At 45.4% G+C, this 112,631-nt stretch overlaps 5 protein-coding genes and 1 long non-coding RNA gene across 7 annotated transcripts; 2 read left to right on the top strand and 4 right to left on the bottom strand.

Annotated features, from left to right (window-relative positions):
* Window positions 1-19,662: 19,662 nt before the first annotated feature.
* hadhb (hydroxyacyl-CoA dehydrogenase trifunctional multienzyme complex subunit beta) lies at window positions 19,663-25,885 on the bottom strand. Its single transcript, XM_076167716.1, has 16 exons — window positions 25,799-25,885; window positions 24,662-24,734; window positions 24,428-24,469; window positions 24,250-24,346; window positions 23,951-23,995; window positions 23,756-23,855; window positions 23,569-23,656; window positions 23,119-23,306; window positions 22,831-23,011; window positions 22,498-22,619; window positions 21,584-21,663; window positions 21,449-21,496; window positions 21,245-21,332; window positions 20,751-20,825; window positions 20,175-20,339; window positions 19,663-20,081 (listed from the first exon to the last, which is right to left on the bottom strand). The coding sequence occupies exons 2-16, from the start codon at window positions 24,726-24,728 to the stop codon at window positions 20,046-20,048; spliced, it is 1,422 nt and encodes a 473-aa protein (XP_076023831.1). The 5' UTR covers window positions 24,729-24,734; window positions 25,799-25,885; the 3' UTR covers window positions 19,663-20,045.
* Window positions 25,886-26,948: 1,063 nt separating this feature from the next.
* On the bottom strand, window positions 26,949-36,840 carry gareml (GRB2 associated, regulator of MAPK1-like). Its single transcript, XM_076166899.1, has 7 exons — window positions 36,524-36,840; window positions 33,598-33,738; window positions 31,049-31,179; window positions 30,789-30,954; window positions 29,822-30,675; window positions 28,599-28,768; window positions 26,949-28,482 (listed from the first exon to the last, which is right to left on the bottom strand). The coding sequence occupies exons 1-7, from the start codon at window positions 36,633-36,635 to the stop codon at window positions 27,903-27,905; spliced, it is 2,154 nt and encodes a 717-aa protein (XP_076023014.1). The 5' UTR covers window positions 36,636-36,840; the 3' UTR covers window positions 26,949-27,902.
* Window positions 36,841-37,870: 1,030 nt separating this feature from the next.
* atp5mj (ATP synthase membrane subunit j) lies at window positions 37,871-39,729 on the bottom strand. Its single transcript, XM_076166880.1, has 4 exons — window positions 39,612-39,729; window positions 38,764-38,887; window positions 38,621-38,647; window positions 37,871-38,006 (listed from the first exon to the last, which is right to left on the bottom strand). Exons 2-4 carry the CDS (start codon window positions 38,885-38,887, stop codon window positions 37,996-37,998), a joined length of 162 nt encoding a protein of 53 aa, XP_076022995.1. The 5' UTR covers window positions 39,612-39,729; the 3' UTR covers window positions 37,871-37,995.
* LOC143013312 (uncharacterized) lies at window positions 37,985-40,720 on the top strand. The gene is made up of 3 exons (XR_012965128.1): window positions 37,985-38,028; window positions 39,057-39,877; window positions 40,475-40,720. It is a non-coding gene; the product is annotated as an uncharacterized LOC143013312 (long non-coding RNA).
* Window positions 40,721-40,985: 265 nt separating this feature from the next.
* Window positions 40,986-88,015, top strand: syne2a (spectrin repeat containing, nuclear envelope 2a). The gene is made up of 91 exons (XM_076167079.1): window positions 40,986-41,159; window positions 41,260-41,404; window positions 41,713-41,787; window positions 43,482-43,534; window positions 44,220-44,591; window positions 44,722-44,856; window positions 45,040-45,204; window positions 45,495-45,670; window positions 45,831-45,894; window positions 46,248-46,499; window positions 46,592-47,316; window positions 47,430-47,588; window positions 47,706-47,856; window positions 48,064-48,222; window positions 48,368-48,535; window positions 48,614-48,715; window positions 48,856-49,059; window positions 49,544-49,749; window positions 49,959-50,066; window positions 50,254-50,482; window positions 50,610-50,900; window positions 50,976-51,088; window positions 51,243-51,360; window positions 51,957-52,127; window positions 52,215-53,432; window positions 53,926-54,102; window positions 54,701-54,856; window positions 54,943-55,184; window positions 55,266-57,324; window positions 57,432-57,766; window positions 57,894-58,038; window positions 58,209-58,409; window positions 58,498-58,754; window positions 58,845-58,995; window positions 59,530-59,676; window positions 59,858-59,989; window positions 60,478-60,660; window positions 60,793-60,930; window positions 61,020-61,205; window positions 61,290-61,412; window positions 61,705-61,887; window positions 62,135-62,293; window positions 62,656-62,763; window positions 63,220-63,324; window positions 63,502-63,978; window positions 64,153-64,229; window positions 64,310-64,448; window positions 64,864-64,950; window positions 65,049-65,204; window positions 65,334-65,534; window positions 65,718-65,807; window positions 66,091-66,273; window positions 66,376-66,546; window positions 66,630-66,767; window positions 67,394-67,593; window positions 68,178-68,310; window positions 68,614-68,796; window positions 69,378-69,527; window positions 69,680-69,856; window positions 69,938-70,093; window positions 70,188-70,352; window positions 70,597-70,764; window positions 71,051-71,175; window positions 71,318-71,498; window positions 72,026-72,205; window positions 72,406-72,519; window positions 72,610-72,761; window positions 72,927-73,065; window positions 73,251-73,345; window positions 73,895-74,120; window positions 74,220-74,417; window positions 76,026-76,133; window positions 76,827-76,982; window positions 78,818-78,976; window positions 80,500-80,666; window positions 82,639-82,801; window positions 82,898-83,088; window positions 83,198-83,348; window positions 83,537-83,719; window positions 83,814-83,951; window positions 84,118-84,309; window positions 84,430-84,703; window positions 84,898-84,966; window positions 85,808-85,926; window positions 86,034-86,160; window positions 86,311-86,513; window positions 86,596-86,772; window positions 86,868-86,996; window positions 87,090-87,284; window positions 87,385-87,479; window positions 87,558-88,015. The coding sequence occupies exons 3-91, from the start codon at window positions 41,718-41,720 to the stop codon at window positions 87,763-87,765; spliced, it is 18,261 nt and encodes a 6,086-aa protein (XP_076023194.1). The 5' UTR covers window positions 40,986-41,159; window positions 41,260-41,404; window positions 41,713-41,717; the 3' UTR covers window positions 87,766-88,015.
* A 1,013-nt stretch (window positions 88,016-89,028) lies between these two features.
* esr2a (estrogen receptor 2a) lies at window positions 89,029-102,262 on the bottom strand. 2 transcript variants are annotated; one of them, XM_076167067.1, is made up of 9 exons: window positions 102,068-102,262; window positions 94,606-95,354; window positions 93,929-94,095; window positions 93,593-93,709; window positions 93,186-93,506; window positions 92,841-92,979; window positions 92,381-92,514; window positions 91,147-91,330; window positions 89,029-90,655 (listed from the first exon to the last, which is right to left on the bottom strand). In XM_076167067.1, the coding sequence occupies exons 2-9, from the start codon at window positions 95,010-95,012 to the stop codon at window positions 90,424-90,426; spliced, it is 1,701 nt and encodes a 566-aa protein (XP_076023182.1). In that variant the 5' UTR covers window positions 95,013-95,354; window positions 102,068-102,262; the 3' UTR covers window positions 89,029-90,423. The 2 variants fall into 2 exon arrangements, with proteins under 2 accessions (XP_076023182.1, XP_076023174.1); XM_076167059.1 differs by lacking the exon at window positions 102,068-102,262 and having other exon boundaries at window positions 94,606-96,261.
* Between the last annotated feature and the right edge of the window lie 10,369 nt (window positions 102,263-112,631).

The raw sequence follows: 112,631 nt of genomic DNA, 5'->3' as shown, positions 1-112,631 counted from the left end.
AAATTTTCATCAAAAGCATTCTAATCAGGCACTCCTCAGGTCAGCTAATGAGTTGGCAGGAGTGGGGCCCTCGCCAGGCGGTTCTCTTCAAAGCGCTAGCTCATTAGCGTTAGCGGCTCTGATTATGATACTCTCACATGCTCCCCTCACACATCACGCACACACACACACACACACACACTTTGGTTTGCTCACTCATCGACGTCTCTCTTGCTTTCACATTTTAATTCACACACACACAGACACACACACACACACACACACACACACAAACACACAACAGGGAAAGAGAGTGTGAGCGAGTCATTAGCCCAGTTAGCACGATTAGCATCATTAGCAGTCAAGGTCAGCGTTTGAAGCCAGAGACAGACGAGCGACCTCCATCTTCCTTCACCCAGCCGCCTTTCAACACGTCTCCTGTCTACTTTAACTCCCAAACTACATGGCAACAGTTAGGCCAGAGGAAAGGAGGAGAAGAAATAAAGGATGGAGGGAAAGAGGAAAGAAAGGAAAGAGATGAAATTAATTAAACGCAGTGGAGCTCATTAAAAAGAATACTACTTTTGACTTAATTGGCCTTTACTTTTCCAGTTTGTGGAATCGGAACATTTCCCACAGTCACATGATGTCACACGGCAACTCCGATGAGGATTCATTAAGAAGGTGAATAAAGTTGGGGCCCTCTGTGGACGTTTAGCTGCCAGTGAAACACTTCATTACATCAGACAATCACACAAATCAGGTCTGTGCGCTTCTTTAAAGGAATAACACAGCAACTAAATCAGACGTAAATGCTATTAATGATAATTTTTCCTTCAATAAAAAAATTGTAATGTTCACAAAAACAGAAAATTGGGATTGAGAGGATATTCTATTGGGGTTTATTGGTTTGTGTCTAGTATTTTGTACATTTTAGACACCAAACAAATGACTATCTCAGTTTAAACCGAATTATTCTGCACAGAATTTTTATTTTTAAACAAATACCGAAACGAAATATGCAATACATCACGTGAAAGGCCCTTGTAGCAGTTCCAAACCACAGCTTTCCCTCAGTTTAGTATTTAATGAATGAATAGGTGGATTTCACGATGAGGGCTTTGGCATTTAGCGACGTGAAATGGAGCTTTAAACACAAATGTAAAGAGCGGAAAGAAAGCGTGATTATCTCAGCCTCCCTCTCGTTTTGAGTCTGATCCTCTTGTCTTTTCTCACTGGTTCTCTGTGGTCAGTGTGTGTGACAGAGGCCCCGGGCTGACTAATGGCTGTGGGCGATATGTCGGGGAGATGGATCTGCCCCTCTAATTCACTGCTGTGGACACACTGGATTTAACCCAGACTGACGGTGACTGTTTGAAAAAAAGGGAAAAAAAAGTGTGTAAACGCATTTGAAAGACGGAAAAAAGAGGGAGAAACCAAGCGATATCGTGTGCGTGTGTGTGTGTGTGTGTGTGTGTGTGTGTGTGTGTGTGTGTGTGCGTGTCTCTGTGTGTGTGTGTGTTCCCAGAAACAGCCTATTGAACAGCTTCTTTCCAGTCTATCAGATTAGCTCCATTAGTGGATTAGCCGGATTAGCAGGATTAGCGGGTTAATTGCAGTCTGCCGCTGCGTTGGAGCGCGGAGGCTAATGACAGCTAACGCTGGTTAATCGCACACACAGCCGCGTTAGCCCACTACAGCTACGTCTGGCAACATGGCACACACATCAGGGGAACCGGCGTGCAGCAGCTTCCCATGAGGATTAACAAGGAGACATGTTTTTACCGCACAACTCTCAGATATGACTTCATACTTGATAACACACATTGTTTTGGGGGCTGTTTGTGTCATTTTCCTTTAACTTTATCTGCATTGTTCATCTTCTTCAGACACAATTTGATCATATCCAAGCTGCTCATCGTCATTTTCTTCTGTTTTGACTTTCTTCCTCCCAGTTTTTCCGCTGTCAAACTAGATTAAATGTTCGTCTTTGTCATATACAACATTGACAGGTTTCCAGATAGTGAACTAGGTGAGCAGGGTGTCCATCTTTTATTACATACATCCACACTTTTAAATCAAACATTGTGCACTAGAAAAACTTCTAAGACCATAATGTAATTTTAAAAAACAGTTTACTGCCTCTAAAATGGCGCCATGATACTAAATAATTGATGGCTCTGCTGACTCTTAAATGGCTCCTAAGTGGATGTCATAAATTCCTTGCGTATAGAACACTTTAATTTCTCACACGATGAACTAAAAAGCTTAATAGCACAGTCAAGTGATGTAATTCAGTGAGATTGAGGACAACATATATGGATTTGACTTAAATGCTTCCTGCTTCTTTATTATTTTTGCGATAAATAGACAAAAATCTGGTGTGTTTTTTAAGGGATTTATGCATTTTTCCTGTATATTTCCTGCCTTTGAACGCAGCATTTGAGCATTAGAGGTTGCACAAGAGCGCTGAGAGTTAAATTAGAAGTGAAACGTGTGTATTCTGCCTTTAAAATGATCAGAACACAGTGTCAGAACAGGCCAATATCTATCTGTAATTAGAATTCAGCTCATTTGATTGTGACGTTTTAATAAAAAATAGCCCACGTGTGGAATCTTTGGGTCTACACACAGGATCAACGTAGGAGTTGGAGTGTAAACAAAACCCAAATCAACCCCAATCAGCGCCCCGGCAAACTGAAGAGGAAGAGATGATCAGTCAAAGCAGCGGTACGTGATTGGTTGCTGGTAGGATGCGGTGTTGGGAGCTGAGTGAGTGTGGTGTTATTGATGCAGTAGCCAATGAGGTCTGACACATGGCTTCAGGACAGGAAACGCCAGGGGTTATGGGTAAAATGGGTGTTAGTGAGAGTGTGCAGAAAACCAGAAACACACCCACACCTATGCGCATTCCCGCATGCAAAGACATAAAGAAGAGGGAAGCAAGTGAGCACGGAAGCACACACGCGCGCGCACACACACACTTTCCATATATTCTGCAGGCACCTCGGCCTCATTAAGGGGAAGTGAAGGACTCCCTGCTCATCTTTTAAAGATAAAACAAAGTGCTGTGATGTCATAGCTCATCAGCCTCCGCCAAGCAGACGAGAAGCACTTTAGCAGAAAGAGCAGAGTGTGTGATCGCCTGAACGCACAGACCTTCCTCTGACACTCTTCCTCTCTCTCTCTCTCTCTCTCTCTCTCTCTCTCTCTCTCTCTCTTTCTCTCTGTTTCTTTCTTTCTCTCTCTCTTCCACACACATAAACACAAGTACCCACACACATACGCGCTCGCACACAATCGTGGCGGCAGTAGATGGCGAATGAGGGCTGCATGTCGGTTTGGGGCTAAACATGATATCTCCTTTCCCCAGGGCCGGCCAATCAGAACAGCCTGGCAGGGAAAAACAGGAAAAGCACTCAAGACTGTCCGGGAGAAAACACACACACACACACACACACACACACACACACACACACACACACACACACACAAACACACATTTGTACACAATAAACATATACCAACAATAACGGGCGCACCAACGAGCAAAACACACACTCATCCTGTCCTCCTGCGTGCTCCAAACGCCCCTCAGAGCAATCGGGCATCCAAGCAAAGATAAACAAAACAAAAGATAAAGATACAACTTCATCATCATCATCATCATCATCATCATCATCATCGTCATCATCATCAAAAGCCAAAATATCATCAGCTAAGATTATTCATACAGAAATCTCAGCAGTACAAGCAAGTACAAAACTGAGCCTCCTCTTCCTCACTAGTGTTCTTAGAATTGCACAAGTGCCTAGAGGGGGTGAGACCTTAGGGTGGGAGCTGGGGGGGGTGCACAGGAAGTAAGTACCTGGGGGGGGCAGCAGTCAGGGGAAGTGCCTAGAGGTTCAGGGCCAGGGGAAGAAGAGCGTCAGCGCTATAGGCTGTGTGTGTTAGCGGGGAAGGATCGGGGCTAAGTGTTTCCAGGGGACGTGTAATAATAGAGGAAACGTTGTTAGGGAGGGAGGAGGAAAACCACGGAAATCACATCGGAGGAGGGAAAAAAGAGGAAAAGATGACAGAGAGGAAAAAACAGCAAAGAGAAAAATACAGCTGAGCAGAGGAGGATTTCACTTTTCTCGCGTGGCATCTTTGCCCCCTAGATCTGCTTTTGAGAACCGTTTTGGTCCTTCTCTCCGTCAGCTGTAATGGGCTGAGAAGAAATAACACAGATACATGGATAAAAGTGTTTGTATTTATGATCACAGTAGGCTAAAATAACAGTCTATAAGGCAATTATCACTTTTAACTCATAACAAAATCATTATTATTGTTATTGTATTTTTCTTTGCTTTTTTTTTTATTTCTGTCTGTGATTTGTAAAAAAATCCATCCGTTTTTAGCTGTTTCATCCTATAACATGTGAAAAACAAAAGGTGCTCGTTTATTCCCTCTTTGACTGGCATGTATAAAAATAAATACAGAAGAAAAACGAAGAGAAACAATTATATCTGACCCTTTTCAAATGATTAATAATTACACTCAGTGTAAGGAAGCACAGATATGGGAATTTATTGTTTGCGTCCCAGCAGAACCAGCAAGCCGAAAGCTCAGGCGAAGCTCACTGACAAAACATTAAGAGCCTTCATGGACAGTTTGGGTTCTCCACTCTGATGTGTTATGGATCCTAACAAGACTTTTCTCTCACTTTCCATTACATCATGTCAGACAGCGAAGATGGCAGGAAATAAATAAAAATAACACCAAGATTTGACAGGAAAAATGCTGGCGATAGGTGTTCTGTCTCTGCCCGCACAACTTTTGCAACAATTACAGCTCATTAGTTGCACATCACAAATACATTTAAATAACAGCGGTTTGGGAGAACGTGGGGAAGGCCTCTGCGTGTGTGTGTGTGATGTGTTTGGTGACGGCAGGGTCATTAGGGTGTGGATGAGGGGGCACCGGGTGGGAGCAAGGGGGGCGGGGGGGGGGAGACGGCTGGGCGAATGGGTGCAAGGAGGGCGGGGGTTGGGGGGTTACGATTGAGGGGATTTGCGTGGGGGGTGAAGGCTGGGTGGGGGGGGGCGGAGGGGGAGGTGGGGGTGCAGCTTGGAGGCTGGTGTGCAGTGGTGGGGGCGAGGGTGGGGGTGGGGGGGGGGTATCAGTGGGGAATGGTGTCAGCTGCAGAGGCAGCAGGGAAAGCCGACATCTTAATAAAACAGCCCCGGGCTAAATCCCATTAAAGGCCTCAGAGCCTGTTACCACTGCTGGCCAGGTAGCACACAAACACACACTCTCCTAACACACATTACACATACACACTTCATATGACGTGCGTGCGCGTACACACACACACACACACACAAATAGAGGCGCACGAATATATTATATATGGTTCCATGTGTCCGTCTCTCTGTCTGTTCGTGTCTGTCCATGTATGGGGGCCTTCCTTTGTGCTCGGTTTTGTCTGTGTGTGTGTGTGTATGTGTGTGTGTGTGTGTTTCATGTCTGCGTAGTTCCACCATTTGACCCTCGTGCAATTATAACATCCAAATCTAACCATACTGCACATACCGACCTGCAAACACACTCCTCTTCCCTGCCTTCACCTATTGTTGTTGCTGAAGACATTGATTCACGAGCTGGTCAGCTGAATTCACCCTGTCACACACACTCGCACACCATCACACACAGTAACTGTGCCGTCGCCATCGCTTTCAATTCCATGTCTCTGCTCTGATTAGGTGGAACGAGGTGGGAAAAACCTGTCTAGGATACTTCGAGGAAATTGCTTGATGGCGATTGCAGCTCGTGTTGCACCTGAACTCGCCATAAGCACGGACGCAGCAGAGCTTTAAGGCGACATCACCCTATAGATCAACAAACATGACATCATAAAAACATGGAGAATGATTGATTGTATTAATGTACAAGATTTTGCTCTAAGAGTAACTGGAAAGTCTTTGTGGATCTCCTGTCAAAGTGTCCTTGAACGCCTCCCTGTTCACTCATAATAAAGAGCTCACTCTTGTGCTCACACACAAGCCCATTTGTTTTCCTACAATTAAATGCTTCAAAATGTGGTGTCAAATATTGGAGGTCACATTTTTTATATCCCCACTTTTTTGCAGGCCCACTGTCCAGCGCCCCGTTCTGCAGCACCCCCTAGTGGCCGAACAGCAGACTAGCTCTCACTGGGAGAGATGAGACGGAAAAGCAGGCAGAGATCCAGAAGAAACCATTAGGTGTCCACCATTATTTCTTTAGTTTCAAAACACAGAGGAGTCCCCAGTTACATCACATTCACATTTGGGGAAACCATTAAGGGATGATGTCGTCGTTCTGTTGGGGTGGGGTGGAATGGAAGATGAGAGTGTTCTGGTTTCCACAGGTGGTATCTGGGTTTATTCTCCTTCAGGTATCTGCAGCTACGACGCTCTCTGTGATGCAGAAATGGGAAATGAGAGTTTTAGGGAAAGAGAAGGAGGGGATCATCTATAGGTACAATATAGAAGTGCACACACACACACACACACACACACTAGCTCTGGAGGAGATTTGTCAACGATGGCAATTTCTCCCCGGAGCACTACAGACGCTTGTATGATGAGCAATATCTAAACTGTCCTCTGTGTTTTTATCTACACACACGCACTCTGATTCTGGGCTGGGATCCAAGTATCTCGGCCCAAATGAAACACATGCTCGCTCACACACACATACACACACACACACACACATGCGCGCATACAGGCAAAGTGGGGGAGATCAATATGAAAGAAAATCTATATGTCCCAAAGTTGAAGTTCAGCCCGTGTCTGACAGAACACACAAGTTCCTGTTGTAGTAAACTATTGTTTTGACAGGATGTCACTTCAGTTCTGCGGAGTGTGTGTGAGAGCGCCGAGCACCACGCGCCTCCTCTTTATCTCAGGCCTAAGGCTACTGTCACTGAGCCGGGGGGAGAGTGGGAGACCGAGGGAGACAGACAGAGGGAGAGAGAGGGAGAGAGAGAGAGAGAGAGAGAGGGAGAGGCGGGATGGGAGAGAGAGAGAGAGAGAGGGAGAAAGAGAGAGAGGCAGGGAAATTGGGAGGAAAAAGGGCGAGATAATTCACTTGTCAGCTGCCTGATGAAATGCCATTTTAACTGAAGCTGCTAATAGGAGCAGTACGGGGATTCAGCAAACCTGAGACAACTTCCTAATAATCAAGTCTGAATGTGTGTGTGTGTGTGTGTGTGTGTGTGTGTGTGTGTGTGTGTGTGTGTGTATGTGTGTGTGTGTTTGTGTGTGTGTGTGTGTGTGTGCGTGTGTGAGCCATACTTTTTCCTGCCCCTTTGAAAACTCTCTTGCTGCTAAAAGCAAACACACCGTAACTCTGACTGCACATTAGCGGTGTTGATTCATGTTTTCAGTCGCACCACCTGCAGCATCAGACACATTGAGTGCAGACACACTGATGAAGACACACTGCACACCTTCATCCAGCCTGTGTTAAAGTTTGAGCTGTGAACCTGGGACACAAAAGTACAACTTGATTACATTTTCACTTTTTATAATTAGAAGTTAATTCCATATGCAATTCTTGTTTTACATTATGTGACAAAAATGTGAAGAGTTTAGATTTTAGTAAGATTAACCCAAAGAAATATTCAAATGTTCTTCATGAAAGAAGAATTGACCATTTGAGATGTGTCAATATATAAATAAGATTTGACCATTAATGTCAAGTTACATGTTGAAAAAAATGTCCCTCAGCATGAAAACTTTTTTTTAAATCACATTTTTTATACAAACTAAGTAAAAGCACATTTATGATGAGTGCTAGCATTATGTGATATGTTATAAATGTTTTTGTGTTTTTGTTTTAGAAAATTGTGATTTTAAAGCAAACACTGACACACACACACTCTCTGTTCATGTATAAAAGCCTGATTTGACTTTTGATGAAAATATATATTTGATCATTTCAAAGTAGTTCCAGGTTCAATAAATGTAAACATAGGATTTTTTTTCCCCATTACATTAAAAATGTTCCCACATATGGAATAAATTAAGTTAATTAAGCCTTTGTGGAGATTAAGTATGTTTGCACCCACTGTGCATGTTACTGCAAATGTACTTCTCTTATTTGGTTATTATGTTTATGTAGAAGATGTTTTAGGCCAAACTGTTTACCTCCTGCACATCCAGCTGCAGCTTTTGCAGCATCATCACAGCAACCAGTTGTTCTGTCCACCAGCATTATCCTTTTCAAAGGGACATCTAAGGCACACACACACACATGCACACACACACACATACACACAAACGCACACACACACGCACTCAGTCTTTCGCACACAGAGAAAGGGTTAAGAGAGCCCTGAGGCCAAGTGATTTACGCAAGAATGGGCTGAATAGTTACTGTCTCTTTCTGCATGTGTGTGCATGAGTGAGTGTCTACTGTGTGTAGGGGTGTGTGTGTGTGTGGGGGGTGTGTGTGTGTGTGTGTGGGGTGGGTTGGGGTGGGGTGGGGGGGGGTAGCACTCCACTCAAGTTGGATATTACCCAGCAGGGTCTCTATTCCAGCTACACTTCTGCTTCCAGTTTACCGTAAGAGATGGATTGACATGTTTCTCCTCCGTGCTTTTATGACACCAAAACACACACACACACACACACACACACACACGCACACACACACACACACACACACGCACGCGTGCGCACACACACACACACACACACACACACACACACACACACACTGATATTGTATTACATAGTGGATGTCAAGATATCGATCAATACATCCCTTTCCCCTAAAACAGTATATTTTAATGTGAATGTATTGTCCCAGACTGAAGAAGTGGATTCACCTTCATGAACATGAGACATTTGTAAAAACTCAAAAAACAAAAATGTATCTCCTAACATGACCAACACATCTGTTTAATACTATGCAGAATTCAACGTTTTCATCCTAAACATGCACCAAACCCATGAACAGTCAGTCAGTCAGTCAGTCAGGCAGTCAGGCAGTCAGTCAGTCAGTCAGCGAACCGGATCATCTGTGGTTTCAGTGTGTGAAGAGTCTGAACGCCATCTAGCGGCCGCGGGTGCAGCAGGAGGCGCAGACTGTAGCAGCACCCAGCAGGCCGGATCATAGGTCACAGTGAAGCGTCTTCCACATCAACAGCGCCTCCTGCAGGCGGAAGCGCGCACTCCATTATCACCCAGGACCAGGGGGGGAAAAAGAGAATGTTTATCCAAAAGGTTTGTCTGCCGTTATTAAAACGTGGGCTGGTGTGTGTGTGTGTGTGTGTGTGTGTGTGTGTGTGTGTGTGTGTGTGTGAAAACATTAATCATCCATTCATCAACATTCTTTAACATTTTGTATCTTTTTGAGGCATCAGCGAGAGTGCAGCTCTGTTTTCATTTCTGCACACACACACACACACACACACACACACACACACACACACACACACACACACACACACACACACACACACAAAGGCCCCAAAAAATACACACACATATCCTTTGACAAACTAGGTTCATAACAGCTTGATAAGATGCTGCTCTAATAAAACACAGAAACAACATCACTATTTTTTTTTACCTTGAGAACAATATCTATCAGTCAGTCAGGGAAAAGTGGCACCGACCCAGAGCCCCAAACCTCTAAGTGCGGCCCTGAGGGGAGACTGGCACATTCCTTCTCCTCGCTTGTTTGTAGATGTACTTCTGTCCGTTCAGCCGTAGTGACAAATTCATTAACTTCCACTTAGTTCTTCCTCACACCATCGTCTTCATAATAGGATGTATAATAGCTAAATGTAATGGTGAATAATGTAACGGTTGCCGTGCTGTTGCCGTGCTGTCGTCTCCTCTCCAGCCTGTGTTGTGATATCATTGTGGATGTCCAGGATGAGCCACCGTATTGACGTCCCTGTAGCCATCAGCATTCAGCCGGTGAAGGGAAAACAAGGACATCCGAGGCCTTCAGTGCCTGTCTGTGGAGGAGCTGGGGACCACAGAGACTGACAAGTGCACGCTCACACACACACACGCACACACACAGAGAGAGACACACACACAAGTGTAAGTATGTGCGTGCACCTAGAAACCTATGTGAGTGTGTATTCTCTCAAGGTGTGCTTGTCTGCCAGAGAGAGTGAGTGTGAGTCTGTGTGTGAGTCTGTGTGTGTGTATGTGTGTGTGTGTGTGTGTGTGTGTGTGTGTGGCACTCTGGATCTCCTAATTTAGCCTCTAGAGAGCTGAGACGTTGGGGTGTCAATCTCACAGCTCCGCTTTTTTCCCCACTTAACTTTTTAACCGAGTTTCTTTCTCTTTGCAATCCTCCGTATTTATAGCTGCCAAGCCTGGAGCAGCCGCGCATGTCTCTAAGCGTGTGTGTGTGTGTGTGTGTGTGTGTGTGTGTGTGTGTGTGAGTGTGTGCCTGTGCATATCTGCGGTATTTACCAACATTAAACTCTTTGTGTTGTGAGTGTGTATAGCTGCACAGCTGTTGATATTGTGAGGTTAGGGGTTTGGTATTTCAGTCAATTTCCACCGAGACGAAGATAAAGCGGAACACAAGAGAGACAGAGGAAATGTGGAAATCGCTGGAGGAAAGAGAGAGAGAGAGAGAGAGCAGAGGAAGAAAGAGAGAGGGAGGTGAAAGGGATGAGGAGAGAAGGGAGGGAGGGAGGGGAGGGGAGAGGAGGGTTTGTGGGGGAGTTGGAGGGGATGGATGGAGGGATGAGGCAGACTCCTGGCCGGGCCGAGCTGCTCTGAGACTAATTAAGGTGAGGGCAGTGGCAGAGACGAGGTAATGATGAAGAAAAGGATTTACTCCCTCCATCCCTTCGTCTAAGACACACACCACCTCTCCACCCGTCACTCAGCCCCCTGCCTTCCTTCCTTCCATCCTTCCTTCCTCCCTTCACCACCCCCCTCCTCTCCTCCTCCTCCTACTCCTCTTCTTCCTCCTCATCCCCCATGTCCATTGCCCCTTCTCTCTTTCCTCCTCTCTTGTCTTCCATCTGCAGCCACTCTTTCTCTTTTCCTTACGCTCCTTCCCCAGAAAAGGACAGAGCCCGGGACAAAGACTATCACCTGAATACCATAATCAGACTACAAACTGGAGGGAAAGTGTGTGTCAGTGTGTGTCTGTAACCTGGCCTGGTTAAACGCTTAACCCGAATAGAATATGTAAGTATGAGTGTCAGTTTGTGTGGTCAGACTGCTTTTATTGTGAAGATATGAGCTAAAGCGCAGGAAAATATAAGGAGAAATGATCAAAGTTTCCGTTCTGAAAGGCTTCAAATCCAAAATTCATCACTGTCACAATAAAAATGGAAGAAAACAATAAATTATTCAGGTGGTATAAATACTCCAGTGAACTCTGTCTTTTCTGAGTATTTGTCATCATTATGTTGAAGTAAAGACCTCAAGAAATCATGTCATCAGTTACGGGACGACGTGAGAATTGAAATTGAATTGAAGATGAAGCTTTTACACAGAAATGTTTTGTTGATTTCATATTTGTTATTTCACTCACATTACTGCTCTACCAAGGCTTTTATTTTGAAATGAACATCTATTTCTTCAGCTGTCCTTGTGTCCATTTAGATTTTTGACATGCAAAGTAGAGTTATATTGTCTTTATATCTTTTATTCTGAAATGCAAGAATATCTGACACAATGATAAATGACTCAAAATAAGGTACATTTAAGGTTTAAATTAAAGGGAAATAACACCTTTAAATATGTTCTATCCATAAACGACCTCTTTTTGATGGTGCGTGAGGTGATGTCGTCTTTCACATCTTCCATCTCTCCTCCAATCTGTGTGAACAAAACTATTATAACTCGCAAATTCCATCGCTCAGCAGCATAATCTGATCATTTTCATTAAGAGCAAAATCTGTACTTTTGTGTCTTACACATATCTAAATCTTATTTTGAAGAGCTTTGCTGAAATGTAACTTTCTGGCTTTTGTTAGGTTTGAAAGTGCTCTTGTCTTAATATAACATCTCATCTGGCCTGTTTGTGTCGTCTCATCCGTACTTTTATCTTATTTCTTATTCTTTTCCTGCGTTTGCACTAAATGAAATAATCAAAAAAAACAAAAAAAAAGCAGTAAAATACAGAGAGGGGATGATTTCAATGACAAGAAATTGCTGTCAAGACTATTTTTGATTTTATAGAAAATATATGTAATAATAATATAATAATATTAATAATTATATTTTTTTTCTTTATTTCTACTTAAAAAGTCTAAAAATCTTATAGTTTGAGGAGGGAAAATGTCTGTGACAGCGTAACAACAGCAGTGATCCTGTAAGATTTAAGTAAACTCTTAGTCTGACTGTTTAACCCGCATTGTCTTGTCCACTCCTCCTCCCCACTCTCCCTCTCTCTCTCCATCTGTGAATCGTCCTCTGGCTTCCTCCTCCCCCCTCTCTCTCTCTCTCCTCGGGCATCTTTCTGTGGGCAAACAGGAAGCTGCGGCGGCGGTGGCTGCGGCGGTGGCTTGTCACCAGGCCTCCTGCACCAACACTGCCAACTGTGTCCCTGTCAACAAACCAACCGACATCACTTCCCCCATTTCCAAATATTCACTTCCACCCACACAAATCACATGCCGGCTTTTTTTGTTGTCGTCTCGGATTTGCATACAGTTTGGCGTCGCGGAGCTTTAACTTTCCTGTACGTCTGCTTCTTCTTCTCTCCTGTTGGAAACTGTAAACACACAAAGGGGAAAGAGGTGAAATTTCCACCTTGGCTTCACTTTGATTGCTTCGCTTGAGTAAATATGCCATCGGAATCCTTCCTGCCGAGCTTGTTTTCCTCCTTTAGATTCATTTTCTCAGGCCAGGTGACAGCAGCGGGTTTCAAACTTCAAACCTCCCCTACTCAGTTCTCAGTTTTCCCCGTTACAGACTTTGATGGCATTGGGAACCGGAGCTGCAGCACCGATGTGAGGTTCATAATCCTCCCCGATCCTCTGGCCCAGTGGGAGAATCCAGGTACGGAAAAACCTGGATCGAAAATTTGTTGGCAGCCATTTTAAGAGACCCTTAAGCAAGGCACTTCTGGATCGTGTAGTTGGCATCTTCCAAAAGTCCAAAGGTCAGAAACATGAGGTGTCCAAACTTTCTTGAGAAGGTGCCTGAGGGTTTAAAGCTGCTAAATTTGTTTCAAACCTCTAAATAATTTCTTAAACTTGGTGTTCACAGACGGCTTCATGCTGTGTGTAGTTCACTGACTTCATTGGATACAAAACAAACATATCACTTTAAAAGGCACTAATACAGCGTCGACTACAGGGACAATAACTGGGATTGAGTGATTGATTGATTGATTGATTACATTCCAAGTGTTGTATGTTGTGTTGGGTGATACTGTAACAGGGTTATGTTAAAGGGTTTTAATTGAGCTTTAAGTGGTATTATAAGGTTCTTGTGGGTGTTTCAGGCCTCACACACACACATGCACACACACACAGCTGTTTTCAGTTATGTCCACATTAGCTGGTTTATGCAAAGATAACCAAACTCCTCACATGTAAAATAATTGTAAAAGTTTCATAGTCTCACAATGACAGATGCAGCAAACCTGTGCACATACATACACACACACACACACACCCACACACTCAGTGTAAGTTGAAAGGATTCCAATAATCTCAATCGTTGATGTAAACGGCCTCTGACGAGTTATACTAAATGGAGTTTTTGTCGAGGAAAAGGGTGGAACGACGACCTTTGACCTCGGCTCCTAAGAGGCGGGACCACAGAGCAGCGGGTGCTCTCATTGGATGAGGCGGTCGGCCATATGGGCCCTGCAGGGGGACGTGATTGGACCGCCCGTCTGATGCGGCGCACAGGACGGGGGAGAAAACGAGAGACTGACACGGCTCCAAACGCAGAGAGGGAGAGATGGATGGAAAGAGGGATAGGGAGGAAGATTGTGTGTGTGTGTGTGTGTGTGTGTGTAATAGAAAAGCCAAGATAGCAGTGTGTCAAGAGTGCTGTCAGTCACTCATCCATCCAGCTGGCTAATTGGCTCCTTACCTTCTCGCTCTCTCTCTCTCTCTCTCTCTCTCTCTCTCTCTCTCTCTCTCTCTCTCTCTCTCTCTCTCTCTCTCTCTCTCTCTCTCTCTCTCGCTCTCTCCCTCTCTCTCGTTCACTCACTTTATATCTCTCTCTCTCCACCTCCCTCCCTTCATCCCTCCCTCCCTACCTACCTCCCTTGCCCTCTCTCTCTCCCTCCATCAGGCGTTGCTCCTATCTGCGTGCCGGAGGCCAAAATGCAGATGAGCTCTGACTCGCGTCAGGGGGAGCTTCTGCTCTGCTTAATTATCTGAGTGTGTGTGTGTGTGTGTGTGTGTGTGTGTGTGTGTGTGTGTGTGTGTGTGTGTGAGAGAGAGAGAGAGAGAGGGAGAGAGAGAGATAGCTTATCAGGTTATCAGCCCACACACACGCACGCACACACACTCACCGTTGCTGCTGCTGCTGCTGCTGTTGCTGCTGCTATGCTAAACAGCAAGGCATCCTGGGAATTGCAGTGACAGCTCATTTTGGTTTTTTGCAGTCTGTGTATGAAGGCTGCTGAGAGACAACCCCCCGCCCCCCCTCCCCCTACACAACACACACACACACACAAATACACCAATGCACACACACTAACACACACAGACACAGCTCTCTGTCTCTCTCTCTCGGTCTCTCTCTCTCTCTCTGCGGTGCTCATGGGAACGGGTCCGGGGCCTGTCACTAACCCCCCACACCCCCACCCTCCCCTCATCGCCGCGGTGACAGGGCTTGTTGACAAACGCCAGCAGTCATCAGGGCACCATGGGAAATCTTCTGCCACCATTTTGTCAGCAGAATGACAGAAGCTGTTAATGTCTCGCCTCTCGCCCTGACACGAGACGCCGGGGCTGACAGACTCTGACACGCGCCATACACACACACACACACTCACACACAGTGCACACACACACAGTGCACACACACACAAACATACTTCTAGAGATACACACTGCTGTGCACAGCACACACTCCTGACACAAATGTCATGCTCAATACAGACACAAACACACGCGTCCACACTCACTCACACACCCGCACACACACACACTCACAGACAGACTCACACACAGACACACACACACACTGGCATGCTGCACACCATTCATGTCCAGATTGTGCCACCCATCCTTCACTCTTCCCCATCTCACTCAACTAAAGCACTCAGTGTCTGTGTGTGTGCATGTATGTGTGTGTGTGTGTGTGTATGTGAGTGTGTGTGTGTGTGTGTGTGTGTGTGTGTTATCTGACATCTAGATGTGTATGGATGTTTAGTGTGTATGACTAGGGAGTGTTAATGAGGATATGTGTATGAGTGTGTACGGCTCCTAATGAGTTGTATTCGTGTGTGTGTCTGTGTGTGTGTGTGCGCGCGTGCGTGTAGAAACAGTGTCTCAGCTCTCGTTATGGATGCGGCGTATGCGTCTGATCAATAACATTTACAATCCCGACAGGAGATCGAGCCTGGCGGACAACCCTAACTGACCGTTATGAGAACATGATGAACTCCGGACACACACACATACACACACACACACATGCACAGATACATATGGGCAGCTTCTCTGGACAGCCAATTACCGTTCCTCATAATCCACTTGCTGCACACACAGCCTCTGCCATCCACCTGTGTACAGACGGTGTACAACCGACAGACGTTGTGATGTTTGTGAGTGTGTGTGTATGTGTGTGTAGCATGGCAGAGTTGCAGAGGATGCCTTGGTTTCTCTTGAATCCACAAAGCTACACAGTCTTAAGCTCACAAGCCCCAGATCAGATCAACATCACTGGTCTGCTACGTTTCACTGCCCAGCCTGTGAGACCGAAGGAAACATTTCATATCTGGGGTTCGTCGGCACTACAGAGGCTTTTAAGTGTGTGTCAGTCAGGATAAAAGGTCAGATGGGGTGTTTCCAAGAGGTCAGGCCGCAGCCAATCTGACACCAGATAAAGGGAGACACTCAGGATTCAGCCTAGAACAACATAAACCCAGAATAAACAGTTTCAAAACAAGATAAAGGGGTTTAATAAAATGAAATTCACTATAATAAATACATGGAAATATGAATATAATGCCGGTTGCAGTGAAAAATTGGAAATATATGATTAACTAGTCACTCAAGATCGTGTAATTTGGATACATTTCATGAATTATTGTATAATCCAGCTGTTGGGACACTGAAACGTCTTTCAACACAAATATATGCATGAATTATTGTGAGATTTGTAGAATGACTCTAACTAAGGTAAAACAGGAGCCAATATAAATGGAATATTTGTCCCACTATGCTGCCATTGTTAAATAGCAGAGCCGTTGCTAGGCGAGCACAGAGGGCGATTGTCAAGGAACAAGATGGCTCAGTTTATTCTCTGATAATCACCTGCTGATCATATGCAGATCAATCACACACATTAGATCATCCAGGCGTTTGTTTGTTTGCTTGTTGTGTCTGTTTCTGGTGTTGTCAATATATTTATTGTGCAGAGAGTCCAACTATGACTACAGTGCGTGCGTTTGGCGTGTGTCTAAGCATAACTGTCTCGTTGAGCCTACAACCACAGAGCTCCTCAGACTAGTGTATACTGTTGTGTAATGTAAGAGATGGAGCACTGTGGAAGTATACTGGGGAACACACACACACACACACACACACACACACACACACACACACACACACACACACACTGGCAGAGCTGACACTTGTACTATACGAAAACTTTTAACATTACACACACCCACTCACAGTCAGGGTGACACTTGCACAGCGAGGAAGCTGTATTGAAACCTGTTCCAGATCACTTGCATGCAACACACGCACGCACGCACTCACACACACAAAATAAGTGCTGACATTTCTACAATAATGTGAAACTTTTTAACGTATTTAACATTACACGTGCATTCACACACTCACACGAAAAAATGAGACTTCCAGGATTAGCAGTGGGGGGATTAAACCTTCACACAGGTCCGGGTTAACGCCTCAACTTCCTCCAATCAGCAGCAGGTTTGACTTGTGTCACTCAGGCCTGCCGAGTCACATGCATCTTTTCTGTTGTACGCGATTGAGTTTTTGACATGTTTATAAAACTTTTTTCAATCACCATAACGTAATTTTAACTATTTGTGCAATGGGGTCCATGAGCACTGATTCTTAATAGAGCACCTGGTGTGTTTGTGTAGAAACCTTGTTGTTGTTGTTTGTAATTGCAGGGTTATAAAATTTGTATATTTCATTCATATTTCTAGCTTTGAGGCTTTGAAATCGTAGTAATTGTCTGGTAAAATAAACATTTTTAATGAACAACGATTGAATTTTGCTCTTTCACTTAATTAATTAATTCAACACTAAGAATCTCAAGAAAACTGCTTAAATATTAGTAAGTAATAAGTATCAATTATTTTTTCACTGCTGCAAATATTGTATATTGTCTGCTTAGAATTAAAGCGTGTGTTTGACATAATGACAAATCACTCTTTATTACATTTGTCTGCAAAAGTTTCACCGACTGTCTATTTGGAGATAACTTTATATTGATCACATCTATAAAATGTCCAGTGTTAATGTAAATGCAATAGTAATATAGCATGATGACAGGATCCTGGCTTTTCAAATATCCTTTCATATTACCTATAAAAGGCTCCTCCAGCTCAGCAAACCCTTGTGTTTTGTTCAAGGTTCAACACTTAATAACATCCTCCTGAACCGGCACTGGTACCCGGACGCCATAGACTCTCACACCGTCAGGGCCGCCGTCACCCCTGCTGTGTGTGTGGAGTGTGTGATGTTGGGATACCAGACGGGCACAGCCAATAATATAACCATAACTCTTCCGTGAAGCTCTCACTTCCCTGCATGCTAATATCACAGGATAGTTATCTTGTCCATGCAGTGAAGTGCCTACAAAATTGCTGGATGGGTGGAGAAATCTCGGGCTTCACACTGCCCCCTACTGGATCAATCACGAATCGTCCAGGTTGAGTACAAGTACATGAGGAAGAATGTGACTATAATATTATTATAACAATTAAACCACTGATTAGACGGCCCCTGTATATTGTTGTGAAAATTAGCTTTATATTGAGTTTTCTATCCTAAATTTGAGAAAAACAGACAGAAAAGAAATTACAACTGACCCTGAGCTCCCCTATAGCAACTTATTCCATCAGTATTCACATGGAAACTCTGAAATATATTTCTGACACAAGTACAGTGCGCTCGTTTAATATCTCTCTATCTCACACACACACACACACACACACACACACAGAGAGAGAGCAGGTGGAAGGAAGCTCGCGAGTCAAGTGCAGCTTTTCAGCAGGTGCCGCCCCGCGTGAGCCGGGGTGAGGACGAGATGAAAGCCCCCCGCCGCCGCCGCACACACCGCCTCTCTCTCTCTCTCTCTCTCTCTCTCTCTCTCTCTCTCTCTCTCTCCCGCGCGCTCTCTCGCTCTCTCTCTCTCCCTCCCTCCCTCCCTCCCTCCCCCGCTTCCCTGTGCGCGCGCTGAGGCAGATTTGTAGTGACAGCAGCGGGTGCGCTCGCCAGTCATTCCCCATAAAAGGCTCCGGGTGATCAAAGCCCCGCCGAGGCAGAGGGAGAGGCGGCGGGGGGAGGCGGGCCCGCTATGTCGGCGTGTGTCTGCGCGTCTTCGGTGTCTCGCAGGGGCTCGAGTCGGTTTTGAAGCTTTTAAAAACACAAAAAAAAAAATCCTCCCGTCTCTCTTTCTGTCTCTCGCCCCGCTATTTACATTTGAGCTCCGTTTTGCCTCGGCAGTAAAACATTGGTTTTATTCCCCTCCGCCGGTGTGACAGGCTCGGCTGCATTAATCACATCTTGCAGCTCCGAGTCAAGGAGTTTTTAACTGGGAGAATTAAATCTTTAAATACATTTTAAACGGGAGTGACTGACTGAAGTTGTGTTAACAAGCCCCCCAACCTGAGATAGGCGCGCGTGTTTGTGTGTGTGTGTGTGTGTGTGATGAGCTGAGCTGTGCAGATTCCCCTGTGAGCGCTGAGGGGATCGTACAAACACAGCAAAGAGGCGATGTGTTGATATAAATTTACCCATCCACAGGAAATTAGAAAAACACTTTAGCAGGTCTAAAAGTTCAGCTTGGCAGCGTTTAATCCTTCCACTGCATCCAGAAATCAGGAAGCCGCTGCCGGGTGAACTTTCAAGTCACCTGCCAGTCACATTCCCAATTTTCCATATTCATATTCCTCTAAATCACCAGACAGCCCGAGCATCCTCCTCATTAACACCAGTCGTCTTGTCACACTCAGACAGCCATTATTCACTTTCAATTAAGTGTAATGGAATCCAAAGACGAGTCTCGTGCTGACACATCCTGGATGCAAATTTCGGAATTTTGGCAATGCAGATCAGTCAAGACCAACAGTGGTTTGCTCCTGATTATGTTTTTGTTCCGCATCTGCTTTCACTTGCAGTCATTTCAGTCCTCATGTGAAGAAGCTGTAGCTAAAATACAGCAAACGTAGTTATAATGTTTATACTACAGTAGATGTGAAGCTGTTTACAAGTGTGTGTGAAGCTGTTTTCATCACAACAGATTTACATGAACAGCAAACAATATGTCAATTTGATTAACAAGTGCCTTTTTAATTCCAAAAAGTTCATAAGAAAAGAATATTACAGAATATAGACATCAACCTAACTGTACCAGCTCAGAGTTAAGCTTCTATGTTACATCACCCACACTTCACAACACCGACTTCACACACCTTCCAGTCCACGAAATCAAAGGCATCATTTCAGAACAATACTCTGGCATAATTTAACAGATTCTAAGCAAATACACACACACACGCGCGCGCATCCTCGTACAGCTCACACAACCACTGCTTCTGACTGTCTTTTTGATCAAGGCCAAGTGGTGCTAAAGTAGTATGTACAGTTAGTTGTATAGATGCCGGTGTGTGTAGCTGTGATGGAGTCAGGTCGTAATGTTGGAGGTGCTTCACTGGGGGTACGCTTCAATCACCATGGCATGACCCTGCAGGACAACAACACCAGGTGATCAGGAGAGGGGTGGGGGCAGACAAGAAATCATGGAACAAATGTGTGTGTGTGTATGTGTGCATGTCACCTGTCCTCCAGCTGCACACGCCGCCACCAGGCCGTACTGCCCTCCCTCCTTCTGCAGACGGTGGGCTACTGTGGTAACCAGCCTGCAGCCGGTGGCACCGAACGGGTGGCCCAAAGACAGGGAGCCCCCCCACAGGTTGAACTTCTCCATGGGAGGGGTGCCCACCTACACATATTCAGGAGAAGGACATCAAATATCTATTACGAGGAAGCATACAGGATGTGCTCTCTTGCATATGTCATCAATAACAGCTTTAGAAATAGTAAAAAAGCTAGTTTCAATACAATTTTGACTATGGTGCAGGTCAATATGAGGTCATCCTTGTCTTCGTCTCTCAGCAACGTATAACTATCAGCCCTTTAGCCTGAGCATAAAAACACAATGTATCAGCTAAAGGTCCTGCAATGTATTGACATCAGAAATAGCTAGAACAGATACTTTGTTCCAGAATGAAAGGCAGGAGAGATATTTTGATCTTTTGTCGTTTGGCACAAGTCTGTTGTGGAGACTTGACGTGTTGCCTTATACGCTTTCGCACCAATTTGAATGGCTTCTTCAATTCTGACCCTTTCTTACCTTTGTTTTCTTTCCAATGTATGTCTGTGCGAACCAATCAGAGTCCATAGCCTTCAGATTGGCCATTATCTGGCCCTGGAAAAATAAGAGCCACAGTTACCATAGATACTTGACAGAAAACACATTGATTTTACACCGACTCAAAAGTGTGAGATGTGAAGCAAAGCGAGTCAAACTGTACTTCATCGCTCTTCAAATATTGATGTCCATGAATAACTCAATCCACAATTGGATTAAAGCAGTCACAGACATGGATCAATGCCTTCACGTCAAATTTTAAAATGATTTCTAACTTTAAATATCTCAAGAGAGCCGCTGGATATTCATCAATGCACACGTACACGTACACACACACGTACACGCACACACACACACACGTACACACACACACACACACACACACACACACACACACACACACACACACACACACACACACACACGCACACACACACGCACACACACACACACACACACACACACTTCTAACTCACTGCGAATGCCTCGTGGAACTCGAAGACGTCGATGTCACCCAAGCTCAGGCCCGAGCGCTCCAGCACCTTGGCCGTGCTGTACGTCGGCCTGAAAGAATGAAACAGAAAGAAAAGTGAGACGAAAGGGAAATATGTTGTTTAATATCCTTAAAATAAAAGCTTCTTTGGTGTTATTTAAAGGTGTGTGTGACAGATGGGACTCACCCCAACAGCAGCTGGTCTTTGGGGTCCTGGGACGCGTACACAAAGTCTCTGCCGGGATGAAAACAAAAAGCACATCAGCACAAATGGCAACCGGAAGGAAATCAAAAGTGCCGCGTCATACAGAGCAGGATTTACCTGAGGTAGGCTTTAGGCTTGAATCCCATGGCCAAGGCTTTCTCCTCAGACATGATGAGTACAGCAGAGGCGCCGTCGGTCTGAGGAGACACACACAGACACACACAGACACAGACACAGACACAGACAGACACAGACACACACACACACACACACACACACACACACACACACACACACACACACACACACACACACACACACACACACACACACACACACACACACACACACACACACACACACACACACACACACAGGTTGGGTTCAGACCACACAAGTTTAGCCCTGAGATGCATCAGATCTGAGAGCATCACTGATGTGTCACACACACTCCTGGCTGATATCTAGCAGGTCTGGACCTGTCGAGGAGACCAGATCCTGTCGTGTAAAAAAATGACAGCGGCAGTGACGGACGAGTGCGAGACATGAAGGTGAAGGGAAACTACAGGAGGAGACGGACCGCAAACGTACAAAATAAATCATTTTGTAGCTTTTTTCTGCAGTTTTTCAATGTTTCCACCGTCTACAAATCACCAGGAATCTCACATAACCAACGAGTCAGGAAGTTGTGGAAAGTACAGCAATCTGACAGCCTTAGTGTGTGTGTGTATGTGTGTGTGTACGTGATGTAACAGTCTACATGAATGACTCCGTGTCCCCTAAAAATCCACCAGGAACATTTATTTTTAGGAAGCGGAGGAATATAATGAACAAATCAAAGCTAAGGTGACAACTCTTCTGTACCGTGTTTGAGGCCGAAGCTCCAACCCGCTCAGTTCTACACATCAAGACAGGAGGCCATGTATATGTATGCGCTGGATGTTTTTCCTTTTTAAAACCGGGGGAGAAGGTGACAACAATGACAGCGGTGTCAGTGTGTTGACGTGCCGGTGTGAGTTGTGTGTGTGTACCAGGAAGGAGGAGTTGGCGGCCGTGACTGTGCCGTGAGGTTTGATGAAGGCCGGCTTGAGTTTTGCCAACTGCTCCATGGAGGACGGCCTGATGCCGTTGTCCTTGGAAACAATGTCACGACCTGGGAATGATAACAACGTTACTGTTATAACTTTATAATTCAATGTAACTGCTCTGTTTCCATCAATGCAGATCCCTCTCTATGACCTTTTGCCTTTTTTTTTTACAATGTTACAATAAACATTCCCTAGTTCCGTCTCTTATCTGGGACTGAAACCATCCACAGGCAAACGGGCACCTGTCTGTGTTTTAAAGAGAGAGGGAGTGTGTACCTGGCACTTTAAAGGAGATGACATCCTGCAGCAGCCCGGCGTCCTGGGCCTCTTTAGCCAGAGTGTGTGAGCGCAGCGCGAACTCGTCCTGCTCCACCCGGGTGACCCCAAAGGCGGCGGCCAGGCGGTCGGCGCTGTGGCCCATGGTTTCTGCTGTGGAGAACTCGGCCACTGCAGGAAGCTACACAAGTACACACACACACACACACACAGGCACATTATGGATAAATCAAGTCGGGGGCAAAGATCAGGACACTTGAACACACTGGAGTGTAACGTTGATGATACCTCAGGGGAGAAGTGGGCCAAGCGGATGCTGCCGAGCAGGCCCAGCCTCTGGCCCACGGTCTTTGCTTTGTTGAGGGCCAGCATCGTCTTCCTCATTTTACGGCTGTGGCGGATAGGGACGTCGGACATGAACTCCACCCCACCGGCCACGATGGTGTCACACTGGCCCGCGGCGATCAAACCCACACCTGGAAGGAGGGAGGGAGAGAGAGAGAGAGAGAGAGAGAGAGAGAGAGAGAGAGAGAGAGAGAGAGAGAGAGAGAGAGAGAGAGAGAGAGAGAGAGAGAGAGAGAGAGAGAGAGAGAGAGAGAGAGAGAGAGAGAGAGAGAGAGAGAGAGAGAGAGAGACATGGGGGGAAGTGAGGTCATGAATGCGTGAGTCTCCCTTCCCTGAGTGCGGTGGCAATATTAAACATAACACCGCACTGATGGACAGAAGATGAGAACAAACCTGTTGTCATGGCCTGGTTGGAGGAGATGCAGGCCATGGTGACGGTGTGAGCTGGGATCTTATCAGAGAAGCCTGCACCCAACGCCGCCTGAAATGTGACACACACTCATCATCAGAAACAGGATGTCAATAAAGCACTCGTCTATAGCATGTTCACTGGAGTGTGTGTGTGTGTGTGTGTGATCACCTCTCTTGCTACATTGCTGGTCTTGACCTCCTGGATGACTGTTCCACAGATGATGTAGTCTACAGCGTCTTTGGGGAGGCCCGTCCTTTGCAGCAGACCCCTAGAAGAACACAAAAGAGGAAAAGTTACGTCACTGACGCAAACCAGAAAGCGAGAAACAACAAACGGACTTGTTCCAACGCAACACACACTTACTGCAGTGATGCTCTGGCCAGGTCGTGGGGCATCAGGTCAGCATATCTGCAAACACACACAGGATTCAGCTGTCTGAGCAACAGAACCGTTTTGCTGTCATTTGCTGCATCCTACTTGCAATTGGATCTATTAGAACACAGCAAATAAGCTGGTGTGTTTGTGTGTTTCCTCATACAAACAGCTGGTTCCAGTACTTGCACATGATGATGGAGATGTTATGATTTAAACATAATCTGTGAAACATTTACAAAATGGCCCTGAAAATCTGCGGTGGGCAAGAAAGACAAAGGGAGCCGTACGTGGTTCCAGACAGCAGGAAAGGGGTTCGGACGCCTTCCACCAGAACTATGTTCTTCACACTGGGCCGGGCCAACGTCTTCTTGCTTTTGGTCTGAACTGAAAACAAAAGAGGGAAGCAGTTGTAATGTATTGTTGAATGAGCAGATGGATTTAGATTGAGGGAGCGCAGCAACTCACCCTGAGCCCGGAGCTGTGCTGTCGTACTGAGAGAGCGTGCAGCTGAGACGGACACAGAGAAATGCGTTAAGGAAGAGCATAAACACAGTTATAGAGGCAAAAAGTGTGTATCGGGGGTTAGAACAGCAGGTTGTGTAATCTCTGAGAAATCAAAGCACCACAGAAACAAAACAACAGTACAATGATCCATCAGCAACTACTACATCAATTCAGATTTAGGGGCAGGGGTCTCACCAAACTGCAAAGTGCAGGCTGGGCTGACTGAGCAGCTCCGCATCGACTTCAGCAGCATGAAAGCCATTTTATTCTGCAAAAAACAAAGGATAATTGTTCAAAGCAAACTTCTTACAGTGGCAACATGTCCCTGTAAGAACGTAAACTTACTGATTTCTGACATTAGCGGACACCTGAGCTAATTATTCATTTTCTGGTCTAATTCCGGGTTTTCTCTGAGCCAAATAAAGAAGACAAACACAAATTAAATCTGTTGTTAAAGTTTCTAATGTGATTTTTAGTTTTTTCGTTTAAATGCAACATTTTATAATTTATTTTTATAACAGTGTAATGATTCACTGTCAGCGTCGTTTCAGCGAAGCGGTTACACGATGTGACAGAACGAAAGTACAGTATGTACCTGAACGCAACACACAGTAAGTATGTACAGCGCACCTGAACGCAACACACAGTGGGTTTCATTAAAGTCTTATTTCACAAATGCGGTTATGCTGACGGTGTAAAAACATCGTTTTAGGTTAAATAAATTAAATGTAGTTGTATGTTGTTGTAACCGCCTCTTCCCTAACACATTAAAGTATTATCATGGAAGCTTTACCAGTAAATATGAGTTCCTACCCTGTAATGCTAAACATACTTCAGCTTTAAAGTGCTACGTTTAAGAAGAGTTCGTCAAGGTGAACTTAACAAAAGACAAGAGGACATAAGTCAGAAGGACATAAGACAGGAGGACAGGCCGGTTATTCGACATATATTTCAGGATAAAGTTTCGGTCCAATCTCGGTCAGCTCCTCCACTGGCTTTGACCCTTCACCTAGTTTCCTCTGCCGGGGAATGACAATGACAAGCCCACGGGACAATGTGTGACAGAGCCGTCCACGCATTTCTTATATGTCTTTTCACTTCAAATAACACGCGTGAATAAGCAAAAATCATAATAGAACAAATATGCAGCATTGACGATATGTGTGCTATGCTATTGGTAAGCTAGTATGTTAGCTACTTATCAGGCGAATATCGGGTGTTGTTGGTGGTGTTTAAGATAAAGTAGCGTATTTTGAGCTACATACGGGTAGTTCAGAAGTCGTACTTGATACGCTACACTTTGATCGGTGGTGATAGTTCAGGTGAAGTTACCTGTACGCTTGTTCTGCCAGCCGGGTCGCTCCTCTGTCAGACACTACAACAGTCACAGCGGCGCAGGACTACAACGGTGCAGACATCCTCAAGGACCCGAAGAGCTGACCTAACATGTGCCTGATAGAATACATTGGTGAAGAGTAAATGAATGAATGTATTGATATTTACGGATATTTTTACAATATTTCTCCATTTACTAAAGTGCATTTCTACACCTGGGTTCAATTCCCTGTCAAAGCAAAGTTCCTCATACTATGTTGGACATCAAATGTTTCAGTGGTTCTTATAAAAGGTGTTGTTTACATAGATTTATGTTTGTAGGCCTTCTGCCCTTCCCCAGATGTATTTGTGTATGTATACAGATTGCTGAATTTAAGTGACACAGTGTAATAATTCCTGACAACAGTAACAAGGTCCACATATGATCCAACTTCACCTCCTGTAAAAGAGAGAGAGAGAGAGAGAGAGAGAGAGAGAAAGAGGGAATGAAACATGTCTGCTTTCTGTTATGATCATGAGAAAGTCAAACTGATGACGTTCCTTTTGAACATTGTAATATCTCTCTTTGTAAAACTAATAGATGTGAATTTTAGGCTGTCTTGTTTCTTTAACATGACTACAATCACCAAATGATGGATATGTAATGATAATTCCAGTGCTTATTTAGTTTGTATAGCTAGAGAAAACTTAACCGTCCAATGATGTCCTGATTCAGTCAGGAACATTTTGTTCCCATTAGGTCGGTCCCATTGAGTCTTTCTGTGGCAGTACAATTAAGGCCAGTTTGGGTCTGGGTTCTTTATAGGCTCCACAAGAAATCAAATCAGTTGCATAGTTATAAAAACGTGTAATTTGGGGCTTAATTCAACCAGAGACACGTTACTGAGTGAGGTTTAGTTAGCTGGGTTCATAAAGCTGGACAAGAGTAATCTGTGCACGTCATGGGTACTGGAAAGATAAGAAGAGAAGATTGTTTAACAAAACAGTTATAACAGAAGAAATGTGTGTATTTCAATGCAAATTTACTCCTCAACTCACTTTGGATTGGTGGACTCATAGTGACTGGACAATCACAAACTTTGTTTTATTATCACATTCAACATCTCTGACAGTCTACTGAATGAAACTACTGTGTGAACAGGTCAGTGTCAACTCATTTATTATCATACATATCTAAATCAAGCATCTTGACAATTGATCTGAGGTACAGAGAACTCTTATTATAGCATTATAGCATGGCAACACAACAGAACGTCTTGTGTTACCCTTATAGGGAATGTTAGTAATAATCTCACTCTCCCGCAGCATAAACTTGTAATATTGGATAAATGATTCATTTATCGATACAAGTTCTTTACAGTTCTCTGTGATAGCTTTGTTGTCTTTCAAACTGCTCGTAATATCTCCCTGCTTGAATTATTACAATTACAAACCACCGTATAGCTCAGGAACACAGGTGGTAGGAGGTTTGTACAAAAACATCTCTACTGGCCACCAGCAGAGGCTGTAAATGACTTCATGCCCTTAGCTCACCTGAACCTCTCCTGTGCTCAAAGCATCATGGGGGCTGAAAGTAACGCAAAAATGTAAGAACTACAACGACTTTTGTTCATATGTTGCCAGTGATACATCGCTGATGAAGAACCCACTATAGGGTCTAGATAGCTGTTATATTTATTCATCTAAATTGTTCAAATACTTTTTCAAATAAAATGAATGCATTTGAGCATTTTAACACCATTTCACATTTCAGATAGGAATTTCTACAGTGTGCTTAGTGCAAAACACTGCAGTATGGAAGAAACACAATGTGTGTGTGTGTGTTGACGTGTGGAAACAGGGCACAGTCACACTGAAGCTCTCTGCTGTAGCCATTGGTTAGTAAACTAGTCCCTGTCCATGATTGAGACATGAAAGAAGCAGTCAAGTCTCTCAGAGCGAGTCAAGTGTCAGTTCCATAGTTTGACCACAGGGTGGCATGATTCCCCTCAACAAACTCAGTCGCTGGGGCTCAGCAGCCAGTTGGTTGAATGGAAGGCACATTCAGGATGGCTCAGTAGCCAACAGGCACATTATAAGGGCAGCTGTGTGTGTGAGTGTGTTAAATCTTGGGCCTCCAGCCCTGTATGAATTGTATGATCTTGGTGACGTGCAGTCGGCTCAGATGGAAGTCGTGTGACAGGATGTCCTCGGTCAGCTGCACCAGGAGGCTGCCATCGATTCGCTCCCTCTGGAACACGGCCACCGCCGCCTCCGATAGGCCGATGAAACGCAGGCAGGCGGACACTTCCTCCAATGACAGCGCAGACAGGTCGGCGGGAGGGCGCCAGGTGGGGTCGTTAGGCGGGGCCAAACCTTCAATGACCCCCGCCGAAGTCCCTCCCCCCTCTGCGCCTCGAGAGGAATCTGTGGAGGGCTCAGGGGAAGGGCAAGGGGACTGGCGGTTGAAGGGGTTCAGCGCCCCGAAGGGAGCAAATCGACTCTGCGGGGGTCTGAGTCGGGGGCCAGAGGTGAAGGAGTCCACCCACGGCTCTGCCCAGGTGGCCTGAGCCGGCTGGGGATTGGCTGTGCTGTCTGCGGGGAGGACGGGGACCGGTTCCGGACTGGCCGGGTTAGGAGCGGGACAGTCTGCCCAAGAACAAGGGTAACAATAGAGGGACGTATCGGGAGAGGGAGAGCAGCTGGGATAGAACAGGAGAAAGTTCCATTAGCTTCCAGATGTCTATAGATAGTTACAAAATACTCCTGATGTATTCTTGTTCTAACATTAAAGATGTTAGAGGCATCGGTACGTTACCTGTCCTGGAGTCCGGAGGAGTAGAAGGAGAGGTTCGGTCTGGGGGACGAGGACATCTTGGGGAATCGAGGTGGGACCGGGGGGCTGGGGACAGGACTGGAGATGGAACCTCCTTTAGTGCAGCGGGGCGGAACGGGAGGGGCAATCAAGAAGCGACACTCCTCTCTCACCTACACACACACACACACACACACATTCACACAAATGAGCCACAATAGCGAAAAGTAAACCTCAAACTTGACTTCCAGGGAGGCTTTACTGGAATGTGTGTGTGTGTGAGTGTGTGTGTGTGTGTGTGAGTGTGAGAGCGAGATCGAAAGCGAGAGCGAGAGAGAGAGTGTGTGTGTTGGCTCATTTCTGTTTTGCTTGGTAAATGTCAAACTTTGTGACCTTTACATCTCAAACACACTCCCTCACACTTTCAGACCATCTCTCTCTCTCACACTCACAAACAGTCGCTTACACACACACACACACACACACACAGTCTTGACAGGCTAAATATCACGGCATGTAGAACACTGTGTGTGTGTGTGTGTGTGTGTGTGACAGGCTATAATCCAGCTGCGTTGCTGTCATCTCCACCCACATGCTCGCGCTCTTTACCGCTCCTGGGTGCCGTCACTTTAAAAGAAACTGAATTAAACAAAACAAACCAGATAAACCCCCCCCAAGAAAGTAATCAGTCTGTGTAACTAATCTTAGAAAGCTTCGTAACACCAAACACAAACCAACAGGCCATAGTGACACTTTGAATTTGACATAATTTTATGATTTTCAGGTCCAGTAAGGTTGAGTCCTGTGTGATTCTATAGAATGTGTGTATGAGTGTATGGAAACACACATGCACCTGCACACCCACAGTGTTGTCATACGTGCTGTGTTGCTGAGCCATGATTGTGCAGCTGCAGTTCTAGGAAGTTAGTGTGTGTATGTGTAGCTTTGTGGTTGTGTGGGTGTGTGTGTGTCTGTGTCTGTGTGTGTGTGTGTGTGTGTGTGGTCAGTGAGGTCTAATAGCTGTACTGTATGAATAATTCAAAGCCACCTTACTGACTTTTAAGAACCGGATGCTGCCCTGGTCGGATTAAGCAGCATGAGGGGGAGAGAGCGAGAGAGAGAGAGAGAGAGAGAGAGAGAGAGAGAGCGAGAGAGAGAGAGAGAGAGAGAGAGAGAGAGATGGAGAGAGAGAGAGAGAGACGGAGAGAGAGAGAAGTGGAACTCACAGCATCTGATTTTGGAGGTACGGGCGGTGGGGTCGACACTCTTGTCACCATGGTACCAAGAGAGCCGTCCAATGAGGAGGAAGAATGGAAAGAGATGAGGTTCGGCTCTTTCCCCAAGCCTTCTGCGTTCTGATTGGTCCAGAGTTCCTCATAAGGGATCTCCTCGCTGGTCCTCATTTCGGACTCAGTCCACTCGGGAGTGACGTACTCCCTCTCCTCACCTGGCCCCTCCCCCAGCCGCTCCCCTAGAGAGTCCCTGCAGTGCTGCGACAGCCCGTCTGAGACCCCTCCTCCCATGTAGCCGCACAGCGAGAGGCGCTGCAACGCCGGCGCCAACGAGTCCTGACCCGACACGCACACCCGAGAGCGCCGTGGGCTCACACACTCCTCTGTCATACACTCCAGCTCTGGCCGGGTTTCTCTGACGGCGCGGGAGTAGGCGTCGGGGTCAAAAGCGTGTCGCAGCAGCAGGCTCTCTAGCACCGCCGTGTGGACGGAGGCCTCAGCCACGTTGAAGCGCGGCATGCAGCGCAGCAGCAGGAAGTGGGAAGGCGACACTTCCAGCCGCCGGAGCACCAAGCAGAGCACCACCGTCTTGCTGACAATGTTCAGCAGCTTGTAGCGGTGGCCCTCGCGCACGGCGTGCCGGTCGTAGGGGTTGCGCGGCGGCCGCGACGGCACCGACACGTTGACAGGGAGGCGAACCCTCTCGATGATGCTGCGCACCGTGTGCTCTCCTCCCAGCATGCCCTGCTCCAGAGGGGAACGCGTGCAGAAGCGTCCGCGGCAGGCGAAAGGCAGGCTGACGCTCTGGTTGGTGCGGTGGTTCATGCAGACCAAGCAGGGGGTTTTACCTGAGGAGGCAGCGAGAGGTCAGGGGTCAAAAGAAAAGGTCAGGTCAGGTCACACGTCCAACATCTGTCCGGCTCGGTTCGATGTAGGACGCTTAGATTTGACCCTTACTTACTTCGCGGCGTCTTTCCCAGTCGTCTCAGAAGCGCGCTCAGTCCCGTCTTCTCCTTGGAGGGCGTGGCGCAGAGAAGCTCCGCCTTCCCCATGAGTGACAGCTCATCTCCAGCCTGCAGAGTGAAGCTGTAGGGTTCACTGTCCTCGCTGAATTCCCCCGAAACCACCTACAGCATACAAAGAAGAGGACATTTGACTCAAAAACAACTCTGCAGTGCTTCAGAGTTTGGTTAAATAAAGGTTAGCGTGCTGTGCTCTGACCTTGACGCTGAACGTGATGGTCTCCATGACGAAGACGCGGTCGGGGAAAACACCGGCAACTTCCTCCACACTGGAAAAATACTGGACTGGATCCCGGACATCCCGATCTTCATCCAACAACTTGAACTTCCCTAAAGAGAGGACAGACAAAATGATGGAGACGAGGATTAAGGAGGAGGTGGAAGGGGGAAGGCAAACATGGGAAATGGATACGGGAGAGATCGATGAGTGGGGAGGAAGAGGAGGAAGCAGAGGGCAAAGAAGGAGGAAGGGAAGTCAAGGAGGGCGGGATGAAAAGAGGAGAAAAGTTGCTTTCTTTCTCTTTTCTTTCTTGGCCAGTTTTACACACGCAAACACACCTCCGTGACCTATGAACCCGTCCGTGGCGCTCTAAGCCAAACAACAGCTGACCAGGTTGGCATGGAAACCAATGAAGGACCCCCATTCTCACGCAGAGCGAGAGACACATCACCATGGAGACACTCACACACACACACAACTCGCTCTCTCTCTCTTTCACCCCTTCTTTCTCTCACTCATCCCCCATCTCTGTAAATCTTCTACAACCCTGAACACACACTCACACACTCTCTCTCTCTTGGCTACTCCCTCTCCAACTCTGATCCAAGTTTTCCGGATCAGGAAAGCTGAATTCCATCGCCTGCGTTTGTTGTTCTTTGGATCGTTCAAACATAGAACTGAAACAGAACATAAATAACACACAACCTGTACTCTGTGATTATTAAATGTGTGTGTGTGTGTGTGTGTGTGTGTGTGTGTGTGTGTGTGCCACAGAGTTGGTGTGTGTTTGAGACAGACCGAGAAAGAGAGAGAGAGATTAAAGTTTTTTTTGTCTAGGAGTCAGAGCAGAATACCAAGCTCCTCCAGAACAGCATATCCAGATCCCCCCTCTCTCCCTCTCTCTCTCTCTCTCTCTCTCTCCCACTCTCTCCCCTTCTCGTCCTCCTCCAACCCCCACCTTCCAATTCAAACAGAGCCCCCGCCGGCCAATGCACAATGCCAGTGAGTGCTACTTTCCCCTCCCCTTTGCCATAAAAGTGACAGCATGAGGAGGCTTGAAAATGAAGGCGACTGGTGAAGATGTGGGGGGTGAAAACTCCGGCTCTGTCCCCAGAAAAGGATCATCTAGTTTTGGAATTAGAACAACAATATGCTTCCATTGCTGCAGTCCATTCATGAACAAGGGATCATTCAGCTTTTCTGTCCTCCATCACCATCATCATCATCATTACCCTGACCTCTCTCTCTCGCTATAGAGGGAGGCAGGGATGGACAGAGTGGGGGGGAGGAGAGAGAGAGAGAGAGAGAGAGAGAGAGAGAGAGAGAGAGAGAGAGAGAGAGAGAGAGAGAGAGAGGGAGGAGAAGAAAGGAGGTAGCATCCTGTTGTCCGTCCCCAGGGAGAAAACCTATATTGCTCTGCTTTCTAAGCTTATTTAGACTTCCTGCATGAAGTCATCGCACAGACATTAGCTCATCACCGGACCACGGGCTCTGACTCACCAACAACACACACCTGTCACTGCTGCAGAGACGTAGCGGTAATCCTATAAGTAACAGGCAAGGCGGTATGAGTAATTGTGCGAGGGTATAAACGCCACGTTTAGTGTTCAATCAGAGAAAGTGCAGCAAACACAAAGCAAACATGTGAGGTCACCTGCTTGGAATACTGGCAAATTAGACGGAAATCCTAAAATGACAGTGACCTCAGCGCCCTCACCACACACACACACACACGTACTTTCATTCTTCCTGACAGGAGCCTGAGAGTCGGGGAGCAGCGTGGAGGTGACATCAGCGCTCCATCAGAGGAGGAAGGCATTAAGATCCAGTTACACGGCCAATAAAGTGACTGCTCGGACAATCGGAACAATGGAGTTGCGGGGATGAGTGAGGTCATCCCGACGAGAACTCATTGAGCAGGAAGACGAGTCAGTCAATGGAGTCGGAGTCAGGGGAGGTCAGCCCGACGGTGTGAATGGGGAGCTGAAGTGTGTGTGTGTGTGTGTGTGTGTGTGTTCATGTCCGTGCGCCAGGTTTGATTTCATTCAATAAAGATCCAGACAAACTCAAACCACTCTAACCAAAAGATGTAATGTAATCAACCATAGTTAAGCGGTTACACTCACTGTGTTTCTCTCCAGTCGAGACAAGTCCACATTTTATTTCCCACCAAGAAATTGGGACAAGTGGAAAAGTTTGACCTTGTGAGAAAAATGTGTATGTCTCTCTCCGCAAGGGATTCTGGGTATTTTTTAGAATAAGTAACATTCATCCACACAAATGTTAAAAAGCAGTGAATAAGAGGGCAGATTTAGTCAAAATGCTTTGTAAGTAAGTACTCAAGTGGGTATTTGAGTCTGAAAAACTCATTTTTAAGTGAAATTTAGAAAATACAGGTTAAGAAAAACATATCAAAATATTGCAAGAATAAAGTTGTAATGTTTTTCAAAAATAGGTGCGTTTCAGTTTAAGCTCTGTAAATGCATGTGTGTGTGTGTGTGTGTGTGTGTGTGTGTGTGCGCGCTCACCCTGGTACTGCAGAGGGATGTCTATCTTGGGGCCGATGACGTAATGTCCCTCCTCTAAGCTGTGGGCCGTCACCGTGGTCCACTGGCGACAGGAGTGTAACAGCACAACATCCTCCTCCGACAGGCCCTCCACGCATTCACCTGGAACACACACAAACACACACGCACACATACACACACACACACACACACACACACACACACACACACACACACACACACACACACACACACACAAACACAAAATGGTTGAGGCACAAACAATTTTACTGCCTCTGGTGAAACAGCTGATTCTAATTTCTAAGGTCACACTTTGCTCAGCAATGGAAAAGATTAAAACAACCACCCTGACACACAAACACAAACACAAACACACACACACAGACATATTCAGAGCCTACAATTACCACCATCAGTGGTGATCCAGCACTTCTAACCTACTCATCAGGACCCCGCAATGTGGCAACCTCCTATTACACAGCCCCCATCCACACACACACACACACACACACACACCCCCACACACACACACACTGCTTTAAAGCTTTCACCATCATGTAGCACAACAGCATTGATTTCTGCTCTAAGCACAATGGTAGAATTCAATCACATAACACACAGCTCACTCCCACACACAAACACACACACACACTACACATAGACGGCCATATCCCTGCTCTTCAGCCACGGTGAGTGACACGTGCATTTAATGGATGTGAGATCATGTCATGGCACACTTTGTGACACTTTTTGTCATAGATGTGATCGACAAGTACTGAACATCGATTAGTTTATCTGTGTGTGGCTAAGTTGCTAAGTGACGTAACCTCCCACTGGGTTCTCAACCACACACACACACACACACACACACACACACACACAGGAAGCCTCAGGAGGCAGAACAGAGTTGGTGGAGGTGGATTTTCCCCAATTCGAGCTGTTCGGTCATCTTCACACACAGAACAGGGCCTGAGAATCTCTTTCTCTGTCTTCCTCCTCACACACACACACACACACACACACAGTCAGACACACACACAGTCAGACACACACACACACACACACACACACAGCAGTCTCTGGGTGCAGATTAAATATGATTATTGTTTGTTTGTTGTTGTTATTATGAAACGCAGAGACTAGTTTGCTGAACCAGTCAATAACTAACCATCATGTGGGTTGGCTGCCTGTGCAAACAAGCAGGCATCTGTGGGGTAACGACAGTGCAGTTAATAAACACCTATGCCTCTCTCTCTCTCTCTCTCTCTCTCTCTCTCTCTCTCTCTCTCTCTCTCTCTCTCTCCTCTCTCTCTCTCTCTCTCTCTCTCTGTGTGTGTTAAAACAAAATAGTTTTCTTTGGTGCGTAATTTTCGGGGACTCAACTCCTGACAGCTTCCACGAGTGCGCGCTTTCAGTCCACGGAGGGAAGTCGAAGGTTTCCTCCTGGTCGCTGCTCGTTAGTATTCTCCACATTCACCGACAGATTACAGCATTTACATATGAAAAGAATTGAGCAGCACTTCAGCAGCACAACAGACACTTTGTGGCTTTCCGGGCAGCGCTGGACTGGAACAACTTTGGCTATGACACCCATCGGCCTTTCCCAAAGGGAAGACCCCGAATGTGGGCAGACACTTTGGCTGCAAAACAGCAGAATGCGTGGAGAAAATGGAGCAAAATTACAAGAATTCAATTTTAAAAATGATCATACTACAGGGTGGACTGACTCGTTCTGCATTAAATTGTTTATGTGTCCTGAAACGCAACAGCTCCGTCAAAATCACAAGAATTAACCAAATTGATAAAGGAAATGGTGAGATGTTGCTTTCAAAATAAGAGCAGAGATATGTGTCACTGAAGTAACAAGGCAACACAAATATGTAGGTTCCCTCTAGCTCAGTTAGTTAATAACTTGCATTGCTCCAATTGTGCCTACATCTGAAAATATTAGTAGTGGTTGAAAATAATAGTAGTGATTCTCATATGTTAAGTCACAATGTAAGATATATTGCACATGCTGAATAAAATAAGTGCTTAACAGAGTCAGTGATTGAAATATCAGCAGTGGCGCCTCCAGAAATTTTACATAGTTTGCCAGATGGGGCCACTGAAAGTGTGGGGGTGGCCGTGGGATTCTCACACCACTTTATCTTCAGTCTGTTAAAGTTCCGTTATTTAGGATCCTATTGTTTACTTCTACATGGTACACTTGGGCTGCACATCTGAAGAGCTAATAGTGACAAAGCAGTGGATTTAACAACCGCAGCCTCCCTTTCAATTAATATATGATATTGCACCCTCTATTGATCCTACCTGGAAACTAATATGACCCCAGCGCTAAATGGAGGGCTCAGTAGACTTAAGCTGAGTACTATGAACTCAATTTTGATTATCTGACAAATTTGTCCACCACGTCTTAACCTGTGTCCAGTAGCATACACGCATGTACTCTCCTCTAATTAATCAATATTTACTAATTGGCTATTATTTCGAAAGAACCTATTTTGTTTTGATTAGACTCATTCTTCCGAATTTCTTCAGAGTTGTGCATGAAAAGCATTAATCGGGTTTTATTTTTGGAAACTCTAACCGGAAATAGTAGTTGTAATTTCTTTAGTAATCTTGACCCTGAAATGATCTGATTTCTTGACTAAATACACTTGTTCTAACACATTGTGCTGTTAAATATAACACAGAATCACACAACTACATACGCAAACACGCTCCTATCGACAAACATTAGGTTTGTTCCGCCTTTTTCCAACCTGAAAGTGATTAGTTATGGTTTAGCTGTGTATGATCGATATCACCCAGGTTATGCTGACACGGAGGCGCAAACAGTTTCTGGGCAAAGTAACAGCAGACACAAAAGTTTCCAAAGAAACCGCTTGTCGGTGAGGGGAGCCGGTAAGTGTCTGTCTCTTACCGTGCGCCAGGCGAACCAGTGTGGGCAGACGGAACTTGCTGACCACCGCGTCCAACGGCAGCGCCAACGGGTTCCAAGCGATCTCCGACAGGCTCGCCGACAACTTCTCCATCCTCCCGGGTCATCACGGTACCGGAGATAACGATGACGGAGAGGGTGGCGATAACGTCGAAGAGGAGGGGGAAGATGAGGAGGAGGACGGCGAGGATGAAGGTGATGGTGTTGTTGGTGGTATAATGGCAAGGAGTTTCGCCATGTTTGAATAATGTAGGCAAGAGGCGAGAGAGAGGGAGAGAGCGCAGACAGACAGAGAGGGAGCGGGGGCGGAAGGACGCAGCGCGAGCCTCTCTCTCTCTCATTCACTTTCTCTCTCACACACACTCACACACTCTGCCTATTTCATTGTGTGTGTGTGTGTGTTTGTGTGTGTGTGTGTCTCCCAACTGCAAGCTCGTTAACCTGGAGATAGAAGCAAAGAAATAAAACGACCCGATTGCACTTTATAGACATGTTAAGGACAGGAGAGAAAATTTAAGCTATATATGAAATAAAGATAGTAAATAATATTTATCAGATTGGCTTCTAGACTATGGATCTTTGTCTATTGGCAAAGTTTAAATAGAAACGACAGGATTTTCATTTTTCCCCTTATATTTATTACAATTATTATTTGTTATAACTTTCGATTCTCTGCGTGTCATCATTTCTACCTCTAGGGGCGCTAAAAGGGCCAAAACTTTAGGACGGATTAGTGATTCAAGATATTTGTTGTAACATGGGCTCCTTTGAAAGTTCATCCTGCTGCTTAGTAACCATTCTTATTACGTTTCTTACCATAGTGTTGTTGTCTGTCGTGTGCAGACATTTGCTTGACCCTCACCAATTTGGAGGATCATTTGACCTCTGAACCACCCACCCACCCACACACACGTGCACTTAACCGGCAGTTCGCCAAGTTAAACTATAAACCCAAACTGTGATTTATCTGCTATAAATAGTACACTCAAGTTTCAATATGTTACTTCCACACTATATCATTTCCAAATAACCACACACAACTGAACCAAGCAGAATGATAAAACACAACCAACTTGTGTTCAATAACTTTAATCAATTAACTTACAACTCTTGATGACATCATGTCTGAAGTTGAAGGATGAATTGCCAAAGTTGCAGATGAAGTGCCTAAATGTTAAATATATTTGCAGTACCTGGTATATTGTGATCATTTGGAGAGATTATGGAGGGTATAAAACTAACTCATATATCTTTATTTGAAAGAATGCATGAACAAAACCCCTCGCCCAGCACCATCTACTTAAATCATTGCCAGCACTGTAGTCAGACTTTGGGTCAACAAAGATAAACTTTATTTGTTCCATATTAACAAAATTTAAACATGAAGTTGGACTTTAGCAGTTGGGGCATGATGTCACAGCAGGGGCGGAGCAACAGTCAGCAGGGTGGAAAACTCAATGTGACTCTGCAATCGAGAGGAGAGCAAGGTGAGACAAAAAAAAGGTTGAACTTTAATGAATGTATTCTAACAAACACATTTCACTCTAACTCTATTCTTAATTTATGGTTAAAATGAAGTCTCACAAATGACATCATTACAGCTACATTACAGTCTAGTTTCATTACCATATCAAAGATGGGACGCTTCAAACTGAATACAGAACAGTTTAGATGTAATGTCAAACAAGGATTATGGATCAATATTTACTAACTGGACATCATTACATCATTTTAACTAGTTGTTAGTTCTCTAGGCAAAAGCATTACTCGGTATCTTTATCAGACTTTGTCCCTCAGTCTCCTTTATCTGTCTGTAAAGCAGTTAGGATGTGATCATAACTGCATCTACTGTCATCTACAGGTGGAGATATGTAACTGCACGACCTGATTGAATATTCTTTATGCAGCCTGATATTGTGACAATTTCCTTCCTTGTAGCCATAACTTAATGTTGTAAACTACTAATATATTTAAACTACGTTCTACTTTTTTTGCTTAGTAGTAGAATATGAGGGCATAGTCTAAATATACGGACTTGTTAGGTAAACACAGTTACAAGAATAGATTTCAGATACTCACTGTCCTTCACTGCTTTGTCTTTACTGCCTGTAAAGCAAAGAAGAGATGATATTAGATGCGAGGATAAGAAGTAAAATGAATCAAAAATACTTCAGCAAATACTTACTGAGTTCCATTTAAGCAGAAAAGAATGTTAAACTCACCGCCGAAGGAGACCTTGTAGAAGGCGAAGGTGATGATGCCGAGGCCCACCCACATCTCCTGGTAAGCCTTCGTGTAGTAGGGGCCCATTTTGGACCACCAGCTTGCAAACATGCGTCCTGCCATCTGGGGAGGAAAGGAATAACATTAGGGTTGATTGATAAGTTCTGAGCCCAGAATAGAAATGTGTAATTCAAAGGGTGTTGACATTTTTTTTTTTTACATTTTCAGCACAATCAATAAACAATAGGGATACTTCTGACAAAAGATCCGTGTTTTGCTTTTTTAACCACAGTTTCGTGCACGGAGTGGAGAAGAAGACCTTTCCTTGGTTGTCCCAATAACAATGTACAGGACCGATGACTTTGACAGACTAACTCATTCCCATTCATCAAACTACCAATACATATAGTATTTTCGCTTTATTGCTACCATATGCAAAAATAAACCCATCTTTGGTTTCCTCTTCATCGTTAACTCACCTACTTTGAAGGTAACTTTCGCGGCTAACCAATGCTACAACTTGCAAACATTAGGATTTATCAATTCATCATACGCAATGCCAACATTGGAGGTTAGCGTGATGTCATCTCTACGGGAACACGGGCGGACAAACTGTTGCAATTTTAATTTCATTCATTTTATTTACTCAGGGAACAGTTTGTCCATTAAATCCAGGACGCTCTATTTAGCCTTAGCACGATGCTAGCTCGGTCTGCTAGCGAAGGTAACAAGCAAACGCAGGACAGGACACAATATCAAGTAGCTGCTTCGTTCATTTTTAATTACAGACATACATGGACATTTTATATGCAGTTATGGTTAAATATATCGTGTTCGGATTTCTCACCGTTTATTCTGTCACGTTGCAGGAGGAAGGTCAAGATAGCTGCTGCTGCTATAACGTCAAAGTCGCACGGGAAAGTGTCTTCTTCTCATTGATATGTCAAGTCCTCGCAGTGACCCTTTTAGTCCACAGCGCCCCCAAGTGGAGGCGTAACGGAACTAAACATTTCAAATGCAAAATACACGCTGGAATTCTACCTCCAGTTATTTTACGAGGGTCATCATAGTTCTAATTGTAAACGGAATTTACAACTTCCATTTCCAATATAGGTAAAAACAACGATTCACTGTTTGGTGAATTACACAGATTTCTTTAAAGGCGCATGCGCGGAATCCGTCTGACTGTCCGTACACTTGTTAGCGTACCTGCTATAAGTGATTAGCGTTGCCACAACTTTAGCTAGTTAACTACGACTAAACGGGCTTTATGGTCAACTTGTCAACAATCTGGTCAGCCTAAACATTGCCATACACAAACCTGAACATATTCCACCATCAAATCCTTCATTCTAACTAAATTATGTCCTCAGTGTTATTAGATTATTCCTTGTTTTTAATGTTACTTTGGAGTCACTGACTCATTTCAGATTCCCTCTGCTGCCCTCTTGTGTCAGCCAGCTGTATCAGCGCCCCCCTGACGCTGTTGTGTCACTGGCCGGCCTTTATTCCTAGTGACAGCCTTTTTGTGCATGACCATCTTACTGCTTTGTACCCTGTTTTTGCCTCTCGATTCTGTACCTTTTGTACTGACTTGTAGTGTATCAGTGTTAATTTTTCAAGTAAAAGTGATTGAACTTCTAACTTGCCTTGAGTCGTGCATTGTTGTCCTCCATTCATGCCTGATACTCTGCTCTTCTGCCTCCTCAGCCAAGGCCATGACTCCGACCCTGACCCTGTCCTTTTGTTACCAACTGCAACCTCACCGGCCTGCTCCATGTTGTCACAAACTGCCATTTAGGTTTCCAAGTAGTCTTTTACATTGTGGAGAGGAGATTATGAATTGTGTTGCAGTGCTGCCCACCTGGACGAGCTCATTGGAAATGGTGAGACATGATCACACCTGTTGAATTGACTTAGTGATCTGCATTTGTACTAATTAGCATTGTTAAACATTGTTGGAATATTGGGTGGCTATTCTGAGAATGGATCTTTTGGCGGTGTACAATTTCCAACTGCTTGTGTTGTTTACTGAGCACTGTAATTTCAGAGTCCCATGTATTCTGTCATGCAGGGGCTCAGATTACAGTGTTGTTTACAATATGAAAGTGGACTTCATCCCATTAGCTCCTGCATGGCCCTGCTGTCACCCTGCTGACTCCTCCCCTCCTGAGTAAAGCCACGCCTCCCTTCATAGGCGCTAGAAGCTGCATCCCATCCAGCAAAGCAGATTGGGTCTCACTCACTCACACACACATACACAGACTGCAGGCTGTCTTGGATTATGAGGGGACAGAACTGAGACAGAGACACAGATCTCACTCACGTCAGCTGGTTAGTCTGGATTCTTGTGTATGTTGCATTTGGCTCATGAACACAAGGAAGGTGAGCATAGGTAAGCGCTTTTTGCTTGAAGCTGAGCTGCCTACAGGAATGTTGTACAGTAAGCAGAGGTGGGACTTAAACGTAACTTTTTTGTCTCCTTGATCCAATAGGCATGTGGCTTCTTGTTTCATTCACCAGCACCTGATTGGAAGGGCCTGTCAGCCGGGCCCACACGGAGCTCTGCCTGCATGAATGGACACAGCTGAGGGGCTTAACACTGTTGACACACTACAGGTTACAGCATCAGTGCATCAGGTATGTAAAAGAAGTGTGTGACCAGGATGTGTCCGCTTGTGTCTTTCCGCCTTACAAACGTGCACATGGCAGTATGTTGTCGGTCATTTCCATACAGTTTGCTTATTCCTTATCTTTGAGCTTTCAGTTTGCATGTGTGTACTTGTATGTCTCTGTGTGTTTCAATGTGTGGGTGCGGTGGGTGCATTCACAGCATGACTAATCAAGTCATGCTGAGTTTTAGTTTCTTTTTTCCTGTTGAGTTTATGATTTGTTATGCAGTCACACCCATGTTACTTTATGAGGTGTATGTCCTTGTTCTTGTATAGATCACATGGAAGGACGAGAGGAAGTCGACGGAGGGATTCCATTGGACATCGACGGTGTCCACACGTTCCTGCACGGTCAGTTTATTCTTGCAGCTGTGTTTTAACTTTGTTGCTATTATCCGGATACGATACAATACGAAACTAATAAACCTTAATAATAATGCAGTAAGTAATTAGACAGATAGTACTCTGTCATCTGCACAACATTCAGTGTCAGAGAAGACACTATATTGGTATGAAGAACGATCTAAAATCAAGGAATAAGCAACCTTCCTTATCACCTAAGCATCAATTGGCTCGTGCTGAAATGATTAGTCAACTGTTAGCACTAAACTGCTCACTCACCACACGTCCAACATGTAAATCAGATTCATAATGGCATTCCTCATTCTCACTCCTCCAGTTTGATTGAAAGGGAATTATTTTCTTACTGCTTCGTCAATGAGGTGCTGGCCTTTTGTACTGAGCTGGGTGGAGCTTCAGTGTTCAGAAAGGTCAGGACTTTCTGCCTGGACAGGATCCTGAACAAACAGCAGCCACAGACTCGGATTTAAGAGACAGGTGTCAACAGGTGTGAGATCATGATCACACTTTTTGAAGTAGGATTGTGCAGGATTATGATCAGACAAACTATTAACACTCTTTGTTTACTTCTCTGTGAGTGAACGAAATACTCCTGTGTGCCCGGAGTCATGTTTGGTTTTGCCAGAGTAAAAACTAAGGTGTGTAAGTTTGCTCCATTAATATAAATTATCAGTGTTATAAGTAGATCTCAGTCAGTTCCTTAAAGGGAAATCTGTTATAGTCCTAATTTACCCTAAAGTAAAAGATTCACGTTTTGTCAACAGAAGCTTAGGCCCGCTCTAGTAAGAACCATAAATGTCCTTAAACCCCTCAGTGTGTGTGTGTGTGTGTGTGTGTGTGTGTGTGTGTGTGTGTGTGTGTGTGTGTGTGTGTGTGTGTGTGTGTGTGTGTCTGTGTGTCTGTCTGTCTGTCTGTCTGTCTGTCTGTCTGTCTGGCTGTCTGTCTGTCTGTCTCTCTGCTCATTGTGGCTTGTAGATGCCTCCATTTATACATTTGCTGAGTGTTTGTGTGTATTCCTGTGCCTTCCTGTGTATATTTGTGTGTGTGTGTCTCAGAGTCTATGTCTGTCCCTGGCCTTGGAAGCCGTCCCGTCCTGTAGTCAGATCCCATCCAGCAGACTTATAGTTGAAGGTCAGAGAAGGAAGCTTTTCACTTCCGTCTCTCCCAGTGAGCGCCATGGAAACGGTCTCGCCCCTCTATCACACACGGGATGAGTTAAGTATTAGTTACTAGCACGAGGGCTTGTAATATCCTTCAATCCTGTGACATCGGTGAGTAGGGTGGTTAAAAACCTAGAGGAAATCAGATTTAGACTCCAACCAGTGTGAAGGAATACAGTAATACCTGTTTCTAGTCGAGGTTAAGTTGAATCTAGACTGTAACCCGTTAAGAATTCTGGCTTGAATGTCAAACACCTCATCGGCTTCCTCTAGCGGGTGTACAGTACGCGGCATATGTAGTCCTACAAAATCCTCAGCTTGATTGTGTGTGGTTCTGCTTCAACAAAATCACACAGCAGCATGTTGTGGCAAAATAAGTTTGACTATTTTCCGTTCTTCACTGCAAAATCCTTGACACACGCAGTGAGAACAAAACAGGAGATATGGAGTTCATAGAAGTGTCATAACGAAACCAACAGATCTTGTTTATTGATATACGATGTCTTTCTCCTTTTACCCTCACAGTGGAACCTGAACGGATTCAGATGCAGACAGTGACACATGTTCAGCTTTCTAAGGTGTGTTTGGAAAGTCCTTCTTGTTTTCTTCTGCTTTTAATGCATTTGTGTTTGGGTTTTGATCAACAACCTGCTAACATTGCGGGAGCTGATGAGGCTGTTAACGATACGACGCGGCAGAGTGTGACACGCTGACTCATTGGTCAAGCGATGATGTGTGTGTGGATGAGGGACAGCCGCAACTCACTGAGTGGATCTCACTCCCTGGGGGGAACCTTGAGCGGCTGGTGACACGGGTCCAGAGTATAAATAGCCTCTGTTGGGGCAGAACATCATGAAATCTGAACCCCAGCACAACCCCTGCGTCCACATGGCTTCACTCCGAGTCAAAGATCAGTCATTCATAACACTTCTGAGGTGACGTAAGATGGGAATAAAATGGTAAAAGCATCTGGTGCAAGAATTTGATCTTGATTATTTGAGATTAACGCATTTTATACACGGTCCCTGATAATAATAATAAATGAGCTAAACTGAGATAAAGTTTAATTAACCTAGCATCTGTTATTACCATCTGGGATCTAAAGCAGCCCTCTGCAGGAGACACTTTTCTCTACAGGAGACACTTTCCCTCATGTCTGGAACATCAGTCAGCGTTGGGACCGTGTGAAGCTTATTTCCTTTTGTATTCCTTTCCTTTTATCATAGGAGGTTATTTGTATTTATTTATTTTTTTCTTTCTTAGGGATCATCTTGCAAACCCGTCACACCAGCTTCAATTCCCAGTCAAAATGATCAACTTCTGCCTGCTCCTGTTGGACCAATGCCTCTAAATCCACTTCCTCCTACAGCTGATACAAGTACAGAGGAGAAGGAAAGCTCATCTCCATCACAAATGTCTGAATTCAAAGTAAGCGGGCAACCAAACAAGCCGCAGAGCAGTGAAACGTCTCCGCAGCCGCCACCGACGCTCCAAAATGAAGCTTGTGCAAAAGCGCGTGCAGTGGCGAGGAGCAGGATGGAGAAGACCAGAGTCTCTGTGCAACAACGCATCCAGCAAGCCATCACATTATTTGCTGACAAAGAGATTTCAGAATGGCAAGCCGAGAGAAAAGAGGTACATCTGCAAACATGAGAGTAGAGAAGATCCCATGTTTACTGCTATCAAATCTGTAGTTCTGTGGTGAAGCTGCTGTGCTTGTTTGTCTACATACATGTGTCTTTCTGTGCATGTAACTTGATTCCAGAGGGCTTTAAGGATTCTGCAACCTGTTGTCCTTGAAGAGTTTCTGGGTGCAGTGGAGGATTTTGGGGGCTTCTGCTCTGTAGATCAGCTGCAGGACTTGATTCTCCTCTCTGATGCAGTCCGGAAGCAGTGGGAGGTACGGTACCATGCAGTGGGCACAGAGTCCAACAATGCAATTACTTTAGTTCCACTCCAACTTATCAAATCAAAGGAAAAACCCAAATGATCCAAACAGAATGTATTCAATCTCTCTCTTCCTGTAGATTTGCTTTAAATCCTGATCCCATTCAAATGTTGACTCTTGTTGTGTCACTCCCAGGATGTTATCGCAGCAATGGGTGCATATCTTCCAATCTTATGGTCTAAAATCAGAGAGAGGAAGCCACCGTTCTCTGATGTGGAAAGTGAAATGCATGCTAACGCTCTGCATGCAGCCACAGACCCGACTGACCCGACTGACCATGAACATGTGTCCCAACAACAGGTACCTCCTTAATGCTTGCAGTGCTTAACTTCTCTTATATTTTCAGCCACACACATTCCTGTGCTGTGTGTACATTTGTTAATGTTTTATTTTATGCCAAGGGTCTTTAAATGTTTCTGTCTATGCATCTTTGGAAGCTCCAAGCTCTTTTAGATCTTCACAGGGAGGCTTCACACGTAAACTGGAGGAATTTCACAGGAGACAAACATTCAGACAGATGATCACATGATAAAACAGTCAGATCTTTTGAATTCAGTTTGATTAAAGTTCCCCCTTCATGTTCCTTTCAGGCCCTAAGTGAAGGAGCTGCATTCACCGAGGATGACGCCGGATCTCTCCATGAACTCTACGAGAGGCTGACACCCGTAAACAAGGTGTGCCAGGCGTCAAATCAGAAGAGAGAGTCGGATGGAGGAAGAGAGGAAAGCAGATCACAACGCAGCGATTCAGCCGTCCCAGCTGACAGGTAGGATCGCGACGGAGACGGTTCACTGGAAATTTTCTGTTTAACAGCTAGAGTTAAAGTGTTGACCTTTGCTTGAAGAGAACGTTATCTCTTATCTCTTCTGATTGAGCGTTCCAACTAATACCCGTATAGCTCTCCTGACGTATATGTCTCAACTCAGCAGGGGGCCGCAGCACAGAGGCAACGTCCCACAGAGCGATCAGCACGGCCAGGCGCACACACAGGTAGGAAAAGATCGCAGCAGCTTTTATGTTCATACTTCTACATGTATTTGTCTCCTTTCCTAAGTCAATACATCATTTTATCTTTTGGACTTTGTCATAAAGAAATCAGTTTAAGGTCATGAACTGTATTTTATCAAGATTCTAAGCACCAACATCAGCAGAAGACTTGTATGTCACATTCTCCTGCCCATTTGAAGTGGCAGGAACTGGTGCATCGTTGTCCGTGGCTGCATCTGACCCTGACAACCCTCACTACCTGCTGACGCGCCTTAATCCCCAGTAATTGGATCGACTGGCCACGGCGTCTTTTCTCCTTTTACCGCACGTGAACATGTGCCTCTACTATCTCCCAGGCCGTCACCAGGAGCGACACCGTGGAGCCCCAGCAGCCCCAGGAGGAGGAGGAGGAGGAGGAGGAGGAGTGCACCTTCATCCCCCAGGCTGTGGACTCCTGTGGACAGGCAGCACTGAGCAGGTATGACATGATGGACTCTGCAGAGGATCAGATGGACCTGATTGCACATAAGCTGGAGCAGATCATCAGAGAACCTGTGGACATCTCCTCCTTGACCCTGGCTGATGTTAGACTTGAGTCTGAGTTACAGGTACGTCCACACTTCAAAATATTAACATTGCGTTCATTCTGAAGAGAGGAATATGTATTTCAGTACAATTATCTTTTTCTCATATGAATTAGGAAATGAAAGATGGGCTACAACATGAAATGAGAAAGCTAAGAGGACGAGGTACTGCAGAGGAAGAGCAAGATTTTGGAGCCATATCTCCCACACCCCTTTGCCAGACTCCCTATAATCAAATGGGCCAGCTTAGACAGCAGCTGGAGAGGGTTGAGTCAGCTGCTCAGGCTCTGCAGCACTTCCTGAACACACTGAAACGAGCCAAGGCTGAGATCTCAGTCCTGGTCAACAAGCAGACGGACCAGCAGCAAAACCAAGCAGACTGGGAGCAGGAGAGACTTTCCTGGGAAGAAGCAATGCAGAGAACAAAGATGGCTGCAGAACAGTCTGATGTTGTTGACGGCCTCATGAAGGCAGCGGGGATGACTCTGATCATGGATGATGCAAAAGTAACATGCGGGGATGTGGCGGCGTCGTTTGCTCGGCAGCTTGAAGATGTGGATCAAGAACTGACCTCACGCAGAAAGAAAGGAGAGGAGCAAATACAGGAGCATGAAGACCTGAGGAACCCTGTGGAGGAGGAATCCCCACTGCAGCAGACTCCAGCTGTGATGGAGCCGGACGAGGCCTTACAAACCAAAACCAATAGAAGAAGAGGAAAGACAACCGAGGGGAAGAGAGGGGGAGAGAAGAGATTGAGCTTGCTGGTGGCCCTCAGGAAGATACAGGGAGAAGCTGAACATCTGGGCCTGCAGGAGGCCACCCTGCCTGCTCTCCAGCTGAGGTTTGGCTCTCATCTGGGTTTGGTGTTTCATGTACCAGGATGAAGATTGTGGTATTTAAAACAAACTGGCTATAATAACTCTCTACCAATGTTGTTTTGTAACTGATCACTAGGATGCGCGTGTTCACGGGGCACCAAAGCCGCCTAGCCCGCCACCTCGATGAGCTGCAGGACCTGCGTGACGCCGCTTCACAAGCAGGCGTCGCCGATTTCAATCAAACCAGAGATGTAGAGGATCTCTGGGAAGAGACCAAAAGAGCAGTGAGTGACAGGTAAAGAAAGCGCTCACTCTGTCACTGTTCATTACAAGGTCACGCAAGTTAGGTGTCGCTGAGATTGATGTGTGTGTGTGTGTGTGTGTGTGTGTGTGTGGGATGGATGGCATACAGGCTGGAGCAGTGTGGTGTCCTCACAGAGCTCCTGAAGAGGTTTGTTAGCGTGCGGGGGGAGCTGCGTGGCGCTCTGCAGAGGGCAGAGGGCACCATCAGGGAGCGAGCCTCATACATGGGGAAAGAGAACCTGCAGAGACGACACACGACGGTACAACACACATGTCAAGAGACGTAACAGGAGAGGAAACGCAGACTGTGAAATCATGCTTTAAGTAGAATCTACTGCTGAATTATGAAAGTCAAATCAAAAGGCTGTAGGTGTTTACTGTGTGTGTGTGTGTGTGTGTGTGTGTGTGTGTGTGTGTGTCTCTGTGTCTCTGTGTGTGTGTGTGTGTGTGTGTGTGTGCTTTGTTAGATTCAGGAAATCAAAGCGGATCTGAGCGGCCTCGGAGCCGGCGTAGAGGACTTCCGTGTTGTCTGCAGGCAGCTTCAGACTCATCAGCGTCAGATCCCAGAATGCACCGCGATCCCGTTTGAGGAGGAAGCCGACGCCCTCATGGACCGCTGGTTAGATGTGAGAGGCTTTGTAGGCTCAGCTCAGACGCGCCACACTGTTGTGGCATGAATAAATGCAGGAATTGATGCACAAAATGTATCTTTTAGTATATTGATGCATATCTTGACCTGCTGGCGTTGATTATAGCTCACAACTTCTGCAGGTATCAGAAAGAACAGACTCTCACTTGGACGACACGCAGCACGGCCTGACTCTGTGGGAGGGGCTCCTTCAGCTGGGGTTAGAGGTGGAGAACTGGGCCGCCAACAAGTTGGACATGTTCACTCAGTCTTCGTGCTTTCAGAAGGAAGGAGATGTAAAGGTCCTGCAGGTAAAGCCGTCTTCTAAAAACGGCCACACATGTTCCCCGACTGATTTGAGAGATGATTGACTCACTCACTCCCTCCAGACTGAGATCCACGCCCAGGAGGAGAACATGGAGTGTTTCCACCGCAGAGCAGCAGAGATTCAGACGCTGCTTCAAAGCACAGAGCCACTTCTGGAGCTACAGGTAGAGCATCTCTGGCCTGGTCTTCAAGCTCTAGTCTAAATCTGTGCAACATGTCCCGACAGATGTAGGATTCTTGTGTTTATAAGAGGTTTCCCCACATTAGCATAATATTGTATCTGATTCCTCTCTGCACTGTGTAGGTGGTGGAGAGCCACACGAGGCAGAAGATGGAGCAGGTGAAGGAGCTTTTCTCTGAAGCTGAGGAGGTTTTCAGGCAGATGGTGGCAACTCGGGATCACGTCGCTGCCCAGATGTTCCAGTGCCAAAACTCTCTGCAGAATAGCCACGACTCCCTCGTCGCTTTCGATGGCTCGGATGCCGTACCAGCGAATACAAACCTTAAAGTAAGAACTAACGGTCACTTTGCACAGCTGTAAGCGGCAGCAGGAGCGGCTGACATGGAATTTTGAATGGATAGAAGTTGTGAACATCAAATTCTCAAACTAACATGGTAAAATACATTTTCTTTGAGCACTATTTTTCCTCACTGCATCCTCCGCCTCTTTGTTACCTCACATTAAAATTTCACATGTTTCAAAGTAAAATGTCATATATATACTTAATGTGTCTAGCACATGGATCCATTCACATCCATTACAAGGGCCAACAGACCTGGTAGGGGAACTCCAAACATCTCCAGTATGCTTCAACTTACAAGAAACAATCTCAGTGACCTAGTTTGCATGGAAGTAACCTGAAAATTGCCTCAGTATCACTTTTTTAGACAGGTGTTTGCTGCCTGGCGCGCCTTCAAACTGAAGAATGAAAGCTCTTTTTTCGTATCACTGGGCTATATGCCGTGTTTCAGCAACTGCTTTCCCTCCGCAGGATATAAAGTGTCAGCTGCAGAGCCAGGAGGAGCAGATAGAGAGCCTGCTGGAGGACGTGCATGTCATGGCCTCTATAGTGAGCCCAGAGAACCTGCGGAGTCTGGCTGCCGGTGCCATTCAGCTGCAGGAGACACTGAGAGACGCCCAGCAGCTCCTCTGTCAGGTGGAGGAACAGACAGAGAGCGACGCCAAGGCTCTCCACAGGTAATGAGGTCACAGCTCATTCATGCTGGATGAGCAGGTGAGAAGAGGGTAAACCAGCACAGCAGAACAAGTAGAACTTCTTCTCTCATTTTATGACCCCGATGTTTCTTGTATGTTTTGCGCGTGTGTCTGTCTGTCTGTCTGTCTGTCTGTCTGTCTGTCTGTCTGTCTGTGTGTGGATGCTTCAATACATACTGTATGTGTGTTAGGCTGCAGTGGGAGACTGAATGTCTTGGACAATGGCTGCAAGCCACTGAGGAGAAAGCAGCAAAGGAGGAAGATTTCATTCTCTTGCAGGAGGAAATACTGCAGCAGAGGTACTGTGAACTTTAAACTGCTTGTTTGAAAGGTATTTGACAATCTTTTAAGTCTAAATCAAAACTATACAATGATCAATGGCTTTTTTTTTACAATTATGAGAAACACAAAAGAGTACAAAGCAAACTCCCTTCACTGAACAATAAGCTGTACCTGAGCTTCACTGTGCTACTTTGTTCCTTGCAGAGAAAGAACAGAGGCCCTGAGTCAGCTTGTTTCATCCTTACAAAGCAGCCAGCTGCAGGTGTCTGTGGAGGAGAGTCTCACACTGCTGGAACGATACCACAGCTTTAGAACAAACATCCTGATGGAATCTACGGGGAAGCGGAACTCAGTGGCCGGGGACACGGAGATGATTCAGGCTCAGGAAGACTGCATACAGGGTTCTGTGGAGAGGAGTCGCCATGGAGCTCCAGTAAGAATCCTCAAACACTCACACTGACATCTTCAGTGTTTGTAAATTCCATGCCCACGTTAACCATACATTTCTCACAATCATGCAGTATCGAAGAGAAATGTAACTCTAACTCTATCTCAAATAGGAACAAGAAGTAACAGGCACGGAGCAAAGCCCTTTAGATGTCGAGGTCAAACAGTCCATCTCCACAAATGAAACAAGCCTACTGAACCACAAGGGGGCAGTAGAAAGTTGCGCTGGAGATGTTTTGGCACAGGCTGAGGAGGACAGGAAGCACAAAGTTCAAGCGAGGGAGGAGGCCACCTGTGTGCAGACAGCAGTCAAGGAGCTGAGTGAGCGTTTGGGAGATCTGTGTGTGAAGGATGAAGCGTCACCTGACATCAGCCGGCTCAAACAGCACTGGGACACAATACAGGTAACATTAAAAGGAATTCATCAGTGTTCACGTCATTGTTCGGCAATCAATCACAAAGGGCGTTTCCTCTCTCAGGACAATGTTGCCCGGGCGACAGAGTTGGCTGCAAAACTTTCTAACCTGCAGAACACAGAGTGGAGTGCGGCACAGGAGACGACTATTGATGCAGCTGCTAAAGATCTTGAGAGGTGCAGTGAAAACACTCTTTAGTCCATCATATGACCATTCCTTCCAAAAATGATCAACCATCCACGTGTGACAGATGTGTCAGTTGAAGTAATCACAAACAAAGACAAGCTCAATCCCCTGCTTGTTTTTCTATCTCTCCCGTTCCCAATTTAGCCCGGGCACAGCTTTTCTGCAAAAGAAGCAGGAGTGTGTCGACAACACAGCTAACAGCTTTAAAGAGGCCATCAGGCAGCTGCAGCAGTGGAGCCAGACGGAACAAGCGCCCAGCCAGGTAAACAAACAAATCAAACATTAAAAGCAGAAAAACAAAACACTTTCTTTTATGATATTCCCCGAAAAATTCCCAAAAATATATAAAAGACCCATGATGCAGTTTCCTGTAACTTTAGAGATGAAGGTTAAAGGGGATGAATCATTTCCTGTAGAGAACACTGGTGATCACATATCGACATCAAAGTGACGGAACGTTCCCATTTTAAGGCTGAACCTTGTGTTCTTTCTAAAAGCATTATCTTGTACCCTACTGGGCTTGGACCCAAACCTGCGGAGGAAGGATTTTTGTATTTTTTTGAATCTTGTAGCTCCTCTAAAAAAGCTACAGACACATCTTCTATTCTTGAATAATACCACAAACGCAGCACGCCCCATCCTTCTTATACAGAAAATGCTAGAAGAAGACATTAGATACAGTTTATTGTTGCACTGGCGGACAACAATAGCAGTGAAGGAACAGTACTTAGAATAACATCTTTAAAGTTAGAACGTGATTTCTTTAGTCTATGCTGAAAGGAACTCTAAAATACAAATTATCTTTTGAGGCAGAGACACATTTATTATTTTGCTTTCATCTGTTTGTATTCTTTACAGGAAATGCTGGATGAGGGATTGGAGTTTCAGCGGGCACTTCAAAGTGTGCTCTCACAGCCAGACTTCCTTTTAAACTGCCTGGGAACAAAACTCATCAAGAAATTAGAGAAAAGGGCCTTGAATGCAACAAATACAAGTGCCACTTTAATTCGAACCGTCTCAAAACGTCTGGTGAGTTTCCACTTTGCGATGTGTTGGTTACATTATAGGTTAAAACTTTGATTGCAAATTGTATAAATTTGAGTTCCTCTTTCGCAGCAGAGTGAAGAGGAGGTGGATTTGCTAGGCAACACAGATGAAGATATTTGTGGATGTGGAAGTGAATCACCGCTTTCAATCCCGGCCGCTCTCGCTTCGGTCATGTGTCCTCCTGCTTCCCATCACCCATCAGCTGTGGACTACAAGGAAAACTCTGAACCTGCCGAAGACACATTAAGAGCCTCAAGTCTGCGCACTGAACAAGATCAAGCAGAGATTTCAGCCATGTGTATTGCAGGAAGCCTGATGGAAACAGCCAGTGAAGATGCCTCAGTGCCTTATCAAGTCCCTCACACATCTCTGCCACAATTAGCCACAGTTATATTGCAGACGGATCTGAAACAACAACCGCCTGATGGTCCATTAGTTTTAGAGCCTCTTCAAGTTGGGTTGAAAGATGATGGCAGCGTCAGTAACACTGATGGCAGAGCTTTAGAGGCCTCACACACACCGCCTGTAAACAAAATTGAGGCTTTGGCGTTAGACTCGTTAGTGCAGCAGGAGGATGCACAGCGAAGAGCGACTACCTCAGCCCTTGATTTAAAATGGCAAATTGTATACAGGAGCGGGGCAATGGCTTCAGCACACTGTGTCACATCCCTGGAGAGTGTGAGCAGTGTGAGTCCAGCGGTGGGAGAGGAGATACTCGGTGTTTCCCCCCTTCGAGGTGTGTCGTGCTGCAAGTCAGGCCCCCGGGAACAACAGCAGCAGAACACAGACATCTCAAGCACTGTGTTCTTGAAGGCATCTCAAGTGTCAGAATTGAAGGAAGTAACATCTCCAAGTGCCCAAACACAAAGCGACAACTGTCAAAGTCCTGATTTAAAGCACAGCGAGGGATTGAATTCAAATTCCTCCAGTTGGTGTGATGCTGTTTCTGCCTCAGCCACAGCAGCGTGTCCAGGTGTGGAACGAATAGAGCCAACAGAGCTTCTCCACATTGAGGAACAGGTGGAGAGCTCAGGTGATAGATCTGTGCAGGGAGACGTCTCGACCCAATTGCAACCCGCTGCCCCTGACTCTCCTCATGTGTCTGCCAAAGCTGCACAGGTCACCGTAGAGGTCAAAGAGAGGAAAATCACGCAGCAAGTACGAGACCTTGAACGCACCGAATATTCTCATCTGTCGGAAAGAAAAGATGACGCTCTGCACACGACAACGGGAAGAGAGACAAAGTTACCTGCATCACTGGAAGACACAGAGACGACACAGAGACAGGTAACATATATTCATCATCTTAGGTTCATACGCATCAAAGGAATTCACTATATTCTGTATGTTTACTACACAATAAACCAAAATCTGTGAGAATTAGATGTTTCATTCTGTTCCCTTTGAGTTTCCTGCTCATTGGTTTGAATCCTCTGCACCCTCCTCCATGACACACCTAGTTGAGTCAAAAACCGTCAAACAGCAGCTTCCCTCTTTTTGATCGCTGCTTTATATTATGTCTGCTATGTTTAAAGAAGCTCAACAGGCAGAGGTGCATTATAATTCAATAGACTGGAGCTGAGTCCTTCTCCCTCAGGGCAGGCGGCGCCCTACTCAGGCACATTCTTGCGCTAAGCTGTACTGACTCGCCAGGCCACTGTCAACATGGTAATATTCACCAGTGTGGAACAGGAAGCTCTGTTATTATCTTTGGACAAACAGGGAGAGGAAGAAGGCAAAAATGTGACGCCACCCTTGGCTCTTATGTTTGTCCCCTCAGATCCAAGAGGGCATGGAGCCTGGGAGAAGTGGTTTGAGTCCAGCGGCTGACCTGGGGACAGGAGAGGGGACAGGAGAGGGGACAGGTGGATCTCCAGAGGATCTCACACACCGGTCCACCATGCTGGATATTATGTCTGATATCCAGAGCCTGGTGGAAAAAAGCAACATCATAAATGTGAGTATGCACATAGAACTGTTTGGATTGGCTCGCATTGTTCCAGCATATAAATGATGTAACAGACTTAGGTACAAAAGAGACAGAGACTTGAATTTGAACGAATGAATGAATTTCAGGGAGAGAGAGAGATATTCACTGTACAGAACCGTTTAATTCTGCACACATACATCAAACGACAGCAGCACCGTGTAGTATGTGTGACCTCTGATCCTGACATGAAGTCCCTCAGAAGTGCATGTACAGTCAAAAATGAACAGAAACAAAATAAGAATGACAGTGAGATGCATTTATGGGTAATTGTTTGTGTAATCCCTGGATGCTGCAGGCAGGAAGGTACACAGGAAAGAGCCGCACTCTCTCCACCAATTACACGCAATTAGTCTGTTGCTCTCTTCTGCTCTCTACGTCTGCTTTTGATGTAAAAAAATAAATATTGGATGGTTTTAGAAAAGCAATGCAGCCTTTGCAAGGCAGGAAAGGAACATTTTAAAACTAAGTACAATAAGCATGAAAACAGGAGGGTGTATAGTTCTTTGGCTTAATCTGAATCTTGTACCACAGTTCACATCACATTTTTGTATTTGTTTTCACACAGAGGACACAACACATTGATTTAAACTGGTTCCTGGAATCCTCTCCTGGTGAACCTGAGATTCAGCTGGTGCGGACCAACCAGAAGGTTCTAGCATGTCGCTATCAACCAGCTCAACTCAATGTTACGGCGATGGCCAAGCAGCTAAAGGAAGCAGAGGTGAGGGTTTGACACGTGTGCCTCTATTTACTTCATTTAACCAGTTTACCACTTACCACGTGCTTTTTGTCTGATGTCCGTTGTAGGACTACAAACTCTGTGTGCTGGAGCAAATAGCTACAATCAGCTGTATGAGCGCATACCGAGTTTGCGACCCAGATGCCTTGAAAGCTGTGGAAGGCCAGTGCAGCGCCGCCCTGCTGGATGCGTCTGCCACAGTGCAGGTGAAAGCGGCACAGCTGGACCAGGTCAACCGCTATCACAAGAAGACGAAGATGATCCGAGCACTGCTAGAGGTTCTAGCTTGTGAGAAGGAGAAAATTAGCTTGTGAGTAATCTAGTCCACTTTGATCTTACCACTTTATAGGTTGGTGACTTATTGTAAACTCACATTCGGGTGTTTTTTCAGGGATATTTTGGGAAGCAGTGTCCTTCAAGTCCAAAAACTTAGAGTTCTTTTGCAAACCATGGAACGGAAGAAAGGCAAGATGGAAGAGCTCCTGCGGTTGAGCAGCGAGTTGTCCGTCCATTTGAGTGACGCTGAGAGTTCGGGAGTTCTTCTTGCCCAGCTTGGGGACATCCATGAGGAATGGAGGCTTTTAGAGTGCAGCTTTAAGAGAGCTCTCAGGCACGCCTCAAACTCCGTCTCTCAATCCTCTCTGCTTATCAAAGACACCAAACAGCTTCAGGCCAAGGTGGAGGCTTTCCTGAACACTTTTATACAATTTTCAGAGAAAACCCACGAGGGCAGATGTTCAATAGAATGGATTTGTCTGATCACAGACCTGAAGCTGTACAACCAGCTTTATTTACATTTACAGTCACAGTCGGATGCTCTTGGCCATTTCTCTCTTGGTCAGAAAGAGAAGGAAGAGGGTGAGCTTGTGCTTCAGGCGTTGAGGTCTTTGCTCGATGTCACCAAGAGCAAGATGGACACGTCCACATGTAACACACCTGGCACATGTTCACCAAAGCTCAGCGTGCAGTTAAGGGACTTGGTCATTTGGGCCAAACAGGCACACATCCACATCTCTGTTGGGGAAACATTGTCTCTTTTCCCTGAGGAGGCTCGCATTCAAATTGCCGAGATGAGAAGAATTCAGACTGATATTTTGTCTCAACGGTCCAAGTTACAAGCAGAAGTCGACGACATGAACACCAAAGCCTCTCACATGGACAAGGAGGAGGCTGACCAAGTGCGTGCCTCACTGAAGATGGTCGAAGACTTATATGACGCCATCGCTGCCAGTTCAGCTTGCGCTCTTGACACCATGGAGAAAACCCTGCAGCAGAGGGAGAAGCTGTTTCACCAGCTTGCACACATGGACGCCTGGCTAGCAGAGACGCACGCTACTAGAGACCAGTGCCCACATGTCGAGAACGTCTCAAAAGCAAATATCCGGAAGCTCCAGAGTGAGCTGACGACTCACAAACAGGCCACTGCAGAGGTGGAGAAGCAGTTGGAGCTGGTGGACGCTCTGACGGACAGTTGTGAGAAAACGGCGGTCGGGCTGAGTCCGTCAGAGAGTCGCTACCTAGTCAACAGGGTCTCGGGCCTTTGGACGGAATTAGATGGATTGCTGGCTCACGAGAAAGCAACAAGTTGGGAGTTGGATGAGCTGATTCACGAGCGGACCATTTCAGATGAGGAATTATCGACCATTCAGGGGAGCTTACAACGCATTTCCACAGACCTGGAGCAGCAAAGGTTCCCTTTGACCAAGGACACGGTTTCAATCATGACACTTTTGAAACACATGCTAATGGAGCATCAGTGGCAAGTACAGGAGCTGCAACACTGCCAGGAGGCCAAGCGAAGCTCCCTCCTGTGCAAGATCGGGGAACTGCAAGACAAGTGCAAAGCTCTTAGTTTGCACGCCTTTAAGCAAGACAAATATCTGCACCTACGGAATCAAATGGAGGAATCCAGGAACATCGCCGAAGCACAAGTCCAGCAAGCTAAAGATGAAGCCGTTAGTGTAGGCCAGAGGTTTAGACTGTGTCAGACTCTCTTGGTTGAACTTCCTTTGGTGAGACAACAGTGTCAAGAAGCAGCTGACCAATTGGGAACCATATCTCAGGAGTTGGACCCAGCAGAGCTTAATTCAGAGAGGCAGAACATTTGTGGCACAGTGGAGACTTTGGTCTCTTGCGAACAATCTGTTACAAATAATATCAAAATCCTGGACAGGGAACTCCTGGGCGGACCAAGCTTCTGCTCTGAGCTCTCAGGCCTGACGGAGCTTTTCCAAAGAGCGAAGGCAGAGTTGGAAGGAGCGGAGCCAGCGACCCCAGATGAAAAGACGATAGATGTTGCATTAAGAAGGTCATGGGTTATTTTGAGAAACGCTGAGTCGGGGTTGCGGATCTTGGGAGATTTTGGGCAGAAAGAAAAAAGGAACCTGAGAAACCAGGAGGGATTGTGTTCTCTTATGGATGCAACCAAGCAGGCGTGCCACGTACGGATGGTAAGCAAAAACATTCTTGGATAATGCAGACGACATATTTTGATTGTTAATGTAAAGGTTTATTGCTTTATGTGTTGTCAGTTGGTCATTGAACATGTTTTCAACAGGAGAGTTTATCTCATGCCAGAGAATCCTTGAAGGATTACCACTGGGCTGCTCAAGGAGCAATCGGCTTCCTTCATAATGCTGAAGCCACCTTCTTGTCCGCCCCTGGAGGATTTTTGGATTGTCTTGAGGAGCAAAAGCAGACGGAGGAGGCTCTAGCTACACTGGAAGAAGGATTCCAGGCACATATCAGCCACCTTGTAGAGCTGGTGCCCCAGCAGCAGTGCCTGTCCCGCCTGAAGATGGAGCAGCTCCACGTCGGGATCCTGAGCCAGTTATTGGTAGGGAGAGCTGTATTGGAGGCCCAGGCCCAGCTCAGACTGGGGTCCTTACAAAGGTATCAACACTTGTGTTTTTCATCAATATCATTTTCTTTCATTGTGTTATTCGGTATTTGCAGTAAATGTATTTTGCTTTTACCCGTCCATTTAAAATACATAAATGATTTTTTGTCATTATTGCAGTTGTGCTAAAAAAGTAAAGGGCCACAGGAACTATCATGAAGACGTGCGGCAGCTTCTTTCCAAGTGTGAGTCCAGGCTGACGGGATGTGCTGCAGAACAAGTCACCTCTTATGACAAATGTCTTGATCAGCAAAACAGAGCTAAGGTACGTCAGATACTGGAACATGTGTCACTGGTGAAGAGCAAATGGTTAGACTGATGCATTCTCACACGACATTATTTGATCATGTTTGGCATTGTGTGGATGTGTGACGCCATGTCTGGTACAGCAAATATTGACTGAAAAAAAATCTGTTTTTTCATCTTTGCATGAAGCTGCTGATGGAGGATCTTCATGCTCTGGCTGGGAAGATAGACGAACTGACAGCTGGATGTCCAATCCAAAGCTGTGGCGTTGGCAAGGATGGGGAGCTGGGCGCCCTCTGGAGGCGCTGGGTATCACTACGGCGTGGTGTGGGCCTACTGATGGCGCACTCGGAGCAGAGAGGGGAGGAATGGCAGGATATCACCACCAGTGTAAGCCTCGACCTCACCAGATGTAGTACTTATTACCGTACTTATGATCGTATTCAAGGATGGAAAATCTAATTCTGTTTTTGTTCAGATGGAGCATCGTTGCAGTGTTTTGGCCGCCCTTCAGTCTGAGGTGTCCCAGATCTCCTCCGGCTTTGCTCAGGGGGAACCCCAGGAGCTTTTGAACCAGGCGGAGATGCACCAGAATAGTTTGGAGCAGGAGCAGCAGGCCTTGGCCTCCCTGGAGCATCGACTGGAGCACGCTCTGAGCTTATCCTGTTCTCAGGATTGCGGCGATCCCGGACCTTTTGGTAAAAGACTGGTGAGGATCCAAGAGGACGTCAGGAGGTAAGATTTGTGTCGCACACATCTGGAAACTCTTCCTAAGTGATTTACATGTAACTGACAGCAGAGCTAAGGTGATAATGGTCTCCACAGCTTGAAAGAGAAGAACCTACTGGTGGTGGCTGCAGCCCAGCAAGAAGAGAACGAGAGACAGCAAGTCCAAAAGGAGATTGAGGAGCTGCAGCGAGATTTGTTTGCCATTCGTCACTCTATGGAAGCCTGCTGGGAGCCATGCAAACAACGGGTCAGGCTTGTTTTCACGCTTTAACAACCAGTATTTATTATTCTTCTTTGAAAATAACAACTTTTCACATCCTGTAATGCAACACTCTGTCTGCAGGTCTGTTTGTGTCTGTTACAGCAACAGACCAGGTGAAGCTGCACTAATTAGATTAAAGATTGGCCATAAATGATCTTTTCACAAGCGCTCAACGGTCTGAACACTCTGGTGCAGGGTCGTTACGTTCTGGTTGTTCCGGCCGGTTGCACTTCACTGCCCCTAGATAAAAGAAGATGGAGAATGTCACTGGCAGTTTTATATCGACGTGCTTGAATCTGGTTGCAATTTTACTGTAGAGCTAAAAGTTGATTCGTTGAGTTTGTTGAATTCATTTTAAATTTGTGACAGAAGAAGCTTACAATTTTTCTTTGATAAGAAAACAAGTTAAGGAAGTTTGGAAAGGACGAGCAAACATTTGATCCCCTCGCTCTCTCCCTCTCCCTCTCCCTCTCCTTTCCTGCTCTTTCCTTTCCCCCTCTTATATTCCTGCTCTGACAGGAGCTCAGAAAGGATTTGTCTTCCCAGGAGGCCAAGCTGCGGCGCATCGTGGACAGTTTGCAGAACAGATACGCTGATGAGATTCCAGCTGAGGTCCACAAGCACATAGAAGAAGTTCAGCTCTCCCTAGAGAGAGCAGAAGAAGAGGTAAGACTCGGAACTGATGTCCTTGAGCTGTCATCTCATGCTGAAACCTTACTGTATTTGTTTTGGGTGACAAATTTGAAGTTGCGTGTGCATTTTTGAAATCAGATTTTGCTGTGATAGCTGTGTGTGTTTGTGTGTGTATGTGTGCGTGTGCGTGTGTGTGTGCACGAACATTTTGCAGATGGTGGAGAGGAGTGACGCAGTCCGTAAATTATCCAGGAGAGTGGCTGAACTGGGATTTGGTTTGGAGAGAGTCAAGAATTTACTGGAGCAGCAGAGTCCAACTGTTACTGATGCTCAAAAGTCACTCAAGGTGTGTGTGTGTGTGTGTGTGTGTGTGTGTGTGTGTGTGTGTGTGTGTGTGTGTGTGTGTGTCTGTCTGTCTGTGTGTGTGTGTCTGTGTGTGTGTGTCACATTAACCTGCATGATTTGAACATATGAATATGCAAATGCAATTTTGGTGTCATTCCTCTGCATCTTTTGCATTTTCACACAAGAACAGAATATTTACTTATCAGTTACGAGGGTCGATTGGTAAGTTCTAAGCCTGACACATAAGTAATTGAGCAAGCGGGCCAATACTTTTTTGTAGAAATGACTTAATTCCTTGGGTGTTCATTTGGGTTAAGTAACTAACTGTCTATGAGCTGTTCCACACACACATCAACATGCAGCGATGATGTACCTACTGGCTGCTCTCCATGGCTGTGTAGTCCTTCTGTGCAAATTTCTCAATTAAACACCTGTCAATCATATTTCAAATGAATTCCAAAGTAAAATGTCAAACTTGTTATTCCGCAGCACGTGTGGGACGAGTTGGATGCTTGGCACAGCCGTTTGACCCTCCTGCAGTGTGAGGTGCAAGATCTTGCAGAGGAGCAGCCGAATCAAGCCCACCTCCTGATGGACCAGCTCACACAACCGCTGCAGCTGTACCAAAATGCGGCGCAGATGGCCGAGCACCGCACCGCCTTCCTCAGCAAGGTCAGACACCCGTGAGCCTCTACCGCGGATTCCCGGCTCTTCCTATAAATGTTAAGATGAAGACAATTTCAGGTAGCATGTTTTGATGAACTTTGTAATGCTTCTTTACTTCTTTTCTTCTTTGCTTCTTAGATCCCTGCCTGCTTAAATGAGTTTGAAGACATTATTTACAGTGCCACCTCCTGGTTAGATGAGGCCTTGCCTTGGCTCACGTTTCCCTTCACTTACACAACGGCCAAGAACCTCCAGGGTCACGCAAACTCTCTGCAGGTCCGTAGGTGCACTGTAACAGCTTATAGATACTGATGTGTAAATAAAGGGTTTGTGTTAACTGTTGTTGTCTACTTCCCGAATCACAGCTGGTTCTGGATGACTCTGAGAGGATCCGGGCCACCCTCAGAGGCTTCAGACCGGTTTTGGGTGAGATCTCTGCCGTTTGTGACATCAGCGCCCATGAGGATAGGCTGGACCGCAACAACCAACAAATTATCAACGTGCAACGAGACATCGAAGGGTCGCTGGAGCAGATCCGACAGGCCGTTCCGGTGAGAATTTCAAAAGAGGAGTCGATGTTCTGATGTTGTTGCTTTGTAAATTGTGGCCTGAAACTGAAATCTGTTTTTTTTTAGGTGTTGGATGCGGTGGAAGCTGAACTGAAGTCCATGGAGAAGGACGTGACAAAGATCAGAATAATTTTATCCTCCGTGAGCAACTCCAGCATAAGTCTGTCAGAGCATCTTCACAACCAACAGGTGATTATTGGTCTCATTAGTCGATTTTGAAGGAATCATACAGAAATTCAGTTTGAGTTATTTAGTAGGTGGATTGAAGGATTTTGAAAAATCTACACGCCTTCACCTACATGGCAGATGGAAGCAAATCTGTCTTCCTATTTTATATCTCATGACAGACTACAGCTGTCTGACCAGTTTGTCTCAGCCTGAAAAGTAGCAATTTACAGTCGCTTTGAGGGCCGGACGGACTATTCTCCTCTCTGACATATAATTCTCACACGCACACGTTTGTCCCCTTTTTAACATGCAGGCGATCTTGGCCAATGTGCAGTCGATGCAGAGGACTCTGGAGGAGATGGAGGGTTGCAGAGGTGAGACGGGCCTCCCACAGGGAGCAGAGGAGAGTCTGCTCATCTTCTCCAAAGCCAAGCTGCTCCTCCCGCAGCTGCAGGAGCTAGGAGAACTCGCCCAGCAACAGGTCGCACAGCTGGAGGTACGACACGGGCTCTGGGTAGAATAACAGATGAAAATGTTGTATATTGTACAAGAGATGTTTTGGCAATTTCCTGTAACTGCTCTGCTACAGCAAAGTCAATCAAGCTCGTCGTGTTCGGACCACAGTTAGTATCTTTTGTGAAATGTTTCTTTACGTAACAATCCCAGTTTGCCGCAGTGCAACCATGATAATGTTTCACTCTTCTCAATGTCAAATGTCTTTGTCTCTCTTTTGTCTGTTAAAGGAAAAGATGGGGAGAGAGGAGCATTGCAAGGAGGAGGGCGAGGAGGAGGGCGAGGACTCGGTGGAGAGCGGTGAGGATCTTGGTGTAATCGCAGTAGAGGCCTCGCATCTACTTGGAGGCACACAGCTGCTCGACGGATCTCTGCAAGAAAACTTTGAGGTAATAACAGCAATAATAAAGTCGAATTTACAACCGAACACCAGCGAAACCAGCAACCGTGATGTGATTGTTATTTGCTTTCCTGACTTGATGCCATAACTGAATGTCACCCGTTTGGAAAATCAAGAGTGATTCCAAGGTTTCCTGGAATTTTGAGTTAGGAATTTGATAGAAAATCATAGAATTTCACAAATCACCTCAGTGGGACATTCTTTTTATGAATTGCTTTGTGTGTGTGTGTGTCTGTTGGGGCATTTCACCTCAGGGTCACAGTGAGACCTCTGGTATATGGCAGATTCGTTCACATTTCCGTTAAATCGCAGTTCTTCCTATTGAATGACCATTCACTGACTTACTGAAAGCAGGAGGCTCTTGAGTTGCCTACAACAGCGGAAGAGCAGGAGGAGAAGGAGGAGGACGACAGACCTCACTCATCGTCCTCTGGCACACTAACATCTAGTATTGCAGAGGTAAAGACCTAATGGATCTCACAGTGAACCTCAAAGAGCTTCAAGTCGTATTTTTATCTGTTCGGGAATTAAACCAAACATTTGTGCTCCTTCTTATTTCATTTTTCCACTTCAACTCAAATCTCCTTTTTTCCTGCTCATCTTCTGTTTCCTGTTGTGCCGGGATGGAAGCTTTCATCCGATCTTGGCAAAAAATCTCCGTGTGAGGCTGCGTTAGGCAGGCAGATTAATCCACTGTGCCACTGTCAGTGACAGATGCTTTGAATATGCTGCTCCTCACATGTCCTTCCACACACACCATGAAAATTACCTATGAGTGTGTGTGTGTGTCTGTGTGTGTGTGTGTGTGTGTGTGTATGTGTGTGTGTGTGTGTGTGTGTGTGTGTGTGTGTGTGTGTGTGTGTGTGTGTGTGTGTGTATAAGCTCATGCAAGTACATTTATTTGACCCATATTAGGACCCAGAGGACACGCTCCAGGACCAAGATATTATTGACGGACAGACAGACGTTCAACATGAGAATAATCCTAACCCTGATACAGACACACACTCTCAGGAAAAGGTAAACAGGCTTTCATTTTGTATTTTTGTTTGACTTTGTTTGATCAGTTTCACATTTTCCATTTTTTTATTATTTGTGTCTTTATCCTTGTTTTTGCCAAAATCTCTCTCCTTTACTTTATGGATTTTGCCCGTAGTTGTGTATATGTGTAATATAAAATGTTTAAATGTTCTTCAGACAATGGATAGTTCTGGGTGTGAGCTTTGCACCAATATGGAAACAAGTTCACAAAGTGCTGAAGCTGGGCTGATATCTCTACAGCCTGAGCTCGACACGGAGGAGCTCACTTCAGAAAATACTGGATTGGCAACGACAGAATCTGGACTTTGGTCTGTGACTGATATGAGTGAAGCATCTGGTCCTGAAACTGTGACAGCTGAGCCGCGAAGCATTGCAGCCCTTTCAACCGTTTCAGCCTCTGAGGAGCAGCATCCAGCCTCTGCTATGCCGAAAATGCATGGATGTCAGAAATATGAACTTGTTGACGCTGAAACGCAGACGAGCGCAGTCTGCCATCGGGCAAAGGCTGCAGTGGAAGACACGAGGTTTGTTCCTTTACGACCTATAACTCCTTTCACTCCCACTCGAGCCACAGAGGGGGAGTTCATAGAGGACGAACATCTGTCTTCATCCACAGCCCCTCATCAACATCTGGTAAGTGCCTGGGGAGGAAAAGAAATTCCCTCTGTAGATATTTTACCATCATAAGGTACCAGCGTAGTATTTACAGTACAGTAAACTGGCAAGTCACTGACATCCATCTATTAATTGAAGGATTGTATTAAATGTATTTGTTACTTTACTCACTGCTTTCCTGTCTATTTGAAGGAGCAAATTGAAAACGAGGACAGTCGTAAAGTTTTTGTTGAAGGCTCTCATCAACCATCGGAGTCCTCTGAGATCAGGTAAACGAAGTGCAACAGGGAATGAATCAGACTTCACTACAGATTCAAACTAATTTAATGGTTTCTACGTGTCCCCCTAGAATGACTAGTGAGGAAGAGGAGGACGAGGAGAAGCAGAGGTGGAGTCGCTTCCATTACCAGATCGCTCAGAAATTCACCACCCTGCAAAAAGTTCAGGACGAGCATCAAGCAATGGGGAAGGGAAGGAAAAATGAGAAGGTGAGGAAGACCTGAAAACAATGAATATAATGTTCCAGTTTGGTAAACAGATGTAGAGGGTCAGAGGTCAGCAACTATGGTGTGGGACCATCTGATGGCTCCTTCAAATACTGTAGTTAACTTGAGTAAACAGAGCAAAGCAAGAATCATTTGTCCTCTGTTCACTCTCCTGTCCATGGAGAAATGATGAAGTCGGCAGTTTTACATAATGGGAGGGCAGATGTGGCAGGAAATGAAATGGGCTTTGCCAGAGAAACTATTACTATAGCTCTGTTGCACTAAGAATGTATTCGCCTTTGTGCAAGATGGATGCACGTTGAGGTCATTGTAACTCGCTACATCACATCCTGGGGTCATACCTGCACTTTGTCTCATTATTCTCTCCATCCTTCCTTCCTTTTCTCTGTTTGCTTAGGTCCCAGAAATGGAGTTGGAGATGAGCGTGTGTGCTGCTGCAGTCATCCGGCAGGCAGGCGAGTCCATCACATCGCTGAGACAGCTGGTACGCACACTGGCAGAATGTGGACACAGAATGTTTACTTATCTTATTTAACAAGTATGGAGGTAAAGCTGTGTGTGTGTGTGTGCTGTTATTCCCAGGGGAGCTCTGCAGGTGGCGCTCATCCAGGTGTGAAGAAGGATTTGTACGAGGCTCTGCGGAAGGTTCTCCTCTGTCTGGATGCTCTCACTGACCTGCTGTTGACTCCTGTTGGTTCTGGTGAAGACGACGCCAACATGAGGCTCCTGCAGCACGAGGTGAGCAAACCACGATTTACTAAACGTAGCAATCCACGACGTTTAGATCCCGCAAACAAAATATTCACTGCTTTTATTTCTAAATATAGATGTATGCTTTAATTTTCTCACATATCTAATTCTGGACAGTCCGTGTCAGCTGAGCTGCTCACTCTGGCAGGAGTGTTGCGTAATGTGGAGTCGGAGGCCGGACCCTGGCTGCAGAGAGAAGAACCAGAAGCTTGCCAGTGTCTCAGTGGCATTCAGGGATGTGTGAGCACTGTCCAGCTGGTCCTTGCGTCCTCCCAGAAGCAGCTGCTCGCACATCTGTGCCTCACACAACAACGTCAGGTTTGGAATCCCTCGTAGTTTTTCTATTGATATTGAACCATTAGTCATATAGATTTTACGGTGCGGTGGTCTACATACTTCAGAATAAGTCTGTGTGTATGCTCAGAGGCTGTTAATCAATCCACTTAAGAGCAACGTAATGCCTGAAATCCATGAGTTCATCCCTATCCACTATTTTTCCAGATTTCCTCTTCGCAGATTTGTGTTTTTGATGACTTCGTGGTGGCTCAGTGTGAGACATTTCCAAGCTTAAAGGACGCTCCCGGTTTGGAGGTAATGAGCACTAAGTGTGTGTGTGTGTGTGTGTGTATGTGTGTGTGTGTGTGTGTGTGTGTGTGTGTGTGTGTGTGCGATGCTGAGACCCACACTCCATTATGATAATTATCCTAATGAAATCAAATTCAAAAAGCTCATTTTGTAACTGTTAAAGGTCAGACCTTTTACTGGTCCGGTTTGCATGGAAAGTGCAGACAGCTCTCTCCAATGTAACACTAGTATATTTAAGGTGTGTCTAGTTTAAAGTTTATAAAAGTGTTCACTCCATTCTTCCCTCCAGTTTGTGCTGGGCAGACATTTGACATCCGAGTGTCCAGAGGCAAAGGCCAAACTCCAGCAAGCTTCCCAGGCTTTGCTTCAGGGAATAGCCCGAATCCTGGAAGTCTGTGCAGAGAGCTTAGCGTCCAAACAAAACATCGTCCGCAACCGCAGCCAAATTCAAGCCGTTCTGCAAAATCACAAGGTATCAAACCATCGTGGCTCTCTAAGCTTCTACACGCTTATGACACATTAAGCTGTTATTCACATCCTTGAATTTGTTTTGATTCAATCTGGGCTGATTCAGAAAGTCCTCCGGGTCCTCGGGTCCCACTTGGCTTTTGCACAGCATCTGTTCAAAAGCGAGCCGGAAGCACTGAAGCACCGTGAGGTCGAGCTCGTCCAGCTTGAGATCAGGGCCAAAGCGCTGCAGCAACAGGCTCTGGAACAGGAAGTGGATTCTCAAAGAAAGCTTCAGGTTTGTGCTGTGCGTACATTCTCTTCAAATCTATAGATGTGCATGTTCATTATTTATTGTGTATTTGTGTGTGTGTGTTGTAGGACTGGAGCCACTGGGAGGAGGATTGTGGTGGACTAGGCAGGCTGCTGGATGAGCTCGAAACCTTCATCAGCTGTGGGCAAACAGAGGGAGAGGATGAGGAGGAGGTCGTAACACAACAACGACTTCATGCCTGCCAGGTAAACGTGACATTACTTTAACTTTTAACTCGATTAAGGTGTTTTTAACTTTTATGCCAGCACACTTGGGTATCGCTCTTTCTGCATTTCATTTAAAGTTGTACCTAAATTTAAAATAATCCATTTTGATGAAGTCAGCTTCAGGGTTGACATATACAAATCCAAATTGCTAAAAAGTAAAACAGCAATAATAACATTAGACTGCAGAGGTGTGTGTGTGTGTGTGTGTGTGTGTGTGTGTGTGTGTGTGTGTGTGTGTGTGTGTGTGTGTGTGTGTGTCGGAGACTTGTGTAAAATGCAAAATCGCATGAGGATGAAAAGTAATCGACTTTTAGCTCTGAATTATTTTAGTTGCACCGCTTTTTATCTTATTTCCTACTGCCGATGTGTGTGTGTCTCATCTTCTCTGTGAGGAGAAACTTGTGTCCCTTTTAACCAGCTCAGCCTGTGTGTAGAGAGCTAAACAGAGCCGTTGCCATAGCAGCAGATGAAGTCTAGGTTATATAATGGTACAATAATGTGAACAAATTATATTAAAGCACAAGGACAACTTATTTCAGCTGCTCGTCGCATGAGGAATGATGCAATTTAACTCAAGTGCCCTTTTTATGTTCTGCATTCCTCAGGACACGCTGGTGCAGCTGGATCAGAGCAGAGCTACTTTAGGGTCAATCCTGGACCAGGAGAAGGTGCTGCAGACATGGCCGCCGTCGGCTGCCTCCGTCTACCCGGCAGGAGGCGCTCTGGAACTGCGATGGCGGAACGTTTACAGGCGGGCGGAGCAGGAGATTCAACGCTGCCAAGATATTCAGGACAGCCGGTCGAGGTGGGTGTGGTTCAACCATGCAATTGGTGTAAGACAGACATGGATAAAGACGGATAGTAGCCCTGAGAGACACCAGGCACTTTTAATTACTGCCTGAGTTCATTTTATTATCCAGAACAGAGATCGTCCATGATTCTTTCAATAGCTGAGGTGTAAAAATTCTGTGTTCATTCCAGAGGGTCTTTTTGATCCCTGTAGGGTTTTAAAGATCATAAACAAATGAGCAACTAAGACTAAATTATAGCTCCGAGTTTTGTGCTCAATATTATCTAGATTTGTCTCTCTTTGTGGTGATTTTGAGACGTTTTGACTGTAAATCGAAGAGGCTTATCTGGCAATTTAGCAAAGTTAGAATTGATTTAAAAAAGTGCCAATTACCATGATAAGGATGAATGAAACTTTGAATTATTTAGATAAGAAAGTTACTCACAGGCTGGATATAAACTCACTGAGTGTACTAACAGTGTGTACATGCATAACGTCAGCAGCACGCACGGTGCTCAACGGCCTCGTTTATCAGCGTTGGACTCGTGCCCCCGGTGCTTACATCACTGCTGGATGAACTATTCCGTATCTCCCCACAGATTCCAGACAGACTTGGCCTCGGTCAGCGAGTGGCTGGATGGTGCCAAGCAACGTCTGGAGATCTGGTCAGACCTGGCCGATGGCTCCGACATGAGCCAGGAGTGTGTCCAGAGCTGTCTGATTAAGCTGCTGGTAAGACTGTGAGACTGTGACATCAACACCGACATAGATCGATTCCCAGCATGCAGTTCTTCAGAATGCTTTTGCCTTCACGTTACATTAATTCCAAAGTGAAAGATCAATATAGGGAGTAAAGCCACCAAATTTTTTCTGTAATTAACAAATGATTTACCAGGCGGAGGTTTGAGTCGCTATAGCAACCAAGGCGCCACCACAACACAAATAGAGCGCCACTTATAGAGACTCGGCTTTCACTTTGTAAATGCTGTGACATTCTGACTGTGGTGGACGTGTAAATGTGTCTCGCTCTCCCAGGACTTCTCCATGGAGATGGAAGGCAGGTCAGTCCAAAAGGCGACTGCATCCAAGCTCGCCGCTTTGCTGCTCCGCCTAAGGGAAGCCGACTGTCCAGGGCTGCAAGCTCAGTTAGCCCAGCTGGAGATGAGCTGGAGCCAGCTGACCTCCGACCTCTCCAAGACACAGGAGCGACTGCAACCGGTAGAGTAACGAAAAGTGTTAAAAAGTCAATAGGATGTTGCGACCGGTCTTCCAGCGTTGTTCTTTGCCCTTGAATTATTGCTTAGATCAGTGAAGGGGCCACAGTGGGGTGGCTACACATATTCATGCCAGTGGAATAACCCAGCGAGGCAGAAAACTATAAATATGATTCAAATTCCATGGAAGTGCTGCTGTTTTTCAAAAATAATGAAGCATTAAGAAATCTTCCCCCCTAGGTGCAGGGAGTCGAAAGTGAAATCCAGTTCAGATCAGTTCTCGGGGCAAACGAGGACGAGAGAATTAGGGAGGACCTGAAAAGGAGGAGATGGGCCCTTTTTTAATATTGTTCACTATTTATCATCAGGGGATGGAATCGGGTTGTAAAAACTCCGGCCAGGGTTTTGGTAGAAGATTCATTGTGAGGTCTCACACTTCAGAAGAGGGAGATGAAAGGCTCTTATCTTTTGCAGAAAGACCTGACAGGCGCACATGTAAATCAAGGGCACAAAGTAACGCTGACATTTATGAAGTGATGTTTACGATTACAAAGACATGAATGTTTATATATATTTGTCCTTCAGCAGCTGCTGGAAGGTTGGCCGCCATTAGGGCTTTTGTCTGAGTTGGAGGATTGGTTGAAAAAGCTGCAGTCTCGGCTCGGCGAAGAGAAAGAAGCCGTCACTTTGGCACAAGATGCTGCACAGGTCATGGAAGTCCTGCAGCACTACCAGGTATGCTCGTCTCCATTCTGCACCTTCTTCCCTCTCTGCCTCTTCAAATCACACAAAATACTCCATACATTCATATTCCATAAGGTTAAGAATCATCTACAGTACATCATAGCTGGATGACACACTTTTTTCTGAACTTTGATATTTCCCAGGAGATGAAGTCGGGCTTGGGCGATGGACGACTCTTGCTCGACTTCCTGTGCCAGTCTGGGCCTCGGGTGGTGCCAGCGGACATCCAGGCTCTCGGATCCCAACGTACCATGTTCCCAGAGCGACTTGGCGCCCTCAGACTGCAGTGGCTGCACCTCCAGGGGGAGCTGGGAGGTCAGGTAGGTCTCAAAAAATGTCTGTTTCTGACCCTCATAAACATACATTTCTCCACCTGATTGCGGCCCTTTCACCCCTCGCAGGTTCACGCAGCTGAACAGATACACCACAGGTGCGCAGACAGAGAGAGGCGTTTGCAGCGTCTTCGTAGCTGGATGGTGCAGCAGAAAGAAAAACTGAACGAGTGGAAACAGCCCCCTAGTCAAACTCTGGCTTGCAAGGCTCTGCTGGAGCAGGAGGTACACTTTCAACTGTGCAAACACGCTGATGTTTGTGTACTGCTGCTGCTGCTGCTTTGGGATCCATGCCTGCGTTGTTTTCGTTTCCTTCCAGGCTGTTGCAGGAAGAGCAAGGGAGGTGACTGTCGCTTTGCAGGAGCTGAGAGCCGTACGAGTGCACAATGAAGAAGGAGGAGAAGGAGAGGAGCACGTCTGTGATGTTGTCTTCGCTGGCCTGGCAGAGAGCGTAGATCACGTCTGTGCAGATATTAGTCAAGAGGTAAAACTGAGGGCCAGCTGAGAGTGAAGTGAAGCAAAGTTGGTACCAATATGAGACATCAGACACAATAGGAAATGACCTCATGTAGGAAGTTGAAGTATGAAGCCTTTTGAGAGATAATAAGATTATAATTTTTAGGTGATGATGAATTTGCTGATGTTAGCCCAGGACCATCCATGTGTCCTTGGTTGGTTAGAAAAAACAAATCTGCCATCATATTTGTATCTTTTGTGTTACATTGCAGCTGGACGCTCAGAGAGCAGCTCTGCAGGAGACCGTGGAGCAGTGGAGCTGTTATGAGAAAAATCTGAATGAGGTTTCAATACGTGCCACTAGGATGCGCTGTGCTCTTCAGCACGGAGCTCCTCTGTTCTCACTGAAGCAGGCGAAAGAAAGAATGGAGCTACTTCAGGTGCGAGCGAGAAGGCTGTTTTATTTAGCTGAAATTATAACTAGACTGTGAGTTTTGGGAGACTGAAAAGACTTCAAACTTCTGAAAACATGTTTACTCCAAAGACTTGAATGCCTGAAGGACAAAACACAAATTCCAATTCTTATTCTTCAAATTTGAATGAAGCAATAAGAAGTTATTGTTATCAATTTTATCAGAGATCCATTCAGGCCTTTTAAGCAGTTACTCTCAATGCATCTCTGAATGAGACCGAATGTAAAAGAATCATGTTTTTATCTGATCTCAGGGCCTCAAAGAGACGGCAGCAGGAGGTGAGGAGATTTGGACAGCAGTGGACAAATCATACGAGAGTCTTCATCGTGGAACAGCCCACAATTCACTGGCTAATCGAATAGAAGAGGAGCGACAGCGGTCAGTAGCAATGAAAGTCGAGTATATAACAACTGAAATGAAACATCAAGATTGTTTCAACAAATGGAAGACAAGAGATGAGATATATAGTGTGTTCTGTGTGTTTCATATGAAGTCTAAAGTTCAATTGTGTCCGTGTCAGGTGGAAGGATGCCGTGCACAAGGTGGAGGAGGAGCTCGGGAAGACGGAGGAGACGCTGTCCCTGTGGCAGGACTACATTCGTCTCTCAGATTGCTGCTCCCTTCAACTGAGGGGACAGTGGGAGGTGCTGTGGAGTTGCTCACTTTCACATCGGCAGGGCACAGAGGCCATGGTTCAGTTGGTGGAGGCAAGTTCATAATACTGTAGTTTGAAATTTTTCAATCATCACAGGCTCGTTTCGAGCCTTATGAAATCACCAGATGTCTTGCCTGAGTCATCCATTTGCCCAGGCCATTACTCAGCGAGTCTACACTCCATTATATGTTTTTCTTGATACCTCGCTCTCTTTGCCAGGGAAATAAATGAACTTCATGGACCTGAACCACTGAATGTATAACTCACACCAGTTGATGGGTTTTTGCCTATTCAAAGAAAAATAAGCGTCACTGCTGCGATAGTTTCCTGTTTCTTTGTCCTCTCCAAATGTGCACAGTTATTGGTCCGTTTGCTAAAAATAAGACTTTTCCATTTCCACGGAGGGCATAAATGCACTAGCGATATAATGATCATTCTCTCGTGCGTCAATGAAGTTGGTCAAAAGCAAAACACGATGCCATTAATGTGTCCAAGTTTGGAGCCGTCGGTTCATCTCTAACGTGATTCATTCCTCTTGTGATTTTTCTATAACGCTCATTATTTCACCAGGAGCTGCAGAAAGTCACCGAGGACCTGCAGCAGAGTGTGAGTGATGCATTTGCTGCTTCCAAGTCTCTCATTGGACATCTGGAACCACCTGCCGTTAACTTAATCCAATCTGACACTGAGCTGCTGTCTCACGATGTCCTGCTGCTGAGTCGGGCACTGTCGGGGAGAAAGATTTGTCTTCAGGTGAGGACGTGAAGTCGAAGTGCTTTCCAAATATTTATAAATCAATTCAAATGTTAGGATGAGTATATAACTGTCTCTCACAGTTATACACTGTCTGATGATGTTTCTGTTAATGGAGACGGAAACATTCAAGACGATTCAGACAAATCATCTTGAATGACACTAAATTATTTTTCTCGCTGTCTAATATTTGTTTACAGGAGGATTTGGAACAACAGGAAACATTACATACTTGCCTGGCGGTCCTTGAAAACGAATTGCAAAATATACTGCATGAAGTGAAGCCCAGCATGAATGATACAAACTCTGTGACGGTATTAAAGAAATATACATTTCCAATTAATAATTTTCCTTTGTATTGCCCTTGCACAGACTGAAATCCTGTTGTTTTGCATGTGTAGCAGGTTCTCTCGGAGCTCAGTGACCTGCTTCTCTCGCTGCTTGACGTCAGTGAGACTAGTGGCCACGTGTCCCATGGCAACCAGGAGAAGGAGAGGCTGCGTGTTCTCAGTGGCCGATGGATCGAGGGGATGACATGTGCGTCTCACATGAACAGGTGAGGGAAACCGGTGTCAACACAGTGAAGAAAGCAGTCCAAACTCTTTGAACTCGTCTGAAGATACTAAAGAGAACTAAAACAAATGCAGATAAACTGAGAAGAGATAGAAGAGATATCAGAACCGCATTTGCTGAAAAGTGAATGTCCTCTTCCGTTTGTCAGAGAGATGCAGAGTGAACGTTGGCAATCCCAGAACTTCCAGCAGAAGTGTAAAAGGTTGACCTCTATCCAAGAGAAGCTGGAACAGAAAGCAGTGACCAAAAGACCTCACGGCCTGCAGGAGAAGCTTGCAGCTCATCAGGTACCACACACACACACATACACACACACACACACACACACACGAACACACACGCACACACACGCACGCGCACGCGCACGCGCTCGCACACACACGTCTCACATGTCCAGCAATGAGTTAATGTTGCTTACCTTGGCTTACCTAATGATGATGAGGAGGATGATGAGGATGTTCTCGTCCCACAGAGGCTTCAGGCTGACCTGCTGGTTGGACAGCAGCTCCTGCAGAGTCTCCTTTGTGATGCCGTAGAATCCCTGGAAAAACAAACGGGAGAGGAAAAGTAAGGGATTGGTAAAAGTAAATGAATCATACTGTGTTTTAATCAAGCAGTGTTCATATAATTCTACTCCAGTTTGTTGAAGATTATACACAGTTCAAGAACACACAAACGCACGCTCGTGTTTCCAGCCTTGGCACAGCTACATGACATGTCTTCTGGATATTCTGTGTCCATAAATCATTTTTACTATCTGTATTCACTCTGGACACGATCTCCCTGCCAAGGTTTCTGACACCATGTCGTAAAAACCTGCTGTTTGTGTTGATTGTTAAGTTCCCAGTGAATGAGCTACCATAAATATTAATATGCTGCAGGTCATAGATCCAAAAAAACCTTTTTTGGGTGGATTGGTGATGCCATGGTAAGATTAAGAATGTAGATGTCTCATATGTTGGTTATATAATGGCTAGATTATCATAACAGTCAAGCAAAATGATCATCATAGTCTTGCTTTGGATTCCAACACGTCTTTTTGTTGCAGTGGTTACCGTAGAAAAGAAGACGTAAGCCCCAAACTCTTCTTCTGTCTTCCTTCTGAACCTCCTGTAGATCTGAACTCATGGGAGAAGTGATACGTGTGAAGGAGAGCTGGTTCACGTCTGTGGCTCAGGTGGAACAGAGCAGGGTCCTGGTAAAAGAGCAGCTGAGCCAGTGGAGGGTCTACCAGTGCGGCAAGAAGATTCTATGGAAATTGCTAAGAAATGTTGACCCACTCCTGAACCCTGTTGGCAGTGCAACATACCCGCTGCAGCATCAACAGAGCTGTGTGGACCAGGTAAGGGATGTTTAAAAACCGATGGCAGTAATTTGTTGTTGTTGTTGTTGCAGTTGTCTGTCAGATTGATCTCTATATCTCTATATCCCCCCACCCAAGTGTGTGAGGGAGACTCTGGACCTGCACGGTGATGTTTACACCCTGACGCTGGAGGCTGGCAGGCAACTGCATGACGGTGCTACGGAGTCTCGGTATCGGAGCCGACTGCAGAGCGAACTCCAGGCCCTGCAGGAGGCCTGGGATCGCACTGCCTCACTCCTGGGAGGAAGAAGAGCTCTGGCCGACACAGCTGCTCAGGTAACGACATCACAATCCTGCTCTTGAGTGGTTGTGCTCAGATAACATCTAAGCTCTAAAGTAGCTCTGTGTTTTAAGTTGCTAAAGTGGCTCTATTGTTAATGCATGTATTCGTTTGAGGATTTGGTTTTGTGAGTGTGTATGTGTGTATTCGTATAAGCTCTTTGTGAGGGAAGGAGGCGGGGGTCATGACCTATATCCAAGGCATGATCCCCTTTGAAACAAACGCACACATTCACTCACCCATTGCCTTGTGTGTTCCTCTGACACGCGGCCCCCTGGGTCCAGAGGGATGAAAGTGGCTCAAATCCGAGCCTTGATCCACAACCGGCAGCCTGCTGGTCACCAGTGTGTCGCCCTTTCATTCCATCACTAAAGAATATGGAGCAAACACATCATAGGGAAATGAACAAACCTGGAATCAGATTACAACATAATTGTAAATCAAACAGCACATGATGACACACACACACACACACACACACACACTCACACACACTCTCTCTCTCTCTCTCTCTCTCTCTCTCTCTCTCTCTCTCTCTCACTCTCACTCACTCACTCACTCACTCACTCACTCACTCACTCACTCACTCACTCACTCACTCACTCACACACACACACACCCCCTGTATGTGCGTGTGAGTTAAATCTACACTCATTGCATCCTGGACTTTGGCTGGTATTTCACTTTGTAAACCAGCATTCAGCTCCTGTATGAATCAACAGTGGGCTTAGTTCTGTACTTGTATATGTACACAATGGTTTTATTTACTCCCACATTCCAGGTTAATCTCCCCTGCTCTCTCAGAAAGCCATCTCATACTGCGCAGTGCTAATAACTAAACTCCTTTTTGGGATCCAGCGTCAGAACCAGGCAGTGATAAATGTTCAAAAGGACCAGTAATCAATTTATGCCTTTTGAAGATAGAGAAATGGTGTTAAGACATAAATGTACAGATTGTGTGGGCCCAGACAGTATGTCACCACGGCCTGAGATGAAGCCCATCATGAGACCGCAACCAGTCAAAGCTGCGATAATTGGGTTCTCTCAGGTGCGTCAAATCAACACCACCACCACAGATTAAAGAATTCTCAAGTGATTTGTGAAGAAATACGATCAGGCTGCCTGTGCGGAGTGTAATTATTACAGCACTTCACACAGAAAAATGACTTCCTATCACACAATGGAGCACAGAGCTTTTGATTAACTAGGACCCGTACCTGAATGATAAGCTGTAAGAACTTGGCTGTTTTTCTTTTTGGTCAAATCCTTGTGGTTCATGTCAGCTTCGAGCTGTCACTGGTCACGGTCGATCGAAGGACATCCAAACGTGACAAATGCAACATCTGATAGTTCTGGCATCCAGCAAGGTCAGGGAAAGTTGTGTTAAACCCCTTTAGCTCAACAGGATCCACCCGGGGGAGTGGAAATCCCTCTGTGCAACAAGTCAAAGAAGAGAGTTCATGCCAGAAGTGCAACAACACTGATACTGATCTCCCCTGTGTCCTCCCCTGTGTCCTCCCTTGTGTCCTCTCCTGTGTCCTCCTCTGTGTCCTCCCCTGTGTCCCCCTCTGTGTCCTCCTCTGTGTCCTTCTCTGTACGTGTAGAAGTGGTCACAGTGTCAGGATGGGATAAACAACTGTGTCCACCACCTGGACGAGATGAAGCAACTGCCTGACAGACTGGAGCAATTCGAGGAGGAGACATGTATTCAGGTAGTGTGTGTGTGTGTGTGTGTGTGTGTGTGTGTGTGTGTGTGTGTGTGTGTGTGTGTGTGTGTGTGTGTGTGTGTGTGTGTGTGTGTGTGTGTGTGTGTGTGCGTGCGTGCGTGCGTGCGTGCGTGTGTGTGTGTGTCGGAGACTTGTGTAAAATGCAAAATCGCATGAGGATGAAAAGTAATCGACTTTTAGCTCTGAATTATTGTAGTTGCACAGCTTTTTATCTTATTTCCTACTGCCGATTCCCATCAGAATTATGGAAAGATGGAGCCTATCCCAGCGTAGCTTTGCTGTTTTGAGTTTTATGTGATGACATTTTGTTTTATTGGGCAGTAAACGCCCCGTCCAAGCACAAGACATTAAACTCACCATGCAGTATGTTTTCAAACAATTCAGATGACTGACCAAAAGTTCCACCCCATAGCTGCCCACTGTTCTAACAGAGCCCCGCTGAGATCACACACACACACACACACACACACACACACACGTCCCACAACCCCATGCTTTCACTCCCCTCCCCCTTTCTACCCCATCTACCCTCCCCCTGTCCTGTCCTGTCCACAGCCCTTTAATCTGGACAGCCAGAGCGAGAAAGAGGCAGAGGCGGGGATGAATGCAGCCTGTGTCGGGGGCAACTAACTCGGCCAGTTAAGCGCATGTGTCTGTCTGTGTGTGCGTGTTATGCAGGAGGCTGAGCTCTCTCTGGAGCATTTGGCCAGCGGATTGAGGGAATTGGCCACCATGAAGACGGATATGTTCCAGTACGTGGCGGCAGGCGACTCGGCTCTACTGGAGCAGCAGCTGGACCAGCTCCACTGCCAGTGGGAAGAACTTTGTATGAAGGTGAGGAGGGGGGGGGGAAGAGAGAGAGAGAGAGAATGTTACAGTGAGCTTGAGGAGGAGAGAGAGAGGGAGAGAGTGGTGGTGGTGCTGATGGTGGAGAGAGGAAATGGGGGAGAGAGAGGAGATATGGAGGGAAAAGTTGCTATCAGCAGTGTCTTGGCAGTGACCAGCAGCACAAAGCCCTCTGCTCTGCTCCTGTTGGACACGCATGTATACACACACACACACACACACACACACACACACACACTCTGTCTCTCTCACTCTCTCTGAGGAAAGAGCCAGTGTGCACGTAATGGAGGGAAAGCTTCTAACATGACTCAGCCTCCTTGATGATTACAGCTCTCTCCCTTTTGCTGAGTTGAATTATTCGTAATTGTTATTACGAAAAAAAATCAGGCACTGTTTGGGTTTCATACCTGCTTTGTTCCTGGTTGTTCGAAGATTTAAGATGATATATTTTTCTCTTTCTCTTGTATCAGAATTCACAGACAAGTGGAGCCTTTTCTCTACACACACACACACACACACACTCACAGCACTCTAATCTGAGTTTTCAGTAAAAATGAGCTCTCAAGCTGGGGCACAAACAAACTCTTTTTCTTTAGAATTCAAACATTATGACATGCTCAGGCCACTTTTGTCAGTTACTAAGTTATGTGACCATTAACACTGATGCTAATTGGATACTTGGTCTGAGTGGCTGCTCTCCACCTGCTCCTGACTTGGCAGGAGTTCCCAGATGAAGGACATCCAGTACGTCCAGCTGCAGTTTCCCTGAATAGTCTGTTGATGTTTAGATGTCCAATGGTTCTCTTCCACAAAATAGAAAAGCACAGACTAACTAACTAACTTCAACTTAAAATGTGATATACCCACTTCTTTTCCACTTCTATTGATTCCTGTCATGGCCGAGGGGCACAGACCAGAGAGAGACAGCAGCTTTCTCCTCTCGGTTAACAGGTTGTAGGTGGGTGGGGGGAAGAAGCCCGCTGGAATGGGGAGTGATGAGCAGATGGCTTGGCCTGGCTAAAGGGATTCACTGGTGGGCCTCTATTGTTGCGAGGGGCGGGGGGGGCCGAGCCGCCGAGTGACGGTAGCGCACAATGCACTCTTAAATACTTCAAGAGTCAGAAAGGGCCCAGCGGTGTTGCATTAAAAACTAAAGCAGGGGCTCATGAAAAACGAATAAATGCCACTGAACTGTAAAATACGGCCGAGTCTATACAAGCAGTCCGCTCCCACAAAGGCCTTTTAACATCCCAAAAGAGCAATGGGCCCCTCCTCGATGCTGTAATGGGGGTGTTTTCATGGCATTAAGCTGTCATTGGGAAAATGGAGCCTGATTATATGATTGAGAGTCTCTCTGGAGGATTTGTCCCAAATGGTTTGATTACACAGATCCTACACTGAGCTGAAGTCGTCCACTCTGCTTTATTGGAACAGGATCATTTTGTTACATTGTATTCGTATACGTACCATGGAATCTCTTGCTGTAATTCAGCTTTCAGTCTACAGAAAACTTGTTGTGTGCATAATTAAATTGGATCACGTTGTTTCCTGGATTTAGTTTCATCAACATCAACATGCAGCTTGTCTCAGTAGCAGGTAGAGGGTCAATGCTTAGAGTCTCTGCTCAATTTCTAACTGGAAAGTAGCTGTCAAGGGCATCTCAAATGTTTTACAAGCAGTTTTCAAATTAAGATTAACCTTAAAATGCTGATTCTCTCAATATGCTTCAGACTTTTCCACAGCTCCTCCCCCGTAATGAGCCATCAGGATGAGAAGTTGCTTCATCCCACCCTTAAATGTTGCCATGTCTCTGTCATCTTTAGGTGTCCTTGCGCAGACAGGAAGTCGCAGACCGCCTCAACGCCTGGACCATCTTCAACGACAAGAACAAAGAGCTCTGCGATTGGTTGACTCAGATGGATAACAAGGTGTCCCACAGCGGAGATCTGAGAATCGAGGAAATGGTGGAGAAGCTGAAGAAGGTAAGGGAAAATGGAGGGAAGGATGTATTCTTTGCTGGGTTTAGGACACTAATGAGATTGTGGACTTCATCTGATAAGGTAGTTATTTTTTCCCTTTATTTATCTAGAGTGGGGCCCTGAGATGCACTCTCACAGGAACACCCTGTTCCTCGTATTAAGCGTCTCTGCTGGCTATTGTGCAGCTCCACTAGAGCAGCTGGGGATTATAGGCACCTTGCTCAAGGACTCAGTGGTGGTAATGAGGGAGGGGCAAGTACTGCCCATTCACTTCCCCCCCACACAGACATCTCCTGACTGGACGGGGGTTTGCTTACCTGACCGTGAGGCCCCCATAACCCCCTGTTAGGTTCCATGGTGCGGTAATTACTTTTTTAAGGATTTCATGGATTGCAGAGATTACAGCAGGATCACTGACACAGCATTTTTACATGTTTCAGGTCATAGAGGATGAAACTATGTTAGAACACTTGGTGAAACTCAAAAGTTAAAAGTGAGCCACCAGAGCCCCAAATAGCCTCGTCGCTTGTTCTTCACAACATCGCACACTGGGGGGCGTCATGGACGAGTATGAAGACCGTATTACACCAAACTTTGTGATATAATACCAGTGTTGTGTTGTAGTCAAGCAAGAAAGTCACATTCCTACTGCAACTATCTGTAGAAGTGAAACGCCACCGTCCCTTAAAGCTTAGATAATGAAGTTACCTCCATTAGCCGCCGTGCAGCGTGAGAATAGAGATCCTAATCTTTGTAGCTGAAGTTCAATGTTAGACTTGTTGCTCCCCCTGTTCATAAGGGAAATGTAAGGAGCTTGATAAAGTCCCTGATAGAGAACCTGATATCTGCATAATATCCCTGCACCCAAACCATTTCCATTTCCTGAGCTGTCACTGCCAATGTTCACTTACTTAAGGCACAACTGATATTTGAATAGGATTGTCTGTGCTGGTAACTTCCTCACATTCCACAATTTGCAGCCATACTCACGGAATCAGGCCATGCGTTCCACTTGTGTGAGCATGAATACAATACATACATATGGTGTCCTGGAATAGAACAGGATAGTCTCCCTTTGTTCGTATACAAACAGCTCTTTCACAGAACCTTTTGTACCTTTCGGCCTCATCAGCCAGGCTTGTTTAGTCAACAGGGTAATTGCACTATGAGCTTCTCTGTGGATTTCTCTTTGGCTTCAGGGAATGAGGGAATTAGAGGCACTTGATGATTTCTAGAAGTATTTTGGATACTTAAGATATCCAAATAGGTTTTCCTAGTGACTCCTTTAAGGTGTCACATCTTCTACTGGTTCTGGCCTTATAGATTGTGTGATGATTATAGGTCATACTGCCTTTTCAAGCGCCCAGCATGCTTCCCAGTCCAGCTTTAATGGCTCCATATTACACAGGCATACAGAAACCGATTTGAACTTATAGTCTGTGTGTCTTATGAGTTCTTTTCCGCTTTTTGATTTGGTTCTGGTCAAATGAAACAAGTGTTCTTATCAATGCTTGCAACCCCCGCAGGACTGCATGGAAGAGATCAACTTGTTCAGCGAGAATAAGAGCCACCTGAAGAGGCTGGGGGAGCAGTTGCTGTCGGCCAGCGACGAGACCAAGCAGTCCCATGTCAACGGCTCCCTGCAGGAGGTCAACCAACGCTGGAACAGCCTCTTCCTCCACATCGAGTCCAGGTGAGCGCACACTGGGTAATTAAACCACGCCACCCCTTCCTAATGAGAATCCATCCACCTGCTGTTGTGTCAGCTCGGTTCTGCAGCTGCCAGGAATACATGACTAACTAATATTCTAACTGTTGTCCCTGTTGTTAAGCTCCGCCCACCTGCAATGGAAAAAATGTCACTGCCCCGACCCCCCTCAGAGCATATGGACAGTCCTGCGGAAGAGCAAAGACAAAGCTCAAGTCTCAGACAGTAGCATATGTGCATATGGACCCCCCCCCCCCCCGACCCCCACCTTTTCAGTGGGTCAGAGTGGGATGACAGGAGGGGAGGGGTCTGTCGGTATGCATTAAGTCAGCGCTGCTCAGTGTGAGCACCCCACAAACGCACACACAGGATTCTTGAAGGAATGTTACAGGGCTCCTCGTTTTTTTTCAAAGATTTTTACAAAGTAGATACAATTAATGAAAGAACTAGAAATAGGAAGAGCTGGGATGCGTTCACATGGAGCGTTTTCTCCTTTATTTCATTTTGTAAAGTTACTAGATGTCTTCTGCCCAACACTTCTTCATCCCACACACTCCACTCCAACTGCTTATACCTCCTACCTAACTGACAGCTTTTTACCCACGAGAGGATTAAATAGTCTTTTGCAAGAGTAGAGAGAGTTGTTAGTAACATTATCTTGCGGTGTGCCCCAAGATTCAATGCTTGGCCCCGTTCGTTTCTGTCTATACGTCATCATTAGTGTCTACCATCTAAAAAACATTTAAAAATAGTAGTACAGCGTATATAAAGCAACAACATTGAAACCATGTTAGTAGTAAAGTACTGATGAAGCTGCAATTTAATAAGGTATAAACATAACAAACATAAGAAACAAAATGAAAAAAACACGGAAACACTCAATAAGTGTAAATGTACATTAAAAGCTTTGTAATTACAGTCACAGGAGTAGGTGTTATTCATTACTTTGGGTGCCTTTGACTGAGTCCAGTCTCCAAGCAACTGTGAGCCCTCCTGCGGTCACTTAGACTTTGCTAAATTGGACCTCCGACCATATATCCTCACTTATCCTCTCGCTGCTTTGCCGTGTTTTTTTCCTCCATTCTTCTCTGGTGCTTTTCCTCGGCGGGGACCCCTGACCGGGGTTTTGTGTCTTTCTTGGGCCTCGGCGTAAAGCTGCTTGGGCTTTGTTGGGCTGTCAGAGGTGGAGGGAAGTGAGCGAGAGTGTCGGGGAGAAAATAAGGGGTTAGGGAGGAAACGGCTGAGGTCGGATATGATGGTTCTATCGGCACAGAAGAAGATTTACAATTTACCTGCACACAGAAATCTACATAACTTTCACCTTATCTTGAACCTGAGCTCTCGGAAAAACTACTTTCTGTCTGATCTGTCCCGTGTCCCTCTGGGGCATCTGCTGGGAGCCATTCATACGTCTGTTAGCTTCGTACTCTCACTCACAGCTGTTCTTGCCGCTTGTTATTTTGGTAGAGAGTTGCTCCCCGTTGGCCCTGTCGGGATCTCAACAAGGCAGGAAGGATCAAACGGGTCAAATTAACTCAGACGAGGCACACTTCAAACTTTAAAGCCTCTAAAGAGCACTTTCATTGTCCCTGCCGTTGCTATGACACCAGCCTCTGTGTGTACTTGTGTGTGCTTGTGTGCGGAAGGTCAGTTGCCATGGGGACTCAAGAAGTCACAGTGCGAGACACCTGGGAGGGGTGTGAGCTGGTGAAGAGTTCTCTTTCTTTCACTGTGTGTGAATCATGACATATTTGATGTACAGTAGGTCCACACAGAAGAGCTTTCTTTATCAATTAAAGACAGTACATCTTTATCAAGTACTGCAGGAATAGGAAACTCAAAGGATTCAGTCATTGCCTACAGGTTTTAACCCACAGAGGTTTTTGCCATCATCGTTGCATGTTAAGCCAGACGCATGTGGATAACACAGAATGTGTGTGTGGCTGTGTGTGTGCAGGGTCAAGAAGTTGAGCGAGACCTTGGTGACGGTGCAGCAGCTAGACAAGAACATGAGCAACCTCCGCTCCTGGCTCTCCCGCATCGAGGCCGAGCTCTCCCGACCAATCACCTACAGCTTCTGCCACCACCAGGAGATCCAGAGGAGGCTGGATGAGCAGCAGGTCAGGAACAACACACACACACACACACACACACACACACTTTTTTAATTGTCTCTTCCCAGACTGACATGTTTTTTGTGTCCGTGTCCGTTCCAGGAGTTGCAGAGAGACATTGAACAGCACACACAGGGCGTGGCGTCCGTGCTCAGCCTGTGCGACGTCTTGCTGCAGGACGAAGATGCCCGTGGCGGCACAGAGGACGAGAGCGACTCCCTGTTGGAAACCAGCCGAAGCCTGGACCAGCGCTGGAGGACCATCTGTGCCATGGCTCTGGACAGGAGGCTCAGGTAAGAGGCCCCAACTCGCACAACCATAGATGCTGTTCCACTTTTGCGTCACCAAGGGAACAAAAAAACAATTGTGAGGACTTTGCGAAACGACTTTGTCCGCTTGTAGGATCGAGGAAACTTGGAGACTGTGGTGTAAGTTCCTGGACGACTACTCGCGCTTGGAGGATTGGCTCAAGATGGCCGAGCGCACCGCTGCCAATCCAAACTCGTCCGACGTCCTTTATACCGTCGCCAAGGAGGAACTCAAAAAGTTTGAGGTCAGTTTTGACAAGAGCATGTCCTTGTTTGATTTATCTGTATTGATCTGGAATCAATTGAATGAATTCACAAATTTATTACAAGCCGGAAATCTGATGGATCAGTGTTCAGGAAATGTAGTAGCTGTGCTCAGAATGACTCATCTGGATTTATCTGGATTTATGGTTTGACCTTATTGCCTCCTCAGGGTTTCCAGAGGCAGGTTCATGAGCGGCTAACTGAGCTAGAGCTCATCAACCATCAGTACCGCCGCCTGGCCAGGGAGAACCGCACGGACCGGGCCAGCAACCTCAAAGTCATGGTCCACGAAGGCAACCGCCGCTGGGACGCACTGCACCGCCGTGTGGGGGCCGTCCTCCGCAGGCTCAAGGTACAGCAGGAAAGATTCATCACCACTACGCTCTCCTCACATACACACAGTATGTTCTTCACCCTAACAAACATCTTCTCTCCATCTCCTGCAGCATTTCACCAGCCAGCGGGAGGACTTTGAGAGCACCAAGGATAGCATGCTGGTGTGGCTGACCGAGCTCGACCTGCAGCTCACCAACGTGGAGCACTTCTCTGAGAGCGACATTCATCACAAGATACAGCAGCTCAACGTGAGTAGTAGAAGTCACTTACATAGATGTGAACATGGCTTTGGCAGCAAGCCCTCAGTAATTGAGTAACAGTGTTTGAAAGGATCTCGGCACTATGATCTTACAGCCATTTCTGATCCTACTCTTCTCGTCTGCACTCATTGGACCGTCCACCCTCTCCCCACAGGGCTTCCAGCAGGAGATCACCCTGAACACGGAGCGCATCGACGGGCTGATCGTGTTTGGAGAGGGTCTGATCCAGAAGAGCTCCCCGCAGGACGCCGCGCTGATAGAGGACGAGCTGGAGGAGCTCCACTCCTACTGCCAGGGCGTCTTCAGCAGGCTGGTCTGCTTCCACCAGCGCCTCAGCCAGCCAGTGGTAAACATTCTTCATTTTGTTTAACAATTACTAAATCTCATTTAAACTTCATACTAAATTGGAATCCTGATCTAGCTTCTTGAGGATCGCAGGGCCCTGATACCTTCTCCTCTGCCTCAGGTGATTGCGGACGAACCTGAGCTTTCTGCCACCAGCTTGTCACTGGAGCGGAGCTTGGAGCCGATTGGTTGTGCCCGGCTCGGGAGGAGTCGGCAAAGCCTACCGGCCACACCCACCCGTCTGCTGTCCTCTCCCCTAGAGCGGTCGGGGCGGGAAACGCCGGTGAGCGTCGACTCCCTGCCACTGGAGTGGGACCATACTGGGGATGTGGGCGGCTCGTCACACGAAGACGAGGAGGAGGAAGAGGAGGGGAGTTACTTCAGTGCACTATCAGGTAGCTTTGCAGTGAAAATCAGAATTTTGGGTTGGAGACACAAATCCATTTCTAATATCTTTCAAACATTATAAATGTTATGTGGACAGTAAACAGCAGCCACATCGTCTCATTTAAAGAATTGAATATCCACTGCACTCATTTATCCACACACACATTCACACTCCTCTACTCTGACCCCTCTCTCCTCCCAGAGGTGGACTTGGTTGAGAGCCAGGAGGAGTTTGTGGAGGCCCAGGAGGCGTTAGGAGCCTCCTCACTGGGTAGGCACAGATGTCTTCTCCCGCACGTTGAATCCACCTGCAGCAGATTGAATGCATCACTTGCGCATCACTTTGCATACGCTGCGTTCGCTTGCCGCACTGTCGCTGCTGTGCTGATTCTTCACTCTCGGGTGTCGTGGCTGAGAAAATGACTTTGAACATGAGCAATTGTTTTATCTAGGTCAAGTTTCCGTCCTTTGAAACGTGCTTCAACTGCTTGGAGCCACATTAGGATTCCTCTCTGCCTTGGTCTCGTTTGCTCCCCACAGCTGTAACCCTATGTCATAATTCAAATGTTCCGCCTTGTTTTAAGCAGGTATTTGGGGAAACTTCTGGTTTCTGGTTATAACGAGCTGGGCTGTAGCTTGCACTGCAAACGCCTTGGTGCCAAAGCATTTGATCTCTTTAACTGAAACTTGTGAAATACGGCATTAATAAACACCAGCGCAGAGATAACACGCTCTTACACTCGGTGTGGAGTGATGTGTTTGTGGATGACATCACTATCTGGCTCTATTTGTGCATAGTTTGACCAGAGTTCAATCTTCAGTAGAGAGAATAAGTTATTGTCAACTTCACATCACTGACCATAGTGAATGTGCCTGCAGAACATCGTCTTATTCTGCTTTCCTGATATTTTGTTAAAGCTTTCTTACATAGCAGCAGAGGCAGAAGTAATTTTGAACTCCATCAGGAAGGATTTGATCATATTATATAAATGGATATTGTCAGTCGGCAAATGCCCGTTGGAGTTTTACTCATTGTCGTGTGTGTGTGTGTGTGTGTGTGTGTGTGTGTGTGTGTGTGTGTGTGTGTGTGTGTGTGTGTGTGTGTGTGTCAGTCCCAAGCAGGTCCATGGTCATGCATGAGTCTGAAAGATGGCAGACGCCAGGACAACCTGAGAATGTGCTGCTCCACCCCGAGCTCACCCTCACCAGCACCCCCTTAAAGCAGGGCTTCGTAAGTGTCACACAAACCCCTACATACCACTGACGTGTGTGTGTGTGTGTGTTTGGATCTCTGAATATAAAAACACACCTGAACAGAACGTGCTTTTGTGTGTCCAGATGCGTCTCATGTCTCAGTGCAGCGGCAGCATCCAGGATATTAGAAGAGTCTCTCTGATCCTGGATGACCAGGAGCAGCCGGAGGAGATCGGTCTCACAGGACTGAGGACCTCAGAACAGCAGTCAGGTGAGAAACAGAAAAGGGAGTACGGCAAACCGCAACCACAACATAAGTGTACAGAAACATTTAGAATACACCAATATTTACTAAATTTAATGCAATACAACTCAGAAAACATTTTCAGAACTCAGAATGTGTGTGGGTTTATATTCTCAGGGGTGATCGAGCGTTGGGAGCTTCTCCAGGCTCAGGCGAGGAGCGAGCGTCCGTCCGGCCCCGAGGAGCCTCAGCAGCTCGCGTCTGACCTCGACGACGTCACTTCCTGGCTGGGACGTGTGATACCAGAGTTGGAGCGCCTGAGTCACTGCGACCCAGCTGTCAGCATGGAGGACATGACGACGCGGGCTAAACATCTCAAGGTACAAGAGGACGCCTGTGAGCTGCATGAATTGCATTGAATTTGTGTGAGACAGTCAATCACCGCATTCATTCTGCGTTTAGGAGATGGAGAAGGAGTTTTCTCGCTACAAGTCCATCATGCTGTCGGTCAATCTGAGGGGAAGGAAAGCTCCCGACCTGCAGCACGGCCTGGCGAGCGCAAACCGAGGCTGGAGCCGAGCGTGTTCGGGCCTACAACAGTGGGACGGCGGTCTGAGAAAGACGCTGATGCACTGCCAGGTACGAAATGTGTGGATCTTTGATAGAAAAAGGTTGAGTAGCTCTTATCTAGACAAACATCTCACTTCCTTAAATGTGACTTTTTTTCCATATAGGAATTCCATGAATCCCTGCATTCCCTCCTGCTGTGGCTGGCCCACGCTGAGAGCAGGCTGTATGCAGTTGACATCAACAATCCTCACACTCCAATCAGATCCCTGCGTCAACACTGCGCAACGCTCACTGTAAGCAGAAGCTCACAATCCAGCTTCATTTAAACAATTTGCGTGTGAAAATTGATTGTGTTCATCACCGTTTCGTATCGTTTTACGGCGTAGAATGTTCAGGAGGAGCTCCGGGGCAGGCAGGCTCAGCAGGACTCCCTCCAAGCGCTGTGGTCACAGCTCCGGCCTGAGGAGGGCGCCGAGGAGGGTGACGACGAGGCCTGGGAGAAGCTCCATGTGACCGGTGCCAAGCTGAAGCTGCTGCTGAGGCAGGCCACCCAGGACCACAGCAGCCTGCAACAGCGTCTGGTAAAGTCCAAACCATTTCAGTTACTACACGGCAAGTCACATACAAGTCACTACAAGATGAGTGAGGATGAGGATGAAATGTGTTTTACCTCGACTGCAGGAATGTGGATCTGTGCCTTCGTCAGCTGCTGAAGGAGACGTCCAAGCCCAGAGTGCCTGTAAGGAATCTCAGGAGCATAGTCCCTCCACTCCAAGGTACGCAGGATACTTCAGTATGAGCACACAGACATCGCACAGCTCTCCGGCTCATTCTTCCCTTTCTTTCACGTGCAGAGAGATGGGCAAGAGACATCCTCGCCGCTCCTTCTTCTACCGAGTCCTCCGCGCCGCCTTCCCTCTCCACCTCCTCATGCTGCTCCTCCTGCTGCTGCCCTGCGTCATCCCCCTGCCGGAGAGCGACCCCGGCTGCAACATGGCCAACAACTTCGCTCGCTCCTTCTACCCGATGTTGAGTTACACCAACGGGCCTCCACCCACCTGACGCCGCCGGTAAAGAAATACAAATTCCACACTTTTTCCCCCTTTTACTGTTCAGAGCCGAAGTGGATCATCAAACTCTTTTTTTTAAACATTCAGCCTAAGGACTTGATGTTCACTTTGGCCTGAAGCCACCTGCACAATTTCACACTTTGATGGAGAGCAGCAGTCTTGTACTGGCGTGCCCTTGTGCGTTGCCAGATCTGAAGATGGATGCTTTCGATTTGTCCAAACTCTGCACTGAAAATGAATCGTTAGAAGAAAAAACAGAAATAGAGGCGACTCCATTTCTGCTAAAGTTCAGGGGCTCACCACAGGAAGTTGTGCGTGTGGCGTAAAGATTTGAGTGATGCTACTTCGCTTTAACCCCCCAGATGTTATTCAAATTATTTATAAATTATTGATTCCGATCACTTATGAGTACTGCGTCCTTGTTAATATATATATTGTAATTTGTCCCCTGCAACAGAGGGTTAATCTCGGTCCATTTGTGTCCAGAATGATTCACACAAATGCAATTTTTTAATTTTATTTACATACATTGTTTTTTAAAGACACTTTTACAAGGTTTTTGTCTTAAATGCTTCAATTGTAACGTGGGGTTGTAAAGGTTTGAATTTTGAATAAAGGGCTTGAAATTAAATTGTAATTTGATTGTTTTCATTGTAAGTCGCTATCTGATCCAATAAAGAATGATGAAACAAACACATTTGATTCAAAGCAATGAGTTGACAGATTTATATTTTGAATGAAGAGTGCTTTAAGAAATCCAAATACAAACAGAATATAAAAACAATCAAGCCAAGGCTTCGTTTTGACAATCAACACCAAAATGGAGTTCAAATGCTCACTCAAAAGTTTTACTTGAGAAATGACAGAGTATCAATAAAAGTGACCACGGGAAATAAACAGGTACAACCTTTTTATCTAGATACACAAAATACAGGTATACACTGAGAATACAAGTTGTGATTTATGGAGATATAAACTGTGACCAGGAGAAGAGCGTAAGGCAGGCAGGCATTCATTCTTGCATTTTCATCTTAAGTGTGCAAACAATCTTGCAAGTGCAAAGGAATGATTGTCGAAGCTGCGGCACGACTGTGCGAGCGAGAGCCACAATACAAAAATACTCTTTTTCTTTGCATCAAACAAAACTGGCAGGTGTGAGTGCAACATTGTCTCAGAGTCATAGTGCTTCAGATAAGGTTTACAATTAAGCCAGGAGAGAAGAACGATGGCCCCCAGGTGTAGCTTTGCGATGGAAAGCTCCCCCTAGTGTTCATGCTGGTGGGGTCTGCTCTCCACTAACAGTTTATTAGATTAAAATGACAAAGTGTAAACCAAGATATTGACAATCATTCCAGAAGGTGAACAGCAGCAGCAGCAGAGGTGCATGAGGTTTATAATGTGCTCAGCTTCTTTTAAAAGCTTTCAACCAATTCAGCTACAACGTGTGTATTTTAAGCTTTTTTTCTTTTCTTACACTATACAAACGTTGTGCTTTGATTGAACAGAAACCTGGATCAGTATATCTCATGTACTGATCCAGGTTTCATGGTTCTGTTCTGCCATTGCTAAATTCTACTTAAGATAATTTTCTCTCTCTCTCTAGAAAAGGTTATAAGTCAGTCAAACAATAAATAATGGTGCAGCACATCGTCACATTGTTTTTGTAAGTCTGAGTCTTTAACTACTTTTTTTAAAACTACACCTCAGGCTCGATTTTGTCATGTGCCGTCATCTCATTGCGATATTTACTATGTAACCTGAAGGCACCGCGAGCTTGGCTGCTGTCGTGACCTAGGTGCTGCATTTTGCAAAAGCAGGGAGTTATTTTACAAGTATTTGAATAAACACAGAACATGCATGACAGCTATTATGCCTGTGCATTGCTAACCACAGTCATCTTCCCTCTGCTAACAGAAGTACTTTCATTTCATTTTGTGACATTCTTGCATATTTCACATTAGTTTGGGCAGCTTCTCTCCAGCTAGGGTTGATTGGAGATTTGGGACCAAAAAGCCTCCGACTCATTTCAAGTACCTGATTATCTTCAATGACTGTGTGAAGGTTTGGTCCAGCCGCGGCTTTATTACTTCCAGTAATAACTTGATTTATACGCTCTCACGCATCTATTAGGACTTGATGACGGGCATTTTGTCATGTTTTCATTAGCATAATAAAAATGTATCTACTGATATGTCTTTAGCTACTACACAGTAGTAGTAGTCGTAGCGGTGTGCAGTAAAATACACATTTTACAAACTTCTACTGGCCAAATTTGGCCAAAATGTCTTCAGCTTCCTGTTCCACTCTAATGTGGTCAACAAATATCGAAATATGATGACATGACTGCAGAGTTACAACTTTAGCTTTACAGTAACAATTAAAAAAAAAAAAACCTCACCAGAATGAATACACAGTGTTTCAAAGCATTAGAATGGAGCTTTCTTAACTTCTAAACTTCTCTCTTAACAAGTCGGCCTTAAGAGATCATAAAATTCAGCTTCCTCCAGTTTGTTCCAGAAAAACCTCTCAGTCATTACGAGATTATGCAATGCAATGAATCATTGCTGAACAGCAGAGCATGCAATGTGGCTACACTACACTTCATTTCAAAGCAATGAGGTGGAAAAACCTGCTAGTCTGCTGGCTGAACTCATTTCTTGGGTTCACCTCCAGTGATGCAGGGAATCCAGGTATTTGAGGGGCCGTCTGAGCCGTGGGGCTGAGCCGGAGTCTCCATGGGCTCGGTGGAGTCCTGCGGGGGCGGCTGACGGGACAGACGGGAGCTGTGCATGATGTGGGCGTCCAGCATCTCCAGTAGCAGGTCGTACAAAGGCACCATGTTCTTCATTTTCATGCAGTGAAGGTGGTCCATGCCTTTGTTACTACACAGGGGGAACAAAAGGCAAACAGCTCATTTTATGGATTCACATTAAGTTGCAATGCAGATATCACACCGTACCAAGGAAGGGCTTTTAAAACATTACAAACTGTAGCTTAAATTAATCAAGAATGATAGTCAGAAGTAAACACACGCTTGCCACTACTTCAAACTGTTTAACCAACTACAAACTAATTTAAAATGTTAACGAAAATTAAATAAAATGTTATGAAACAGATGATTTCCATTGTGGCATTTGGACTGGATAAATGTTATTACTTAGTTATGAAATCAGTCACCGATTGAGATTCTAATGTTGCCAAACATGTAAATAAACGATGCTCAAGTCATGCATTGTGGTCAAAGGTTTGAAAATGTCATTTAGAGAAGACAAACTTCAGCTGTTCAACCTGAATATGCAAATCAATCCCATCAGCAGCAGCCCATGTGTCGTCACATGTCGTGTGGTAGTGATGCAGACAGCGACTCTTGTACCTGACATGGCGGATGTGTGAGAGCAGCATGAGCAGGTGAGCCAGGCGGGTGTACTGCTGTCTGAACGTCAGGCCCGTCTTGGCGATGGCCCACACCAGAGCATCTGTGACCGCATCCAGCAGACGCAACAGCTTGGAGCGACTCTGCAGCTCCTCGCTGCCCTCTGAGGAGCTTAGGCACATGTCTGCAAGCAGAAACACACAAATAAGACAGCAAGCAGGCACTCAACTGTACAAAGTCTGGGGAAAAAGGCGGCCGGAACGTCCGACGGAGATGAAATGAATCTTAACGGCACAACTGAGATACAGGAAACAAGGAAGAGAGACGTCCCCCAACAAAAAGAGCCAAGCATAGAAAACTTCATTTCAGATACAGTTTGTACTGAGAGTGTATCTCCGCAATCTACAAGAGCTGATATGAGAGCAACATCTGAGGCTGAGTGAGTTCCAGCTAAAAGCTTTTTTCGGTGTTTGGCAGGAGATGAAAGTCTGAGTGGCAAAATTCAGGTGAGCACAGTTTGTGCTGAAATCCCTGCACAGCCACAAACACGAATAAGTGGTCAAGCAGGAATATAATCACTGCACATGTACGACTCCAACAAATGCCCAGGTACGGTCTGGAACTGGAAATGACACGGGGCTAAAATAAATGCAGCTATCTCATAATGACATATTTTATTCATCTCTTCTTATTTTCGCAAGGCAACTAATGAATTCTATCCACGACAAAGTATCTCAGCCTTTATTCCCTTGATACGCACAGACGGGACACATGGGATCAATGTGTTAAAGCATTCCCAAAGCTTCAGATCAAACCCCTACATAAACGGGCCAGGTTTGTAAAGTGAAGAAAGTCATTACAGTTTACAATTGCATTAGATTTGGTGCCAATCCGTTTGGACACACGCTGCTAATCTAAGGAACAGGATGGTACAAACAGTAGAAACATTACCTCCGTCCAAGTATGCAGGCAGAGCTCATTAAAATAGGAAACAAAGTGATTACTCAGACACTAAAGCCCGAACGCATCAGCGCAGCCGAAGGGAGCAGAGCGAGAGCGAGAGCCATTCAAACTACACACCGTGTTCCCATTAAGGCTTTCACTCCGAGCGTGTTCAGCCCAGTCCCCTTGCCAACCCTCCCCCCCCACCCCCCCCAGCACACTCAAGACAGGATTACACACTGTGTGTGTTTCCACACTGAGGAAACACACACACACACACACAGTCACTCACTGGAGTTGAGGAGGATCATGGCCTTGAGGCAGATGTACTCCTCCCTCTGCAGCTTCAGCTCTCTCACTCTGGACGTGGCGGCTATCAGCATATCAAAGATCTCCGCAAAGCCCTGGACACAGCATCCTTCCTCCCTGCCACGCAAGGACGAGAACAAATGAGAACAAGTTGTTTATTGTGTGAACTCGGCCTTTCCAGACAGAACTGTGTTTTTGTGCGATATCAATAAGTTGGATAGTTGCACTGCTTCAACCTTGTTGGTGAGTGGACCAGTAATGATGGGTATGAACTTGTTATGAGTCAATATTTGGTCTTTTGGAAGTTTTTCTTGCTTTTATAAATAAATAGAAGACGTATATTGATGCTGGCCAGTGATATAAAACCAAACCCAAAATGGTTGGTGGTCAAATGTACAGAAGACTCAATGACAGAAGAGAGGAAGGAGAGATCGGGGCGTTACCTGCTCAGGCTGAGGTCGGGGGAGAAGATGAGTTTCCCTGGATGATCCACGGATCTCCACATTAAGCCGATCATCAGCACCTCCAGCCAGCAGCACTCCAGGAGATGCACCTGGTCCAAGAGGTTGAGCTCCACAAACCCTGGAGAAGACAAATCCAGATAACATTGTCCACCGGTTTTCCTAATCAAACTCAGATTGTTGCTGACAGATGGAGAATTCATTTCTACTGTAGGAGCGATCCTGTCCTCACTAAAATAACAGCGTACGCCGCGTCTGACGGCTATGATAGAGTGCGACAGACCTGAAGATACTCTGACACACACACACACACACACACATACACACCTGGGATCTTCTTGGCCCAGGTGATCATATGAACCAGTTCTTTGTCTGCCAGGTTGGTGAGTGACATCATGACGTTGGCTTCGGTCAGCGGCCTCCTCATGTCATTCATGAGGTAGATCTCCGGCGGCTCCGCCTCCATTATCCGCTCGATCAGCTGCTCGGGGGACAGGGCGGGAGGATGAGGCTCCTTCACCAGGCTCACCACTGCCGCTGCCGCGCCCAGCACCACCCTCTTGGGCCCGTTGGCTCTGCCCTGCGACGACAAGCGGGTCACGCGCCGGATCTGGTGGCTCCGGTAGTTCACGCGCTCCTTCCGTATACCTGCAACCAAAGAAAGACGTTAGGACGCCGACTTCCCTAGTGCGGGACAAAAGGGACGATGTGAGAAAGACAAAAGGGACACTGACCGCACTTGGTCATGCCGACTTCATAGCACTTGCGGAGGCGACAGGCCTGGCAGCTTTTGCGTCGGTTCTTGTCTATCGTGCACTGATTGGTTGCCGGGCAGATGTAGTCATTGTGTCCTGAAAAGGAGAGGAAAAGGAAGGAGACGGGTGAGCAAGGCGTCAAGTCATCTGTCCATTGTCAACATCTGCATCTCTGCATTTGATTCTGAATCACCAAAGAGAAAAAAATGATTGAATATGAAGATAATAACTTTTGTCCAGGTCGTTATACTTCATGACTCAATCACTATTTAAAGTGGTCCAGGATCAATTCTGAGTCTGGCTTTGATTTCCCACCTTGGATGCTCCTCTTGAAGAAGGCCTTACACCCCTCACAGGACCAGACTCCATAGTGGTACCCCGAGGCGTAGTCGTGACACACGGCGCAGTAATGGAGGTCCGCTTTGCCCCCCGACGACACCACGCCCTCCTCGCTCTCCTGGGAACGCCTCCTGGTGCTCTTGCTGAGGGATAAAGAGCCATTTCTCTCAGAATTAAAGAGATTTAAATCAGCAACGAGCTATTTGCCGTTTAATTAAAAAGGAGCTGCACGGTGCATTTGAATGACTCATTACCACTTCAGACGTGTAATTGTAGAATATACACAGTAGGTTCTGTCGGGGCAGGGGAGGGGGAAGTGATTGCATGACTAACTCACACTGGATCACTCTGCTCACTGGTTGTGTGATTTTTGTAACAAGCTTTCAGTCCTGAATGCCAACCTGACCTTTGTGTTTACATGTTAGCAGCCTGGTCAATGTTTAAGATTCAAGAAAAAAAGTTACATTTTGGGACACAGTCCATATTCTGATTCTAAAAAGTCGTTTTGCTTTTTTAAAATTACAACTCAAACTAGTCTTGTAATCAAAAACATGCAGTCAAAATAAAATGTGGACTTTTTTAAACCATTCTAATTTCATTTTGAGCGACAAATGTTGACTAGAAATACAAAATCTATAGTGACGTCATCCTACCTGTTTAAGACGACGCTGTCCCGTGGCGACAGCTCCACCCACGCACTGTGGATTGGCTGACTCTGCTGCGGGTGGGACTGGGAGCGGTGCAGGGGGATTGGCGGCCCCATGTGGCCGTGGCTTGGCCAGAACAAGGAGGGGCTGAGGGACTGGTGGACGGAGGAGCAGTCCGAGATGCCCGGGGCGGTGTAACTGAAAATAGTCGGGCTGTAGAAAGGTATGGGGGCGAAGTCGTGGCCGAGGTCGGTGTAAGGGGAGGGGATACAGATGGGCTGGCTGGGTTCCAGGGACAGACTGGGAGAGGAGGAGCCGAGGATGGGAGACAGGACCCCGCTGCCCACCCGGCTGGAGTCCACCTCCTGGAGCTGTAGGAGGGGCTGGTCTTTGTGCGGAGAGGAGGCCGCCATTGCAACTACAGAAGTCTCAGAGCCACCGGATATACTACCGTCATCCGTGAAGAATGAGGGAGTGTAGCACAGAGTCAGATGTCAAACAACAAACTGTGGTTGAGTCATCATCTACAAAATTGGATTTTTACCCCTAATCAAGACTTGAAAACAAAATCACACAGGGCTTTTATCTTCAGCTGGCACTGTTAAAAACCTGCCTTTCCAGTACAGGGATGGATCATGTGATCAACATGACAGAACAGTCCACAACAGTCCAGTCAACAACAATGGAGAAAGAGACCTCCAAATGTTCAGCCATGGGTTTCAGAACATCCACTGGCAGCTGCTGCGTCCTTGTACCTAGAAAGACACAAAGCAGTGGGCAGGTTTAGACACAAAAGAGGAGGAAACGGTTGAGAAAGACTGTATTCTACCTCTGTGCCATTTAAAATATATACCCGACAAGTTTGGTTGTATTTTTACAGCAGTAACACCAAATACGTTTGAACTAATAAAACCAATGAAAATGGCCTGGACAGAACTAAGATACCTCTTCGAATAAATCATTGGAATGTTTTTAGTAAACCAGGTGTTCTTATCTTGTGACCCTTATGACCTGTTTGGACCATTGGGCTAATATTTCATAGGCCATTTTGAGGCAATCGAGGTCTCTCTGTAGCTCTGAATGAGACTTCTACACATCTCTGGTTTGTTCGACTCTCGGGGTCGTTCTCCAAGATGCAGCAGAGCAAACCCGTAACGTAACTGAGCCTCCATGTTTCACAGTAGGGATGGTGTTCTTTAAAAGCCTGGGTCTTCCTCCATGGAGCCCACTTTCATTCTGAAAGTGACAGAGGGTGCAACCAGACACTGTTTCACCTTGATCTTGGAGGTCAGCTTGTATCCATTTAGAGGTTCTCGTTGCTTCTTTCTCTACAATTCAAATTTAACTCTCCAATCTGGGGTCCATTATCCTCTTGCTGCTTCATCCGGGGAAGTTTGGCTACGATCCCATGGATGTTAAACTTCTGTGGTCACAGGAACATCAGGCTGCTTGGAGATGGTGTTGTAAGCCTTTACCTTGACCATGCTTGCCAATTATTTTCCTCGGACAACTCTGTTCTTTTCTTTATCTTGTCCATGTTCTGTGTGGCGCACAAAATGATACTAGGCAGCACAGAGAGAACTTTCCTCCATTCAAAGATGCTGTCTGATAAGACTGAAGACACCTGTGATACCTGATTACAGAAAATAGTCTGCTTGAAATATCGCCACAACCCAATTATTTACTCTGGGGGGGGGGGTATCAATAATTTTGTCCACATCATTCTCATCTGTTATCAATTAAAATATGTTACATCTAAAATGGAAAGCAAGTGAGGTTCAATGTAGTTCAGAGAAAGTTGCAGGCATGTGTGTGTGAATTTTTTTATCGGAATGGTACCAAAACTTCCAGCCACGAGTGTATAAACAGGAGATATTAAAGGTGAGAGTCCAGTGTTTGTTAATGACGTTTCTGCAGGGCGTCGACAGCAAGTATGGCCTTCATATGTACAGCAAGGCAGTCTGCAGATCTCACACACACCCACACACTATGAACATGTTAGCTTTCTGATCTGACACAGCAGATCCATCAGAGTTAATCATTCCTGGGAGGCAGTGTTCGATCACAGTTGGCACACATTCATGTTACCTTTCTGGTAAAAATCTCACCTCAGGGAAACCCAACTATCACAAAAGGAGAAGCCCTATAAATCTTAGCAAAATAGCTGTGGGAAGCTTAGTTTGGCCATCCAGCATAACCCGAATATCCTCATGTTTCGTGTTGCAAGCGTAAAACGAGCCGCAGAAATCTGGGCCTCAAAACTGCAACTGGGGCAAACTCATTTCATGGAAGGTGCTGAAGTGATTTTTCCTTTTTCTGACAAAGAATTAAAAAAGGTGAGACAAAAAAAATGGCTTTTATAGCTGTGTAAATATTCACAGCAAAATGGAGACATTACCTTTAATTACATCGGCGCCTAAGTTGAAACACTCCGCCTCTCTCTGCCAACAGCTACTTGCTTGAATTATGACTTGCCAGAGCGAACTCAACATTTACTCTTTAAGTCAAGCAGTCTAATAAAAACAATATGGTCTCCATACATAAATACAGTGAACATGGGATCACGCTTTTCTCTATTAATTTCTGTTAAGTGTTGGGTGGTCAGATGCTTCACACACACACACACACACACACACACACACACACACACACACACACACACACACACACACACACACACACACACACACACACACACACACACACACACACACACACACACACACACACACACACACACACACACACACACACACACACACACACACACACACACACACACACACACACACACACACACACACACACACACACACACACAGCGCGTCTAACCAGGTGCGGCGGGGCAGTTCCAGGAACAAACCCAGCTCTCCGGGTCAGCTCAGGACCCGCTCAGTCAATACACACTCCCTATTGCATTACACTATAAACAAGAGAAAATAAGCCATGGTAAAAAAATGGTTAACCAACTTTTAGGGAATTTCTTAATATAAGCATACTTCAGTGTATTTCATGTAAGACAGTAATGTGTGATGATCATGCAGCCAACCATCTAGATATGTTGTAATAATCGGATCTCCATAGTTATGTCTGAAACTATGATCTTCATCTGTCATACCCTTATCCATCCCTGTACCTGCCCTATAAACATGTTGGCCTTCAGAGAGACTGAATACTTTTGGTCTCGTCTGTCATAGAGAGGCAACATTTGTCAGATATTTAGGGCTTTGGCTCGGCAAACACATTTTTCCGTTGGCAGCGAGACGATTGTCTTTTCCTCTCCATCGTCAGTGGATTTTATCAGATCTTGCCTCATGTCTGGCTGGGACATGCCAGTCAGGCAAAGCGCTGCGATTAGTCTGTGTGATTGCAGCTCATCAGTTTGTCAGTATCGCCCGAGTGATAAATGTTTGAAACAAATACTCTGCGTGGATCATCACACTAAACCTGCGGCGTCTCTAACAATGAGACACAGATGCAAGTGTAGCAATCATCTTACACAAATAACTTAATAATGGCTGCATTTCATTCAGTGTCAGTGTCAAGGCTCTTGTAAATGGAGCAGCCCAGTGAGGATATTAGACACACCTGTGCTTTCATGCTGTGACAAGGCAAACCAGCTACGTTAGAGTGAATAAGGAGAAATGTGCTGTTGAATCAAGGTTGAGCCGTCTCCAGTCACCTTGCATGTGAAGCCAATCCACCCACTACAATATTCTCTTCATTTTCAGAGACAGGATGATTTTAACCTCTCTAATGACCATTGTTGAGGTAAAAAAACGAATGTGAAAGAGTTTTGTTTCTTTCAAAGCGTTGACCTCGTCTTCAAAGCTCCAGCAGCTGGTGCCAAGTGTGGGAGAAAAACTCCCAGAGCCCCGAAAAAGAAAATCCTCATCCTGCTGCCGGCGAAGTGAAATCAAATGAAGCCACCACCCTGGATGCATTAACAACCACAACACAAGCAGCAAACAGGAACAAAACATGTCAAAATCCCAGCAGGGAAGAAGAAGAGGAGCAGCAACTCCTCATGATCCGACTGCAACCGTCTGCATGCATAGGTTTTGTTAGATTGGATGATGATGCTTCAATGTGGTGCCTTTTACAGAAACTATTGACTTTAAGAGATGTCGACAGAAATTAATTCTCACATGGCAAAAGCTTAAAAATCACATCCAAAAGAATTCGATACAACTGGATGAACTTTGTGTAGATGAGTTTATTACTAGTTTGGGTTCAGAAAGCCAGATGTCCTTCAATGGGCGACCTCAGTATCAGAAGGTTCCATCTGGAATTTGGGTTGCAACTAAGCACATAAATTAAGTCGGGGGAACGATGCTTTATGTTCTTGTGGGGAAATATTTATTTTGGGAATTTATGGGTTTCAAATCTGAAAAAGTGGAAAGTCGTAATGGGTTCACCGATAAAACCTTTAAAGCGCCGCATCTCCAAACTGCCGGGCAGAAGAACCAGAAGATACGCAGAACATCGCCGAGACAACCGACTGATCAGTGTGTGAATCGTAATAGCAATGATATTGAGGTTAAAATAAATAAATAAAAAGCTTTTCACATCTCCATCCCAGTTGTTCAGCCTGACAAAGGATGCAGGATGCATGCACTCCATAAAAAGCAAAGAATGTCCTCAACACGGATCCCTGTAAAGCTCATCTCCATGGACGTCTTTAAATAGCTCAGTGTAGCACTTTGAGGGTCCAGTCAGCATATTATTCTTTTTCTCCAGCCATCCATCTATTGATTCACATCTGGCTTCCACTGTCTGCTGGTGGCGTCTGGAGCAATCACTCATCTGGAGTTTATTCCCTCACAAACCCAGAGAGCCTCAGTTCACTTCATTCTCTTCAGCTTACAGCTCAGCGTTTGCACCTAAACGTCATTCACACACACACGCACGATAAGATCGAGTAGGAAATGAGACGGATTGGAGCAGAGCAATGATAGAAATTAAATCAAAGTAGTCCTAGTTGAAAGGAAACTAGTGGCCATAGATCGCAGGAATTTTCTGGACCAGTTTCTTCAATGGCAGCAGATTATGTACCTGAGTGAGCCACATTTTAACAGAGAGCACATGTGAGGATGAACACAAGATGACTTTTGTTTTGGCTAAATAAATAAGGAAGTTCAATCGACGGGATCAATTTCGGGGCCAAGACGCATTTTGATTTGACAGTTTAAGCACAATATACAAAAGAGACAAAGTTAATCACTTGGCAACTATCTTTACACCACTTTAAGGTTCAAAAGAAACACTGAAAACGCATTTTGGATGAAAAGCTTAAAATAATGAGCCCTAGTTAATATGTCATGCTTAAGAGCACGGCAACAGTTGCCATCAAGGGAGTTCAACGCTACTTTCGTTAAAACAGCCAGAAAAACCGCCAGAAAAACAGCCTCCCTGCCCTTTAACCTCCAGGCTGCATTTGTACAGTGTGTCCCAATTTATATATACACTGTGCTTCATGTACAAACATTCACACACACACAGCTCATCCTGCAGCATACGCACAAAGGTCACAGCCAAATCCAGCCAAAATGTGAAATGACAGAAGACTTCCCGGCTGGTATCCAGAAGTGCGTGCCATTACACAAAAGCCCAAGGCTGAGTTGTTTTCCCATCCTGGACTCTCACTGCCTCCCTCACATCAGGCACCGCTGACACGGACCAGCGGCTTTTTATAGGCTCTACCACTGGAAGGCATAGTAAGGGAGTTTTCCTGCGAGAGAAAGGGAGGCAAAACGGGCCGGATTGTGCTGGAAAACCACGCACTGACGCGAAAGTTTTGGAGACGGATTACGCATCAAGACAAATAGATATTAGATCGAAGTAGGAACATCCAGCTGAGGCAGACGTCCCTGTACTCTTTAATACGTTTGCATTTCTCCATTACGATCAGATATATCAGAGTAGAAGCGTACATTTATATGGTAAAAATGTTTTGTTCTTGAAACTGGTTATATTGGAAAGTGAAACTGAAAGAAACTTCCATCAGCCGCGTCGGTATTTAGACTTTGTCTCCACACAGATAATCTGGAGGCCGTGGAGAGAAGTCACCGATAAATGGGACGCATCTATAAGTGCAGGAAAATTATTTGCAAAGACACATTTTCATGAATAAATGCATTCTAAGAGGGCAAGTCGGGAGTTTAACCAAGATTCCATTCACATCTCACTTTCAAATTAAGAGTAAATGGAGGAGACGCCCGTGCTGCACTGCTGCACCTCAAGGAAATCTGAACCAATCAATGCAAACACGACTGTTCACAGGTTTCCTTCCAATTCAGAAGCATCAATACCTGTTACACTTAATCAACTCTTCAAAATACGTCAAATACTTCTGACTTCATGTACAAGAGAACATTAATATAACACAGAAGTGGAGGAAATACATTCAAGCCAAGTTTAAATATCTAGAGTCTAGTTTTGGAGATCTTATCGTGGACATGCAGACTATGACTAATACATTAAAATCAGATTATAGGAATAATAAAATAGAAATAAGACCAAGGCAGAGTGTGTGTTACTGCTTTTTGTGTGTAATTTTCAGAGAGATTGGGCGTCTGTGTGTAGTACCTGTTCATATTTGACCTGTGTGTGTTTGGGTTTGTATTGTGGTATTGTATTGTGGTATTGTGTGTCTTACACGACATCATTGACACGAAGACACTTGAAAATACATTGTTGGACAAAGGCATGGCTGAAATGTAATCTAATCAATTTAAGAATAAATCCAATAAAATGACAGGACATTGAACAGAGCAAAGTGTGTGTGTGTACGAGTGTGTGTGCGCGTGTGTATGCATGTTCCGGCAGAATATGAAATTCTTCCTGTGAGTGTGTGAGGCAGCAGCTGGCTGATAGCTGCTGCTTGTTTACACACAGATAAGTGCTTTTTGAAGTATGCTGCTGTACACATTAGGCTTGTGTCAATTTTAAACTTTGATTATGTGATTTTGAAGTAAATGTTTCATATAACACACCCACAGAATGACACACACACACACACCACCCCTATTGAATGAGTCCCACATAGACTCATGTGGGAAGATTGCCTGTTGATATTATATTGTAGCTGTGTTTACACTGTACATAAACTGTGGGAATTGGAAATTGTATGATTAGGATAGACAGTGCATTGCGTCATTCCTCCTCTGACACACACTGCTGAATAAACATACGAAAAACGTTTTAATATCTCAGATGATCAAACTAACACACACAAACTAATAAGCCATACATGAAAGATACACACCCGAGCCTCACTAATAAACTGAAAGCTTCATTTTCATCCATTTTAGAACAAGCCAGGTTTTCCACTTGTTGACTGAATGCTCGTCCCTGTTTCCGGCAAACCTTCCACATCACAGGACGCATTTCGGACTTTTCGTACCGCACAAAGTGTCAGATGTGCGGCGGAGATGTTAGTTAATAGTTGTATTTAAATGGTTCTTACCTTGAGTTGCCGTTGCGCCGGTTGCACTTGAAGGTAGCGCGCTAATGAGAAGAGCGCCTCAGCCTGAGACGTGCGGGGGTCAAGCGGAGTCACGCAGAGTGTGAATAAGCCTCGGGACGCCGGGAGAAGTTTCACGGTAAGCCGGACTGCGTGGGGTTTTAAGTCACGCTGCGCTTTCCTCCCTGAGTGACAGCAACTCAGTGCGAGGAAGGAAATAATGAGGTCATCCATTTCCGGTTAGTACCTTCAAAATAAAACATGTCCGTCGTGTTATTTGGGAACGTTAAGGTTTTAAACTCTCTCTCTCTTGGAAGAAACTATGATGAATGTGACTTTTATTTGCTTTCACTATACATGACAGATTGTCTTTGTTTCAAGCACAACATTTTAATGAGAAAAATGATAAAACTAATTAATAAATTCAGTAAAAAAAAAAGTTACTTAAACTAATCTTATGATAACAACGATTGCTAATGTAGTACTGAAATTAATAATGGAATTTTGCTGCAACCTATCATCATCACCATCACACAAATCATTTCTCATTTAAAGTTTCATTCAAAATAATAGTTCCTCAGACTTTAACACCTTTACAATATTCTTATTTGTAAGCCACAAACTAACAAAATCCTGCTTGATGATTCATTCATACGCAACAAAGTGGCATTCAGCGACATTGAGACAGTCGTACATTTTTATCGTCGGCTCATGGTTTAAATTTGGAGGGAACATTATACGACTGATTTTTTTCCCCATCCACCCGATGCTTTTAATTCGAAGTTTTGCCTTTACGGTTTTATTCTCTGCAACCACGCTAACTTCCCTCGTGTGTGTGAAATCACAGAGACGTCAGAGTAAAGCAGTAAGCCACGTCCTCCTGTTTGTTTCCAGTGCACTGCACGTCCACCTGCTCCTCATTTAAGCTCCAATCAAACCTTAAGTGGATGTGGCACATGCGCGGACCGCAAAACAACAACACACTCATTCACACACCCACAATGCAACAACACACCAAAATGCACAATCAGAGAGCCATAAAGACTAACCGTGCTTTGTGTTCAGTCTGATGTATTTTAAATCTAAATCCTTCCTTGTCAGCAGCACATATTAAACTGTTCTGTAATAAGTTGCTTGATAACCTTTGCTCAGAGCCTCAGGCAGTTTAATTTAACTACTTAAATGTTTGATGGAGTGTGTTTATCTCAGCTAAAGTAAATGTCATCTCCATGTCACCTCTCTACAATATGAGACAAATGTAAACCTGTCTGTGATGCCAGCAGCTTCAATCCAATACTGTTTTCACTCACTGTGCACTGCTGATAAGCATTGCAAAGGTGTGAAACAGAGCCTGGAATGATAGTAAGAGCGTGGATAACTGCATATACGTCTTCTTTAAAGTTGAAACCTGTCATCACGGCACTGCAAGAACAAAACATCAGTACTTTAAGTTGAAAGAGGAATAGAGAAGCTGTTTCCTTGTTGCATTCAGGTCTGTTTCAGCTGCCGACAGCGGGAAATGTCTCCTTGTTCTAAATAATGAGGCCATTGTTCTTTTTCTCCGGGTGATTCATTTGTCTTGGATCCAACACAGAGCCTAAACTGTGTATTCCTGTTCGTTCAGAGAGTGAAAGTATCTTCAATCTAATTCATCTGTTTGCTTGTCTTGTATGATTGCTTTATGACGTTTGTCGAATGTCTGAGCTCCCTGAGCTGCTGCCTCTGTGGAAGTCTGACTTGTGATTTCCTATTAAATCATTAGCAGGGGAGTCCGGAGAGGAAATTGCCTGTGATTGTGGAGCCAAGAGGCCAGATCAGCTGTGAAGAGGTGGAGAATGCAAACAATCACAGGATTTCATTAGAAAAAAATCATAAAGAAAAGATATGAAACATTTTTCAAGCCACACCCGCTGTCCTCATCAGTTACTAGGAAAAGAAATAGACACACAAACAAACATCATATGGCTTTTATATACAATATACTGTATAATAACACGGTGGTGCTCAAACTGTGGTACGCTACCCATGATGTGTACCCTGATGATTACTGCACACGATCAAATCTTTCTTTTTTCATTTAGAATACATTTTCACAAGGGGAGTTTTCTGCTGACCTTTGTGACTCTCTGTGTGTGTGTGTGTGTGTGTGTGTGTGTGTGTGTGTGTGTGTGTAGAGATGCTCCAGCTGTGACTTTACAAGTTGCACATTATTCCCCTCCACCCCGCTGAGATAAAACTGTTTGTCAATTTGTGCCATTATGTTTCAAAATTATCATCATCATCATCATCATCATCATTATGCCAATTTGCTTTAGCCACTCTGCTAGTTACAGGCTTTGCTTTGTGTTTTGTTTTGTTGTGTGTGCGCGTGTGTGTGTGTGTGTGTGTACCAGGGGAGCTGTACTTCTGTTCTGTGAGCTCTGGACGGCACGTTTGCAGAGGAAGAGGATGTAAACGCAACGACGGTTTATGCTGAAGATTAAGGGAGTAATGTCAAATATGATACACTGGTTATGAGCTCCTGTGCAAAGAATGCTTTTTCCAGATTCAATTTTCGTCTCTACACCTGCTCTCCAAAGACAGAGTGTGTGTGTGTGTGGGGGGGAGAGAGAGAGAGAGAGAGAGAGAATGAGAGAGAGAGATGCAATTTTTACGAGTGAGGAAAAAGACGAAGAAGAGAAGAAGAAGAAGCTTTTCTCAGTCAGGCTGGCTGTCATACTTACACCTGCAGAGATAATCATTCAGAATTACGACACACTCATTTCTCACCTCTCCAATTCCAATTTGGGTGATTACATTCGACGCCTGTGGAGCCGATCAGTGCTTCAGAAGCTCCTCTGACATCACCGGGCGATGGACTACAGTCGCCACATTAAGAATCGAGTCACATCAGAGGCCCCACATGTTACCAGGTTACCGTGCGGCTGCAGCCTCATCTGTCTGCCTCTCGTTTGCTTTAAAGTGGAGCCAAAGGGGCAAATGACTCTTAAGATGGCTCTGTTAACCCCCGGTTCTCTTGATGATACACTGATTCTCAATTTTTGGTTTCTTTTACTCAGGAAACTTTCCCCGCAAACACACGGTGGCTGCTGCAGTGAGCCTGCTGGGGTCGCAGGGAGCCGACGCTTGGCTTTCCAGCGGATCACAGCCGGCTTCCATCTAACTGTGCACTTAAGGCCAAATAGTCAGAAATCCCACATCAACGTTTAAGCTGGAAATGCCATTTTGTGTCTAAAAGAACAATTCCCTTTAATAAATCACTTATTATTACACGAAACGCATACAGTGGACCAAACACATGCTGGAGTCAAACATGTTGACATCATCCTGTAGCTTACCTGATTACACACACACACACACACACACACACACACACACACACACACACACACACACACACACACACACACACACGGTATGACACTGATGTGTTTAGCCTGCGTCTGTATTTCACGGCTGGTCAACCAGAACACAGCGGGCATAGCTATTCAGGAGGGGAGACAAAAAACAAGAACTCCCCGTTTTCCTTCAGGGTGCACAGCAGTGCTGCAGCGGGCGGGAGAGCAGAAGTGGATCAATGTGTGTGTGTTTTTTTCTGGCGGAAACAGCTGGCACAGCGAAAAAGGAGAAGTCTTCTGTGCCCAGGGAGTGATGGATCCATCAGTAAGAGGAACACACAACTTCATGCCACGTCCAGAAGTCAGAACACCAAAGATCTGCATGCCCTCACATTCACCGCTGATTTCCCCACCCGCCTCTGTTTACACCAGATTGCGGCCAACACACTCGAGCTGTTAGCCGCTGAACGCTGGATCTGCCAAGAATCAAAGTATGGATGAAGATTTCAACCATTACAGACAAGAAGTTCTTCACACACACGTGCGTATCGCTGTTCTCCCGACGCGTCGAGCAACGAAACGAGGAATCAAAACTGCACGTGACCTGTAAGGCGGCGAGGTCTTGCCGAGGTCACGGGCTCAGGCTGACCTCCGCAGCATGGCACAGGGCGGGCAAAGGAAAAGAAGAAGAAGAAGAAGACAAAGAAGAAGAAGAAGTGAGAGTGGCAAGTTGTTGTGCTTAATGTGGCAACCTGGCACACGAGGTGACACTGGTGGCACCGCTTTGCATTCTGGGCGCTCTACAGTGATTGAATCCTCACAGGGACAGGAGGGAGGGAGGGAGGGAGGGAGGGAGGGAGGGAGGGAGGGAACGCAGAGGTGCAGAAATATGACTTCATTTATTCTTGCCTGTCCCTGATTTTAATGCTAATGAGATAAAGGAGCTCCAGCATCGGGCAAAAACTTAACCGCTCCTTCATCAAAAATAAGAGTTCAGACCATTTTCTTAATGTATTTAAGAGTCATTGCTGGCTCTCTACTTAAGTCACACTTCTGAACTTCTGGCTCCTGCGTGCGTCGTCTAAGCCTGAAAGTCCACAGGCTGGCTTTCTGTGGCTTTCAGTGAGGATGAAGACGTTTTGGCCCTCTTCCTCCCCTGGATGAGCTCAGACTGGCAGAGATCAAGTATCACCTCACGCACAAGAGCTCCAAACTTTAGATAGATAGATAGATAGATAGATAGATAGATAGATAGATAGATAGATAGATAGATAGATAGATAGATAGATAGATAGATAGATAGATAGATAGAACCGGTCAGTGAAGGAAAGAGGGGGAGGAGAGACAAAGAGAGTGAGAGGAAGGAAGAGACAGGAGAAATTCCTTTGATGAGAGGAGTCAAGGCCAAACTGACTGGAGTGGAGAGATTCATGACTTTAGACTTACAGCTGGTTCATACGAATGGAATTGCTTCCAAAGTTGCAGCTTTTACTCATTCAGACAGATTAAATATGCACGTGAAAACCTCATTAGCCGCCGCCATTAATTATGTTGAATGTCAAAGAAAGTAAACATGCAACCGCAGATTTGTCTCTGGGAAAGTGAGCCGAGGAGCAGTGACATCATCTGTTTTTCCTCTTTGCCTGCCAATATTTACCTGCGCCAGCCTGAGAGAACTCTGAGGTCGCTCCACTTTACCTGTCTCGTCTGCTTTCTGTCCTTTTTTACGTGTCCCCGAGCGGCCTGGTGGCGTTCAGGGTCGCTCCGTGATCCCAGCTGCTTTGGCCTTGGTGCCTCTATCAGCTGGGGATTGGTGGTTTCTCCTCACGAGTCCATCAGCAGCGTCCCATCATCCTCACACACACACATGTACCGAGGTGGCACTGACGTCAAAGACACATTGTAGCCGAAAATACTATTTGACACGACACGTAAGTAACAACGAGTTTAGTTTGTGTGCCACTTCCTAATAAGACACAATTACTGATAAGAAGTAACCTGCTGTTTTATTTACGGTTAATAAGTAACTGGAGCTTTAAACACCAGTATCAAGTTTTAGGGGTTGCCAGGTTGTGAAACATGACTTATTTCACTGGGAGAGACCCTCTAATGGAGCATTTGGCCACTTACCTTTCCTGGAATGAAGCTGCAGGGCATCTGGACCTAATCAGACGGAACATATGATACAGATTTCAATGTTCTAGTTTATTTTTATTTAGAAATGTGTTTGTGATGCTTTGATATTGTGTCTTTCCAAAAATGAAGGTATGACAGCTTATGGTGCAATTCTATTCAAAAAGATTTTTTTAATCTGGACAGCACACGTCTTAAAATAAAGATGGATCTTTTATCGTCTGGCATTGAAAGCTTCTGTCTGCTTCAAAGGGTCTGACGGTGAATGAATTCCGAAACCTTGTGCTTTGTTATGCTCCATAAATCTCCTGTTCTCACTCACAAGTCGTCACCTTCTGTCAGATTTGTCAGTTTCTATACCACCGGAACTAAAAATCAACTTCTCTTAAGCGCCGTTGTTCTTTTGGAAATGTTTGGACTGTTGTGATTGATGATACTGTATTTATGAGCGAGTCACCGGGCCGTAGCATTAATGAAGACAGAGGGGATCCTAAGACAAACCTCCTAAGATCCTAAGAATATCCCCCGCTGATAAGAGAGCGACTCCGCCAGCTTTCAAAGTCTTTCTGTGTCACTCTGATGGCTCCAACGCCGCAAAGAATCGCCTGAGCAGATGGTGTGAACCACAGGAAGTCCCTTTTGTTCCAAACTACACGATCTACTGTATTACAAACACCACCGTCCCCACCTCTGTCATTACGTCTCTCAGTGAAGTGTAACTCCTTTACTTAAAGAAATCCTACAACTACTACTTTCACATACACAAAAACACACTCAGAAACTTCCTTCTAGAAATCAACATGCTGGAACTTTTCTGCACCACAGAGAAGATTTGAGAGACGATGCGAGACCGAAGGGACGGTGATGAAAATGGCGAGCAGAGAAATGACAGAGGAACCAGAGGGGAGAGAGGCTGAAAGAAGAACGTCAAGGAGACAGAGGAGCCTGTAAGTTTGTAAGGGGAGGCAGTAGCTCAGTGGGTAGAGCTTCCGCTTGGGAACCTCTACCTCTCTGAGGGTCGCCAGTTCGAGTCCCTGCCGAGGTGCCCCTGAGCAAGGCACCGAACCCCCTGCTCCCCCCTCTGCGAAGGGTGGTAATGTAATGGAAGTCGCTTTGGATAAAAGCGTCTGCCAAATGATCGTAATGTAGGGTGTGTGTGTGTGCGTGTGTGCGTGCGTGTGTGCGTCCTTGCTGCTGGTTTCCTGTAACAGACTGAAAAAAAGGTTATTTATGGCCGGAGAGCCCGGTGCCTCGCATTCTCTGTAGGTACACGCTGTTATGTGGGAGAAATGCTCCTCTTCCGCAGAGGTAATTAAACCTTAAAAAAAAAAAAAGATAATATTAAATTGCGAGCAAAGCCTGCAGACCTCCACAGGATTCAATGTTGAGAGGGTTTTTTTTTGTGTGTTTTGTAGAGGCCTAGTGGGAAAATTATACCAAAGACACATCTGCTCATTTTGTTCTTCCTGTATCTGATGGAAGATGTTTGCCTTTAAAATCTGTTAAAAATCACCCTAATCACTTTCATATTCTACTGTTACACAAACAAGTCGTAGAAATGCGTCGAGTGAAAGAAGCGATTCCCCCCCCGAGCGGCCTTAAAAGCTGTTTTAATGGTTTTTTTGCTGAGTTTCGCCTTACGAGCGAATCACGCAACGCTGAATACCGAGTAGGAGTGCGAGAGTCCAGATGAGTTTATGTGATTTTTTACTTTGTTCGCGTGATTCATTGACTCCTTTGACGGTTTAAAAGCTTATTGGCAAACGGTGGAGTTCGGTTCATACCGGGGTTAAACGGAGGGAACGGCGGACGATGTTCAGATCGGACACAAACCTTCTATATTTCATTGGATTATGACTTATTCTGCTCTGATAATGCGCTGGTGTCTCTCATTATCTGCAAAAAGGAGCCATTGGTGCACTTTGTTCTCCAGAGGCTTCTTTAAAGGCTGTAAACCATTGGCAAGACTTCAGAAAGACCTTGAACTTATTGGCATACAAACCAGCCTGTTAAAAATTTGTGTCTGGCACAGGAAACCCCCACACTGTCTAAAACAACAAATCAACACACCAGAAAGCACTTAGAGAGCTCACCATTCCCCCCAAAGCGGCACAATCCCATAAATTAGTTACTTTCAAGGGGATCTATTCAACAGATTTTGTATCGCGCCTCGGTGAGTCAAAAAACATGTTGATCCACGGATCCCCCTCGCCAGATCGCTCTGTACAAGTGAGACAGGTCATTTCAGGTAGTGTTTGCCCACCGCTGGAATGTGTCTGGCCTCTGCCTCCTGAATTAGACTTATAATAATGGGAAAAAATAACAGAAAACACAATATGTCCTCTTTATATGTAATATAAGTTAATATTTGTAGCCTGAGAATAAAAATACATTCTGCAAGATTCAAAGCAAATCATCAAACTCAAATCAAACCTGTGAATCATATCATGTTGCTGTAGCACCACCTATAGGCAGCAAGTGTTACATCACACAGTATGACCTCCTGCTGCTGTGTGAGGGTGGATATGAGCTAAATTAGGTCAAACATCTCCAATTAAAGTGTGTTTTCCATTTCAGTTCTGTAGTTAAATGCTTTAAACTCATATTATGACAGAGCAGCGAACGTTATTATGAAACCTTGTTCCCTCTGCTCATATAGGAGCGACTCGGCCTCACATCTCTCAGGGGAACTGAAGCAGAGGGAGTCAGAGGGAGTCAGTCAGGTGGAGTGACAAACTGTATGTTACAGAACATTATCAACACTTATGAACTAAGCTACTGAAAACAAATGGTTTTGTTCTTGTGCTTACTGATTACATTATCAATAACAATATTCATTTTAGTTTGGACTGACTTCTCACTGATTAGCTGTTACTATGTTTTCAAGTCAGATACAATATTAACGCTCATATCTCAGTGTACTCTTTGTTTCTTTGATCATTTTTATCGAAGGGACAAGTTCAGCACTCACCTGATTTACCTCCTCTGACTTCTTGGCGGACATGAAACAGACTTTATCTGCAGCCCCCTCAGATGATGATGTATCAGCTGTGGGGGATTTTTTTGGACAGCTAAGGAAAAAATATGTCCGTGAAAACATTTCATGCCGGACTCAGAACTTATCAGTCAACCTTGTATTAGACACACACCTGCACAGGTGTTTTCATTTATATTGCTGATTACACTTCTCTCTGGGCTGATGGTGGGTGGGAGAGGAGATAAGACTTTATTTTCATTTACAATGTGCACCTTCATCACTTCACCGACAAGTACGAGTACATGTTGTGTTTACAAGATGACAAGATGTTAAAGAGGAACCTGCAAGATTCAAAGACAGTTTAACCTCTTTATATAACAGTACAGTGTAAAAATAAAGAACGTACTGTAATATCCTAGAATTAATCGAATTCCTCATCTTTACCTTTCTGTTCTAAAATAACATCTGCTCATGTTTTTATAATTGTAGTTGTTTGTTTCACCTCTTTTATAATTCAGGTTTTGTGAAGCGCTAAAACATTCAGATTGATTTTTACCCTTCAACCGAAATATTGCTTTAATGCGATAACAGCACCCTCTAGTGGCGAACTGCCACACTAACGCTAAATAAAGAGGAAACAATGAACTCGCATCAATGAGATAAATAAAAAATATATGTTACACTATATAGTAATGTGTTTTAATTAATATAATTAAGAAATAATAATAACATAACAATGTATAATAAAACAAATTAAAACATTACATAGTAATGGTTAAATTGGTCTGACGGGATCTTACTTTATACTTAATTTGACAATACTAAGCAATACTGTGCTAGATTACACAATACTATACTATACGGTACTATACATCGATGTGGATTTATTGATTTACAAGACAACCACAATTTAAAAATGTTTTACAATTAAAAAACTACACATTTTATGATTCCTACCTTAAGAATATACAAAAATACAAATGGATACACACATATCTATGAACACACAAAGTCGACACAGACACAGACAGATACACTAGGTGTTGATGTTGCACTGATGGGATCTGTGACAACAAAACTAAGCAAAGAGTCTGATGGGACTGACTGCTGTGTGACCAGACACCCTTACTGCTCCCCAAAATGACACACACATCCCCTCACATCTTCTCCTGCTCTCCTCTATTGTCAACCTCAAAATATATCTGATATTCATACTTATTTAATATTCTACCAAATGATAACTCTGACCAAAATGGTCCATCTTGGCCTTTTTGCTGTGTAACCGTTTTCAGATGAAGATCACAGCAGATGGCAGATCAGTTATGCCGTTGGAGTCAGCACACAATCATCTAAACAAATAAATTGCTTACACGGTTGAATTTCAATCAACACGACCAGCTGGAGAATACATCCCCGGCCCTGATGAGTGTTTGATTCTCTGCCTTTACCACCTGCCCATTCCGATCACTACCTGCACACACTGGGGCCACAGCGCTGGCACAGAGATCTGCTGAGAGCGGCCTGCTGTGAGTGCATGCATGTGCCTCAGAGTGCTTTGAAGGCCTCGGAGGCTTAAACTGCAGGTGCACAAGTTAATTGAAATCTAATTAAATTGTGCTTCAGTTCAGTAAACAAGATTAAACCCAGAATAAGTCAGTGAGGCTCATGTGTCTTATTACGACATTTATTTGATCTGTATGAGCCACATATGCAAGAGTGAAAAATGATTGTAGTATAAAGCACTTAATCTGAAGTATGATGTTTCATTTCCTATTACCGTCTAGTTTCTTGATAGGTTAACTGCAAAGAGTCAGAGCTGTAATATTTATTAGTTTACCATCTCCTCATGCTTGATGGGGCAACAGTCTTACCATAAATACCATGAATACAGCAACAGCAAATGATTTACTGCAATGCCATGAAAAGGCTATTTTTCGTTTTCTCTACACATTTGTTTATATCTATAATAATAACAATGCTTATTATTATTAGTAGTAGTAGTAGTAGAAGTAGTAGTAGTATCCAGTCATCAGCTGACAAAGGTTTAGGTATCTGTATTCTGTATGCATGTTGTATTTATTCTCTATATATTTGTATTTGCAAACTCTGAACCCTCTTA

The sequence above is a fragment of the Genypterus blacodes genome, unplaced genomic scaffold (assembly GCF_046128005.1).
Source record: "Genypterus blacodes isolate CSIRO-AG114 ecotype Tasmania unplaced genomic scaffold, CSIRO-AGI_Gbla_v1 ptg000013l_1, whole genome shotgun sequence".
Lineage (NCBI taxonomy): Eukaryota > Metazoa > Chordata > Actinopteri > Ophidiiformes > Ophidiidae > Genypterus > Genypterus blacodes.
This window is presented reverse-complemented; position numbering and strand designations above follow the sequence as displayed.

Coding starts and splice junctions, on each gene's coding strand:
- hadhb (XM_076167716.1), bottom strand. CDS start 24,728: ATGGCTTTCATGCTGCTGAAGTCGATGCGGAGCTGCTCAGTCAGCCCA. Junction 21,333..21,448: donor AAAGACCAGCTGCTGTTGGG/GTGAGTCCCATC, acceptor TCATTCTTTCAG/GCCGACGTACAGCACGGCCA. Junction 20,826..21,244: donor AGTTCCACGAGGCATTCGCA/GTGAGTTAGAAG, acceptor TTATTTTTCCAG/GGCCAGATAATGGCCAATCT.
- gareml (XM_076166899.1), bottom strand. CDS start 36,635: ATGGAGAAGTTGTCGGCGAGCCTGTCGGAGATCGCTTGGAACCCGTTG. Junction 30,955..31,048: donor CCATCACGTTCAGCGTCAAG/GTCAGAGCACAG, acceptor TGTATGCTGTAG/GTGGTTTCGGGGGAATTCAG. Junction 28,483..28,598: donor TCCTCCGGACTCCAGGACAG/GTAACGTACCGA, acceptor GTTCTATCCCAG/CTGCTCTCCCTCTCCCGATA.
- atp5mj (XM_076166880.1), bottom strand. CDS start 38,887: ATGGCAGGACGCATGTTTGCAAGCTGGTGGTCCAAAATGGGCCCCTAC. Junction 38,648..38,763: donor CTACAAGGTCTCCTTCGGCG/GTGAGTTTAACA, acceptor TTTGCTTTACAG/GCAGTAAAGACAAAGCAGTG.
- syne2a (XM_076167079.1), top strand. CDS start 41,718: ATGGAAGGACGAGAGGAAGTCGACGGAGGGATTCCATTGGACATCGAC. Junction 62,294..62,655: donor CTCTGCAAGAAAACTTTGAG/GTAATAACAGCA, acceptor ACTTACTGAAAG/CAGGAGGCTCTTGAGTTGCC. Junction 86,997..87,089: donor AACACTGCGCAACGCTCACT/GTAAGCAGAAGC, acceptor TTTACGGCGTAG/AATGTTCAGGAGGAGCTCCG.
- esr2a (XM_076167067.1), bottom strand. CDS start 95,012: ATGGCGGCCTCCTCTCCGCACAAAGACCAGCCCCTCCTACAGCTCCAG. Junction 91,331..92,380: donor CATGATCCTCCTCAACTCCA/GTGAGTGACTGT, acceptor TTCTGCTTGCAG/ACATGTGCCTAAGCTCCTCA. Junction 90,656..91,146: donor TCACACATCCGCCATGTCAG/GTACAAGAGTCG, acceptor CCCCCTGTGTAG/TAACAAAGGCATGGACCACC.